A 144179-nucleotide genomic window follows, 5' to 3' on the forward strand; every position below is an offset into this window, starting at 1 on the left:
TTGTTGGAAAAGGAAAGGCCATCACTAGGAAATGTAGGGATAATGTCATCTTCTTGCACACAAGGATCCTCATGAAGGGAGCATTTTTTAGGAGACACAAAGGCATCAAGGGCATCATCCCACAAAGCATGATCATATCTATTAAAAGGTTTATCTTTTGATTCAAAAGGAGATATTTCCTCATAGAGGGGATTATTGAACACAACCATGTTACTAGATTCAGTGGAAGAGTTGATAGGAATGTACCCTTGAGAGGAACCATTTGACTTATCTTTCTCATCACATCTAAATGGCATAGTAACAAGGTTTATGAGTTTTTGGTAAAATGAAGGTTTGGTATATTTAGGTTTCAAAAATTCATCTAAAGCTTCATCTAACTCATAATCATCACAAATAAGATCATCTTGCAAATAAAAATCTAACATTTTGAAATTGCATAAAATTTAAACACACAATGCAAAGAAACACACTTTTTTTTTTTCTTTTTAATGAAAATGAAATGAAAACACACTAAATCTAGATCTAGATCTAACAAATGCAATGCAAGAGGAAGCAATGATAGATTCACGTCGGGTTCACCAAAATGTGTAGGGGAAAAAGCGAGACTAGGTTAACATGCCCTAATCCTACCTTTTGACACACATTACGGAATACGAAAGAGCCTAGAGATATCGCACAATTGGCTACTTCTTTTTGTGAAAGAGAGAGCCACGGGATATCTATTAGGATTTCTATTCCTTTGTTGAAATTGGAAGATCAAATGATGCAAGTTCAATCCCTAACCTCAAAATGCAAGTAGGAACTAATGACAAGATTGCAGAATTGAACTTAAATGATGGAAAGTTGTAAACACAAGGATAAGACAAGAATGAAAATGTGTACCCGGAGTTAAAATCTGACTGAAAATGTTCAGGACGGGGGCGCGGGCGCCACTGTCCTGATTCTGCCCCTGAAATTGCTCCGGAAACTGCTGTTTTTGCACTTTGGAAAAAGCTGTCAAAAATGCTGAAAATGCTGTCGGACCAGGGCGCCCAACGCCCCTGTCCCAGGGACCAGGGTGCCCAGCGCCCCTGTCCCAGGGACCAGGGCGCCCCACGCCCCTGTCCTGGTCTTTTTCTCTGAAATTTGGTGGGAAGGTCGGTCTCAGTCTGCTTCTCCTGGATCTGCAACCTGCGGCGTCGTCCGAGTCCCGAAACCTGCACTTATATCTGAAAAGGTGTTTGGGCGGCTATATAGGGTTTTGCCTTAGTCAAACCCCCGCTTCGGTGATTTCCACCTCCACGAATAGCCAAGTTGTTTTGTAAAATGTATTGTGTGTGCAGACCTAGTGTGTGTGCAAGGTCCAAAATGCAAGAAAGCGAACTAGAGCAACCTAGAAAGTAAACCCTAATTGCTTGTAAATGATAATGTAAATGCTCTAAATCAAGATGCAATGTGATCTAAAGCATGAATAAAGGATATATTGAAGCTTATGAAAAGACATGAAAACAACATGAAATCATACCCAACCCTCAAGGGAGGAGTACAAGCCAATCTTCAGTCGGTAATTTCCTATTGTTCTTCAATGTCTTCCAAGCCCTAAGTGGATGAATGAATTTGATAAGTGCTTGATAGAGGGATGTTGAATGTTGTTGAAGTCTTCAAAAATCTGCTCTTTCGCTGCATAGAAGGTCCTTGAAAGCCAAAAATCTCATCCTTTCCAATGAGGAAAGAGAGCTTTTATGTATGAAACCCTAGGTTGTAAATTCGTATTTTGGCCGACCTAGAGATTGAATGTCCCGCCAATTTCTTGGGGTTAAGCTTTATTTTATGATTGGATCGTGCTCCCAAAATTTTGGGAAAAATGTCCGGGACCATGTTGCACGGGCGCCATGGTCCCAACAACTTTTCACCAAATTTTCAGGGCCATCAGATATGATGATTTTAGAGAGAATCCCGAAGTTACAGGTGATTTCAAGATGTTTTGACCCCCAAAATCAAGCCCCCAAGTTCAAAATAGGACCTAATTAGGGTTTTTGATTAAATGATGTATTGGAAGAATAAAATGAAAGGGGCACACTTTAATGAAAGGGCCCAACTTTATGATATGGGAGATGATAAAATAGGACCTCAGACCTAATTAATTTAATTAATTAAATGCTAAAGGGGAAATGCAATGCAAAATGCAAAATGCGCCAAGGCGGGTGCTATACTAGGTGTGAAATTGTACCACCCTAGCAAGTGCATACAATTTACGACGCTACACAACCAAAAGAATTTGGTCACTACTGAATCAAGAGTACCTCCATGTGACAATGTTGAACTACACCAATCAACAATACAACATGCATTAGAGAAATTTGCACCTGAAATCCTTAATTGCGTCTTAACTAGAGCTCTCTTCAAACATGCACCAGCTCCATCATGCTCCCCCTTCCCATGCCCTACCTAAAAAAACACCAAATATGAGGTATATGCCTCTCTACATGCATTCTACTCAACCAATAAAACATACAGACATTCTTGAATTGACCTGTACAGTTATCTAACCATATAATATGTCAATCAATTGCAATATCTTTCTCATGCAAGAACTCAAAAAAAATTCTCGAAAGAATGTTGCACATACTTGGAGGAGTGTGATCTATCATTACTCATATAAAAATGATACTCCCTGATTATCTTCCTATCCTCTTCTATACTATCCGGAGCATGTCTATATGTAATGTGTACAAAAATAGCAATCTGGATTGAATTCTAGTACTGAGATTATACCTCATTATGTGGTTACAATGTACAATTCTCTGCAAAATCAACCATCGATACAATAGTGTCAATTAGGAAAGATTTCTTACACATCCTGAACTATTAATCCAACCACTGAGACCTATGGGTGTGCCTTGCATACTTGTAGAATAGATTTTCCTTAAAATCCAAATAAAATCAACAACACTCACTTCTCTTGAGACTAATTCACATCTAGAACATTCACCTCCACTCTTCAAAGTATATTTCACTGTCTCATATATTTTTTTCTCAACATAATTCTTTCCAAACTCATGTTCGATGCCCTCATGAAAACATGAAACAAACTTTGACAACTCACCACATTGTGAGAACTTCTCATTCAAACAATAATTTCTATAGAAATAGCAACCATCATCTCTAGGGCATAAAAATATATCTTGCAAGTCTCTTGATGATCTCGTAAATAGCATTGCACCACACTCCTGCAACATCTCATTAGTATTCATCGTAGAAGGAATATGGCATAAAAGTTCATGGTACATTGAAAACTCCACATGGTACTTGCAACAACAAGTATTACGAATCTTAAGAGGAACACAATAAAATGGATTCAAAGATTCAAAGGCCCTTTGTGATATTTGCAAAGTTGGATGTACTTCACCAAAAAAATTGTACAACATTGTTTGGCTTGATTCCAAGAAATGTTTGGGATGCGGTGTGCGGTCTAGGTTGTCGATTCTTAATTTCAAAATGTCCTTTACATTGGGTGATACTCTATAATTAGAGTGCCAAAATTGTTGAATCTCCTCCTTCACATTGTCAGTTAACTTTCTATCAACACATGGAAGCCTCCCACCAAAAGCCCATGTATCATGTTGAAGTGGATCATCAAGTCTTTGTCTTCGTGCAAGTGCTCTATCCAAATTTTTACAGTTTATGTTCAAATCAGCACAAGTTTGTCTCATTTGACGAGCCTTCCTCAATTGATCCTGGACCCCACAAGGGGCGTTACCCCTTGACCTTGCCTTGGAGGTGCTGCCCCCAAACCCCCATTAAATAATTTCAAGAGAAACTACGCCAATAGAAGTGGGGAAAATCTAACCTTCGGTTTTAACTAGGCTCCATATAACAACATCTCCCACTTGGAGATTGATCAGACTCCACAACATAGTATCTCCCACTTGGAGACTGATCAGACTCCACAATATAGAATCTCCCACATGGAGACTGATCATAACATCACTGACCCTATAGCTCCCACTAGAATAAAACACCCAAGACCCTACTGTTCTATTTTATTATTTTCAATCTTGAAGACCAACTGAAGCTAAAGAGGAGCTCAACTTATCCCTTGTCATTGCCTTTGTAAACTTGTCTGTTGGATTTTCATATGTATGTATCTTTTCCAGCCTTAACTATCCATCATCCAATACTAACTGAATGAAGTGATAGATCAACTGTATGCGTTTTGTCTTTGAATGTAAGGTGAAATTCTTTGCAAGATGAATGACACTCTGGCTATCCGTAAACAAATAACTGTTAGCCTATCATTTGCCCAATTCTTCCATGAAAGATTGCAACCATATCACCTCATTTCTTGCCTCTGTTGTAGCTACATACTTTGCCTCTGTGGTGGATAAAGCAACCACCTTTTGCAACTTCGAGATCCAAATCACCATTGTCCCACCTACAGTAAAGACATAACCTGTAGTGGGACCAAATATGAGTCTACATAACCTGCTAAATCACTATTAGAGATCCCAAAACATAAATGTTTATTGGATGTACCTCTCAAATAGCTGAGAACCCATTTGACTGCATTCCAATTCTCCAAACCAGGATTAATCATATTCCTTCTTACAACTCCAACAACATGTGCAATATCCGACCCCTTATAGGGTCCAGGGGCAACACCCCTGGTGTACTCCCTATTGCGGTACATGGTGGGGCTGAGGGGCAGTGCCCCACGGGCCCCCAAACGACTTATTGTTTTATAAAGGCGTCGGGAGTTATTTTTCTATTGGCTGACATATTCTAGCCCTATTTTTGTAACCGACATAAGTCTTGATAAAATGGCTAAAGGGTTAGGGTTTTCTGTAGAGAATTTTATGTAGCATTTGCAATGGTATTGAGTTGCAAGAGATTGTTGGTTGTAATCTATTCGATTTGCTGGATAATAATATTGGACTCTATTTGGTGGATGTAGCCTGAGTTTGGGTGAACCACGTTAAAAATTGTCTCCTCACTGATATTATTTATGTATTTTTCATTCCTATGTTTAATATTTTTTTCATATAATTTATATTCTATGCGTGCGATTCCTAACATTTTCCATCATCCCTAACCAATCCCTCACATCCTTCTTCATTGTTAGACTCATTAGCCTACTAGGTATCGCTAAACTCTCATGCCTTATACTTATCAACTTGTTCAGGTTATGCATATATTTGAGTTTTGGGGGTCCTTGTGACACACACCTTCAAACTTCATCAAAGATTTCTCAAAATTTAGGAACTCTAAAATATTATACATTTTGGCTCTTTGTGGACCCTTGAATCCAACTAGTAATAGTATTAGAACATTCCTAAGTGTTAAAAATACATAATGTTTCAATCTCATTATATGCAAATATTCTAAACCTTTTCTTGATTATTAACTTAGGAGTTGTAATGAGCTTGAGAATTGTTATTCATGAAGGTAAACAAACCTAGGACTATGGTTGATTTTGGATATTCTCAAAAAAGTATTTTTATGACCAATAAACCATAATGCGAACACATTATAATGTACTCATATTATTGTCTCTAGAAGCCCAAAATATTTATATATATATAAAGTGGCCAACACTTTTTGGTCCACTATATTTGTACACTTATCCTTCAGGTTCCTTTAGTTGAAATGACTTCTTCATATTCACCTTCCAATCCCTTGAAAAGAGTAAGTGTGGTTCTTTAGCAGATCTATCCTCTTTTTTAACAAATGAATTTCTAGATTCGATACTTCCAAGAAAAATCCGACTCTCTCTAGTCAAGAGAACCGTTAACCATGGGAGTCAAGAGAAGAGAGGAGAGCGGAACTATCGACGTTGCCTCAATAGAATTAAAACACAAACTTGGATTTGTATTTTCCTTTTATCGCTTTGCCTTGTTTTGACTGTAAATTTCCCATCACAGGAAGACATATATTGTATATTAAAACCTACGAATTTTACAGATCTGCTAATGCGCTTGCCCTTGAAAACACCGAGGAATTTGATTTTAAGGGTGGACGTGGAGACAGGCGGTGATGTCACTCGGCCCTCCAAGGGAACCTTCTTCCTCATTATGTCATGAATTAATAGTAATTTTATATTTCATTTATATTAAAAAATTGAATATTTATTCTATTTATGATAGTTAAAAATTGATGTTTGATTACTGAAATAAATGAATTTTAAAAATAGATTTGTTTATCTAATCTCACATTTCATTCTTCTTTAAAAGAGTTCATATCATAAAAGTAATTTAAATGCTTCCAAAGTGCATAATTTATTTTTTAAACATACATAAAATATTTTTTATCATAGAAATGTCAAATAGCATATACATAGAACTTTCATGGATAGTTTGTATGGATTATTTTATACAATGAAAAAAGGTCGCAAAAACACATTTCATAATATTGATGTCCAATAATAAATAATTAATTTCTTGTAATAAGCAAGAAATGTCCTTAATCTTATAGTATTTACGAGAAATGATTTTTCAAAGATGTGTTAGAAATGATTTTTCAAAGAAGAGGGTATAAGGTGTAGGGTCTCAAGTTGAGGGTACATGGTATATGTTTGAGAGTATAGGGTTTAGTGTTTAGGGTTGAGGGCATATGATTTAGGATTGAGATTGAGGTTTAAGGCCTAGGTTTGATGTTATATGGTTTAGGGCCTAGGGTTTAAGGTTTATGATTGATGATGGAGGGTTGAGCATTGAGGATATAAGGATTAAATATTTTAAAAAATTAGTTTTTAGTGTTATATTATTAATGTCAGCTTTTAGATTTTAGCATATACTTTGAGGGTATAAGCTATAGGGTTTAGCATATAAACTTTAGGCAAAGGGTTGAAGGTATAGGATTTAGGGTACAAGGTATAAGGTTTAGGTTTAAGGGTATAGGGTTTAGAGTTAAGTGTAGAGGATTAAGAGTTTAGGTCATTTTGAAGACACTAGTGTGCAATTAGTTGTTCTTGTGTTAATTGTTTAACTAATGTAGTTTTGCACATTTTTCAATTTAAAATTTTTTATTAAATTTTTTTATAAATAATTTAAAAATTATACTTTAATTAGATATTTTGTTGGATGCATTAAAAGTATGTTTTTGAGTGACTCAACAAAGCCCATGTACCTACCTCATGAGATTTTAGCTTAATGTTGTTTAAAATCTCACAAAGATATATTTTTTCATGCTTTTTTGAAGCAAATCAAAATACTACTCTCCAGAATGATCCTTGATATATTTGTAGCTCTTTGTTGATTTTCACCTTTAATCTAAGAAAAGTATTTTCTTTGAATCCAATTTCAATTGAATTTCCTAACATACCTTTACTTATTTACCTTTCTTAAACTATGTTGTTGCATCTCTAAACAATATTATTTATTTATCTTGATCAAGATGATTTTGATCATCCCAAATTTGGAAAAATTATCTCGATCATGAGTCAAAATCAGATGCAAACAAGTATTTAAATTTGGTAGGTGGCAAAAAATCTGAAATTGGAAATTAACGAAAATAACCGTATACGAATGTTTTCACAAGAATCCCGCGAACCTAACCAACCGGAGACGATGTCCCCACCAGTTTTCCACTGTAAAGACATTTCTGTTTATTCCAGTTCAGGAAGTTATTGCAATATGATTTTTTCTTTTTTCAATTGTAAATGGAAAGAAACAAAATTAATGGTGAACGATGTCTCTGAATTTCAGGGACATTTGTTTTCCTTCTAATTTAGATGATTCCAAGCTAATGACACAGGAGTTATTTAGGATTTTCCTGAATTCCTTTAAATTAGGAACGCAGAAATTCCAGAAGAAACGAATGATGAGGCTACAACAGTCCGTTGAAAACGTTTCATCGTCGCCAGGAATGGCTACATGCGTTTGCAAATGTCCAGCGCACATCCTTGCCTTTACCTAGGTGTTCTTGTCGCTTAGATTTCTCCCAGTCGGAAAGAGTATTTCTCAAATCAATAAGCTTGGCCTTCAGACCTTTGCAACAGTTGGCATGCATGGTACAGACCGAATTCAGATCATTCGTTCGTTGACAGTAACCGCCAAAATATTTAGTATCAAGGAATTCGACTTCAAGTCCCCTGCTTCTGAACTCCTTCCATTTCAGTATGTTCAACACATCTTGCTCATTTTTACCTAAATAAACTTTCTTGGATTGATACCAAAACTTGAAAAACTCTACAGTCTTTTCATTGGAGTGAACATACATGAATCCTCCATTAGGCGAATTGTGCAGATCATCTGGTTTCCCTGTATAATAATCTGATGCTATTTGGAACTCTGCTCTGGATGAGAATTTTGTGAAGGGATCTCGAAACCACATAATATCAGCATCCTGCATAATAATATAATATCAATTATTCTGATGAAAAATTAAGGAACAGACATAAATTTTCTGTGCAATTTTACCAAACCCTTGACGAAAACCTAAAGACATATCTTACCGAGAAAAGGAAGTTATATCCTCGCTCCAAGACCTCTCCAAAAAAGAGAAGCCTTCTCCACATCATTTTCAAATAATCTTGAGTCATGTAAAGCTCTTCTCCCGAGAAATCGACTCCCTCTGTTTTCATCAGATAACAATGCGGATGTATTTCACGGCAGCGATTGAGCGCCTTCTCATCTACGGCAACAATCAACAAATTTTTCAACAACGCCTCTGTTCCGTTACCGATGTGGAAACTTTTCAGGAAAAAATCCAGCATGCTATTGTTCTGCGCCCACGCCGCGTTTAGAGTCGTGATCAGAACGGTTTTCTCCTGGTTTGCGGCTTTTGAAAGGCTTTCTTTTAGCTCGTCAGTAACATTGTGTGTGATTGAAGGTTTTGTCATTGATGGCAACCTTGCAATCCTATGGCACCGGCAAGACATTATACCGGCAAAGCATTATTCAAACAAGACAGTGCATCGGCATCAGCAAGATCAATCTACACCGGCACCGGCACAGAAGATGTAGACCGGCACAAAAGAGAACATGTATACTAGAATAGAGGCCGACAAGATTTTTGATATGTAATATTTTGTTTATTATTGTAAGCCGACTTGGTAAAATTGTAAAATGACTCTTGTATATAAAAGAGATCATTGTAGACATTTGTAGGATATGGATAGGAAGCATAAATAAATTATAAGTCAGACCTAATGTGCGAATTGTAGGTCAAGGGTATATGTAAAGAACAGAGCAAGAACCGGTACTGAATTTGGCATTGAAGATGCTATTATAAAGTAGTACAGATCATTGGATTTGCATAATCCTCTTTGTAAGTCAGTGTGACTTCTTATTGAGCAGTAAGCTCTAGGCAGTTGGCCTTCCTGCATGTGCAGGCCCCTATTGTAAGTAATATTCTCTTATTGGCCAGTAAGTGAATATTGTGGGTCACAAATCCCACCGAGGTTTTTCCCACACCAGGTTTCCTCGTTAAACATCTTGTGTTATGGTGTTCTTTTCATGTGGATGTTTTTGATTCTGTTATTTACATTAATTCTTGCATACTGGTATACTGTTACTTTATGTTATGCATATTCAGTTTTAAGAAAATTACATTACCGGTCAAATACTGATTCACCCCCCCCTCTCAGTATCTGTGGGAACCCTAACAGTTCTTAGATATACGGTTGCATAGGGCTTTTCATTAACTACAACCCTTTCTCCTTACACACCTTAGATCATCTTGGATCTATTTTTGGCCTACATAAATGATTTCTTATTTCCCTTTTAGTTGAGTTGATTGCACTCGAAAGTCTCTTAGGGATGGGTTATCTCGTTCTTGAGCTAGGTAGTTGCAGGTATGTTCTATCAAGAATGTCATTGATGCTCCCCATGCCCCATTCTTAGATTTTTTACTTCATATTTCATCCCGCTATTCTGGTCTTGCATGTTATTCACATGTTGATTGTTCTAGTCAAGTTTGGTGATGACCAGTACTTCTAAAGGGGTTTTACTAAGTTTAGATGATTCTCTACTTGGTGTTGTGGTGGGTTTCACCTCAGTGTAGGTGCCTTGTATTGTTGGGTCTTTTGGTTCCCATCCTACCTTATTATGAATCTAGGAAGATGTTTCCCTGGTGAAGCATTCTACCATGTCACAATCTACTAGTTTTTCTAGGGCAATTACATGGAAATGGGGGGCCAAAAGAGGGCCTTAAGTGGCCACTTTTTTCTGAAAAAGGGAACTAATGATCTTGGATGAGAAATTGAAGATAGCTACACTTAAAATTTGAAGATGCAACAATCGAACAAGAGTTGTATTGCTTTGAATCTACTTTTAAGCTATTATTATTATTTTTAAATGGTGGAGATTATTATTTATTGTGGTCTGCTAAAACATTAACTTCTTTTAATATTTCAAAAATCACTTTAGTGAAAAATTAGCTAACATAATGTAGTTTATATCTAATTCTTTGGCTAAATTTTTAATGAATATATGATTTTTTTACTAATTTTCAGTGTGAAAAATTCTAAAAAACTAAAAACTTGACAAGTAGACACCAAAATTTTATGAAAAATAATTGAAAATGACATTTAGACACCAAAATTTTATGAAAGTTAATTGAAAATAATTTTTTTGTTTTGTATAGAATAGAGTCTAGTTTCTAAAAATGTAATTTATTTGAAATTTTAATGAATGGTTAGAAATTGAAGTAAAAAATACCACACATTAGTTCTTGACAAAAATGAATACACTAACAAAAGAAATCAGTGAGAAAAACCTTAACATAATATAAACCTGTAAAAAATTATATGGTTAGAAAGCTAAGAGAGAACTTAAGACTATTGTGATATTTTCTTAACTTTTCATTGAAATACGTGCAAATTTCATGTACAATACATTTGACATTATGTCATTTTTTATAAAAATTTATCAAAAACATATCTTTGGTCATTGAGAAGTCAGTCCAAGCCTTTGGGTTGGATATCCAAGGAAATTATAAACCTAAGGTTTTGATTCTCCCAAAGAAGAATGTAGAGCAAGTATGGTATATTGCACTTGTATTACCATGCACCAAAAGTTTATCTTCAAAGAAATATGAGTGTGTTATAATGTGCTTATATTTCTATGAAGACAAAAACATTCTCTCTTCTCCCCTTCCACTCTTTATCTAGATCTTTGTTTGTCTCCCTCCCTTCCTCCCTCTCCTTGTGTCTCTCTCACTCCTCCCTACCTCTTTGTCCATCCTCCCCTCCTCTCTCTTAGTTTGTCTTTAAACCTTTATCTCTCTCTAGACCTAGGGTCTAGAGTTGAGGGTTGAGAGTATAGTATTTAGGGTTGATTGTATAGGGTTTAGGGTTAAGGATACAGAGTTTAGGGTTGAGGTTATAGGGTTTAGGGTTGAGGGTATAGAGTTTATAATTGAGGGCAAAGGGTTTAGGGTTGAGGTTTAAGACTGTAGCATTTAGAGTTGAGGGTATAGGGTGTAATTTTCAGGGTTAAGAGCATAAATTGTCTAGGTTTTGGGGTTGATGGTTGAGAGTATAGCATTTAGGGTTGAGGAGCTATGCTTATAGCATTTGGGTTTAAGGGTATAGGGTTTAAGTTTTATAATATAGGGTTTAGGGTTAAGAGTTGAGGGTATATGGTTTAGGATTAATGGTTGAGGGTATAGGGTTTATATGTTTAAGGGTCGAGGGTTGATGCTATACCGTTTATGGCCTAAGGTTAAGGGTAGAAGGTTTATATTTTAAGGACTAGGGTTGATGGTATAGGGTTTAGCATTTATGTCCTAGGTAATTTAGGGTACATAGGGTTTAGGGTTTAAGGGTTTAGGGTTTACAATTGATGATGGAAGGTTGAGCATTGAGGGTAGGGTTCATGATTGATGATGGAGGGTTGAACTTTAAGAGTGTAGAGTGTATGGTTAATGAAGGAGGATTGAACATTGAGGGCTTATGAATTATATTTAAATTTATATATTTTAGTGTAATAATATTATTAATATCAAGTTTAAATAGGCTTTAAAGTATAGATTTTAGAGTTTAGGGCCTATAGTTTAGTGTTTATGGCATGTGGTTGATAATGTAGGTTGACCATCGAGGGTTTAGGGATTAAATTTAATGTTTAGATTTTAGTGTTAAATTATTAATTTTAGGTTTTAGGGTTTATGGATGATAAGGGATGGTTTAACATTGAGGGATTACTAGGGATTGAATTTAATTGTTAGGTTCTAATGTTATATTATTAATGTCAAGTTCTAGGTTTTAGCATATAGGGTTGAGGGTGCATGTCCTAGTGTTTAGGGTTGATGGGTTACAGTTGGTGATGGAGGGTTGTAGGTCCATCCACCTATCTATCTCTCATCTCTCTCTCTCTCTCTCTCTCTCTCTCTCTCTCTCTCTCTCTCTCTCTCTCTCTCTCCTCTACCTCTCCCTCCTCTCTCCACTTCTCTCTATCTCACATATATCTCCCCTATCTACCTCTCTCTTCTATCCTCTTGCTACCTCTCCCTTCCTCATTGTTTGTCTACCACTCCCTCCCTCCCTACCTACCCCTTCCTCTTCTTATCTCTATCTCATGTCTCTATCTTTTTTCATTTCTCTTCTCTCTATCTCACCTCTCTCTATTTCTCTCCCCCTATCTACCCTCCCTCCCTTTACCTTAAAATTATTCACAATTTAGTGTCTTAGATTTAGGGTTGAATGTTTATGATGGAGGGTTAACATTGAGGGTTTAGGGGTTATATTTTTTTATTTAGGTTTTCATGTTAAATTATTAATGTTGGGTTTTAGGATTTAGCATATGGGTTTAGGTCCAAAGGTTTAGCATTTATCATTTTTAGGATTGATGATAAAGGGTGGATCATTGAGGGTTTAGGAATAAATTCAATTTTATAAGTTTTAGAGTTAAATTATAAATGCAAGTTTTCAGGGTTTAGCACATAAGCTTAGGGATTAGATATAAATTTTTAGGTTATAGTGTTATATTATTAATGTCAAGTATTAGGGTTTAGCATATAGATTTTAGTATTGAAGGTATATGGTTTAGGGCCTAGGGTTGAGGGTTGAGGGTATAAGGTGTAGGGTCTCAAGTTGAGGGTAGATGGTATATGTTTGAGAGTATAGGGTATAGGGTATAGGGTTTAGGGTTTACGGTTTAGGGCATATGATTTAGGATTGAGATTGAGGTTTAAGGCCTCAGTTTGATGTTATATGGTTCAGGGCCTAGGGTTTAAGGTTTATGATTGATGATGGAGGGTTGAGCATTGAGGATATAGGGATTAAATAATTAAAAAAATTAGTTTTTAGTGTTATATTATTAATGTTAGCTTTTAGATTTTAGCATATACATTGAGGGTATAAGCTATAGGGTTTAGTGTATAAACTTTAGACAAAGGGTTGAGGGTATATGATTTCTTAAAGGGGTCATATGAAACAATATGACCCCTTAGGATACAATATGACCCATAACGACACAATTTGGTGTCTTAAGGGGTCATATGGTGTCCTAAGGGGTCGTAGGACATAATATGACCCCTTAGGAGACCATAGGACTCATAACAACCCAATATGGTGTCATAAGGGTTCATATGTTGTCCTTAGGGGTAATATGGTGTCCCATGACCCCTTAGGACACCATATGACCCCTAACGATACCATATGGTGTCATAAGCGGTCATATGACCCACAACGACATCGTATGGAGTCATAAAGGGCCATATTGTGTCCTAAGGGGTCATATGGTGTCTTAAAGGGGTCATATGACACAATATGACCCCTTAGGACACAATATGACCCATAATGACACAATTTGGTGTCTTAAGGGGTCATATGGTGTCCTAAGGGGTCGTAGGAGACAATATGACCCTTAAGGACACCATAGGACACATAAAAACCCAATATGGTGTTGTAAGGGGTCGTATATTGTCCTTAGGGGTCATATGGTGTCTCATGACTCCTTAGGACACCATATGACCCCTAACGACACCATATGGTGTCATAAGGAGTCATATGACCCATAACGACACCGTATAAAGTCGTAAAGGGTCATATTATGTCCTAAGGGGTCATATGATGTCTTAAAGGGGTCATATAACACAATAAGACCTCTTAGGACAAAATATGACCCATAACGACACAATATGGTGTCTTAAGGGGTCATATGGTGTCCTAACAGGTCGTAGGACACAATATGACCCCTTAGGACACCATAGGACCCATAACAACCCAATATAGTGTCATAAGGGGTTGTATGTTTTCTTTAGGGGTCATATGGTGTTCCATGACCCCTTAGGACACCATATGACCCCTAACGACACCATATGGTGTCATAAGGGGTCATATGGCTCATAAGGAAACCTTATAGAGTTGTAAAGGGTCATATTGTGTCCTAAGGGGTCATATGATGTCTTAAAGGGGTCATATGACACAATATGACCCCTTGGGACATAATATGACCCATAACAACACAATTTGATGTCTTAAGGGGTCATATGGTGTCCTAAGGAGTCATAGGATACAATATGACCCCTTAGGACACCATAGGACCCATAACGACCCAATATGGTGTCATAAGGGGGCCATATGTTGTCCTTAGGGGTCATATGGTGTCCCATGACCCCTTAGGACACCATATAACCCCTAACAACACCATATGGAGTCATAAGGGGTCATAAGACCCATAATGACACCTTATAGAGTCGTAAAGGGTCATATTATGTCCTAAGGGGTCATATGGTATCTTAAAGGGGTCATATGACACAATATAACCCCTTAGGACATAATATGACCCATAACGACACAATTTGGTGTCTTAAGGGGTCATATGGTGTCCTAAGAGGTCGCAGGACATAATATGATCCCTTAGGACACCATAGGACCCATAACGATCCAATATGGTGTCATAAGGGGTCGTATGTTGTCCTTAGGGCTCATATGGTATCCCATGACCCCTTAGGAAACAATATGACCCATAACAACACAATTTGGTGTCTTAACGGGTCATATGGTGTCCTAAGGGGTTGTAGGACACAATATGACCCCTTAGAACACCATAGGACCCATAACTACCCAATATGGTTTCATAAGGCATCGTATGTTGTCCTTAGGGGTCATATGGTGTCCCATGACCCCTTAGGATGCCATATGACCCCTAACGACACCTAAACAAAACCATATGGTGTCATAAGGGGTCATATGACCCATAACGACATCGTATAGAGTTGTAAAGGGTCATATTTGTGTCTTAAGGGGTCATATGGTGTCTTAAAAGGGTCATATGAAACATATGACCCATTAGGACACAATATGACCTATAATGGCACAATTTGGTGTCTTAAGGGGTAATATGGTGTCCTAAGAGGTTGTAGGACACAATATGACCCCTTAGGATAGCATAGGACCCATAATGACCCATTATGGTGTCATAAGGGGTCATATGGTGTCTCATGACTCCTTAGGACACCATATGACCCCTAACGACCCCATATGGTGTCATAAGGGGTCATATGACCCATAACGACACTGTATAGAGTCGTAAAGGGTCATATTGTGTCCTAACGGGTCATATGGTGTCTTAAAGGTGTCATATGACACAATATGACCCCTTAGGATACAATATCACCCATAACGATACAATTTGGTGTCTTAAGGGGTTATATGGTGTCCTAAGGGGTCGTAGGACACAATATGTGTTGGCATTTTGATGATGTTTTGATTGTCATTGATAGACACACACTTTCTTGATGTATGAGTTATGCTCAATTGGTAATTGCTCCAACTGGTATTGTGGATTATTGAATGTATAGTCTTTAGACTATCGGTGTTTTGTAGAAAATGGTTTACTGTTCACAGATTGTATGAAGACCACAAGCGGTATGAAGAACCCAAACGGTATGAGGATCCCAAGCGATTCGAGGAGCTCAAGCGGTATGAAGGAACCAAGCGGTAGTTAAATTTTGCTCGGAACACTATGATCTACTAGTCTTCATTTTTGACAACCGGTAATCGATATATTGTATTAACCGGTATTACTTTGTGATGAGTTACCAATTGGTATTATTGTAATGTGTGATGAGTTATCATCCACTGACACTTTGGCGGTGTTTTTGTGTCATGTTACCAAATGTGTCTAGATACATTGAACCTAGGAACTTTTAGTCTAATCCTATTGGACCGACATGAAATCAGTTTCCTTTATAAGGACATCATGTTTAGGGTTTGCATGTGTGAGACATAGAAGAGAAAAGGTTATGTGCTATCATTGAAGAGAAGATTAGGTCTATGTGAAGAGATAGAGTGTGGAGATATTGAAGACTGAAGTAATGCTGAAATGCATTAACAAGGAGCTATCAAGGATCTAATTAAACAGACTGTGCTATTAGCTAGATCATTCACCTATTGATTACTCACATCTTTGACAAGTTTAGAGCCCTTAACTGGGTAGGCTCAGCAAAGCCTTTGTAAATCCTCTAATAAGGTGGTTCACAACTGTGGATCTGACATCCTTTAACAAGGTAGTCTTTAATAAGACTTATCTCCTAATAGAGATCTAGATTCCTAACAGGATATGTTCTGGTGAAGAACATTGTATGACCCTAATCGGACTGACCTTAACCGGTCTGGTTTCTATTCTGCAGATAGTTACTTGTGATTTTTTGCTCACCGTGGTTTTTCCCATTTGGGTTTCCACGTCAAATATCTTGTGTTATGGTGATTGTACTCTTGTGGGTGAATGTTGTGTTTTCTATTTGGTTTGCATTTATCTTAACCAGTTTATTAGTGAATTTGCTATACCGGTTATCTGCTAAACTATTTAAAAGTTTGTTTACAGTATTTTTTGGCATACTAATTCACCCCCCCTCTTAGTATTCATCAATTGGTATCAGAGCCAACCTTGCTATAAGTTTAACCACTTGGAAGGAGATATCGGGAAATACAGTGTGAGGGAACTTACTCATCATCTCACTCAGACTGAGAGAGCCTATGATGAGCTTGTAGACACTAAAAAATAATTATTTTAATTATTTTTAATTCCTCACATAATTAATTAATTAATTATGTTAATTAAAATTCTTCTCAATATTAATTAAATATAATTAATATTGTCACTATAGCATATGATTGATTTATTTAATAAATCAATCCCTTTCTTTATTCTTCTAAAAAAATCAAATCCTCACAAATCTTCCTCTTAGCTAATTAATTTCAATTAATTAGTTAACCTACATGATTCCTAAAAGTCATCTTCTTAATTCATCATTAACCTAATAAATTCTTCTAGAAACTCCCTAAACTCACTTAACATTATTCTTCTAATTTTTTATTCCCTCCACTCATTCTCTCTCCTAGTCAAATTCTCCTACAAATATAAATCCCACCTATCATTTCCTCTAATCCCCCTCCTAATGAGTCGTTAATGGCTAATCATCATGATTAGCCACAAAGTCAACTCTTTGTCTTTTCATCCAGCCACTAGCCTTAAATACTCTTTTTCTAGATGAATGTAAGATTTTCGAAATCTCAAATTCCTCTAGGTATTTCCCTCTCCCAAGGAATTTTTAATTCCTTTTTATTCTTCTAATCCCCATAATATCTGTTTTTGGAGAATTTTTAATTCCTCCAATGCATCTTGTAGAGTGTGGAGATGCAAAATGCCTTTAAGGCATATTTCTTGGTCTCCACACCCTCTCTTGGACCTTGTGTGAGTTCACAAGTAAATCTTAGCCCTTCATCTCGAATTCATCCTAGCCATCCGTTTTCCTCTCCTCTTCCTATTAAATAGGGTTCCATCCCTTCATTCAAAACATCTCGAAATCCAGTAGGTTTCTGCTGCCCTTTTGAGCCCAGGAAATCATCTTGGCAACTTGATCATCTCATTCTTATCATTTTTAAAATCCATTCCATTTGTGCACAACATTGGAGAGCCATCTACATCCATCAATCAAAGGAGCACATCAAGTGGAGCATTATCAAGGGGTGCCTTCACTTTATCAAGCTCAATCCGAAGGAGAAGGTAAAATAGCAAGGTGAAATGGTCTTTTAATGATATTTTAGCATTCAGCATGTTTATTTCATTTTTTTTTTTCACCATATCTTCTTTATCTTGACTCCATTTTCCTCCAAACTTCACCAGATTCTCCACATTGCCATTTTCCACATTTTCTTCCTTGGGGGCCTTATCTCAAAAATCCACTTTTTAAAGCCCAAAATCCCATATTCCTCTATTTTTAGGGTTTGCCATAAACTTTTCCCCTTTTATCCAATCACCTCCAAATTTTTTCCATATTATCCATCTCCAACTTTTGCTTCTTTGTCCCTCTTGGACAAATTTTCCCATTCCTTCATCTTTCCTCCAAAATCCTCATTTTACGCTTGCCTATCCCTTGGAAAGTGACAAAAACCTAGTCAAACCCCATTTACCCATCAAAACTTCCTTCAAATCCACATTTGTCATTAGTAAAAAAGTTTTTATTCATGTTTTTCTATTCATTCCCAAAAAATTAAATTTTTTTTTTTTTTTTGTCATTTTGTTGCCTTTTGCAGGACGCTTGTTGAAGACTCTATTTTTCAAACTACTAATCAAGTTGTTTTGTAGGACGCTTTTTGAAGACTCTATTTTTCAAACTACTAATCAAGTTGTTTTGTAGGACATTTTTTGAAGACTCTATTTTTCAAACTACTAATCAAGTGGTTTTGTAGGTTGCCTAGCTGATTCAACCAAATATTGTGCATTTATTTAAATTAGGCACCTAGATATTAATTAAAATGGAATGAATCATTGTCTTATGTGTCTTTAAGAAAAGCGTAAAGGTAGGAAAGTATGCTCTCATCTTACTAGACGATCAGAAATCCAGATCCTCCAACCTTTTCTTGTTTGATTGTGTTTTTACCTCTAGCGGGCCTGCCCTCCCAACTTGCTCTTTTAGAAGGTAAGAGGGGAACACCCAAGTGAGTACACCTGGATCTGGGGTTCCCAACTCACTATAATAAATAGGCCATTGACTATGAAAGGGTTAATGGTTGGGGCTATATGAGAGTTCACTCTCACACTGGGTGCTTAGTAGGATCCTAGAGATCTCAACATGCTTGTGTGACTACGAAGTTCTTGGTGCTTCGTTGGGCTATAGGCCTCAATTGCGCTTGCACAACTTCGAAGGGTAGCTCCTAACGAGAAGACTTACTAAACACCTTGTTCATAGTGGCCAAAAACCTTCTAGTCATTGGTGCAGGAGGTCGAACCTCTGAAGCGGCCCATATTCTTACGGCCCTTAGTAGAGACACAAAGTTCGCCATGAGGAGTTTTCATGGGAATTGATGCTTGGCTACCCTGAGAAGTGAGTGCCGTGGAGGGGAGCCAGTGGGGTCAAGCATCTAAGTGTCCACTCTGGGTAAGCGTAGATGGGAAACCAATCGGGATCCGATGACTATTGTCCTTGCCAGCCTTAAGAATGTTGTATATGAGCATGAGTGTCTTTGAGATAATATGCATTTAATCATTGTGTTTGCTTTGTTTGATACATATTTGCCAAGAGTAGACTAAAAACACATCACTATCCCCAAACACTTTGCAAAAATATTTGTCAAGACACAAACAAATTGTCCAAGTCATTACCCACACCAAGTCCAAAATTGTGTCAAAACTCCATCCGTCCCATTTTTCATAAGCCCAAGAGAGAAGCTAAGAGTTTATCCTCTATGTCAACATTCAAGTTTGTCCTTTGAAACACCTACTATCGTCCAAATCAGGGTGGTCATATCCCTTCATACAACTTGTCATTTAAATAGATCTTTCATGTTCATGCCAAAGACAACTTAGTCATCAAGTTTTCTTCTAAACCATCACTACCATACCTTCTTCATCAATCATCCTCAAATTTCTTAAATCCTTTCATCCTCAAATTTCTTAAGTCTTTTCATCCTCTAATTTCTTAAGGCCTTTCATCACAAATTTCTTAAATCCTTTCTTTCATCCTCAAATTTCTTAAGTCCTTTCATCCTCAAATTTCTTAAATCCTTTCATCACACAAATTTCTTCAATCCTTTCATCCTCAAATTTCTTAAGTCCTTTCATCACAAATTTATTAAGTCCTTTCATCCTCAAATTTCTTAAGTCCTTTCATCACAAATTTCTAAAATCCTTCCATCACAAATTTTCTAAGTCATTTCATCACAATTTTCCTAAGTCTTTTCATCACAAATACAGTGTATGGTCGCAACTCAATCCCAAAAGAAAAAGATGGCTGATCAACAATATGGCATGCTAGACATTGGTGTCCTATATGAAGATCCCATGCAAGATCATACACAAAGTGGGCAACCAAGCGATCAAGATTAAAGCCAAAATCTTGACATGGTTAACCAAGATGAACATTGTCCGGAAGTGCAAACTTTCCTAGCGGATTCTTATAACCAAGAGATGATGGAAAAGTTTATTAAACACAATCCTACTACACTTCTGAAAACTCTTCTTGAACATGGAGCTCAACTTCCTCCTGAATTTAATAGATCCGCTCTCACCCAACAACCACAAGGAGACCTCGCTCCCATACAAAGTGCTGCACCTACTATTCAAACTCAATCAATTGCAGCCCCATCAATCATCTAGGCTCAATCAATGCCACCCGCGATACCTCCCACCGTGGTCTCCATCCCACCTTCTTCCTCCTTACCATCCATACCACTATCAAATCCGATCTCATCCATTCTCCAACAAACTTCTATACCACCTCCTTCTATTCAACCACAAATTTCTATTCCACAAACTTCCCTTCCTCTCAACAATGTCACAAATTTTATCTAGACCGTATTCAATCCCATCACAATAGTTGGCGGACCGCAACCAACTGTCCCTCAAACCCCAGCGACATTGGTCATCACATCCCACGTTCCCACCTCCTCATCATATCAATATAGTGGTGGTGGTGTACCTTCTTTGGTTCATCCAATTCTTGGGGCAAATACAATCCATCAATATCAAAGTCCACAACAAGACCTCATGAAGGAAATTCAAGACATGAAGAATATCATCAAAAACATGAAAGAAAAGACTAATAAAAGGAAAGCTTAATCATTCGAATATTTTTTCCCTTGTCCTTACGACCCATCTATATCAGTTGCACCATATCCCTCGGGATTTGAGATCCCTAAATTCACCAAGTATGAAGGCAAAGGAGACCCCTGTGATCATGTCCGAGAATTCCACATCTTATGCCAAGAAGTCTCCTATAGTGACCTTTATCTTCACAGACTCTTTCCCAAGAGTCTCACGGGAGGCGCCCTAACATGGTTCTCATCTTTAACATGAGGTTCCATTGTCTCTTTTCCAGACTTGGCAGAAAAATTTGTGGCCCACTATGCATACAACATGGGTAATGATGTTTCTATGATGGACCTATGTAATACAAAACAAAGGCCTGGAGAAACCTTCACCAATTTCCTACAAAGATAGTGACATCTTATCGAAAAATTCCAGTGGGACATGCCAGAACAACATCAAATTGAACTATTTCAAAAGAACTTGGTGCCTGAACTTTAAAGACCTTTAATATCTCAATGTATCAAATCCTTCCAAAAATTGACCGATAAGGGCCTCGCCCTCGAACGTGTCTTGTTGGAGGAAGGAACCTTGAAACATTACCAGAAGTCATCACAAAGTTCTTCCTCTTATCATAACGACAAGCCAAAATTTTGGGCTAAAAATAAAAACGTGGTCAATGATGGTGTAACTGATGCAAAGCGGGTCCAAACCGTGGCCGCTCCCCCAAAATCCACCACCAATATTCATCAATTTAACAATCAAAACAATTCAAATCATTCTCAAAAACCTCACAACAATGTCTCAATCCACGGACGACCACCCCGATTGAATAACAGGACTCCAAGAGATTTCACTCCTCTTGCCGAGCCTATTGAAGTGGTGTTTCAAAAACTTGTCCAAGCAATTATAGTGGTTTTTCTAATCACTCACCCGTTTGATCCCAATCAACCTAAACCAAGATGGTAGAATGAAAATGAGTATTGTGAATACCATCGTATCAAGGGACATTTTACATGAAAGTGTATGAAACTGAAGATCTACATACAAGATCTCATTGATAGAGGTGAGATTGAGGTAGCAAATGCAAAACCTGGTAATAACAATGAAAAACTCAAAATGTACCAGGAACCCTTCCCAAAGCATGATAATGGAAAAGGCTCATCATCTAACGCAATGGGTTATGACTACGCTAATCACGTAACCAGTTTTGAATTTTAGTAAGTTGCATTGAACATGCAGACAATTATGTCATTGTCATAACCATCCAAGGAGTTATTCCTCCTTCCCAAAGCAGACCAAATCCGGCTAGAATAGTCATTCAAGGTGCCATGCCTTCCACCTCCCATTTCCAGAATGACTGCAATGCAACTACATGCCAAGGAAGAGTCACCATCCAAGGAGTTCCTCCCCCACCAAAACCCCCACCCATGTCTTCCACCCGCCGATATGACCTCCTTGATCAACTTGGGAAGACACCCGCACAGATCTCCATTTTGGAACTTCTTAAGACTTCTCTGGTCCATAAAGAAATTTTGGAACAAGCCCTTCTCCAATCACGTGTTCCAGATAACATCAATGCCACCCAATTCCAAGCCCTCATTGGAAACCTTGCTGCTCAACAACACATTGTATTTAACTCCAAAGATGCTCTCATAGATGAGGACCATAACAAACCTTTGCACATCAAAGCTCTCATCCACAAACACAAGGTCAAACGTATCTTGATAGATGGTGGATCCGAGCTTAATCTATGTACATACAAATTGATAAAACAATTGGGACTTTCTAAGGATCTGATAGACACATCAGGAAGGATCACAATAAAGGCATATGATGATGCAGAAAGAATTTCAAAGGGCGTGATCACCTTACCTCTTCAAGTGGGCCCCATTACAATTGAAGCCCCTTACCAAGTACTCAATCTTGATCTCCCCTAGAACATTCTTCTCGAGAGGCCATGGATTCATTCCTTGCAGGCCGTACCCTCCACCTATCACCAATGCATCAAATTCCCCTATAATGAAAAAGTGATCACTGTCAAAGGTGATTCCCAACCTTTTCAATATTGCAAACTATTAGAGGGGAAGCATCCGTATCATTGCCCACTAAATAGACCTTCACCGACACCTCCATCTGACACATCAAATGTTGCCTCCACATCATCCCAACCAAATAATCAAATCAAGATCTTGGACAATGGCTGTGGAGAATACAAATTGGAGGACGTCTTATTAATAGGCAACCTCCCTCTCTCTCCTAAGTCATTTGGCAAACCAAAAGAGCTAAAAAAGGACCCAAAACCAGTCATGCAATGCCAAAACACCACCTTCCAGCAATGGGGCCCACTTGATAATGAGAACCTTGAAGCAGATATCTCTTCATGGCTATACCAGGAAGAAGATGATGATCCAACAAGAATATCCAAAGAAATGTACCCAAAAGCATTTGCCATAGTTGAAAAAATGGGTTATAAAGGACACGGTCTGGGACCAAAGGAGAAAGGAAGAAAAGCACCCATAAATCCTATCTCCTATAGATACAACAGAGGCTTGGGGTACACCCCGGTGCCTAAGATTACTATCGGCGGTGCCCCTTTTAGTCCTTCTTCGGATATCAAAAGCGCTGACGAAGAGGAATTCCATGAAATGCCTTATGAATACGAGAAAGATACCTTCTTCGACACTTACATCAATACCATCACCCCTGTAACCCCTCCCACTTCACATGAGCTACATCTTGTCCATCCTGAACTCATTGACTGGGGCAACCAGATAAACCCACTTTAGATATCTACGCCGACGATAATGCTCTCATTGCTCTCCTAACAACGCAAAATATGGAAGATTGTAATAGAATTGAGGGTATTCAACTACACGAAAAGGGATACTTTGGTAGTCAAGTCAATGCCCTTATCCACAAAAAAGATAATAAAAGAAAAAGATATGATTTCCTAGGTGAAAACCTCCCTGAGGCATCTTTGGATGAACAAGAAATAAAAACAAAGGGCGTATCTAAAAGTGAAAATATGGAAAAGGCACTTGACGATGAGGGATTTGACCTCCCTACCATTGGCTACCTTCCACAGGACAAATCAAATTTGTTGATAGAAGAAACAGACAACATCAACATGGGCACCAAAGTCATTCCGAAAAATGTGCTCATTGCCAAATCCCTCACTGAAATTGAGAAACAAGACTTCATCAACTTCCTTATAGAGGTTAAAATCAATTTTGCATGGTCCTATTCCGATATGCCAGGGTTGGATCCTGCCTTGGTGGTTCACAATCTTGCCATCCACCCAGATGCAAAACCTGTAAAACAAAAACTCCGCAAAATGCACCCGCATATTGCTCTCTTGGTCAAGGCAGAACTTCAAAAGTTGTTAGACACAGAATCTATCAAACCCATAGACTATGCTGAATGAGTCTCCAACATTGTACCTGTCAGAAAACCTATTGGGGGCATCTGCATCTGCACAAATTTTTGAGATCTAAATATAGCTTGTCCTAAAGATTATTTCCCACTCCCAAACATAGATATGATTGTGGATCTTACAGCAGGACATGAAATGCTATCGCTAATGGATGGGTTTTCTGGATACAACCAAATTAGGATAGCAGATGAGGATCAACATAAAACCGCATTCACAACACCATGGGGTACTTTCTGTTACCGGGTCATGCCTTTTGGCCTTAAAAATGCTGGAGCTACATATCAACGGACAATGATAACAATTTTTCATGATCTCTTGCACAAAATTATGGAGGACTACATGGATGATCTACTAGGAAAATCCAAGACAAGACAAGAGCATATCCCTATTCTAAAACAAATCTTTGAAAGATTGGAAAAAATACAAGCTGCGCCTAAATCTCAAAAAGTGTGTGTTTGGCATCACATCGGGAAAACTACTAGGATTCATTGTTTCCCGTAGAGGCATCGAGGTTGATCCCACAAAGGTAAAAGCTATTATGGAAATGCCTCCACCAAAAACTCTCGGACAACTACGCAGTCTCTAGGGAAAACTCTAGTTTGTCAGGCGTTTCATTTCACAGCTAGCCGACAAGTGCCATCCATTTGCACACCTATTACGTAAAGACACAAAATTCAAATGGGATTGCCTCTGTCAAAAGGCCTTTGAAAAATTAAAAGAATATCTAGCATTACCTCTAGTTTTGATGCCACCTACCCCTGAAAAACCCCTCATTTTGTACATATGTGCTACTACAGTGGCATTGGGGGCATTACTAGTGCAAATAGATGATCAAGGGAAGGAACACGCCATTTACTACATCAGTCAGACATTGGTAGGATATGAACTTAACTACACCCCCATTGAAAGAGCATGTTTGGCATTAGTGTTTAGCACACAGAAACTACGACACTATATGCTAAACAACAAGACAAAATTAATTGCTAAAATTGATCCACTTAAATATCTCCTGTCAAAAGCTGATCTCACTGGCAGAACGACTAAATGGGTCATGCTCCTAAGTGAGTTTGACATCGAATATGTGGACAGAAAGGCAATCAAGGGACAAGTTATTGCAGATCAGTTGGCTGAAGCTCCACTTCCAGGTGGTCACCCTCTTCTCACAGAATTACCAGATGAGTTCATTATGACTGTTACCACATCCTCCACATGGCAATTGTATTTTGATGGCTCCTACACTCAAAATGGATCGGGGGCAGGAATATTATTGGTCACACCTCAAGGAGATGGCATCCCCAAATCATACAAGATAGCCTTTGCATGTACCAACAACATAGCAGAATACGAGGCCCTCATCACAGGTTTATGCTTGGCTATCCACTGGAAAATAAAGGAGTTACAAGTTTATGGTGATTCTCAGCTCATTATAAAACAAGTCAATGATGAATACCAAACAAAAGATGATAAACTCCTTCCCTACCATACCATGGTTGAAGATCTTAAACAACATTTCACATCAATCAAGTTTGATCAAATCCCACGAACAAACAACAAGGCTGCAGATGCAATGGCCACCATTGGCTCCCTCCTTCAAATGCCAACACATAGTCAGAAGTATGAGTTCTTGATTGAGCAATTGTTTATACCGGCATACGACCTACTAGAATATGAAATGGTGTGTGTTCTCATTGGTCTAGAGTCCCCTTGGTACCAAGAAACCTTCGCTTTCCTCAAAGACAACACCATTCCCCCACATCTCACCAAAACTCAACAACAAACTTTCATCCGCCAATGTGCCCGTTACACTATCCTTGCAGACACCTTGTTCAGAAGGCATTTTGATGGTTCCCTCCTAAGGTGTTTAGATAAACAAGAAGCTGAATGGGCATTACGTGAAGTACACGAGGGCATCTGTGGAGCACACTCAAGTGGACTCACATTGGCTAAAAAACTTTTGAGAACAGGATACTATTGGCTTAAAATGGAAGAAGATGCATACAAATATGTGAAGAAATGCATCCCTTGCCAACAACATGGCGACAAGATTCATGCACCATCACAAGAATTGAAACCATTCATTACACCATGGCCCTTCTCACAGTGGGGGCTTGATCTCATTGGGAAAATCCACCCTTCATCTTCCAACGGACATAAATTCATTATCACTGCCACTGAATACTTCACCAAGTGGGTAGAGGCTATCCCTCTTACTTTCACCACCGGTAAGAAAATATCCAAATTCATCTTGAACTACCTAATCTGCCGATATGGCATCCCAAAAGTTATCATCATAGATAATGGTAAACAATTTAAAAACCAGGATGTCAAAGAACTTTGCCAAAAATTCAACATCCAACACCGCTTCTCCACTCCATATTATTCCCAAGGCAATGGCCAAGCTGAGGCTTCTAATAAAATCCTAATAAAAATCCTCAAAAAAAAGTCAATGCAGCGGGCCGTGATTGGCACCTCCAAATCCATCCTGCATTGTGGGCCTACCACACCTCCATCCGCACCCCCATAGGTGCCACTCCTTATTCCCTAGTATTTGGTTCCGAAGCTATCCTTCCCCTTGAGATCGAGATCCCCTCTCTAAGGGTATCACTGCAAAACATCCTACCAGAGGAAGAATACAGAATTGCCCACTTACAAGAGCTAGAATTGTTAGATGAAAGGTGCCTCAAGGCCTTGAATCATCTCCGAGTATATCAAAACCGTCTGCGCATGAGTTATCATAAAAAAGTCAGAACCCGAGAATTCCAAGTTGGTGATCTTGTCCTCATGGAGAATCAGAAAAATCTAAAAGAAAGAGAAAAGAAAGGCAAGTTCAAGTCTAATTGGCTTGGACCATATGTAATCACAGCGAAATATGGATCAGGAGCTTATCAGTTGGCTACTCTTGAAGGCAATCCTTTGGATGATCCAATGAATATCATGCACCTCAAAAGGTTTTATGCTTAGTCCTCAGAAAGTCTTAAATTGTCAAAAAAATAAAAAAATGAGAAAAAAAAGATCCTGAAAAAATCATCACTTTGGTGCAAACCTGGCAAATAGGCACCTTATGATACAAAAAAATTTAAAAAAAAAAAAAAATCAGAAAAAGAAAGAAAAACAATTTGTGGCATTATGGGCAAGTATCTTGGTGAAAACCTCTGTGCAGGCACCAAGGTAAATAACCGGATCCACTATCTATCATGTCGATACTACAAATCATCTGCCATCCAGCCCACCCATGCACAACATTCCTTCTTTTCCGCCTCTCAATAAAACATGTGTATGATGATGAGTCTTCGCCTGAGTCATGAACAAGAAATGTCCTAGTGAAACTAAGCTTTTATGCCTCTGTATAAGCTTCAAGAAGTCTTGAGAAACAATCCCAAGTCCATCCTAGTTCTACTTTTGGCAAGAGGTATCATTTGGTTGCAAGGAAGAGACTTGTTAGATTTTGTTAGATCTTTTCATATAGGCTTGCATCTTTTTCCCTACGATTGTCACTATTTACGACTGCCTGGGTTCTTCCATATCCAGGTACGTTATGATAGGTGCATATTGGGGCATATTTCATAGTATGGCATGTTTTGGATCCTTCTTGTATAAATCAGAGACCTGGTACTAGTGTTTATCAACACTTACCTTCTCATGTACAAGAGGTATCGGTGTGTTTGAGGGTTTCCTTGCACGAACCCACAATTTTGTATTAGTGTTTCTTAACACTTGCATTGTTGTGTGCTAGAAATTCCCGTTTGTCTACAGAGTCAGTCCACGCCCTGCGTTTCTCATGGCATCCTGATTTCTATAATTAGTGGTGCAAGTCACTCAGGGCAACATCAAACTAGGTTGGCTCTCCACATTTGTTGTGCACAAAATCTCACCATCATTCCATCAAATCCTAAACTCAATAATCCCATGGAGTTCTCAATTGCCCCCATTTTCATCCATAGTCTCACATCTTGTATTCTTCTTTCCAAATACCTCATGACTGCTTCATATTTCTTCGTCATTTATCCCTTCCACCCTAACTTTTCTTCCTCTATTTTTTTTTCCTCACATAATCAATTCTTATTCTGATCATGTCTTATACAGGATGAATCCTTCCTGAAACCAGACGTTGTGATCGATCATGTCTTATACAGGATGAATCCTTCCTGAAACTAGACGTTGTGATCGATCATGTCTTATACAAGATGAATCCTTCATGAAACCATACACTCTTATCATGTCTTATATAGGATGAATCCTTCCTAAAACTAGACGTTGTGATTGATCATGTCTTATACAGGATGAATCCTTCCTAAAACCAGACGTTCTGATCAATCATGTCTTATACAGGATGAATCCTTCATGAAACTAGACGCTCTTATCATGTCTTATACATGATGAATCCTTCCTGAAACCAGATGTTGTGATCGATCATGTCTTATACAGGATGAATCCTTCCTGAAACCAGATATTGTGTTCGATCATGTCTTATATAGGATGTATCCTTCCTGAAACCAGACGTTGTGATCCGATCATGTCTTATATAGGATGAATCCTTCCTGAAACCAGACGGTGTGATCGATCATGTCTTATATAGGATGTATCCTTCCTGAAACCAGACATTGTGATCTGATCATGTCTTATACAGGATGAATCCTTCCTGAAACTAGATGTTGTGATCTGATCATGTCTTATACAGGATGAATCCTTCCTGAAACCAGACGTTGTGATCGATCATGTCTTATACAGGATGTATCCTTCCTGAAACCAGACGTTGTGATCTGATCATGTCTTATACAGGATGAATCCTTCTTAAAACTAGATGTTGTGATCTAATCATGTCTTATACAGGATGAATCCTTCTTGAAACCAGATGCTCTGATCATGTCTTATACAAGATGAATCCTTCCTGAAACCAGATGTTGTGATCGATCATGTCTTATACAAGATGAATCCTTCCTGAAACCAGACGCTCTTATCATGTCTTATACAAGATGAATCCTTCCTGAAACCAGACATTGTGATCGATCATGTCTTATATAGGATGTATCCTTCCTAAAACTAGACATTGTGATCTGATCATGTCTTATACAGGATGTATCTTTCCTGAAACCAGACGTTGTGATCTGATCATGTCTTATACAGGATGAATCCTTCCTGAAACCAGACATTGTGATTTGATCATGTCTTATATAGGATGAATCCTTCTTGAAACCAGATGTTGTGATCGATCATGTCTTATACAGCATGTATCCTTCCTGAAACCAGATGTTGTGATCTGATCATGTCTTATATAGGATGAATCCTTCCTAAAACCAGACGTTGTGATTTGATCATGTCTTATACAGGATGAATCCTTCCTGAAACTAGACACTCTGATCATGTCTTATATAGGATGAATCCTTCCTGAAACTAGACGTTGTGATCGATCATGTCTTATACAGGATGAATCCTTCCTAAAACCAGACACTCTTATCATGTCTTATACAGGATGAATCCTTCCTGAAACCAGATGTTGTGATCAATCATGTCTTATATAGGATAAATCCTTTCTGAAACCAGATACTTTGATCATCTTTGTCTTATACAGGATGAATTCTTCCTGAAACCAGACTGAATCTAGCTCTTATCAATCGAATCAATCAAAATTTCTCAATCTTACCAACCTAAGAAATCAAGCTAATCAAAGAACTTTCTTTTTCATCACATCAAATCTATCGGGACATCAATTTTGCAAAACTCCAAAGATCAAATACCTCAATTGATCTCCTGAGGGGGCATCACCATACAGTAATCTATCAATCAAGAGCTAGGGCATCCTATCAAACCAATATCAACATCAAAACAACATTATTCTTTGAATCAATGCGTCATCACACCTCGCTTCAAAGAGGGGCAAAATGTAGACACTAAAAAATAATTATTTTAATTATTTTTAATTCCTCACATAATTAATTAATTAATTATGTTAATTAAAATTCTTCTCAATATTAATTAAATATAATTAATATTGTCACTATAGCATATGATTGATTGATTTAATAAATCAATCCCTTTCTTTATTCTTCTAAAAAAATCAATCCTCACAAATCTTCCTCTTAGCTAATTAATTTCAATTAATTAGTTAACCTACATGATTCCTACAAATCATCTTCTTAATTCATCATTAACCTAATAAATTCTTCTAGAAACTCCCTAAACTCACTTAACATTATTCTTCTAATTTTTAATCCCTCCACTCATTCTCTCTACTACTCAAATTCTCCTACAAATATAAATTCCACCTAACATTTCCTCTAATCCCCCTCCTAATGAGTCGTTATTAGCCACAAAGTCAACTCTTTGTCCTTTCATCTAGCCACTAGCTTTAAATACTCTTTTTCTAGATGAATGTAAGATTTTTGAAATCTCACATTCCTCTAGGTATTTCCCTCTCCCAAGGAATTTTTAATTCCTTTTTATTCTTCTAATCCCCATAATATCTATTTTTGGAGAATTTTTAATTCCTCCAATGCATCTTGTAGAGTGTGGAGATACGAAATGCCTTTAAGGCATATTTCTTGGTCTCCACACCCTCTCTTGAACCTTCTGTGAGCTCACAAGTAAATCTTAGCCCTTCATCTCAAATTCATCCTAGCCATCCATTTTCCTCTCCTCTTCCTATAAAATAGGGTTCCATCCCTTCATTCAAAACATCTCGAAATCTAGTAAGTTTATGTTGCCCTTTTGAGCCCAGGAAATCATCTTGGCAACTTGATCATCTCATTCTTATCATTTTTCAAATCCATTCCATTTGTGCACAACATTGGAGAGCCATCCACATCTATCAATCAAAGGAGCACATCAAGTGGAGCATTATCAAGGGGCGCCTTCACTTCATCAAGCTCAATCTGAAGGAGAAGGTAAAATAGCAAGGTGAAATGGTCTTTTAATGATATTTTAGCATTTAGCATGTTTATTTCGTTATGTTTTTTCACCATATCTTCTTTATCTTGACTGCATTTTCCTCCAAACTTCACCAGATTCTCCACATTGCCATTTTCCACATTTTCTTCCTTGGGGGCCTTATCTCAAAAATCCACTTTTTGAAGCCCAAAATCCCATATTCCTCTATTTTTAGGGTTTGCCATAACTTTTCCCCCTTTTATCCAATCACCTCCAATTTTTTTCCATATTATCCATCTCCAACTTTTGCTTCTTTGTCCCTCTTGGACAAATTTTCCCATTCCTTCATCTTTCCTCCAAAATCCTCATTTTACGCTTGCCTATCCCTTGGAAAGTGACAAAAACCTAGTCAAACCCCATTTACCCATCAAAACTTCCTTCAAATCCACATTTGTCAGTAGTAAAAAGTTTTTATTCATGTTTTTCTATTCATTCCCAAAAAATTAAAAAAATTAATATTTTTGTCATTTTGTTGCCTTTTGCAGGATGCTTGTTGAAGACTATTTTTTAAACTACTAATCAAGTTGTTTTGTAGGACGCTTTTTGAAGACTCTATTTTTCAAACTACTAATCAAGTTGTTTTGTAGGATGTTTTTTGAAGACTCTATTTTTCAAACTACTAATCAAGTGGTTTTGTAGGTTGCCTAGCTGATTCAACCAAATATTGTGCATTTATTTAAATTAGGCACCTAGATATTAATTAAAATGGAATGAATCATTGTCTTATGTGTCTTTAAGAAAAGCGTAAAGGTAGGAAAGTATGCTCTCGTCTTACTAGACAATCAGAAATCTAGATTCTCCAACTTTTTCTTGTTTGATTGTGTGTTTACGTCTAGCGGGCCTGCCCTCCCAACTTGCTCTTTTAGAAGGTAAGAGGGGAACGACCCAAGTGAGTACACCTAGACCTGGGGTTCCCAACTCACTATAATAAATAGGCCATTGACTACGACAGGGTTAATGGTTGGGGCTATATGAGAGTTCACTCTCACATTGGGTGCTTAGTAGGATCCTAGAGATCTCAATCATGCTTGCGTGACTACTAAGTTCTTGGTGCTTCGTTGGGCTATAGGCCTCAATTGTTCTTGCGCAACTTTGAAGGGTAGCTCCTAACAAGAAGACTTACTAAACACCTTGTTCATAGTGGCCAAAAACCTTCTAGTCATTAGTGCAGGAGGTCGAACCTCTGAAGCGGCCCATATTCTTATGGCCCTTAGTAGAGACACAAATTTCGCCATGAGGAGTTTTCATGGGAATTGATGCTTGGTTGCCCCGAGAAGTGAGTGTCGTGGAGGGGAGCCAGTGGGGTCAAGAATCTAAGTGTCCGCTCTGGGTAAGCGTAGATGGGAAACCAATCGGGATCCAATGACTATTGTCCTCGCCAGCCTTAAGAATGTTGTATATGAGCATGAGTGTCTTTGAGATAACATGCCTTTAATCATTGTGTTTGCTTTGTTTGATACATACTTGCCAAGAGTAGACTAAAAACACATCACTATCCCCAAATACTTTACAAAAATATTTGTCAAGACACAAACAAATTGTCCAAGTCATTACCCACACCAAGTCCAAAATTGTGTCAAAACTTCATCCGTCCCATTTTTCATAAGCCTAAGAGAGAAGCTAAGAGTTTATCCTCTATGTCAACATTCAAGTTTTTACTTTGAAACACCTACTATCATCCGAATCAGGGTGGTCATATCCCTTCATACAACTTGTCATTTAAATAGATCCTTCATGTTCATGCCAAAGACAACCTAGTCATCAAGTTTTCTTCTAAATGATCACTACCATACCTTCTTCATCAATCATCCTCAAATTTCTTAAATCCTTTCATCCTCAAATTTCTTAAGTCCTTTTATCCTCAAATTTTTTAAGTCCTTTCATCACAAATTTCTTAAATCCTTTCTTTCATCACAAATTTCTTAAATCCTTTCATCCTCAAATTTCTTAAATCCTTTCATCACTCAAATTTCTTAAATCGTTTCATCACACAAATTTCTTAAATTCTTTCATCCTCAAATTTCTTAAGTCCTTTCATCACAAATTTCTTAAGTCCTTTCATGCTCAAATTTCTTAAGTCCTTTCATCACAAATTTCTAAAATCCTTCCATCACAAATTTTCTAGGTCATTTCATCACAATTTTCCTAAGTCTTTTCATCACAAATATCGTGTATGGTCGCAACTCGATCCCAAAAGAAAAAGATGGCTGATCAACAATATGGCATGCCACACATTGGTGTCCTATATGAAAATCCCATGCAAGATCATACACAAAGTGGGCAACCAAGTGATCAAGATCAAAGACAAAATCTTGACATGGTTAACCAAGATGAACTTTGTCCGGAAGTGCAAACTTTCCTAACGGATTCTTATAACCAAGAGATGATGGAAAAGTTTATTAAACACAATCCTATTGCACTTCTGAAAACTCTTCTTGAACATGGAGCTCAACTTCTGCCTGAATTTAATAGATCCGCTCTCACCCAACAACCACAAGGAGACCTCGCTCCCATACAAAGTGTTGCACCTACTATTCAAACTCAATCAATTGCAGCTCCATCAATCATCCAGGATCAATCAATACCACCCGCGGTACCTCCCACCGTGGTCTCCATCCCACCTTCTTCCTCCTTACCATCCATACCACTATCAAATCTGATCTCATCCATTCTCCAACAAACTTCTATACCACAAATTTCTATTCCACAAACTTCCCTTCCTCTCAACAATGTCGCAAATTTTATCCGAACTCTATTCAATCCCGTAACAATAGTTGGCGGACCGCAACCAACTGTCCCTCAAACCCCAGCAACATTGGTCATCACATCCCACATTCCCACCTCCTCATCATATCAATATATTGGTGGTGGTGCACCTTCTTTGGTTCATCCAATTCTTGGGGCAAATACAATCCATCAATATCAAAGTCCACAACAAGACCTCATCAAGGAAATTCAAGACATGAAGAATATCATCAAAAACATGAAAGAAAAGACTAATAAAAGGAAAGCTTACTCATTCAAATATTTTTTCCCTTGTCCTTACGACCCATCTATATCAGTTGCACCATATCCCCCTGGATTTGAGATCCCTAAATTCACCAAGTATGAAGGCAAAGGAGACCCCCACGACCATGTCTAAGAATTCCACATCTTATGCCAATTAGTCTCCTATAGTGACCTTTATCTTCGCAGACTCTTTCCCAAGAGTCTCATGGGAGGCGCCCTGGCATGGTTCTCATCTTTACCACGAGGTTCCATTGTCTCTTTTCCAGACTTGGCAGAAAAATTTATGGCCCACTATGCATACAACATGGGTAATGATGTTTCTATGATGGACCTATGTAATACAAACAAAGGCCTGGAGAAACCTTCACCAATTTCCTACAAAGATGGTGACATCTTATCAAAAAATTCTAGTGGGACATGTTAGAACAACATCAAATTGAACTATTTCAAAAGAACTTGGTGCCTGAACTTTCAAGACCTTTAATATCTCAATGTATCAAATCCTTCCAAAAATTGACCGGTAAGGACAGCGCCCTCGAACATGTCTTGTTGGAGGAAGGAACCTTGAAACATTACCAGAAGTCATCACAAATTTCTTCCTCTTATCATAACGACAAGCCAAAATTCTGGGCTAAAAATAAAAACATGGTCAATGATGGTGTAACTGATGCAAAGCGGGTCCAAACCGTGGCCGCTCCCCCAAAATCCACCACCATTATTCATCAATTCAACAATCAAAACAATTCAAATCAATCTCAAAAACCTCACAACAATGTCTCAATCTAGGGGTGACCACCCCGATCAAATAACAGGACTCCAAGAGATTTCACTCCTCTTGCTAAGCTTATTGAAGTGGTGTTTCAAAAACTTGTCCAAGCAGGTATATTGGTTTTTCCAATCACTCGCCCATTTGATCCCAATAAACCTAAACCAAGATGGTAGAATGAAAATGAGTATTGTGAATACCATCGTATCAAGGGACATGATACACGAAAGTGTATGAAACTGAAGATCTACATACAAGATCTCATTGATAGAGGTGAGATTGAGGTAGCAAATGCAAAACGTGGTAATAACAATGAAAAACTCAAAATGTACCAAGAACCCTTCCCAAAGCATGATAATGGAAAAGGCTCATCATCTAATGCAATGGGTTATGACTATGCTAATCACGTAACTGGTTTTGATTTTTAGTAAGTCACATTGAACCTGCAGACAATCATGTCAGTGTCATAACCATCCAAGGAGTTATTCCTCTTTCTTCCCAAAGCAGGCCAAATCCAGCTAGAATAGTCATTCAAGGTGCCACGCCTTCCACCTTCCATTTCCAAAATGACTGCAATGCAACTACATGCCGAGGAAGAGTCACCATCCAAGGAGTTCCTCCCCCACCAAACCCCCCACCCATGTCTCCACCCGCTGATATGACCTTCTTGATCAACTTGGGAAGACACCCGCGCAGATCTCCATTTTGGAACTTCTCAAGACTTCTCTGATCCATAAAGAAATTTTGGAACAAGCCCTTCTCCAATCACGCGTTCCTGATAACATCAACGCCACCCAATTCCAAGCCCTCATTGGAAACCTTGCTGCCCAGTAGCACATTGTATTTAACTCCAAAGATGCTCTTGCAGATGAGGACCATAACAAACCTTTGCACATCGAAGCTCTCAGCCACAAACACAAGGTCAAACATATCCTGATAGACGGTGGATCCAGACTTAATCTATGTACATACAAATTGATAAAATAATTGGGACTTTCTAAGGATCTGATAGACACATCAGGAAGGATCACAATAAAGGCATATGATGATGCAGAAATAATTTCAAAGGGCGTGATCACCTTACCTCTTCAAGTGGGCCCCATTACAATTGAAGCCCCTTGCCAAGTACTTGATCTTGATCTCCCCTACAACATTCTCCTCGGGAGGCCATGGATTCATTCCTTGTAGGCTGTACCCTCCACCTATCACCAATGCATCAAATTCCCCTATAATGAAAAGTGATCACTGTCAAAGGTGATCCCCAATCTTTTCAATATTGCAAACTATTAGAGGGGAAGCATCTGTATCATTGCCCACTAAATAGACCTTCGCCAATGCCTCCATCTGACACATCAAATGTTGCCTCCACATCATCCCAACCAAATAATCAAATCAAGATCTTGGACAATGGCTATGGAGAATACAAATTGGAGGATGTCTTATTAATAGGCAACCTCCCTCTCTCTCCTAAGTCATTTGGTAAGCCAAAAGAGCTAAAAAAGGACCCGAAACTAGTCATGCAATGCCAAAACACCACCTTCCAGCAATGAGGCCCACTTGATAATGAGAACCTCAAAAAAGATATCTCTTCATGGTTGTACCGGGAAGAGGATGATGATCCAACAAGAATATCCAAAGAATGTACCCAAAAGCATTTGCCATAGTTGAAAAAATGGGTTACAAAGGACATGGTCTGGGACTAGAGGAGAGAGGAAGAAAAGCACCCATAAATCCTATCTCCTACAGATACAATAGAGGCTTGGGGTACACCCCGGTGCCTAAGATTACTATCACCGGTGCCCCTTCTAGTCCTTCTTCGGATATCGAAAGCACTGACGAAGAGGAATTCCATGAAATTCCTTATGAATACTAGAAAGATACCTTCTTGGACGCTTACATCAATACCATCACCCCCGTAACAATCATTTATGTCGTCACCGATTTCTACAATATTGGAGAGGTGCCAGCTCTATGGAAGGTCACCAAAACTGAAATGACAAAGCTCACTGGTTCTGTGAGTGACCAATAGGCAATGACCATCAACACCATCTTTGATGATCTGGTAAAATATGCTTGCATGGTGATTGGTTACTGGATATTTTATGCCATCAGAATGAATTTTGTCCCTGTTGTTGCAGTGAATGCTGCTTATAGGATGATCAAGGAAGACACTACATTTGACCTATGTACCTACCTACAGAAGCAATTGTTGTTGAATCTGAAGTCCATCAAACAAGACAATTATCTAAGGTTCAAGTTTGGCCAACTTCTGGTCGGTTTATTCTTCTACTTTCAAGGTTATTTCCCTGGAGTAGGTGATGTTCAATGATCTGCTGACCTACCAGTTTCCAGATAAATTAAGGAAAGTCTACAAGCAGTAGGAACTGGATATCCTGAGGTTCTAAATAAGTATTTTGATGATTTCAAATGGAAGATGAGCCAGAGAATGAGGATATCTGATGATATTGTGAAGAAGTATGAAGATGACATCTACTTCACAATAAGGATAGATGACTGCATAATGGAAGTGGTGGAACCGAGAAAGGAAGTAGTTGGGCCTATGGGGTATGAAGTGGTGAATGACATGTTGATCAGCTATTCCTCTACCCTACTTGCCTCACCACTGGATGCAAAGAAAAAGAGAACCGGTACCTACGTGGAAAGGGTCACACTGATTGAAGAACCAAAACAAAAAAAGGGCAAAGCAGTGCCATCAGTATCTGCACCGGTTACCTCTGCCAATCCAAAAGTGACCAAGTGGTCACCAGCTAAGAAGAAACCCGACATTATTCCAGCAAAGGTATTTGAGAGGAAGCAGAAATCCAGGAATCACTCACCGAAGTTAGAGGACACAGAACCAAAGGCTGAAACAAAGAAGACAAGGCAATCAAGCAAGAAGGAGAAGTCTACCGGTAATGTACCAGCAACTTCTATACCAGTAAATATAGGCATTTATTCTTATAAACCAATGACACATTGTCAGAGGACAATAAAAAATATTAGGAGAAAAGTGCTTGATGATTTAAAAGAATATTTTGATGATTTTAATGATAATGAGAAAGAAGAGGTAGAATAAGAAGTCATTAAATACTTATGTATTAATGATCGGTCGCCATCTGAGATTAGATCAGTTACACCATATTCTTTTTATAATTATTTAGATAATAAATGGTGCATTGCCATTAAAAGAGAACATGAGATCAGGGAGAAAAATTTTGCACAATATTTTCCTGATGCTTCAAATTTTGAATTATTTGAAATAATGGATAAGAACGAAGGCATCTTCTTCATGAGAAGGAGAAGACTTAGGCTACTGGAAGGTAAAGCTTCTAAAGTGGAAAATGACACACATATACATGTTAAATCTGTTGTCGAAATACACCGGGTAGCTGAAGCCACTAAGAAGACTGAACAAGAACTTGACCTATCATCAGGCAAACTGGATGAGGTATTTGACAGTCTAGGAGAAAGAGTGATAGAACAAATTGATCCTATTGATGTTGATGCATTAGATATTGAGGATGTCACTCCTAACAAAGAACAAGTGGAAAAAGAGAAACATGACAAAGAGAAAGCGGAGAAAGAGCAAGAAGAAAAAGCAAGGCAAGAAGAAATCAAGAGGAAAGAGCCAGAGAAAAAGAAAGAGGAAGACAAGAGAAAAGAGGAAGAGAAAAAGAAAGAGAAAGATAAGAGAAAAGAAGTAGAGAAGAAGAAAGAGGAAGAAAAGAAGAAATAGGAAGAGAAGAAGAGAGAAGAAGATAAGAGAAAAGAAGAAGAGAAGAAGAAAGAAGAAGACAAGAGGAAGGAAGAAGAAAGGAAGAAGGAGGAAGAGAAGAAAAAACAAGAAGAGGAGCAAAAGAAGAAAGGAGAGGATAAGAAAAGAGCAGAAGAGGAGAAGGAAGCAGAGAAGAACAAACAAGTGGAGATCAAAAAAAAAGAAGGAGGGCAAACTCCTAAGGCAATCGGTGACCAAACCAAACAGGTTGATACCACCAGTCCTATTGATCTAACTCTTGCAAGTTTGACTCAATCATTAGATGAGTCTGAGCTACTATGAAGCATCAAACTTGCACAGGAGAGACTAGAAGAATTGCGAAGGAAGAAAGAATAGGATTTCATACAAATTGCAGTTGACACCCTTACCAGTCTAATTCCTGAAACCAACCTCCCCATTATTGATTCCTCTCTATCCAAGCTCAAACTCCTCTGTACCACAGTGGAGGACCAGGTACAATTCTTGAAAGATGTTGGTAAAGAAACTGCAAAGAAGAACCATGAAAAGGAACTCAATACTACCTTAGTCAAGCAAATGAATGAACTACGGACACAACTACTGAAATAGAAAAATTATATCAGTGTTGCTATGGGTGAAGGTAAATTATTGTTGAGTAAAATCTGTCAACCCCATCTATTTTGTGACGATGTGCTTAAACAGAAAGCTCAACTCCAACTGGAGTTACAGGCATATATCAACAATTTCAAGATGCCATATGATTCATTCACTACCTATTGACAAACCATTCATCGTTATCAACATCAGACTACCAAGATGGACTTAGAGATTAGGAATCAGACTCAAGATTTGCAGGAGCTTCAACTACTCCTATTGCCAAGACTGTAAATTTTTTAGAAATGTTTTCTCAACCTAGAAGCTATTACGGTAACTCAATAGATGAGTACTACTGATGCAATGGAAGAACTAGCATTCCAGATGAAGACTGAAAGTGAGGTTGCTACCTCCTTACTTGAGTCATGGACATTGGCCATGGAAACATTTGTGCAGGACTTTAAATCTGTTTTTGAGAAATTTCATTCCTTATTGTCATGACCATCTACTCTATTTTTATATAAGCAAAAAGGGGTTACTTTGCATTACTTTGTCATTGTTGGCAAAGGAGGAGTAGTGTACATTAAAATTTTTGGTGAATGTTACCATTTCATGTACTTTCATGTTACCACTTTGGGGAGTAGTGTACATTGTAATATTTACAAAAAGGGTAGTGTATATGCTTAGGGGGAGTAATTTTGATTATAGCATTTTTGTTGTAAAAACACTTAGATGTCAAAATTTTCGTAAGTGTTGCCATCAATGCCAAAGGGGGAGATTATTAGCATTTTGATGATGTTTTGATTGTCATTGATGGACACACACTTTCTTGATGTATGAGTTATGGTCAACCGATATTGTGTATTATTGAATGCATTGTTAGGTCCCAGAGACAACTGAGGGGGGGGGGGGGGTTGAATCAGTTGTCCAATAAATTCAACCAAAAATAACTTAACCAAAACTTAATGCTTAATACAGGTAAACCAAACTTTATGTTAGTAGATAGTCTTAACAGTTAATTGCAATACCAATAAAGATTAATGCATGAAACAGAAAGACAATAACATCCACAATACATGACACCAATGTTTGTACGTGGAACCCTGTAAGGGGAAAAACCATGGTGGGAAGCCTTACCCACAATCAAATGATACTACTACAGATAGTATGTGTTTACAATATGGATTCTGCACATGCAGAAAGGCCAGCTACCTAGAGCTCACTGCTCAATCACAAAATGAGAGTTACACTGACTGGAATTGGATGGTTAAATCAAATGGTAATGTATTGCACAAAATAACATCTTCATATGCTGGATTCAGTACTGGTGCAATTTTGATTGCCTTCACAAAACCCTCTTTCAACCTTCAAATAATGTCTACATGTATAGCTTTGCTTATTTTCACATATGCTCTATTACAATTCTTTTTCCCAATCGCATATTGATCTTACAAATAAGATCTTACATATATACCATAACCTAAGACTAATTGAATAGGTCAGCTCACTAAAAGATATTACAATAAAATCAATTACAAACAAATCAATATCCAATGCATGATGTCGGCTCAATGCATTTACAATAATAATAAATAATCTCCATAACATGTTGTGCTGATCTAGAATAGATAAGTCTGTTGGTGCTTATCCTGGACCTATATGCTAGTAATAGAAAATATGCAAACCCGAATTAAAAAATAACCAAATCGCCAAAACCAAGTGATCAAATAATGTCTTTGACATAACCAAGTAGTTTCCAAGTCATTCCAAGTGCCGGTGAACAATATAATCTGTCGGTGAACCAAATATCAGTGTTATGCATAAGTCTTTGTCTTGTCGGTGAACATAACCAAAGTTCTCCAAGTGCTGATAAGTGTTGACAAGTAATAAAAAGTGTTGACATCAATGAAAAAATCATATCAACATATCCAAAATATCAACAATCTCCCCCTTTGGCATTGATGGCAACACAAGATGGAAAAACCATCAAAGTGCCAAAACAGAAATGCCAAAAACCAAAAACCAACAATCTCCCAAAGAGATCATTTACCAGAAATAAAAAATACATAATATCATCTTACTCCAAAGTAGTAATCTCTCTCCCTTGGAATAAGGTGTGTTATCCATGTGTTTTTCCATATCAATCTCTCCCCCTTTGACATCAAATGCTAAAGCAATACAAAACCAAATACAAAATACCAATTCATTCAATATACCAACTACTCCCCTTGAGAAGTAGCTCTCCTGATCAAAGCCAGAATAAAATATTTCTCTGTTAATTCTTTCAGTTGATGGAAAACATCAATTGTCTAAGTCTCTACCGATGGGGGTAGGACTCCAAGTTGCTCTCTGAGATACTCAAATGTTTCCTTAGGCAAAAGTTTAGTAAAAATATCTGCAATCTGCTCTTTAGTATTCACATAAACCAATTTCACTTCTTTTGCTTCAACATTCTCCTTTAGAAAGTTTAGTTTGATAGAAACATGTTTAGTTTTAGAGTGAAGTACCAGGTTCTTTGATATATCAATTGTTGTTGTATTATCACAGTAAATAATTATAGGTTCCTTGAAATTTTCCTTTATGTCCTTCAACATTTGCTTGATCCATAATACATGTGTACAGTTGGTTGATGCTGCAACATATTCTGATTTTGTTGTTGATAAACTTGTACAACTCTGTTTCTTGCTCAACCATGAAATCAGTCTGCTGCCAAGAAAAAATGCTGCACCGGAGGTGCTTTTTTTGTCATCCACATCTCCTGCCCAATTAGAATCTTTGTATGCATATAAGTCAAAATTTTCATCTCTAGGATACCATAAACCAAGATTTGTAGTGCCTTGTAGGTACCGGAAAATCCTTATTACTGCTGATTCATGATTTTCTTTAGGATTAATTTGAAATCTTGAAACAATACATATTGCATTCATAATATCAGGTCTTGTTTGTGTCAAATACAGTAAACCTCCTATCATAGATTTGTATCTATTCGGATTAACAGGTGTAGATTAATCCTTCAAAGATAATTTATCATTTTTAGTCATAGGTGTGCTTACTAGTTTATAATTCTCCATGCCAATTTGTTTAATAATTCCTTCAAGTACTTAGATTGACATAGGAATATACCTTTATCAGTCTATGAAATCTACAATCCTAAAAAGAATTTTATCTCTCCAATCATAGACATTTCAAATTCTTGCTGCATTTTGTTAGAAAAGTCTTTACACAAATCATCTTCTCCTCCAAAGATTATATCATCAACAAAAACTTCAATAACCAAGATGTCATCATTAGTTACTTTGTAGTATAGATTGTTATCTGCATTACCTTTTGTGTAACCAAGCTTCAAAAGATATTTGTCCAATCTTGCATACCAAGCTCTAGGAGCTTGGTTCAATCCATATAAAGCTTTCCTTAACCCGCAAACCATGTCTTTGTTATCTGTTAAAGAAAATCCATCAGGTTGCTCAATGTAAACTTCTTCTTCAAGATCTCCATTCAGAAATGCACATTTAACATCCATTTGATATACTTTATAGTTCTTGTGTGTTCCAAAAGCCAATAAAAGTCTTACTGCCTCAATTCTAGCTACCGGTATAAAGGTTTCATTGTAATCAATTCCTTCTTTCTGAGAATATCCCTTACACACCAATATTTCTTTGTTTCTGATTACCATGCCATCTTCATTAAGTTTATTTCTAAAAACCCATTTAGTTCCAATTACATTTTTGTCTTTAGGCCGGGAAACTAATGACCAAGTGTTATTCCTTTCAATTTGTTCCAATTCATCGTCCATTGCTTTAATCCAATATTTATCTTCACATGTCTCATTAATTGATGTAGATTCAATTTGAGAAATAAGACATACATCCTCATTTGCCAATCTTCCTCTAGTCATAACTCCTTGAAATTTGTTTCCAATTATCTGATCTTCAGAATGATTTAATCTTACATACCGAGGTGTTTTTGCTTGTTGTTGTTCTTCAGTTACTGTTGAATCTCTAGATGATGCCGGTGTAGATGGATCACTATTTTGTACCGGTGTATTCATGATAGGTTCGTTTGTGATTATCTCAATTGCCGGTTCAGAGTTTGTGTACCTTGAATTTCCTCTAAACTGTTCATCAATCTTCACATTTGCACTCTCAACAATTTTCTGCAATCTCTTGTTAAAACATCTATATGCCTTTCTCTTAGATGAATAACCAAGAAATATTCCTTCATCACTTCTAGGATCAAATTTGCCAATATACTCATCTCATCTAATATAACATTTACTTCTAAATATTCTAAAATATTTAAGAGTAGGAGTACTACCAAACCATAGCTCATGTGGGGTCTTACCGGTTTCTCCTCTGATGTGAACTCTGTTGAATGTATAAATAGCTGTATTGACCGATTCTCTCCAGTATAATGAGGAAGATTTTCTTCTGATATCATACTTCTGGCTACATCCAAGATAGTTTTGTTTTTCCTTTCCACAACTCCATTCTGTTGGGGTGTCCAGGGTGCTGACAACTATCTTCTGATCCCATTCACTTCACAAAATGCATTAAATTCCTTAGATGTGAACTCACCTCCTTAATCTGATCTCAAACATTTGATTTTCTTGCCGGTTCATTTTCTACCATCACCTTGAATAGTTTGAATTTCCCAAATGCTTCAGATTTTTCTCTAAGAAAAGTAACCCAACACATTCTAGAATAGTCATCAATGATTAGCATAAAGTATATATCTCCTTGTATACTTCTAGTTCTTGCTGGACCACATAAGTCAATATGAATTAAATCAAGAACATTGTTAGACTTCTCTAGAATACTCTTGAAAGATGTTCTAACTTGCTTTCCAAATTGACATTCCTTACATACCGGATTGTGAGGTTTAACAATCTTAGGTAAATCTCTAACTGCCTTAGTAGTACTTATTTTCACAATGCCATCAAAATTTACATGACAAAGTCTTTTATGCCATAACCAACTTTCATCAATATGTGCAATCAAACATGCTTTCTCATTGTTATTCAAATGAAAGATATTACCTCTAGTCTGATTACTAGTTGCAATTTCCAAACTCATTCTATTTAAGATTTTGCATTTACCATTCTTGAATTGTAACTGAAATCCTTTCTCAACTAATTGAACAACACTCAAAAGATTATGCTTCAAACCTTCAACATAGTAAACATTATCAGTATTGTGCTTACCATCAAAAGATATAGTGCCTTTTTCTTTGATCAAACAAGCTTTATCATCTCCAAATCTTACTAGACCTCCATTGTAATCCTGAAAGGTTAAGAATTTACTCTTATCTCTGGTCATATGATGTGAACATCCTGAATCAATAATCCATTCATCCTTATCAGTATTGTGCTTACCATCAAAAGATATAGTGCCTTTTCCTTTGATCAAACAAGCTTTATCATCTCCAAATCTTACTAGACCTCCATTGTAATCCTGAAAGGTTAAGAATTTACTCTTATCTCCGGTCATATGATGTGAACATCCTGAATCAATAATCCATTCATCCTTATCTTCAACTTTAGCTACCAGGGTTTTCTCTACCAGTTGAATAGTAGGTGTCAGTTGATCTTCTGTTATAAAAACAAAAGCCTATCCATTGTTTGCTGGATATAGAATCATCGGTAACTCCTTCATTAGCATAATAACAAGATTTGTCTCTATTCTTCTTGAACTTGTATTTTAGATAGTCAGGGTTAGGCTTATATGTTCTTTTAGTTTCTTCTCTTAATCTTGCATGTCTATCAAGACATCTAGATGCCATATGACCAATCTTATTGTAGTTAAAACATTTAAAAGGTGCTTTACCTTCATACTTACTTCCAATTGGACCTTTAGGCATTTTCCTTGCAAATAGTGCTTCAAGTTCTTCAAGTTCTTCATTTTGTCTCCCACTTTCTTCAAGTTCTCTTGCATAGAAGGCTTTCCAATCAGATTTATCATGTGATGATGATGATGCTGTAGTTTATGATGATGCTTTAAAGGCTAGATTTGTCTTGATAGTAGTAACATGACCAAATTCCTCAAGCTCAAAAGCTAGAAGTTTTCCAACCAAAGTGTCTCTAGATACTGATGCATTAGGCATTGTTCTCCATTCATTTATAGTAGTAACTTTCATTTTATATGTCGGTGGAAAATCTCTTAAAACTTTAGAAACAATATCATCTTCACTTAAGGTTCCTCCACAACATTGTATACCCAAAACAATTTCATTTACTCTTTCCATAAAAGTAGAAACTCTTTCATCTTCTTCCATTTTTCAGACTTTCATACTTGACCTGGAAGCATTCAAGTGTTGTACTTGTGACCGTGGAATCTCCTTCATTCAATGTTTCCAGTTTGTCCCAAATAGCTTTAGCAGTAGATCTATCTGACAATCCCATGACTTGTTGATCTGACAATGCGCTCAAAAGTGCTTCTCTTGCTTTGCAATCATTTTCCTCATCTTTAGCCAAGATAGGTGGATTAGGTTGACCTTGAGTAGGGGCAGTATAACCATTCTTTGTAACATCCCATATATCCTTTCCAATGCAATTCAAGTGTGTCTCCATTTTGATCTTTGATATGCCATAGTTAGTTCCATCAAGTTTTAGACTATCCTTCCTGAAATAGTTGGTAGACATTGGATCTCCTCAAGTTGTTCAACTTCTGCAAAAAGAGGATTAGGCTCTGATACCAATTGTTAGGTCTTAGAGACAACTGAGAGGCGAGGGGGTGAATCGGTTGTCCAATAAATTCAACCAAAAATAACTTAACCAGAACTTAATGCTTAATACAGATAAACCAAACTTTATGCCGGTAGACAGTTTTAATAATTGATTGCAATACTGATAAAGATTAATGCATGAAACAGAAAGACAATAACATCCACAACACATAACACCAATGTTTGTATGTGGCAACCCTATAAGGGGAAAAACCACGGTGGAAAGCCTTACCCACAATCAAATGATACTACTGCAGATAGTATGTGTTTACAATATGGATTCTGCACATGCAAAAAGGCCAGCTGCCTAGAGCTCACTGCTCAATCACAAAATGAGAGTCACACTGACTACAATTGGATGGTTAAATCCAATGATAATATACTACACAAAATAGCATCTTCATATGCTAGATTCAGTACCGGTGTAGTTCTGATTTCCTTCACAAAACCCTCCTTCAACCTTCAAATGATGTCTACATGTATAGCTCTACTTATTTTTGGATATACTCTATTACAATTCTTTTTCCCAATCGCATATCAATCTTACAAATAAGATCTTACATATATACCATAACCTAAGACTAATTGAATAGGTTGGATCACTAAAAGATATTACAATAAAATCAATTACAAACAAATCAATATCCGATGCATGATGTTAGTTCAATGCATTTACAATAATAATAAATCATCTCCATAACATGCCGTGTTGATCTGGAATAGATAAGTTTGCCAGTACTTATCCTGGACCTATATGCCGGTAACAACAAATATGCAAACCCGAATAAAAAAATAACCAATTCGCCAAAACCAAGTGATCGAATAATGTCTTTGACATAACCAAGTAGTTTCCAATTCATTCCAAGTGTCGATGAACAATATAAGCTATCGGTGAACCAAATACCAGTGTTATGCATAAGTCTCTGTCTTGCCGATGAACATAACCAAAGTTCTCCAAGTGCTGATAAGTGTTGATAGGTAATGACAAGTGTTGACATCAATGACAAAACCATATCAACATATGCAAAATACCAACATGTATAGTCTTTAGACTATTAGTGTTTTGCAGAAAATGGTTTACTGGTCACAGATTGTATGAAGACCGCAAGTGGTATGAAGACCCCAAGTGGTACGAGGATCCCAAGCAGTTCGAGGAGCTCAAGTGGTACAAAGGAATCAAGTGGTAGTTAACTTTTGATCGGAACACTACGATCTACCACTTTTCATTTTTGACAACCGGTAATCAGTATATTGTATTAACTGGTATTACTGTGTGATGAGTTACCAATCGGTATTACTGTAATGTGTGATGAGTTATCATCCAGCAACACTTTGGCAGTGTTTTTGTGTCATGTTACCAAATGTGTCTAGATACACTGAACCTAGGAACTTGCAGTCTAATCCTATTGGACCGACATGAAATCAGTTTCCTTTATAGGGACATCATGTCTAGGGTTTGCATGTGTGAGACATAGAAGAGAAAAGGTTATGTGCGATCATTGAAGAGAAGATTAGGTTTGTCTATGTGAAGAGATAGAGTGTGGAGATATTGAAGACTGAAGTAATGCTAAAATGCATTAACAAGGAGTTGTCAAGGATCTAATTAAGCAAACTGTACTATTAGCTAGATCATTCACTTTTTGATTACTCACATCTTTGACAAGTCTAGAGCCCTTAACTGGGTAGGCTCAGCAAAGCCTTTGTAAATCCTCTAACAAGGTGGTTCACAACTGTGGATCTGAAATCCTTTAACAAGGTAGTCTTTAACATGACTTATCTCCTAATAGAGATCTAGATTCCTAATAGGATCTATTTTGGCGAAGAACATTGTATGACCTTAACCGGTCTAGTTTCTATTCTGCAGATAGTTACTTGTGAGTTTCTGCTCACCGTGGTTTTTCCCATTTGGGTTTCCACGTCAAATATCTTGTGTTATGGTGATTGTACTCTTGTGGGTGAATGCTTTGTTTGCTATTTCATTTGCATTTATGTTTACCGGTTTATTAGTGAATCTATTGTACCAGTTATCTGCTAAACTATTTAAAAGTTTGTTTACATTATTTTTTGGCATACTAATTCACCCCCCCTCTTAGTATTCATCAATATGACCCCTTAGGACACCATAGGACCCATAATATCTCTCTCCCTCTCCCCTAATATCTCTATCTCTCTCCCTTCCCGCTCCCCATCTCTCTTTCTCTCTCTCTTTCTCTCTATATCCCCCCTAATCTCTCTCTCTCTCTCTCTCTCTCTCTCTCTCTCTCTCTCTCTCTCTCTCCCCCTTCTATTGGCATTATTGGATGAATTGATGTTTTTGTCATTAATGTCAACACTAGCTGTTATGGTTGGTTACCGACATGTTTGGATCTGTGGAATGTGATTGGTTACATGTGGTACGTGCTTTTGGAACATGTTTTGGTTAGTTGGTATTGATGTGGTAATCGGATGCTATCATACATTCTAGTAAACCCTTACTGGCACTGGCTTAAGGTTTAACCAATAGAGCTTTCACTAAGGAACCTTGACAGGATGCATAATTGGTGTTGGTGTAGTTTCTACATGGATTTCAGAATACTGAAGGTGTTCTTTGATCGTTCTTCAACTGCTTGAAGAACTTGCTTTGGCGTGGTGGACCTAGAATAGGTCTGGTACCTATCTAGGTTATGGACCGGTATCATGTTAGCGTGTACTCTACAGGCTACTGGGATGTTTAGAAATAATTTGTGGATTGGTTATTGTTGTTTTGGTCTTAAGCCAACATGGAATATCATTGTAATATGGATTTAAATTGTAATATCTTTTAGGTGGCCGACCTAATTGGTTTAGGCCTTAGGTTTTGTATAGATAAGAGGTAGAAACTCTTTGTAGTATATCATGGTTAAGGAAAAGGTCATGGTTAAGGAATGTAATGTGCGAATATTATAATATCATTCAGGCAGAGGAGTTGGTCAATCATTGGTGATCGAATTGGATTCAAAAGAGGATTTAGTCCTCTAGCATTGAGCTTAACCGGGACTGTAATTAGGCATGATAGATGCTATCTCTAGCAGTTCACTCTATTGGATTGTTGTCCATTTATCTTGAGAAGGTTGTAGCCTCTCTATAGTCAGTGAGACTCTTTTTGTAATGAGCAGTATGCTCTAGGCAGTGTGCCTTCTTGCAAGTGCAGACCCCTCATTGTAAACATAATTTCTCTAGAAGTATCATCTGACTGTGGGTAGGCTTCCCACCGTGGTTTTTCCCTTTCTAGATTTTCCACATACAAATCATGGTGCTATGTGGTATTGTTGCTTTGCATTGATTATATGTTTAATTGTTAAGTTGTATTGTTTACTGGTATATGTTCCTACTGGCATCTGTATGTGCTTTACCGATACTTGATTTGTTTAAGGTTATTAAGTGGATTAAATGTTATAATTTGTTAACAACTGATTCACCCCCTCTCTCTCAGTTGTTCACTAGTTATCCTAACACCTTCCCCCCCCCTCTCTCTCTCTCCCTCTCCCCTAATATCTTTATCTCTCTCCCTTCCCCCCTCTCTCCCTTCCCCCTCCCCCTCTTCTTCCCTCCCTCTCTCTCTTTCTATCCCCCCTAATCTCTCTCTCCCTCTCCCCTAATCTCCCTCTCTCTCTTCCCCCCTCTCTCTCAATCCTAATCTCTCCATCTCTCTATCTCTCTCCCCCAATCCCCCTCTCTCTCTCTTTCTCTCTTCCCCCTCCCACTCCCACTCCCCCTCTCCCTCTCCCTATCCCTAATATCATATACTAATTTATTTATAAATTAATATATTAAAATATTATATCTTAATAAATAATAGATTAATTATGTGCAAATTTAGTTAGTGAATTTACTTATTAAAATCGGATATCCGATTTTTGTTGTACAAATATTAAATTTTGGCTCGGGAATCCTTTGGGATTTGGCTTGGAAGTGACAAGCCTGGAAAGTCAACTGAAAAAATGTGTTTTTCAGTATTCCTTGATTTTCTAGACTTTACACTGGTGGCTGATGACTTTTTTTATAGCTAAAATTGATAAAATGAAAAGGGTTTTTTAAGGACGTTCTTATCTTTCGAACAATATAAGGCTTGTCTTATTTTGAATTTAATAAATAATTATTATTTATTTTCTAATTGAATTCTGATAAAAGTCATGATTGATAGACTGATTGAAAAACACTCATAACTTTCAAAAGGTATAACATTTTTTGAATCCTAAATATGCATCACATCCTATGCTACATCTACTATAGGGAAAAACTAAAAAAAATTAAATTTCATAAGGTTTTGACCAAGTTAAGGTGGTCAGACGTAGGAGTTTCTCAATTTCTGAAAAGCTATAGTAAAAAAATCATAAATAATTATTTACTTTATAAAAAATTATTAAAAAATATGTGTCACATCCGGACATGAGTCTAATACTTATATTATAAATATTATAAAAAAATATTATTATTTGATTGTGATTAGGGTGGTTAGACATATGTCTACTTCTTATCTTTTTCCTAAAATTTTAGTACCACTGCATTGAAATTTGAAATTTTCATCAAATAGGATTTTTTTTTTCAAAAAAAAACTAGTAGCTTAGAAACTACATTCAATTTTCTATAGATTCTCTTCTTACATATTTAAAAAATAAAGTTCACAACTTATTCAAATTTTCATGTCAAGTTGCATAACTCTGATTTTCTGAAATTTCATTGCTACTTACTTAAGGGCCTATTTTGGCACACCATGATCCTGCACATATCCATCTATGATTTGATCTTGAAAATGTTGGACTATGTAGCTAGGAATCACTATTCTACAGGTTTCCAATGGAAATGTTATAAATAAATTTGGGATTAAGATATTGCTTTGAGTATTTACCTAAAATTGTGTCAGAAAAGTGATAGACACTATAGCTAAGCTATAACATCCAGGATTTTCTACTTCAAAATCTAGTTCTCTTTTTCTTAGTTGGCACTTTCTTAATTTATCTTTGTTCTTTGGTAAACCTGTAACCTACACAAAAGAGAGGAAAAATGGTGTTGGGTTGATAAGGTTTAGCTAGGTCAAACCCTATAATGATGAAAAGAAAAGAAAGAGATCTTACTGAAGAGGGTGAAAATGAGAAAGGTAAGATTCAACGATTATTATGCAAATAAATCAATAAAAACATAAAAAAAACCAATATACCTTACTAATTTTACCTTCTCCTTTGGATTGCGCTTGATGAAGTGGAAGATGTGCCATTGTACTCCACTTGTTTGGATCTATACTTTTTGATTGATGTGGATTTCTCTCCAATATTGCACAACAATGATAATGGGAGTGGATGATGAATGCTCAAAGGTTGGATATGGATGCCATGGATGCTAAATGGGTATTTTCCTATAGTGGTGGCATGCTCTTGATGGATTGCTAAAGCTATGTTGGAAGAATGAGATTGCACAAATTGGAGATGTCAAATGAAGGGGAGGAGACCCCAATTTATAGATTTGAAAGGGGATGAATGGATGGTTAAGATTGAAAGATGATCAAGGGTGGAGATTGAAAGATGGCGGGGAAATGGATTGAGAGGACATGGTGTGGAAACCAAGAGATTTTCCATAAAGGCATTTCTTGTCTCTACACTCCACAATGTACATGGGAAAGATATCCCAAGTACATTAGGAAGACAAGAAGAAATTAAAAATTCCTTGGGGGATGAACAAGAGAATTAAAAATTCTCAAATAATGGAGTGCATAGGGAAAGGAGATGGGAAAAGGAATTTATAATTCCTTTGGAAGATTAGAGTGCATGGGAGGAATTTTTGAAATCCTCCAAATGACCTAATTAGGTGCATTTAAGGTTGGAAGGTGAGGAGCGGACAAGTGAACTGAGTCATTTATGGCTATTGGTTGACTTGGTGGCTAATCATAGGGATTAGACACTAGAAAATGATTAAAAAGGGAATTAGGTGGGTTAATGAGAAACTATGAGACAAGTGGATTTGTAGGAGGATTTGACAAGAGGAGAGAGAATGAATGGAGGAATTAAAAATTAGGAAATAATGTTAAGTAGGCTTCTAGAAGAATTAATTAGGCTAATGAAGAATTAGGGAGAGTGGTTTGTAGGAATCATATGAATTGGTTAATTAACTGTCATTAATTAACTAAGAGAGGATTTAGAAGAAATAATTAATTTGAGAACTTTAGAAGAATAGGGAATAATCAATTTATTTACAAAATCAATTATTAGACTATAGTGACAGGACTAATTAAATTAAGTTTAGTTACTTCTGAGAGGAATAAAGTTAACATAATTAAATATTTAATTTAATTAATTTTGGATGTCTACATTTTTTCCCTCTTTTATGCAGTGGCAAATTTGGTGATGGGTAAAATACGGAGAAAGGATACCCTAGTGCGAAGACGCGGGTGGTATATGCCCCCTCGAGAATAACTGGGAATTTACAAAAATTTTGAGAAAAATTTTCGAAAAGAAGAAAATAAGAGAAGAAAAGAAGAAAAGGGGAGATGAGAAAAGAAAAATAATGATGGGAGAAGAAAATGAGTGAATTGATAGAAGGACGAGAAAATGAGGCTATGGGGGGGGCCTATATAAGCCACACGGGGTGCAAGGAGAGGTCATTGTCACATACACCTTTACGAGATTGGAGAGCATAGAGCCCTTGGAGAGAGATGGATCACATTCCCGTACATGAGCATCATGCTGAGAGGGTCCATTGATACTAGTGACCAGAGCACTACGGCCCACCGGTAGGTACCCTGCCCCCACTTTGTGATTTAGTAGGTTAGAGAATTTATTTTGGGTAATAAATAGACAAAAAGGGTAGTAGGGCGGAGATATTGATCACTGTATCAGTGTCTTCGTGGGGGTTCAACATCTCCGTAGGCAAGTAATGCTTGCATAGGTGTTGAAAGGGCTATGAATGGGAGCCTGGCGCTAGTTCTTGAGGTCTAACGCAAGCGCAAGCACTGATTGGGGTTTAAGGGGCCAAAAAGGGGGGCAGAGACTGTGGTTCAATTTCTTCGCCTGTGGTGCAATGCATGCGTCGTAGTTTCAATGCTTTCCCCAATTGGAGATCAAGGTCTTTGTCGGGGAAGCTAGGAGGGGGAGAATGGGAAAGGGGAAAGGAATGAGGAGAGTTTAAAGGGATGCACACATGCCCTGAGGATGGCATAAGATAGGAAATAGGTTAGGATTGGATAAGATATGGTAAGGTAGGATAAAATAGGTGGAATAGGATAGAATATGAAGGTTAATGAAGTGAATTGGTTGGATGCAGAAGGATGAGGGACCACTCACATCTTGATAGCACTGGCCTCTGACCATGAGGCTATATAGATGGCTCTAATTGGATGAGAGGGATATCTTGAGTGGAGTGGGCTTAGGGTTTGTTGGTAGATGGCCCAAGATTAGGGCTTATGCTGGCATGATGACAACACTGGTGGAGCAGTGGGATAACAGGACATGTACTTTCCACCTTCCTACTGGAGAGGCCACCATCACATTTCTAGATGTTTGGAGGATCTTGAAGATCCCCATCCAAACCCTAATCCTTGAGTACAGGTTGGATGGAGGAGAGTACTACCTATGACAAGTATGTGAGTATGTAATGCTACCTATGGAGGGGATGTAGATGCACTTAGGTCGGGCTATGCAGATTGAACACATCCCATGACTGGTGTTGTTCATTTGTGGTTTGATCAGTGGGCAGTTGATGCCAAATTTGAGCAGACGTGGATATTCTATTTGATGGGATAGATGTGTTTACTACATGCTAGAGGATTGTGTGGTCCACTGTTGGGGTACAGTGATGCTTGGGCAGTTGTACCATGATATACACTCGTGTTTATACCAGGATTACTGGAACCTAAGAATAAAAGTCACATTGCTTCACATCTAGGCCTAGGAGTACATTGCAGTGGCATGACCAGTAGGTTGGTAGGAGAGGAGGTGGCGGTTTCCATATATCGACAGGTACAGAGGCTTGCTGCACTATCACCATTTGGGTGCTATGTGGTTTTGGAGGTAGAAATTTGATGAGATGATGTTCTTTTGCTGGCACCCATACATGGACAATGAGTGTTGGCGAGAGGACTAGTAGCTAGAGTGGGCATAGATGAAGTGTTGGCTATTCAGTAGTTCATTATATATTATTAAGCACTATGCACCACACCAGGTCATGCGACAGTTTGGGCATGTGTAGGATTTGGTTGGATGTGAGCGTCTATACCCATGATCACGTAGGAGGTTGGGGTATGGGGACAGGAAGTTAGACCACTAGAGGTCAGGATGAGTTGGGAGACTACAAAGACCATTGTCTGGGATGAGTGATACCAGGAGTGGGAGGAAGAAAATAAAAAGGAAAGTAAAATTGGGGCGGGAGTGGGAAATGACAAGGAGTTTTAAGATTGATTGGGTAGCAAAGTACCCATTCATTGAACCAGTCCCAAACAATGATGAACAAACAACATAATGCAAGTGTAATATTTGTAGCTGGAAAACTAAAAGAGAGAAGAAGATGCAGCTAAATCTTGACACCATAGAAAAGCATATTGGTAAGGTTTATGAAAAATAGATCATAGATGGAAAGGAAACACCAGTAGTAAGATGGAAATCAAAGGAAGTGTCTTCATGTTAAGTATGTCGCGGAATATGAAGAGCATAACCATAAAATGACACTAATTGGTAATAGTGGAAATACAATCAAGGTTGGGCTTGAACATGCAGTGAAAGATAGAAACCTGGCAAAGACTGTTCAGATGAGTGTTATTTTTCATATTCTATCAAGAGGGCATCCTATGAAAGATTTCCTAGAATATAGTAATTTATTATCTTTTTTTAATGTTCCTCACTATCCTATGTCACATTGGTCAATAAATGTTGGATGGGAAATGGTAAACTGTCACGCTGAGGTGGAGAAGAAAAATTTACAGGAGAGTGTAAAAGAGCCAAAATTCATTTCATTATTCATAGATGAAGTTACTGTGGTAGATAACACTACTTAGGTCTATATGAATGTGTATACCGTAAAAGAACACATCCACCAAGCTCATCTACTCTGTGTTCGTAAAATGAGGGGCAATTCAACAACAAAAAATTTATATTTGGAAGTTAAGAAAGCTTTGAATGAAATTGTTGGTATGGATGATTTGACAATTGCCAAGAAGTTAGTGTGTGTTGGAGCTGATGGAGCTATAGTATTGCAAGGTCAAAGGACTGGTCTTTGCACAATATTACAAACTAGTATTTCACCATACATGCTTGGCATTCACTGCATGGCCCATCGAATGAATTTAGCATATAGAATTGTAAGCAATTTCCCTACAATGTCAAAATTTGAAGATCTGGTCCACAAGCTCCACTCATACTTCTATTGAAGTCTAAAACATTTTGCAAAATTTCAGATTTTTGCTAAGGGAGTAACAATAGGAAAGAAGCTTCTCAGGGATGTTGAGACCATATGGATCTCCTTGCATGGACCAGTGGAACGAGTTCTAACATAATATCAATCCTTGATCTGACTAATGTATGAGAAATGCCTTACAGTAGACAAAGCTCTTGAGCTCTTATATAAGTTAAGTGATATAGAGACTCTGTTAACTTTAGCTAGTCTTCTCCCCATGCTGGATTCAATGAAAAAACTTGTTAAGAAAGCCCAAGATAGAACTATGTATATCAATGAGTATAACACTCTATGTAAAATGACATGCTTGGGCCTGGATGGTCTATATTCAGATCTAACAGGGCGAAGCCCAAATTTTTTTAGGTGGCAGATAATTACAAATTTGAATCATGCTGAAATTTTTTTACATTTCAATGCAAAAAATGAGTTATGTGTCTTTGTAAAAGGATTTCAGATACCAATGCACCAATCTAAGACGTGCAAGCGAGGCAGAGCACTACCAGTTAAAAAGGAAGATTTTGATAGGATTGTTAAATCTGTTAGTGATCATTTGAAGTCTATTGCATACAAACTTTCAAATGGGATTCGTGAAAGATTACCTCAAGAAGAAATACTTGAATCCATGGGTTGTGTGTATCCTCAATTTTGGCATTCAATTGGAGATAATCCAAATGACGCAAAGATGTTTCATAAAAAACTAGAGGAATTGATATTGACATTTTCAAAAGACGCATATTGCAATGGACAACCAATAGAAGGAATTTAAAATTCAGATAATCTTAAAAAACAATGTAAACACTTTGCATTGTGTATGAAACAACAGTTGGATAACTTGGAGAATCCATTTGAACCTGGATCAATCACAAGGCTTTGGAAAAGGATAGTGTAATGGGACTTTTTCCTGTGGAATGAAGTTATAATAAATAGTATTAAATAAATATAATTACGGACATTATAATTGTTATGAAGGGTTATGACTTTTGTTACCACCCTGTAAAGTGGAAAAATCAAACCCTAGTCGTCCTCCCCTCCCCAACTCCGAGGAGAGAGAAGGGAGAGTCACTAGGGTTGATGGTTTTCGCTTAGGAGGGACTTTACATTCAAAAGAGGGGTTGAAACCCACAAGATCCAATCCCACACAATGCAAGATTGGATTCTATATGAGTTTCAAGGGTTGTGATAGCAAGGATACCCTCTTTTGTAAAGAATGTAGATAGAAAGATTGAACTAGGAATGCATGCAAAGTAGGAAAGATTCACTTATAAACAGAGATAGGAATATGATATGAAGCTGCAGACTTGGAATTAGTAGTAAAATGTCGAGATGGCGCTGTCCTGCAAATTTGAGCAAAAGTTGACGAGACGATGGCGCCTGGCGTGCACACGGTCCTCCGAAAAATCCGCGAAACGAAGGGGGATCTATTCGTCTCTGCACAAGGATTCCAGATCTTCAATTTCAGTCGTGTACCTACAACCTACACACAGAAAAGCAAAGATGATTGGGGGGTTAGGGATTAGGGGTTTTCCCTTAGGTCAAACCTCGGTTTTGGAATTAACCAAGAAATGAGAAACGCTTGTAAATGTAAAGTAAAACAAGTACTAATACCTTGTTGTAAGGATGTTTGTATCCTTATATGTGAAGGTATAGATGTTGTTGTATGTTGTATGTTGTATGTTATAATATGTGATCTCCTCTTCAATGGTTGAATCCTTGTCTTGAATGCAACACTTAGCCTTGAATGGAGACTTAGAATGATCAATTGCTTGAAGGAATGCTTGAATGTTTGAATGCTTGAATGTTTGAATATCGTTTCCACGTCTTGTACACATATGTCCTTCCTCCTCAAAATGGGAGAGGAAATGTAGTTTATATACTTGCCAATTAGGGTTGAAAGACTGATTTTCCCGACCTTAGGCCGACCAGGAAATGTTATTTTCCAAATTGCAAACAAAAAGACCCGAAGTCCCATAGGAGACCAGGCCCAAAATAGGGCCAGGGACCAGGGCGTTGGGCGCCCTAGTCCTGAAGGACCAGGGCGCTGGGCGCTCTGGTCCCACCTCCCGGGACAGTAGGGTGCAAGGAGGATCAGGCTAGGGTGCTGAGAAATGCAGTTTTTGATGTCATGAACAAGTTTCGGGGTCTCCATTCAGGTTTAGTGTTGCATTGCCATTGTGAAGACCCAAATGCGGTCGAAATTGCAAGTGTCGCAATTTTAGGACGCTACATTTAGCCCCCACTTTAGCGGGAGTATAAGCGTACGCTTATACTTCCGGTAAAGTACAAGGAAACAATATTGAAAAACTTTCACCACGTCAGGGAGGCAAGATACACCAAGCCCCCAGTGGACTAAGGATCTTACGACTTTGATTGACAAAGTAAAAGGGAAGATCACAAGGAAGAACCATGACTGTCAGTAGTAAGGTTCCCTCACTATGAGTCATGCAAGAAAGATATCAAAAATTTTCAAGGCAAAGCTAAATTTGTCAAGAAATTTTCAAGTATCTTGAAAAGATATGAACGGGATGTATGCCCCCCTATGTTAAAGCGATCGCACACGCCTCACCGGGGGTGATTGCTTTAAGGTAGTGATACATATAAGAAATGAGAAAGGAGCACGTTATCACAAGGATTTAGCCCCCAAGTGTGAGATAAGCCCAAGGATAATAGACACAAAACACAAAGCACAAGGTGACTTTGCTTTCCTCAGGGTCAGTATGCTGTATGATAATTCATGTATATCATATGTATGTATGCATAATTGTTCTTCATTCCCCAATCAAGGAAAGTCACCTAGAAGAAGGGAACACATTTGTCTTTTGAGTCAACATGAGAGAGACCAAAAGAGGTCGCAATGCTTTGCATCGTCCTCAAGTAGACAATACTAAGGACAACAAATAGAAGAATGAGAGTAACATATAGAAGAAGTAACAAAAGAGAGGAGGGGAGAATCTGCTATGCTAATGAAACTAGTCTAGCACGTCATCTACCCCCCGATCTTGCTGATCAATATTTCGGGAAGGTAGGGAACACGCTAGAGGAGGAACATCCAACACAGCAGATGGAGCTATCACAAGATCCAAACAAGGGCTATGTTCATATCCCAAGCCACGGTGTTCTTGTCTAGGAGCTAGGATAAGTGCTTTAGAAAATTCATTAGATAAATGGTTATCGATATCAACAAGTTCATATTCACTATCAGAAGCAAGAGAAGTAACATTTTCATCATGAATAACGCTTTCATCTATATCATCATCAAGATTTATAAAAATAGGGTCTTTAACTCGCACAGGATCAAGACCATCATGCATCTTATGTTTAGGAGATTTCGGCTCAATCGTCGGCTGAGGAGAAAATGGAATAATGCTTGTTGAAGGTGTTTTTGGGGATTGCAAAGTTTGAGAAGCAGCTGCCTGAGCTCTAAGACGACGCTTTCGTCGGCGTTCACGTGCAGAACGATTTCATCTAGTCTTAGTAGGAAGATTAGGAGATTGAGGAGGAGGAATGTTCTCATCCTTATCACTTGGGTGTTTAGGTTGTGGTTTCTTAGGTTGAATAATAGGAGAAGAGAAAGGTCTCTTCTCTCCATAAGAGGAAGGAGGAGGAACTGCTCCATATAAGGGAGGAATATTTGGTTTAGGAAGGAGACCAAGTCCATCATGACGAGGAGGTATAGGTCTACTCTTAGAAAGTTTATTAGACATAGGCATAGTCACATCCATAGGGATGGGTTGGGAATCTTCTTGAGGAAAGACATTCGTTTTATCTTTCAAAGGAAGAACTTCCTTCTCAAGAACGATAGGAATGTCAAGTTTGGGTGTTCTAGGTTCACTTAGAGATAGGATCATATCTTTTTTCCACTTTTGATAAGATTTGAAAAGATGATCACTTCGCGGAGGAAGGGATTGGAATTGTTTAGGCCAAAAGTAATCAATAGGAACGCTAGAAGTTCTTTCAGCTGGTTTAAAGAGACTATGATTGACAGTAACAACTTCACCATTATGGGGAAATTTCAAACACTTATGAATAGGAGAAGCAATAGCTTTCATGGAAGACAACCAAGGATAGCCTAGCTTCACACGAAATTGTTCAGATGATGGAATAATAGCAAAGTCCACATCAAGGGATTTGTTATGGACCTCAATAGGTAATGTAATAGAACCAATTGCGGGAGAAGAAAATGCATGAAATAGTTTCACAACCACATCTGTTTTGTCATAGATCACTTGATTCAATTGCAAAGTCTTCAGTAATGACATTAACCATACAAGAAGGATCAATAAGCACCCCACGGCAAGGTGTATTCTTGACTTTTGCAACTATATATAAAGGACCATCAGGTGCCCTGATAGTTTCACTGGAATCAAATGTGATGGAAGGTTCTTTAGGGATTTTCTGCTACTCTACAAAGTTAATCACATTTGGAGTCATAGACACGAGATCATCAGGTGAGACAGAGGAATCAGTAGTATCAATCGCATTAGAGGTATGAGAAGGCAATGGATCAGTGAAAATCTGAAGATTTTGGTTAGGAGGAGCTACAGATGTATTGCCTTTATCATTCACTCCAGAAACAGAGATAGTATTATTATCAATCAAATCTTGAATTTTCCCCTTTAAAGCAAAACATTTTTCAGTATCATGCCCAGGTTGACAATGAAATTGACAAAAAGATTTGTTATCAAAATAGGGTGAATTAATTTTTGCAAGATCAATTTGCCTTATAGGAGGAAGAGTAAGCACATTTTGTTCCAATAACTTACTCATAATACTATGCAATGATTCATTCAAAGGAGTAAACTTTCTTTCTTTCTTGAAAAACTTAGAAATAGGAGACACACCTGATGCTGCATTCACATTGTTGTTGATGATGTTTTCATTGAATTTAATGGACTCTCTGTTCGGTTTAAACTTCCCAAATGGTTGTTGACTACTATCACCCTTATCACTCGGACCCATAGGATGTGATTGTTCCATTTGACTCACAGTCAGTTGATAATTGTGAAGAGTTGCACACAACAGTTGGAAAGAAGTAAACTCAGAAAACAGGAGTTTTTCTCTAATGTCTTTTTGTAAATTAGAAATGAAGATTCTTTGAATATCATTGTCAGGCACTGGAAAAGAAATTTGAGCATACAAATGCTTATATCTACCAATGAAATCAGTCACTTTTTCTTTAACACCTTGTTTACAATGCATTAAATCAATCAAAGTAACTTTAGGACTTATATTGTTTTGAAATTGTTGAATGAAAGCATTTGCAAGTTGTTCGAAAGAAGTAATAGAATAGGAAGGCAACGAGCAATACCATTGTAGGGCTTTGTCTCTGAATGTTCTAGTAAACAGTTTTGCAAGCAACCTTTGGTCATAAGCAAAATCAGTACATATTGTTTGAAAGGTCTTAACATGTGTTAGAGGATCACCCTTACCATTATAAAGCTCCAAATGTGGAATTTCAACATGTTTAGGGGGGATAGCTCAAACAATGTCAAGAGAAAGTGGACTCGCAACATCAAATGTGGGCACACTAAACTTAGATTGATTCATAGAGGCAATTTGTTGTTGTAAAGAAGAGACAGTTTGTGCAAGATTGTTAATGGTCGCTTCAGTCGACGAGTTCATATTAGACGTGTTAGATTGTGATGGAGGTGTTATGTTATTGAAAGAAGGTAGAGAGTAAGGTGGTGGGACACTATGATAGTTAGTCATAGGAGATGATTGGATAGGAGGAACACTACAAGGAGGAATGGAAGGGTTAAATGAATTGCCCCCTTGTGTCATGTTCATTTGTGGAGATATAAGAGGAACACTCACTGAAGGAATGAATGAAGAAGTTGGATTGAATGAAGGAAGAGGGTTGATTGAAGAAGAGGGATTGCCCCCATGACTGGTGATCATAGGAGGAATGTCTTGTGTTGAAGTAGTCATTATGTTTGATGTAAAAGTAGGTATACTAGCAATAGAAGTCATCAAAGGAATAGAATGATTGTCTTGAGTAGGAGGTTGTGTATAACCTAAGGTTTCGGCACAACTTTTCATAGGCATCACATTTGAATCCACAATGTGTGCAATACCACGCAAAATATCAATTCCATTCTTATCACTTTGAAGCATACATTTTAGACCCTCAATTAAAGGAAGAGCTTGACTATCAGGGTATTCTTGAGACATCCATTGTCGAAAATCATCAAATTGGTTATCCAATTTTGAAAGTTGTTCTACAGAAACCTCATGGAGAGCTTCTTCATCATTAAGAGGATTAGAGGAATTACCCATGTCCTCGTTAAAAAGGCCATTCAAATTAGGTTCCATCTCCTCAGTAATTAAACCTTGGAAGGACTTAATTCTAAGGCTTCGTCTAACGGGAATAGTGTAAGTAGGGCTTATTGTTGTAAAACTCATGCACTAAAGAAAGAGAGAAGATTTTGAATTTTAGAGGTAGCAAATTTCAGTAAAGCCAGCCAATCTTCCAGATTTAAGCTGTTAAATACAATCAGGACAATCTCCCGAAATTTCAGAAAAAATGTCCGGGACCGTGGCGCTCGGGGTGCACACGGTCCTCGCAACTTTTTTCGAAATTTGTAGGGATGAAAGTTATGATGATTTTACAGCTAACCTGAAAAAATTGAGTGATTTTACGATCTGTAGATAGGCCAAATTAAAGTTGCAATCTCAAAATTGAACCCTACCAAGATTGTCGAAAAATGTAAAATTTGAATTTTGAAAAAGAGAGGGAAACTAAAATTTTGAATTTTATGATTTTAGCGGGAATACCAACAGCAATGCAAGTTTTGAAATTTGAAAATTGACTCAATTTCATGCAAAATTCAATTCTAAAAGCAGAAATCAAAGTTGTTGTAATTAAGCACTTAATTTCAAAAGTCACAAATTGCAAAAAATTTGAATAAATCACTGAAATTTCGAATGAATGATAACACACTTTTCAGATTTAGGACTGTAAGAAACACAATTTTGACACAAATTTCAATTTCAACAATTTTTGAATGATTAGAAGCCTCAATCCAAGCAATCACTAGACCAACTTTGACTGTAATTTTGAAGGTGTTAAAATTGATAAAATCAGCCAAAATTCTGGATTTTAGCAGAAAAATACAGTAAGATCTAGCTCCCGAAATTTTGGAAAAAATGTTGGGGATGATGGTGCTCGGAGTGCACACGGTCCTCACAACTTTTTTCCAAATTTTCAGGGATGAAAGATATTATGATTTTATTGCGGAATCCAAAGTTACAGCTGATTTGGAGATGTTTTGATCAGTGAAATTGTCAGACAAAGGTTGAATCAAGAGGGTTTTGAAAATTAGGGTTTTGACACTTAACCACTTAATTTTCAAAATTAATGCACAAATATGAATTGATAATTTGTAATAGAAGGGCAGATCTGAAACAAGCATCAACAATTAAACATTTCACAAGTTTAATTACTTAAAAAGAAAATTTAGGGTTTTTATGCAATTAACCTCTAAAATTTTGCAAAAGATCAAACATGGAAATGTAATCAAGGAATCCAATTTTCAGATCTAATTATGAATAATTAGAAAGGATGTTCACGTCGGGTTCACCAAAATGTAAAGCGAAAAAATTGAACCCTAGTCGTCCTCCCCTCCCCAACTCTGAGGAGAGAGAAGGGAGAGTCACTAGGGTTGATGGTTTTCACTTAGGAGGGACTTTACATTCAAAAGAGGGGTTGAAACCCACAAGATCCAATCCCACACAATGCAAGATTGGATTCTATATGAGTTTCAAGGGTTGTGATAGCAAGGATACCCTCTTTTGTAAAGAATGTAGATAGAAAGATTGAACTAGGAATGCATGCAAAGTAGGAAAGATTCACTTATAAACAGAGATAGGAATATGATATGAAGCTGCGGACCTGGAATTAGCAGTAAAATGTCGAGACGGCGCTATCCTGCAAATTTGAACAAAAGTTGACAGGATGATGGCACCCGACGTGCACACGGTCCTCCGAAAAATCCGCGAAACGAAGGGGGATCTATTCGTCTTTGCACAAGGATTCCAGATCTTCAATTTCAGCCACGTACCTGCAACCTACACACAGAAAAGTGAAGATGATTGGGGGGTTAGGGATTAGGGGTTTGCCCTTAGGTCAAACCCCGGTTTTGGAATTAACCAAGAAATGAGAAACACTTGTAAATGTAAAGTAAAACAAGTACTAATACCTTGTTGTAAGGATGTTTCTATCCTTATATGCGAAGGTATAGATGTTTTTGTATGTTGTATGTTGTATGTTGTAATATGTGATCTCCTCTTCAATGGTTGAATCCTTGTCTTGAATGCAACACTTAGCCTTGAATGGAGACTTAGAATGATCAATTGCTTGAAGGAATGCTTGAATGCTTGAATGCTTGAATGTTTGAATATCGTTTCCACGTCTTGTACACATATGTCCTTCCTCCTCAAAATGGGAGAGGAAATGTAGTTTATATACTTGCCAATTAGGGTTGAAAGACTGATTTTCCCGACCTTAGGCCGACCAAGAAATGTTATTTTCCAAATTGCAAACAAAAAGACCCGAAGTCCCATAGGAGACCGGGCCCAAAATAGGGCCAGGGACCAGGGCGCTGGGCGCTCTGGTCCCACCTCCCGGGACAGCAGGGTGCAAGGAGGATCAGGCCAAGGTGCTGAGAAATGCAGTTTTTGATGTCATGAACAAGTTTTGGGGTCTCCATTCAGGTTTAGTGTTGCGTCGCCATCGTGAAGACCCAAATGCGGTCGAAATTGCAAGTGTCGCAATTTTAGGACGCTACACACCCTTGAAACATTATTTAAAACCTATGAATCAATAAAGAAGGGGACATGGGGAGAAAATAGTAGAGGAAAAAGAAATTGAAAAAAGAAAAAGAGAGAGGATAGTTAAGGTCTGGTGGTTGGGCATTGGGCATTGGAGAAGGGGCATACAGTGTGTGTCCAACTTGGGGTACATCGTACACTCGAGAGTGTCCTGGCCAAGGTTGTGTTTATTACATGTCATGAAAGCATGTGGGGTTCTGTGTAAGAACCGTGTCCTCCTGGAGTACCCCCTAACCCTATACCTATAACTAATCCTATGCGTGCAGGAAAGCAAGCTCTCCATGATATATATATATATATATATATATATATATATATATATATATATATATATATATATATATATGCAGATAGTAATGTTTCATTGGTTTATTTATTACTGCATATTAATACTTTTGAATTTCTATGATTATTGATGCATAGTAATATTTATAAAGGTTCTCGTGTAAATACTATCGCATAAAAGTTATGTTGCTATGTTTTAAATTTTTTTAGGGTTAATTCAATTACCATTATATTAAATAACTTATTTGTGGAACTACATAAAATATTATTTAAAGACCTAATAACAATAAATAAATTCATTATCTTAATATTTTGAATATTTACTTAGGATGAAAAAGGTAGTTACATTTGGTATCAGATCCAAATTGATCTATAGAACCAAACAATAGAAATAAATAATAAAAATAAAAAATAAAAATAAATGGAGGGCCAATAAATTAACTTTCCAAACAAATCACCATTCAAACTGACATAGTAACTTAGATTAAAAAAATATAAAAAAAAATTAGATGATAAATTCACTACAGATTGGAGATTAGGCTAGCATCATCAATATTTTATGCTATTCATCTCCAAACTTTTCAAGTAATTTACCTTCCAGAAATTTAAAAAAAAAACAAAACTTTTCTTGAGAAATACCTAAAATAAAAGAATTAGTGGCTTATAGATTCCTTGCATTTAGGTCTCCATATTTTGTCACCATTTTTTCTCGTTTACTCAGATCTAATTATCATCCAAGCAATAAACCAATAAAATCCAATAAATGAATGAGGATCTATGCATTAAGAGACAAGTAGAGCATCGCCTTTTGTCCTGAATGTCATGGTTTGTTATTTTTATTTTACTATGACTCTGAACTCTATTGCCATTGTGTGTCCACGTTTGTAATATGTCGTTTTCTTTCAAAGAATTCTTATTTTTCTAATCAAAATCAATTTCTAAATCCCTATGGCTACTGAATTACAAAAAATATTATTTCTAAACTTACGAGCAACCAATATTTTCATTTACAACAGTTGGAACATTCCTTTGCCCATGCCTGCAATCATATTTCAACTTGCAATCAATGTTTTCATTTAAAAGGCTCCAAAATAAAAATAAAAAGCATGTAGTTAGTAAATCAACACATTATATATACATTGAATTATGAGCCACTTTCTTGCACCTATTTGAGTTCTCTCATGCTTCTAATTAAACAATCCTGCAACTAGAGGTTTACATTAACCTTTCTTGCTCCATTTGATTATGTAATAAATGACAAACATTTGACACTTAAACTAAGAATGAGATGTTCTAGATTGATCTATGAAGTTGTCTCTAGGAGGTTGGAAAATTTGCACTGCTTGATCTCCAAGAAATATATTTTTCTATATGAATTTTATTTATGCAATAACCCCCAACAAATAAAATATCTCATGGAAAATTTTTCCAACCTCAAGCACAATTTCTATCCAAGATATGCAACAAAAAATGGCAGTTTTTTTTGTTTTGTTTTTTTCTACATGCAACAAATCCAAACAAATTGTATGTATTCAATTGGCTGATAATTATGCATGAAATATATAGAAATATACACAACCACTTGTTGGAAAGTATTAGAAAAGTATAGCTATAAACATATTGAATAAATTTGAAAAACTAATCCCTAAAATCATAAGCAAATTTGATAATTTTTGCACCAAAAAAGATTATCCCTCCAAAACTGTTAATAGTAGAATCAATTGTAGTAGCCACTAGTATTCTTTTGGCTGCCAACATAAGAACTTGAATCTGTGAAAGCATAAGATTTGTTAGAGTTCAATTTTGTTCATTAGAGCCTTGCCAATTACCATTATTTAATATTCCGACGAGAAATTTTTAAACTAATTTGTTAAATTTAAAAATTCAATTGTAAAACTAATAAATTTTGATAATCATTACCCAATAGTATCCTACGATACACATTCAAATTCCTTTGAATCCATCCAGCTAAAACTACAAGCTGCAAGCTAATGTGAAAGTAGATCACTCATCCCCTACATGATTGCGAATTTTAAAAGTTAAAAACCATGTCAAGATCCTTTCTTTTCAAATATCCATAGTGTTTCCTTGTATAGTTATCCCGTGGCTTGTGGTTGTTGCTTTCTTTTTATTGTTGAGGTTCTTTTGTTCCCCATTTTATAACTTATTGTGTATCTCATTATATGAGCTTCTGCTTCTATGAAATCCATTTGCAATCACAACTACATACAATTTGACAGATTGAGGAATTCTAAATTTTGGTTTAACTATGTGAAAATATGAAATGAGAGTTCATTCAAGTGTAAAGTTCTTACTATTCAAAATGGTTGATTAAACTCTCTTTAGTATGGAAGTAACTATGAAACTATCATGCCAAAACATAACCCATAAATGAAACATTGATGACATATGTAACCCCCCTTAATTGATTGTATATAAAGGGTGCATGAAGTTTTAGTGATGGATAATATAGACATGGTAACATTCATGAAAGTATAAATCACTAGGGAAAGTAAAGTAAATAATCTTACCCACTTTGAAATTAGAAATTGTATCTTCTTAATAAATGCTTCACATCTTGCAAACCCCCTTACTTTGTATAATGTATAAATAATGTCCATGAAGCTATAGGTTACATCATGGGCCCATAATCCATAGGTCCTAAGATCATTTTTAAAATTGGTAAAATACTTTAGCTACTATAATATGCTAGTTAAATAATACAATGGCTTAAAAGTTTCAGAACTAAAATGTTCTTATTACCCTTAGACATGGGGACATGTATAATTTTTACAGGGGGAGAAACCACCTCTAAAATAATATGTGGGATAGATTTATCAAATATATTTAGAACTTCATTTAATGATATTCATTTTGAATATTTTATGGTAGCAACAATATAGAAAGATGCAATGAAGCCCTTGACTTATCTTCAAAACTTAGAATTCATCACAAAGCTAATAATATTTTGGTATTTAATCTAATGATACAACTAAATTTACAAACATTGTGAAAGAAATGGTAAACCCAACAAATAAACATTATATGGTCCTTTGGGATCATCGAAATTACTAGGGATCGCTAGTTTTCTTGTGCTTCTATAATTTTTTTATGATTTTCCTATAAAATAATATTTTATAGCCATCATTAGATCTCAATGATCTTGTTAAGTCTCAGACACGGGTCTATGAAAATCATCATTGTTATAGACAAATTATCAACTTTCTAATTAAACCAACCTTCACCCTTAGATTTTAATAAATTAATGGTTACACCTAATGTTTCCCTATGAAGTGCTCAATACATGTTAATAATTTGATATTCTTTAGTTATTTTTAAAATGCTCGACAAGATTACCATGGTTTATTTTACTACATACTTTGTTATTGGACTTGATCAACCCAATAATATAAAATTTATTGTATATAAAAGACAATTGTGTATTTAAGAAGATATTCATGTAGTCCGGAATGCATGAATACCATCTTAGAATGTATTTTGAGTATATAATTATACTTTTATAATTTACGAGTGACTATATAGGAGTAATTGTTGTATGATAATACTTTTATAAAGAGAAAAGAAGTTAAAAGATTAAATAAAGTGATAAAATTAAAAAGATAGGAGATTAAAACATATATTTATGATATGTTTTTATGAAAATATTATCATTGGAAAAATGATTATGGAACTGGTGAAATTTGTCAAATTAAAAGATGACAAGAATATAGATGAATTAATATAAAAATGGAAATACAATTAAGTATGCACATATTCAATGTCATTAATTGATTTATTGATCATAATTTTTGAGTTGTGATGCAAATATACCTCTTGCTACTAAGGACAACAACTAAATTACAAGGGGATAAATGTTATGGGACTTTTTCCCATGGAATGGAGTTATAATAAATAGTATTAAATAAATATAATTATGGACATTATAATCGTTATGAAGGGTTATGACTTTTGTTACCACCCTTGAGACATTATTTAAAACCTATGAATCAATAAAGAAGGGGACAGGGGGAGAAAATAGTAGAGGAAAAAGAAATTGAAAAAAGAAAAAGAGAGAGGATAGTTAAGGTCTGGTGGTTGGGCATTGGGCATTGGAGAAGGGGCATACAATGTGTGTCCAACTCGGGGTACAATGTACACCTAGGAGTGTCCTAGCCAAGGCTATGTTTATTACATGCCGTGAAGGCATGTGGGGTTTTGTGTAAGGACTGTGCTTATTTCATGCCATGAAGGCATGCGAGGTTCTGTGTAAGAACCGTGTCCTCCTAGAGTGCTCCCTTGCCTGGAAACCCTATACCTATAACTAATCCTCTGCGTGCAAGAAAGCAACCTCTCTGTGATTTATAGATATGTATTTATATATATTTGCAGATAGTAATGTTTCATTAGTTTATTTATTACTGCATAATCATACTTTTGAATTTCTATGATTATTGATGCATAGTAATATTTATAAAGGATCTCGTGTAAATACTATCGCATAAAAGTTATGTTGCTATATTTTAAATGTTTTTTAGGGTTAATTAATTTACCATTATATTAAATAACTTATTTGTGGAACTACATAAAATATTATTTAAAGACCTAATAACAATAGATAAATTGATTATCTCAATATTTTGAATTTTTACTTAGGATGAAAAAGGTAGTTACAGATAGATCAGATTGAAGTATTGCATATTGCAATACCAGAATATTTCAAACTTACTGATTTATGTCAAACAATGATATTGAGGTTGGTGGAAGATGAGAGAGTTTTCAGTGCATTAGGGCTTTTGAAATCAAAGATCAGAAACAAATTAGACAAAAATTTGGAAACTTGCTTGAGGTTGTTTGTAACTCAGTATAATGTTAGATATTTTCCATATGATAGGGCACTAACAATCTGGAATTCCATGCGTGAAAGACGAGGGCTATGCAACACTTTAAAAGTTGGTGGTGCTACTGCTAGTGTTGAGACAAATGATGGATCACAGACTCAGAGTGAACATGAAGACAAAGAAATTTTTGAATACCTGACTCAGAATGAAGATGAACATGTTAGTACTAGTCAGTTTTTGGATCTTGAGTCCATTTGGGATATAGAAGCCTCAGACTGAGTCACTGGAGTGAATTAGAATTCAGTTTATAGGTATTTATACTACACTTCTTGAGTCATATTACAATTTGCAATACTATAGTTGTCATTGATGATTTTTGATATTGTATTCCTTGAATTTGTCAATCAGAATGGATACTTATTTTATATTTTTAATTATGAATTTGAATTATTAGTAAACAATTAAAATTTAGTTTTTGAATTATTAGTAAATTGGTTCCACATTATGTTGAACATGAAATGCAACAATTTGTGTCACAAGATCCATAAAATTATTTATATTGCATAACTGTTAGAACCTTTCTACTATTCTACATTAAATGCTTAACATGATGTTAGAACAACATTTTTTCCATTTTTTCAAAATGCCAACTCCTTTAGGACTGCAAAATTTTTGGCTAATTCATGTCAAGCTTCAATTCATGTCATGGGTTTATCCTCTGGTTTTATGGAAGTATCTTTTCATGATTTCTGGTCATGTTCATGGCGATTACGGTTTTGTGTTTGTTTTTTGTCTTAGTTGGATAGTAAACCAATGTTGTTGTGCATTGAAAATCTAAGTTGTCCTCTCTTTATTTGTCCATGTCAACGTCAAGTGTGGTCAAATGGTTGGTCAGACAATGAGACATGTTTAATGTTTCATCTCTAACTCGTAGATAAATTTTATGTTTAACAATTTAAGTGGCGAGTTAGCAAGTGTTGGTTTGGGTTTAAATCATGAGGTCTCTAGCTTTTTGGGTGCTAGCATTTTATGTTAGCAAGCTAGAGATTGTTAATAAAACTGTGTTGGTCATGAGGTCCCGAGTTGGTCTGATGTCATGCATTATAGCCATGAGAGTTAGCAAGTCATTAATGGACATGATGTGACATTTCTCGCGCCTGTTTATGAAGGTAACATAAAACATTGGAGAGTGAGCGACTATTGATTTTTGTTGGTACTCGTTGGGTCACTATAGTTAAGAGATAAATAGTTTGAGATTTTATGGTTATCGCTAGCTCACAGGTCCTTCGTCATCAAGTTAGTTTAAGTCATGAGCTTGTGAGTACTAGGAGATTTTAGTTGTCACTACCTCGCAAGATGTTTTGCACTTGACCATTTTATGTTGCGAGGTTGCGACTGGGTATGATTTTATGTTATTGCAAGGTCACTAGGTGTTCACGGTTAATTCATTTTAATTTGTGATCATACTATGTGGTTGGTATCGCAACTTAGTTGGTTTGGTCGTTTTCTCACAAGTTTTGAAGTTGTTTAGCATTTTATGTTGCGATTTGGCGACAGGTAAGTTTTGGTCTAATTTTGTGGTCATCATATGCTCGTGGGTTTGTAAGTTTTAAGTCAAAAAGTGTTGTGAGCATGTGATGGCGGTTAAGTGTCTTGTTGTTGCGGGCTTGCAAGGGTTTAAGTCAAGTTAAGTTTTGAGTTGCGAGCTTGCGATGAAATAAGTTGTTTTGTTAGATTTGTAGTGGTCGCCAACTCCCAGGTAAAGAATGAATATTACAAATGTTGTTGCAAGGTTGCAACTGAAGGGCTTGATGAAGATCAATGGTTGTTTCTCACTCTTGAGATTCTTTGAGGATTTGTAAAAGGGGTTGCGAGCTTGCGATTAAGAGGATTTGGTAGCATTGTCACTAACTCGCCGGTTACTCTCCAAATTGTTATAACCGGTTGCAAGTGTGCGAATAAAGATGGGGAATGGCTTGTTTGCTAGCTCACAAAGGAGGTTGAAGGAAATGTAGTTCATCATGTGAGATTGCGAGTTGTTGCCATGTGCTTGAGTGACACTCCAAAATTTAACTGAGATAAAAAAGAGAAAAAGGGGTGCTAAGCAATCAAGGATTGACACGTGGACTTGTTTGCCAAGTTTTGTAAAAGTTTTGAATGGCAATTGCTAATCCAATAGAAGGGCATGAATTCAAATTGCACTCCAGTACTTCAGCTTTGAATTGATGTCATAGTAGCTAGTTCATGCAAGTGTGCCAATTAATGAGAGAAGTGATGGCACCGAAATACCATAAATTACATGATCAAGCCGAGATTTTGTATAATTGCATTCTATCTTCGAGGTAATCTAGTAAATTGAGCTCTGCAGCAATGTTGGAGAATTCAGAGTGTTGGGTGTGGGAAAATTTCAGAAAATTGGTTAAGTTCTTCTCCTGCAGCTAAAATGAGCAAGGCGACGACAAGTGGAGGTTCCAAGCCCAAGGCCACTGAGGAAAAGAAGGATAAGAAATACAAAGAAGAATTTGTAGATTTGCTGCCAGAAACTTCCATTGCTTTAAATACAAATGAAATGGCATGGAAATATTTATGGAGCCAATGCAGAAACCCAACCATGCTTTATATATCTGGTACTTCTCTATTTCATTATTTCTAGAATAATAGGGTTAAGGGTGTGCCGATGTCAAACCCTTGGGATTCAAATATGGCAGTTAATTGTGCTAGATGTGTACGTTGATATGGATTTGATCAAGGAGTTGGCCAAACGCTATTGCCCAGTATCTAGGGTAATCAGAAGAAAGAACTAGTCTGCCCTAGTTTCAATTAACAGAGCTAGCTTCGTTGAAGCTTTCCAGATTACTGGTGCTACATGTACAGATATAGATTTGAAGTGGATTGCAGAGCCTTATGATAAATACAAAGGTGTTATAAAGAAGCATGTAATTCCTAGATACATGCCTAGGGTGGATGGGAGACCAGTTAGAATTCCAGATAGTATCAAGCCAACATTTGACATCACACCTTTCCACCATTATATGAATTGTACAATCTATGGATTATGTAGAGTGTTGGGTTTTGATGAAGATTCAACAATGTCAGCTAAATTACTAATGATTGCTATGGACATTCAACACCCGGATGTTAACAAAGATAATGATTATGTGGGCTATGTGGTTGAACACATTCATAATGCTCTAGTTGAAATTTAGAGTGGTGCACCCAACCCTACATTTAAGCATTGTTCATTGTTGATGCATTTAATCTTGTTCTATAATGTTGAGTTCATGAATAAAGAACTAGAGATGTTCAAAGAAGAATTTGGTGTCTTAATTCTAATACAAAGATGGACCCAGGTTTGGGATAGTAGTTCTCCCCATTCTTCTTTCCTTTACTTTGAAAATTGGATTGTTTTGCCAATTATGGAAATGCTAGGAATAAATAGGGAAAGATTGTCAATTAATGTTAGGAGAGTTTTGAGACCTTACCAATATGTTCCAAACTGGTCTATTTCACATAATTGGGGGGGACTTTTTCTTATTTGATAACTTTACTGTGATCAAAGTCTATGGGTTTCCTCAGCCTCCCCATATTTTACCAAAATTTGTTCCAATTAGGATTGCTTTTGTGGAGTTTATTTGGCAATTGAACCTAGTTGAAAAAGAATACCTTGAGAAACACAAGAAGGGTTATTTACTTTCTAGGCTTTGGGCTGTGTTTGCTTTTAACATTGGTAGGAATTCCTTTGATGAAGTAAACAATTTCCTTAAATAGTATAGGTTGGTTAATGTTGTGTCTAGATCCTATGATCCTGAACAATTTATTAAACATGCATTACCAAAAATGACACCTTGGGCCATAATAAAGGACCATGAACCATTGGATGATGAAGACGTGGTTAGAAATTTGATGAGAAAAGAGGAAGTACAAGAAAGGAGAAGAAAATGGAAAAAAATGATGAGAGTTGAAGCAGAATTGAAGGATGCTGACCCTAGTTTCTCAGGTTTTTGCCCTGATAACCCATACCTAGGGAGGATTAACAAAATGTTGAGTTTATATGAAACTCTGATGGAACAAATGCCTCAAATTCCAGAACTGGTTGCTCAGCAACAAGACCCCCAAGATGAACAATCTTCACATGGAAAGAGGCCACTTATTGTGTCTGTTGATGATGTAGAGAGTGGGGATGAAGTTCAATCTACCTGAGTGCCACCTGCAAAGAAACAAAAAACCAAAGAGGTGGGTGCAATTGTGAGGAGAGACCCTGCTAGAACAATTATTACTGAACATGGACACTACTTTCATCAAATAAGGACACATCTCAGAGAAGCATGGCAGAATGAAGATCGGGAGAATCAAACGAAGCCCTTGCTCAAGGCTTTGATGAGTGTGTAATGTTGTCAAATGAGTTAATGAAAGATGATGACTTTATTAAGTTAGGTGAATTTAAATTTTTTCTGAGAAGGTTGAAACAAAATCAATTAAGACAAAATTTGATCATAGAGGAAGAAAATGTAGAAAAGAATGAGGAGATTGTCAAGGCACTACAAGAATATGATCTTGACAAGGAGCAAATAAGTATGGATCAGGCAAGACAATTGATTAAGAGTACTGGTATGATTGTGATGCCTGATTGGGATATCCAGTCTATTTTTATTATTGATCAGATTAGGGAGCAAGAGGACCCATTGTTTAAGACTGAATTTTAAATTGGAGATGTAATAAGAGGATCAGGATTTAATCATAAGTCAAAGACACTTGCTACTTGGTCTTTGGCCCCTTCCAAGCAAAAGCCCCACCTTCTAAATATCCAAGTAGAAAAGAAAGCTAATAGAATGATCTAGAATTCAAGTAGAACACAAGTGACATGAAGATTGCCTCATTTTTTACTCAAGTTTCTTTCATGAATTTATCAAAAATAGAGGATTTGTCAAGAAGATGCACAGAAACATATAACCAATTGATTGAATTAGCTAAAAATATATGAAGAGACATTGATGAAGAAGGCCACTCTGGAGGAAGAGATAGTGGAGTCGAAAGAAAAAATTGCAAATGAGACCCCTCCAATATAGATTGCAGATCAAGTACAAGAAATACCAGCTGATGTGACAACAAAAATGGAGGAATACACAGAGAAAATTGAAAAGCTTGAAAAGGAAGAAAATGTCAAGGCTATCTATGTTGTGTCAAAAATTATGAAACACGGGATTAATGTATTGAAAGGAAAATTGATGGTAGTGCATGATTTGCACATTTCCTTAAAAGAGGTAAGTAATAAATCCTCTGAGGTTGGCACTTTTATTGGACCTTTGTTCAATGTTTGGTCAGGAAGAAGCAGATTAATGGATAAGCTGGATACTGCAATGTTGTATAGTGATGAGTTCCCTCCCAAGACTAGTGACACTAAAGACATGGTGGAGTAATCGATGCAACTTATGCATTTTTCATAGGGAAGGATGTGCTTATAAATGAAAAATTACAGACATTTGGGGAAGGTTACAGTACATTGGTGCCTTCAATTTATGGTAGTAATGGAGAATTGAAATCAGATTCTGATTGGACCAACAAATTTGATTTGATTCTGGAGGGAGAATAAATAATCACACATATAGATGATTAGGTTGATGTTGATTTCCTTAACGGTATGCTTGATTCACTATTCAAGGTTGAGGTTGACCATACAAAATTTATTATTGAGGCCAGGGCAGTTACAAATGCCAAATGGACAGAGTCAGTTGCAAAGTTGGAAGAGGTAAAGGCGTTCAGTTGGCCAACAGACAAAGAGGTGGACAGGTGGCAAGCCATGCTAAAGCAAAAGAAGACATGTCGAGTTGCTAGTGCTACCCAAGATTCCTCAAAGTAATCCTAATCTTGTTGCATCCTCATCTTATAAAAGGACTCCAAGATTAATTCGAGAGGGATGACCACTTATTTTTTCAATCGGTAGAGAGGGATGGCCAGTTGGCTACTTTTCTTGATGTTGAAAACTTTGATATAGTTATAATAGTTCAATTGTTCAAGAATTTGATAAGTGCATAGTTGAATCACATTTTGAACTTACTTTCTGATATCATTATGAATTTAATATCAATATCATTTGTAGTTTGAGATCTTCACATAATTGTCTTTGTGTTGAATTTATGTTTTCACTATGAATTGAATGGTCAAGGGTTTTTCATTTTACGTATCTACAAGGCAGATTATGGAATTGTTCTAGGATTTCTTTCAAGGAAAGAATTAAAGTTCTTGGGGCAGTTTCAGTGAAATCATTTTTTTTAATACAAATCTGATGATTATATCATTTCTATGAATCTAGGTTTTGTATGTAATGCCATATTAATTCATGTTTATTTGCAAATGAATCTTATTGAAGTTTATTTTTAGGTTGTCTTTGAAATTTAAGTGACTCTATGCCCTAGGATAAGGCACTGGTCTGTTGTCTTGATGTTGTCTTGATAAAGTGACCTTCCAATTATAATAGTTGATTTATTGTGGGTGAATATGTTTTCTTGTTTGCCTTTGATTATGAACGTGTGATTTTTTTGAGATCTGATTTAATGATTGCATTCTTTTTATATTATATTTGATTAGATTTTGGATCTACCCTCATTTATGTTTCATTATCACATCTTGTTTAGGGTTTGGGTTTTCATTGTGCTGTATATATTTGATCTCACCTACCCAACCTTAGACTATGTTCTTACTTCTTTGTCTATAACATCTATCATGGAATTGGATCCTCAAAAGATATTCCATTTAATTGAGCTGCATGCATGTTTTACTAATTATGTTGTATTCCTATCTATTGCGGTGTTTGATCTAGATCCTTTCATTCTTAATACTCTTATGATTTTATATGCTATGAATGTTAATGTAGTATATATGGAGGTGTTCTATCATGTACATGTTTTCCCTCCTCCATAAAGTTGGCATTTCCTCATACCTATAATCAACATGTATCTCGACCTTTGTATCCTTGCCATTATATGTGTATATATGAATATAAACTATATATATATAATATGTATATATATATATATAGTATATATATATATATATATATATATATATATTCCTCTATGAACATTCAAGATTTCCTGTATCTTATCCATCAGTATGTTTGACAAGTTTTTTGGGACCTCAAAACCCTCTTCCCTTAAGTAATCTGCCCACCAATTACAATGAGGTGCATCCTTAATATGATTCCAGACTAACAAAAGTTCTGCATTCTTGGGCATAATAGGAAGAATTAAATGAAAAATTACATACACAATAACAATGCAACAAATGAAAAAACTCTTGATTATGTTCATTTGAAAAATGATAGAATTATACACCAGAGAGAAATAGATCAAAATTTAATTTCTATTGAAAAAAATTACTTATGTCATAAAATAAATTTAAATATAACTCCTTCAAGAACCTGCACAAAGATTGACACTAAATGCTTTTCATTTTCTTTGTAAATGACTATACAACTTACTCCCTTTACCTAGAATCACTATTGGAACTAGAAAAGGAACCCCAAAGGCACTAGAATTTTAGAACCCTCAAGACACCCCCCCCAAAAGGAACCCTTCTAATGGCCTTGATTTCCCTTTTTATAGAAAAAAATGGAGCAACAAGCTTCAAGTCAAGAGACACATGTCAACATAACATTTACTCTCAGCAATTAGGCCTAAAAGGCCATATGCAATTTTGTTACAAAAATATTCTTTATCCATGTGCTGGCCGTGAATCAAAATTTTCAACTGAAAATTGGTAGAAGCAAAATTGCTTGAGCCATGCCATTATCACCCTAATGCCTTCGGATGGAGTGTGAGATGTTACATTATGTTCAACATATCATTTCCCTCTCAGAAAGGATATTGGGACCTAACAAGAAGTAAAGTCACCCCTAAAATAGAGGAGGAGCTTTAGCCTTCATGCCTAGGAACAAAGAAAATGGAAAGAGGATCTTGAGCCTTCATGCCCAAGATCAGAGAAAGTGGAAAGAGGAGCTTTAGGGTAAACATAATATGCTAGGGAGGGGTCACAACTTCTATGTTTTCACAAAGATGATTGGTTGCCACTCCCCACCCAAACAAATCCTTCTTTCATTCCTCTGTGGGCTCCTTCTTCAAACCGCCTTCCATCCTATGGCAGAGTAGTGTTGGCAATATTACAAGGATATTGAGAAGGTTGTTGATGGTTATGGACATAACTGATTAAAGATGTTTTACTATCTTGATATTATTATTTTGTCATTGATGTCAAGAAATTGATTTTCTAATTCAGTATGATGTTGCCATATCTTAAGAAATATGATATGAAGATTATAAAGAAGTCGGTAAAGACACAGGAAAGAATATGATGAATAAGGGGATAAGTTATTTAATAGGCAACTCTACCGAGTTAGACAATGATGAGATCTTGATGTTTTAGATTGTTTTAACATCATACATATGTTGTAAAATGTAAAGGTTAATACTATACTATGTTATCAAGCAAAGAACCTAGTCGGTAAACCCTAAGGAACCTAGTCGGTAAACCCTAAGGTTATCGCAATCGGTTAATGAAGACAAAATGTCTACTGAGTGAAGTTTATTATTCACCGAGTTGTAACCGAGCTATAAAAGAATGCATTAAATGTTTACATGTGATATTTAATGAAAGATGTTGATGAGTTGGAGCGGATCAATGATTGGCAAGCCATAAAAGAAGTTTGTTAAATGAATCTAAGGAAATGGAAAGTCGGCAAGAAGATCTACAGCTCAGATTGAACCGCATTACCCTAACACAAGTTCCAAGGTGATTGTGCAAGTTCCAAGGCAAGGTAAAATGTTTTTAGATCGAAAGATACAATGAACCTGGACAAAGATTGAAGATCTGATGGTTGTGATTGATCATGGGAAATGTGATCAAGGAGATTAAGCGGTTAGAAGATTGTTTATAAATAAGGAACTATTGATAAACAATGTATGTGGGCAAGTGTATGCACAGGGATGCTACATAGTGATTACCGAGCACAGAAGCTTGAAGACCTATTAGAATAACAATATTGATGCCCAGTAGATAGACAAGATTAGTTCTATGTCTAGATTGTATTGAACAAACAGGAATCTGCTTTAGCATTTCAGATGTGAAGTTGTAGATAGATTGTATTACTGTTATTTTGTGAAAGTGATAGGAAATCTCTTAACCGAGTGGACTTAACAGTCTTATATGTAAATCCTCTAACAAGGTGACATTCTGATTGAGTGTTTGAAATCCTTTGACAAGGTCACTTCTAACAAAGTGAAGATCCTAACAGATCTGAGGGAAATCCCTTATCCGGGTCACATCTAGCAATGTGTTTGTAATCTTTAACAGGATTTTCTTTTAACCGAGCATACTCTAGAAGAGTATATTTCTTAGTGGGTCTAAAATCCCACAATGGTTTTTCCCTATTTGGGTTTCCATGTTAAATCTGGTGTTATGAGGTTTATATTGTTCATATGCTTTTGAGTTTGCATGTTTGACAGTTTTTGATTATATGACTGATATATGTTACCGAGGTTGAATCTAATGTTTTTATGGATGATTAAGTTTGTATGATTCACCCCCCCCCCCCTCTCATCTTGTTGGCTATTGGATCTGTACTTATATTAAGTATTAGAACTATCAATTGGTATCAGAGCTTTGGACTCCAAAAGGAAAGTTTAAAGGCACTTGAGTTAAAGATCCAAAGATGTATAAGAGGGATGCACCTAAGCTGAATAAGTCAAGTTTCTCTACATGGTAGAAGAGGATGAAGCTACATCTATCAGGAGTTGGAGAATATGCTATATACTATTTGGAGAATGATTTTGTTGCACCGAGCACCTATCCATTGACTATGGAAGAGATAAAGGCGAAGCAAGAACATATTCAAGCAATGATTGAAATAACATCTGCATTGACCGATTTTGAGTTTAATGATCTAGAAGGCTGCAATGATGCAAAGGAAATGTGGACTAAGCTCATATCTGTATATGGAGGAGATGAACATGTTCAAAGAGAAAAAGTTGATAGTCTAAGAGGACAACTTGAATCTATGAGGATGAATGAAAGTGAGAACATAATCCAGTACAGTACAAGACTAAAGGAGATTGTAAATCAAATCAAAGGAGCAGGAGGAACTATTGAAGAAAAGGATGTGACAAGTAAGTTGTTAAGAACCCTTTTACCTTCGTATGCAATCCGAGTCTCTGCAATCAATGAATTGAGGCCTGTGCCTAATATGCCAGTTTCCTTGGATGCTACTATTGGTAAGCTACATGCATTTGAGTTAAGTAATTTTAATAATAGTGGGTCATCGGTAAATAAAGTTGAATCTACATTTAGTTCTTTTCATTTGAATGAATCTAATGATTACAATGAAAGAAAGTATAAGTACTCTGAAGGAGATCACAGTGGAGAAAGTGAAAGATTTCGGAAGAACATAGAGGAGGTACACAAACTATATAAAGAAATCAGAAAGCAAGAAGAGTTTGAAGCACTATTGGCCAAAAGGTTATCGAGAGGCAAAGGTAAGTATAAAGGAAAACTACCTTTGAAATGTTCCAATTGTGATAAGATTGGACATATGGCTTCTAACTGTCCTGACAAAGATTTCACTGAAAAGAGAGATTACCAAGATGATAGACAGAAAGATAATCATTACAGAGGACACTGAGAATTTAGAAGAAGAAAGACATGCTTAATTGCTGATGAGGAATCTGAAGATGATAAATCAGATGAGACTGATACAGAGGAAGTTGTTTATGTGGCTATCAAGGATGGATTAGATGAAGAAAGGTATGAAGAAAAATCCCTAATATCTCACATAAACACTAATGATTCTTGGATTATAGATAGTGGATGTTCACATCATATGGCAGGAGATAAACACAAATTTGTTATGTTAGAAGATTATGATGGAGGCTATGTTAGATTTGGTAATGATGCACCATGTCCAGTAAGAGGTAAAGGATCCATAACACTTCTTGATAAAGCAAGATGCAATGATGTTTATTGGGTTGAAGGTTTGAAATACAATTTGTTGAGTGTAGCACAACTAAACAACACAGGTTACCGAATAGAATTTCAGAAAGGAATTGTCAAAGTTCATGACAAGAATGGAAAGTTAGCTACTACCAGGACACAAACAAAAGGTAATAAATTTCACCTTGACTCAACTCACAATAAGTGTTTGCATGCAAAGATTGATAATACCTGGTTATGGCATAAAAGGTTTTGTCATGTTAATTTTGATAATCTGATCAAGATAAGCAAGAAGCACAGAGTAAGAGGTCTACTGAGTCTTGAAAAACCTAAGAATGCTATGTGCTGAGGATGCCAGATGGGTATGATGACAAGATCCAGCTTTACAAGTAAGTCCTACACTTCTAAGGGAATTTTAGATCTTGTGCACACTAATCTTTGTGGTCCTATGAAAGTTCAGAGTTATTATGGTGATAAGTATTTCATATTATTTGTGGATGACTATTCAAGGATGATGTCAGTAATGTTTTTAAAAGAAAAATCAGAAGCTTTTCAAATGTTTAAGTGGTACAAGGCTAGAGTTGAAAATGAAACAGGAAGACAATTGAAATGTCTTAGATCAGATAGAGGAGAGTTCACATCTGATGAGTTCAACCTATTTTGCAATGATCATGGTATTAAAAGACAAGTCTCTGCATCGAGAACTCCATAGCAGAATGGAATAGCTAAAAGAAGAAATAGATCTATTGTGGATTGTGCCAGAACACTGATGATTGAGAAGAAGGTTCCACAAACATTTTGGAGAGAAGCAATAAGCACAGCTGTTTACACCTTGAACCGAGTTCAATTGAAGAAAGGTACTTTGAAGACACCTTATGAAATCTGGTATGGCAAGAAACCTAATGTAAGCTATTTTAAGATCTTTGGAAGTAAATGCTATGTTCATAAAGATGATAGAAATGGCAAGTTTGATCAGAAAAGTGAAGAAGGAACATTTCTAGGATATTCTTCTAGAAGCAAAGCATTTAAATGTCTGATCAAATCATCTAACAAAATAGTAGAAAGTGCAAATGGATGTCAAATCTGCATTTCTGAATGGATTATTAGAAGAAGAATTTTTCATTGAACAACTTGAAGGATTTGTTGATGACAATAATAAAGATCAGGTATGTAAATTGAACAAAGCTTTATATAGTCTGAAACAAGCACCTAGAGCATGGTATGAAAGATTGCACTCTTATTTGATTAAGATGGGTTTTATAAGGACAAGTGAGAACAACAACATGTACATGAAGAATGATGAAAATAGAATACTAATCTTAGCCATATTTGTTGATGATATTATATTTTGTGGAAATGACTCTTTATGCAAGAACTTTAGAAATGAAATGAGCAAAGAATTTGAGATGTCATTAATCGGTGAGATAAAGTATTTTATAGGTTTACAGATACTACAAATGAAAAATGAGATTTTCATTACTCAATCCAAATACATAAAGGAAATCTTGAAGAAATTTGGAATGGAGGATTCAAAGCCAGTAAGTACTCCTATGACTACCAACTGCAAACTATCAAAGAATGATGAATCTGCATCTGTTGATGAGACACTCTACCGATCCATGATTGGAAAACTACAATATGTTGTTCACAGTAGGCCAGATATAACACATGCAGTAGGTATTGTTGCAAGATTCTCTGTAGATCCTAAGGAAATACACATGATAGAAATCAAAAGAATTTTCAGATACTTGAAGGGCACTGAAGATTATGGTTTAGTATATCAGAAAGGAAATGATTTTGATCTAAAAGTTTATACTGATGTTGATTGGGCAGGCAACATTAATGACATAAAAAGCACAAGTGGAGGAGCTTTCTTCTTAGGAGAAAGACTAGTGAGTTGGCTTAGCAAGAAATAAGGATGTGTTACTCAGTCAATAGCCAAAGCTGAATATGTTGCAGCAGCACTGAATTGTACCAATATTGCATGGATCAAACAACTGTTGGAAGGTATAAATGAGAAAGTTACCGAGCCAGTAACTATATTTTGTGACAATACTAGTGCCATTAATATTTCAAAGAACCCTATTATGCACTCTAAGACAAAGCACATCTCTATCAAATATCATTATCTTAGAGAAGAAGCTCAAGAGAAGAAAGTGGTGTTGGAATATGTCAACACAAAGGAGCAAATAGCTGATATCTTCACCAAACCACTACCAAAGGATGCTTTTGAATATCTCAGAAGTAAGTTAGGGGTCCTACCCCTATCTTTTACTCACCGACCGAGTTTGGTGAAAGCATCACTTCGATGACTCTATTGAATATCTTTTGGGGAGCTGATGCTGGAGTGATACACTTTAGAATGTTTTTCTGAAAGTGTACTGGAAATAATACTGGGATAATACAGAAAATGTTATAGGGAACAGGAATTGTAAACAAATGCTCTGACCGAGACTCAGTTGATACACAACAGCAGGAAATAACTTCTTACATAAAGAAATTATGTTTTACTTCTATTCATTTTGGCATTGTTGTCAAAGGGGGAGAAGACCAAGAAGGAGAAGACCAAGAAGGAGAAGATCTACCAAAAGGGGAGAAGACCTGAGAAGACTGAGAGAAGACTACAGATTGAAATAAAGACTAAAAACATAAGAGAAGTCTGATGTATGGGGGAGAGCATTTTAGCATTTCAAAATCACAGCAATCCAAATTTTTTAAAGGTCAAATCAATTGGTTTTGCCATCAATGCCAAAGGGGGAGATTGTTGGCAATATTACAAGGATATTGAGAAGGTTGTTGATGATTATGGACATAATTGATTAAAGATGTTTTACTATCTTGATATTATTATTTTGTCACTGATGTCAAGAAATTGATTTTCTAATTCAGTATGATGTTGCCATATCTTAAGAAATATGATACAAAGATTATAAAGAAGTCGGTAAAGACACAAGAAAGAATATGATGAATAAGGGGATAAATTATTCAATGGGCAACTCTACCGAGTTAGACAATGATGAGATCTTGATGTTTTAGATTGTTTTAACATCATACATATGTTGTAAAATGTAAAGGTTAATACTATACTATGTTATCAAGCAAAGAACCTAGTCGGTAAACCCTAAGGAACCTAGTCGGTAAATCCTAAGGTTATCGCAGTTGGTTAATGAAGACAGAATGTCTACTGAGTGAAGTTTAGTATTCATCGAGTTGTAACCAAGCTATAACAGAATGCATTAAATGTTTACATGCGATATTTAATGAAAGATGCTGATGAGCTAGAGCGGATCAATGATTGGCAAGCCGTAAAAGAAGTTTGTTAAACAAATCTAAGGCAATGGAAAGTCAGCAAGAAGATCTACAGCTCAGATTGACCTGCATTACCCTAACACAAGTTCCAAGGTGATTGTGCAAGTTCCAAGGCAGGGTAAAAAAAATTTAGATCGAAAGATACAATGAACCTAGACAAAGATTGAAGATCTGATGGCTATGATTGATCATGGGAAATGTGATCAAGGAGATTAAGAGGTTAGAAGATTGTTTATAAATAAGGAACTGTTGATAAACAATGTATGCGGGGAAGTGTATGCACAAGGATGCTACATAGTGATTACCGAGCACAGAGGCTTGAAGACCTGTTAGAATAACAAAGTATTGATGCCCAACAGATAGACAAGATTAGTTCTATGTTTAGATTGTATTGAACAAATAGGAATCTACTTTAGCATTTCAGATGTGAAGTTGCAGATAGATTGTATTACTGTTATTTTGTGAAAGTGATAGGAAATCTCTTAACCAAGTGGACTTAACAGTCTTATATGTAAATCCTCTAACAAGGTGACATTCTAATTGAGTGTTTGAAATCCTTTGACAAGGTCACTTCTAACAAAGTGAAGATCCTAACAGATCTGAGGGAAATCCCTTAACTGGGTCACATCTAGCAATGTGTTTGTAATCTTTAATAGGATTTTCTTTTAACCGAGCATACTCTAGAAGAGTATATTTCTTAGTGGGTCTGAAATCCCACAGTGGTTTTTCCCTATTTGGGTTTCCACGTTAAATCTGGTGTTATGAGGTTTATATTGTTCATATGCTTTTGAGTTTGCATGTTTGACAGTTTTTGATTATATGACTGGTATATGTTACCAAGATTGAATCTGATGTTTTTATGGATGATTAAGTTTGTATGATTCACCCCCCCTCTCATCTTGTTGGCTATTGGATCTGTACTTATATTAAGTATCAGAACTATCAAGTAGAAGCAAAGAATATGCCATACGTGGCCTTTCTTGATAAGAAAAGGCTTTCACGCCCCTTCTGGCAATCATTCTCACTTTCACAACCCCTCTAACAATAAACAAACTCACATAGGAGAAAAAAAACACCCATCCAGTATCACAGAGCACACAACAGCTCCATGCACGATCTTGATCAAACATCATCTTCCTTTTTGAGGAAAAAACCACTCTCAGAAAATGAAAAAGGTTTCTTTTCTCTTCTACCAATTAAGTCACCACTCCATTGTATTTATAAATTTTTAACACTTCATCTCGTGATGCTCATTCACATGAAAAATTATCATTTTGGTGTTTTTCAACGTGACTCTAGACTCTAGAAGTCATGCCTATCAAATCCACTGCACCCTACTAAGGCTCATCTTATGTGAACGATTTTGTTCTAATTTTATTCCTCCTTGATTGTACAAATTCTGTTTCAGAATCCCCAACAACAAGCAACCTCTAATTTCTCAGAGAAATCCGTGATTGCCCATCTCTAACTCAGAATCTATCCAATCCTTTTATGCCTCTAAAACCATCATCCTCACTTGTCTAATCAACCTCGACTCAGGAGAAACCTTCAAACTAGTCCCTTAGGAATGAGTCGACATCCAAGCCTTAAAAATTCCTCATACATATTAGCTTGCCACCATAGTTGTCACTAGCTCTCATGTTTTTTTAATGTTAGCATTTTTAGGTTGTGAGCTAGCGACTAGATAGTTTGTGGTTAAGTTTTATGGTTATCACCAGCTCACGAGGTTAAATGTCTAAAGACGTGATCAAGCCGCGAGCTGGCGAAAAGTTGGTTTGGGTTTACATCGTGAGGTCTCTATCTTTTTGGGTGTTAGCATTTTATGTTAGCGAGCTGGAGATTGTTAATGAAATTGCTTTGGTCGTGAGGTCTCGAGTTGGTCTGATGTCATATATTATAGCCACGAGAGTTAGTGAGTAACTCATTTCATACAGTTGTTGCTAGCTCTAATGTTTGTTTAATGTTAGCATTTTTAGGTCACGAGCTAGCAACTAGACATTTTGCTGTTAAGTTTTATGGTTATTGCCAGCTCGCGAAGTTAAGTCTGAAGACCTGATCAAGCCGCGAGCTTGCGAGTGAAGTGCTAGCAGTTAAGAGATAAACAATTTTATGTTGGTGAGTATGCGACAAGGGTTAAAGTTACCACTATCTCCAAGTTGCTACGGTGACAAGGGCTTAACATTTTGTGGTTGAGGATTGGCAAGTGGCGGTTCAGTTTCCCTCAGTCACTAGATCTTGAGGTAATGAAGGCTTAGCATTTTCAGCTTGCGAGCTAGAGATAGAGTCGTAAGGGCTTGTCGCTAGGTTGTGAGATTTTCTAATGGGAAGTCTTTCAGGCAGAGGGTTGACGATTGTGTGCCATGTGTTTTAATGACTTGATGGGGACTGCTAAGGTGCCAATATATTTTTTTTATGTTTTGGAGAAAGGTTGAAATCGCTAATCTTTTTTTTTATGGTTTGAAAATAGGTTGAAATCGCCAATATTTTTTTTTTTTTATGGTTTGAAAATAGGTTGAAATCGCCAATATTTTTTTTTTATGTTTTGGAGAAAGGTTGAAATCGCTAATCTTTTTTTTTATGGTTTGAAAATAGGTTGAAATCGCCAATATTTTTTTTTTTTTTATGGTTTGAAAATAGGTTGAAATCACCAATATTTATTTTTAATGGTTTGAAAATAGGTTGAAATCGCCAATGCAAATATTTTTCTTGTTTTAAAAACATTACAATTCGCCCATGCAAATACTTTTTGGTTTTAAAAACATTACAATTCGCTAGAATTTTTCACAAACTTTGAGCGATCACGAATGATTCGCCAATGGAGATTATTAATTTTTCTCCGTAAACCGCAAAATTTTGCCAGTAAAATTAAAATTTTCGTTGGCAATTATACACCTTTCGCCAGGTTTTTACACCTTGTCCGAGGGGGGGGGTTTCCTAAAGTTTTCCCTGGTTGATGCTCGCAAATAGGTTTTCACCGAGGTAATTTCCCATAACGCCACAAAGTGGTTTTCACTAATGGATGAATTTATTTTTCTTTACTTTTGTGATTTTTTCATTTTTTTGTATTTTTTTTTTTTTTTTTGAAAACTGGTGATCTCTAAGGACTAGGCATAAAATTTCTTCAGGGGCATGATGTTCATAGGCTCATCCAAGGGTTCACCTTCGAGATTGCTAGCTGATAAGAACTTGATCCATATTTTGTAGTGATCACATATGGTCCAAGCCAAATAGGCTCAAACTCTTTTTTCTTTTCACAATCTTGTAGATTTCTCTGATTTTCCATGAGCACAAGATCACCGATGACAAACTCCCGGGTTCAGACCTTCTTGTTGTAGCTTAACCGCAGGCAGTTATGATATACCCAGAGGTGATTTAGGGCCTTGAGGTGTATTTCATCCAATAGTTCAAGCTCTTGTAGCCTGGTGACTCTATATTCCTCATCAGGGAGGATGTTCTACAGCGAAACCCTTAGCAATGAGATCTTGATATCAAGGGGTAGGATAGCTTCATAACTGAAGACCAGTGAATATGAGGTGGCACCTATGTGTGTGCAAATTCTTATATGGTAGGCCCAAAGGGCAGGATGGGGTTGCAAGTGTCAGTCATAGCTAGCTTCATTGACTATCTTTTTGAGGATTTTGATGAGGGTTTTATTTGAAGCCTCAACTTGACCATTACCTTGTGGGTAATATGGAGTGGAGAAATGGTGTTGGATAGATAATTTCTGGCATAATTATTTGACATCCTATTTTTTGAATGGTCTACCATTATCTGTAGTGATTGTTTTAGGGATTATGTATCGATAGGTAAGGTAATTTAGGATGAACTTAGAAATTTGTTTGCTAGTTGTGAAGGTGAGTGGTATGTCTTCCACCCACTTGGTGAAGTACTCGGTGGCAATTATTATTAATTTATGACCATTGGAGGAAGCGGGGTGGATTTTACCTATGAGATCAAGACCCCATTGTGAGAAAGGCCAAGGTGTGATGAATGGCTGTAGATCTCGAGAAGGTGCATGAATTTTGTCACCATGTTTTTGACAAGGAACACATTTCTTCACGTAGTGTTATGCATCTTCTTCCATGGTTGGCCTGTAGTATCCTGTTCACAAGATATTTTTAGCTAATGTAAGGCCACTTGAGTGTGCCACACAAATTCCTTCGTGCACCTCACGTAGTACCCATTCAGCCTCCTCTTTGTCTAAACACCTTAGGAGGGTTCCATCGAAATGCCTTCGGAAGAGGGTGTCACCTAGGATAGTGTATCGAGTGGATCGACAAATGAATGTCTATTCTTGGGTTTTGGTGAGGAGAGATGGGATAATGTTATCACGGAGGTATGTGTAGGTTTATTTATACAAGGAAGATTGGGGACCAACAAGAACACACACCATTTCAGATTCAGGGAGGTCATATGTCGGAACAAGGAGTTGCTCAACCAAGAACTCATAATTCTAGTTGTTTGTTGGTATTTGTAAGAGGGAACCAATTGTTGCCATTGCATCAGCAACTCTATTATTTTCTCTAGGAACCTGATCAAAATGGATGAAAATGAAGTGCTTCTTAAGATCTTCAACCATGCTATGATAGGGAAGCAACTTGTCATATTTTGTTTGGTATTCATCATTGACTTGTTTAGTGACAAGTTGGGAGTTTCCATAAACTTGCAATTCATTGATCTTGCACTGTATGGAAAGGCGAAGTCTAGTGATGAGGGCCTCATATTCTATGATATTGTTGGTGCATGAAAAGGCAATCTTTTAGGACTTAGGAATACAATCTCCTTGAGGATTTATCAACAAGAAACCTGCTCTTGATCCATTTTTTGTGCACGAGCCATCGAAGTACAACTGCCATTTGGTGGATGTAGAGATAGTCATGTTGGTATCATTAGGGAACTCATCTGTAAGGGAATGATATCCTTGTAGAGGGGCTTTGGCTAGTTGATCTGCTATAGCCTGTCCTTTTATGGCTTTTCGATCCATATAATCAGTGTCAAATTTTCTCAAGAGGATGACCCAGTTAGCGGTGCGACCTTAGAGGGTAGCCTTAGACAATAAATACTTCAAAGGATCAATCTTGGCTATGAGCTTTGTCTTGTTGTTGAGCATGTTATGCTGCAATTTTTGTGTACTGAATACTAATGCAAGGCAGGCTCTTTCAATGGGAGTGTAGTTAAGCTCATACTCTACAAGAGTGTGGCTGATGTAGTATATTGCATGCTCTTTTCCATTCTCATATGTTTGTGCCAACAATGCCCCCAGTGCCACTAATGTTGTTGATATATACAAGAGAAGCGGCTGCCCTATGATTGGTGGCATTAAGAATAGAGGAGAGGCCAAGTATTCCTTTAGTTTATCAAAAGACCTTGACATAGGCAATCCCACTTAAACTTGGTGTCTTTGCAAAGGAGATGAGCAAAGGGATGGTACTTGTTTGCTAGTTGTGCAACGAACCTGCAAATGGACTTGAGTTTCTCTTGAAGACTATGAAGCTACCTGAGTGTCTTAGGGGGAGGAATTTCCATTATAGCTTTTACCTTTGTGGGATCTACTTCAATGCCTCTTTGAGAAACTATAAACCCTAGGAGCTTACCTGATGTAACTCCAAAGACACACTTCTTAGGGTTTAGATGCAACTTGTATTTCTCAAGTCTCTCAAAAATTTGCCTTAGGATTGGAATGCGCTCTTCTCTTGTTTTGAACTTGCCTAGAAGATCATCTACATAGTCCTCCATTATTTTGTGCAGAAGATCATGGAAAATTGTTTTCATATCTTGTTAGTAAGTAACTCCTACATTCTTAAGGCCAAAGGGCATAACTTGGTAATAGAAGGTGGCCCATGGTGTTGTGAATGTTATCTTGTGCTAATCTTCTTCTCTAATCCTGTTTTGATTATACCCTGGAAAACCATCCATAAGTGATAACATTTCATGCCTTGTTGTAAGGTCCATAATCATGTCTATGTTTGATAATGGGAAATCATATTTTGGACATGCTTTGTTTAGATCCCTGAAGTTTGTGCATATTCTAATGCCCCTAGTTGGCTTACCGATAGGTACAATGTTGGAAACCCATTTAGGATAATCTATGGGTTTAATGAAGCCTACATCCAATATCTTTGTAATTTTTCTTTGACCAATAGTGCTATCTAGGGATGCATCTTGTGTAACTTCTGTTTAACTGGTTTGGCATTAGTTCTGACTATAAGATTGTGTACTACTAGTTCTAGATCAAGCCCTTGCATGTCTACATAAGACCAGGAGAAGTTGATTTGTGTCTCCTTTAGAAAGATCATGAAATTCTATTTCTCTTGATCCATTAATGATTTGGCGAGGAACACATTCTTAGGGTTTCCTTCTGATCTGATATTGATAGTGCCAGTTCCTTCAATCAGTAGTGGTAATCTTTCTTGTTTGGATGGAACCATGGTAGGTAAGTCAATTCCCCCATCTTCTAGTGCCTGATCTAGGTTTTCACTAGAAGATTCATCCTTTGTTTTTACTTTTTCCATGTGCAAAGGTGCCTTAGAAAGGTTTTCACCAAGGAACATTTTCATTTTGTTTTTATTTTTGCAACTAAGGGAGTTGACTTAGCTACCAAAGTAAGCTTATGGATGAAGCTGAATCCCATTGACAATCATGTGGTTCATGAGGTCTTTCATAATAAGTAATGCTATAAGAGCATCATCATTAGCACATACATCTAAAATAGGTGGTTCTTGTTGATCATGGTCAATGAGTTCAGGATGAATCAGTTTGAGTTCATATAACGTGGAAGGGATAATGGGGATGATGGCGTTTATATGGGTATCATCAAATATATCATCTTCATATTCAAAAGGAATTTCATGGAACTCCTCTTCATCAGAGTCTTTGACATCAACAGGAGGATCTGGTTGGACCATAGTGATGATGATCTTAGGCAAAGGTAAGTAGCCCAAGCCCCTATTGTACTTATAAGAAACCAGGGAGATGGGTACTTTTCTTCCTTTTTCTTTGGGTTTGAGACCATGTCCTTTATAGCCCATCTTTTCTACTATAACAGAGGCCATTAGATACATCTGTTTGGGGATTTTTACCGGTTCTTCTTCTTCCTCTCGATATAGCCAAAAGGTAACTTTAATTTCCAATCTCTCCTCATCAAGTGGACCCCACTATTGGAAGGTGGTCTCTTTGCATTAGATAGTGGGTTTTTCTTGTTTCTTTATTTCTTTTGTCTTGCCACATGACTTAGGAGAGAGTGGGAGTTGACCCACGTAAAGGGTATTATACAAGGTGTACAATCCACAACCATTGTCTATTATTTTGACCTTGTCCTTAGGTGTAGATGAGGTGGGTGCGACATTGGATGGATCTGATGGAGGGAGCGAAGCAAGTCTATTAAGTGAACAATGATAAGGATGCTTCCCTTCAAGCAGTTTGCAATACTCAAAAGGTTGTGAGTCAGCATAAATGGTGATCTCCCTACCATCGAATGGAAATTTCAAGCATTGATGGTATGTTGAAGGGATGGCTTGAATGGAGTGGATCCAAGGATGACTAAGAAGAATGTTATAGGGGAGATCAAGGTCCAAAACTTGGAAAGTTGTATCCACTATAGAAGGCCCACTTGTAGAGGAAAGGTGATTGTTCCTTTGGAGACCCTCTTTGCATCATCATATGCTTTTATGACTATCTTGCCTGATGTGTCAACCAAGTCCTCAGAGATACCCAATTATTTAATTAACTTATATGTACATAGATTCAAGCCAGATCTACCATTTATGAGGAGTCTCTTAATTTTATGTTTGTGTACAAGGGCTTCAATGTGGAGAGGCTTTTTATCAAATGCATTATCAGAGGGCATGTCATTGGATGTGAAAACAAGATGGTGCTGCATGGCAAGGTTACCTATGAGGGCTTGGAATTGGGCAGCATTGATATTATCAGGGATGCGAGATTTTAGGAGGGATTTCTCAAGGATGTATTTGTGGATGGGGGATGTTTTGAGTAGCTCAAGGATGAAGATCTATGCAAGATTATTTCTAAGGTGGTCAAGGATATCATATCGATGGGTGGATGACATGGGAGGTTGGGGAGTGAGAGGAGGGGCTCCTAGAATAGTTACTCTTCCTCTGCAGGTGGTGACATTGTAGTCATTTTGATAATTGGGAGATGCAGTGCCTTGGCTTACTATCTTTTCTTGGGAAGGGTGACTTGATGACTGAGGGGGATAGGCCCCTTGGATGGTGATTCTGGGTCTAGTGGTAGATGGGGGGTCTACTCCTTTGATGATAATTGTGTTGATAGAGGTATTAGCAGGCTCTATGCGACCCACCAAGGAGTCAAAGTTGGATATATAGTTGGTATAATCATAGTTGACCGCATGAGATGAGGCCTTATCTTTTCCATGCTTAGGGAATGGGTCCCGATACATTTTAAGCTTGTCATTGGAGTTACTGGATTTGGCAACGTCAACCTCAATATCTCCTTTATCAATAAGGTCTTGGATGTAATTCTTGAGTTTAATACACTTGCATGTATCGTGACCATTGATACGATGGTAATCACAATATTCATTCTCATTGTACCATCAGGGTTTGGGTTGGTTAGGATCAAAAGGGTGTGTCATCGGGAAGACAACAACACTAGCCTTGACAAGTTTTTGGAAGATGACTTCAATGGGTTCACCTAGCGGGTTATACTCATGTTGGTTGTTGGGCCGAGTGGGGTGACCTTGGATGGAGGTGGGATTGTGGGGTTGATCTTGAGAATTGGATTGATTGCGAGGATTGGATCAGATGTTGAAGAAATTATTGGTGGCGGGTTTGGATGGTGCGATGATGGTTTGGATAAGTTTAGCATTAGTGATTCCATTGTTGGTGACATTTTTGTTTTTGGACCTGAATTTTGGCTTATCATTATGAGAGGAGGAATTTTGCATTGATTTCTGATAGTGTTTAATAGTTCCATCCTCTAAGAGCGTACGCTCTAAAGCTATACCCTTCTTGGAAGTTTCCGCAAAGGAGGTCAAGCATTGGTGAGTCAAGGGTTTGGAAAATTTTGGTATCAGATTGCATTGAAATAATTTGACTGGGTTTTGCTTTGGTATTGTCCAAGGGAATATTTTAGTGAGATGTCACCATCTTTGAAGGAAGTTGGCAAAAGTTTCCCTAGGCCTTTGCTTTGTGTTACACAAGTCTCTATTATAGAGGCATCATTCTCAATGTTACAGGAATAATGATCCATAATTTTTTTGACTAAATCAAAGATTGATGTGATGGAGCCCTATGGTAGAGAGGAGAACCAAGTGAGGGCCTCTTCAATGAGAAGTTTTGGAAAAAGTCTTATGAGATATATGTCACTGTAATATACTCCTTGGCATGAAACGAAGAATTCTCGAACATGATGCGTAGGATCACCCTTGCCTTTGTATTTTTTAAACTTAGGCATCTCAAAACTAGATAGATATGGAGCAACTAAGATGGCTGGGTCGTAGGGGAGCAACTGAGATTTTTGATGAGCTTCATCATGTCCTTGATTTCCTTGATGAGATCAGATTGTTGATTGGGGACATTAGGAACATAGTGACCCATATTCAATGTTGGGATTTTATATGAAAAGGATGGAGGACCACCACCAATGTATTGATATGAAGAATGTGGAGGAGGTTGGGAAATGTGGGGAGCTTGTGATCCTCGAATCATGCTAATGGGAGGCAAGCTCATGTTGATATAATTGGCCCTATTTTGAAGAGGGTTGGATGATCTTGGTAGATTAGAGGTATGAGGAGGAATAGAAGTTAAAGGTGCAGATGTGCCGAGTTGAGGATGAAGAATAGGATCACAAATGTAATTGTTTGCAAGGTCATCTGCTAGAGGTTGGTCAAGAATGGATCTATCAAAATCAGGGGGTAAGTGTGCCCCTTGTAAGATGAGCTCAGATACAAGCCTATTGGCATCATGTTTGAATAATTTATCCATCATGTCTTGATTATAAGGGTCATTGATGAATGAAAGGACACATGGAGAGAGGTCAGGTTGGTCAAAAAGTGCTTCCTCTTCGGGTGGAGTATCTTGGGTGAAGGGATCATTAAATTGTGGCATATTATTGTTATTGCCTTGGGCAACCATTTTTGCCTTTTGTGATCAAGTCAAGACTATGCATGAGTGCTTTTGGAAGTGAGTGGAAATGAACAAGAATTGATGATTGAGAGAAAGTGATGAATGTAATTAGAAAATTTTGATGTTGATTAGGATTGGAAATAATTTGGATCGAGTCCTTTGATTAGGACAAGGTTGATCAAAGGATGGCACCCAAGAAAGGTGACAACTAGGTTAGATAAAATTTAGACCTTGAGATTATGATTAGTTGATTAGGCCTTTTCTTGTGTGGGATGGACTTGTGTTCCCCAGCAAAATAGGGCCAAAGGATTAGGGTTTGGATCAACGCAAAGTGATTGAGCAAAGGTACTTGGGGTAGATTCTTCCCCAAGTACAAAAGCAAAATTATTAATTGATTTAAGATAAGATCTAAATTAAACTTCACAAAGAAGTAAACTTTTGGATGAGGTTGATTGATTAGTTTATTTTGGATGATTAAATTGGGTGTTGGATTAAAGAATGATTGATGTTTAATTATTTGATTTGGATGCTAAGTCCTTGGAGATGAATAATGAAAAATATTGAAGGAGGGAATGGTGATTTTTGGAAGAAAAGAGGAATGATGTCAAGATTACTCTAGATGGAGAGATGAATCAAAATGTGATTGGTTCGACAGGAAAATTATAAGAAGGAATATGGCCACCCCCATTTTGATGATAGTCGGTGCAGAAAGACAAACCAGATCCTTGATGGGAACAGCTTCTCAAATCATCATTGGCATCAAACTCATTGCTATGACCATGGGTATAGTCATGGTAATGGTGTAGGAAGGTCCTATGTTTTAGCAAGATTTTTTGATTGATGTACAAGAATTTGGCACGTTTGAGGGATGTCTTGTAGCTAGGATTCTTCTTCTTGACTTGGTGATAGATGGAATTTTTGGAATGTTTGATGGACTTGGGTTTATAGAACATGAAGGAAAGTGTTTGAATACGGGTTGGAATTGGTTTGAATATGCAAAAAAATTGTAAAGTATACACATTGGCCAAGTGTAACACTCAACAATGAGTGTGAAAGTGGTGGAGGCCTAGATTAGCCCAAACAGATTTCATTGGCATGGCACAAAATGAAGACAAACATCAAACATACAACTTAGGATGGAAAGTGGAAACCACTTGAAAGGCCCCTTGCATAAGCAATACCTCACTCAGACAGGCAGATAGAGATTTTGGTAGCACTGGCTCCACTCCACGATACTCACTTCTTGGGCATACCAAATTCTCTTACCCCAAAGATCTAAGGATGTATTATATGGGAGATTCTTGTCTCATCTTGAGCGAATACATGAGGAGTAACTTTGGGGTACGATTTACATCCCTTGCACTATCAAATGTAGAATTTTGGCTACTAAAATTGGTGCCTAGTGTAGTTTTCAAGGGATGAACAATCCAATGACGGATTCTCGAAGCAAACCAATTAAGGCTCTAACTGAGCTTATCGGTGCAGGGAGGGCATCCACATATGTTGAATTCACTCAGCACCTCAACCGCCTAACCAGCTTATTTATACAGTGGCTCAAAAAAACTTGCTTGAGATCGAGCTAGGAGATTTGATATCCCCAACATGTCCCAATTCAAATTATCCTTATGGGGTGATGAAATCCCCAATCAAGAAATACCCCTCAACTATAAAAAAAAAAAAGGGTGTTGTTGATCACTTTTTCTCTTACACCCAAGATCTACGAAGGTGAGGGGAGAGGATACTCAAGTGTAATGGTGGGTCCACCCAATACTAAGCATGCAAGTGCACCAAACACATAAGACACATGTTCATTTTAAGCCCACATGTTCATAATTTTCTAACTAGAATGTAAAAAACAATCTAATTTTAGTAGAAAACAAGTGTCTTGGACAAATGTGTTGCAACAATAATAGTTAGTAGTTTCAAGATAATGCCTTGGACAAACAAAATGAACTTGCAAAACTCAAAATCGCATCAGTAATAGAAAAATCCCTAAGGATGCAGTGCAAGAACCAATCCACAGACGCAGACGTTGTAGCACCTGTGCAGATGTTGAAGCGTTTGTGCAAATGTTGAAGGAACCTGTGCCTAGCTATCAGACAGAGAGTGCGAGAATAACAAAAAAATTGAAAAAAATTTAACTTTTAAATTAAAATTTAACTTTCTACACAAACGTCGATTCCTGGCACAAACACTGATGCATATGCGTAGGCATCAAAACACAGAAACTAATTACTTGCAGAGTTAGTTGAAGTTTCTTAAAATTTGAATTCAAAATTTGAAAATCGGGTGGGATGTCTGTCTCAGCATAGGCACTGAATTAGAGCACAAACGTGGATGCATCTACACAGGCGTTGATCTACCTATAACCCAAAAATTAACCCAAGTTACCTAAAAAAACAAAAATCAAACTAGCTTGATTTTTTTTTGTTCTTTTTATGCCTTTCTAAAATGTTTTTTGTGATTTTTAAGCTTTTAAAACATAAATAAATGCTAAAACTAAGCTCTAAACTGAACTGTCGACAGACACTACAGAGGCATCAAATGGCAGGCACATGCGTTGATTCCTAAAACCTACTAAATGGTGAGTTAAAATTTTAAATTTAAAGCGCATACGTCATTTCCAGACATAAACGTTGAAACAGAACAACAAAGATGTTGATTAGCAGGTGGAAACGTTGAAGCGGGAACCTGCAAGCTAAAATAAAAAAAACTCAAATTTTTTATTAGTAACAAGGGACATGGGTCCCACTAGGTGTGCCAAAATGAGAAAGGTAAGATTCAACGGTTATTATGTAAATAAATCAATAAAAGCATAAAACAAACCAATATACCTTACTAATTTCACCTTCTCCTTCGAATTGGGCTTGATGAAGTGGAAGATGCGCCCTTGTACTCCACTTGTTTGGATTTTCCATTTTTGATCGATGTGGATTGCTCTCCAAGATTGCACAACAATGATAATGGGAGTGGATGATGAATGATAAAAGGTTGGATATGGATGTCATGGATGCTAAATGGGTATTTGCCTATAGTGATGATTCTCTTGATGGATTGCTAAAGCTATGTTGGTAGCATGAGATTGCACAAATTGGAGACGTCAAATGAAGGAGAGGAGACCCAAATTTATAGATTTGAAAGGGGATGCATGGATGGTTGAGATTGAAAGATGATCAAGGGTGGAGATTGAAAGAAGGTGGGGACATGGATTGAGAGGACATGGTGTGGAGACCAATGGATTTTCCATAAAGGCATTTCTTGTCTCCACACTCCACAATGTACATGGGGAAGATATCCCAAGTACATTTGGAAGACAAGAAGGAATTAAAAATTCCTTGGGGGATGAACAAGATAATTAAAAATCTCAAATAATGGAGTGCATAGGGAAATGAGATTGGGAAAGGGAATTTAAAATTCCTTGGGAAGATGAGAGTGCATGGGAGAATGAGAATTTTTAAAATCCTTGAAATGACCTAATTAGATACATTTAAGGTTGGAAGGTGACGAGGGGACAAGTGGACTTATCCATTTATGGATATTGGTTGACTTTGTAGCTAATCATAGGGATTAGCCACTAGCAAATGATTAAAAAAAAGGAATTAGGTAGGTTTATGAGAGATTATGAGACAAGTGGGATTTGTAGGAGGATTTGACAAGAGGAGAGAGAATGAGTGGAGGAAATAATGTTAAGTAGGCTTCTAGAAGAATTAATTAGGCTAATGAATAATTAGGGAGAGTGATTTGTAGGAATCACATGACTTGGTTAATTAATTGTCATTAATTAACTAAGAGTGGATTTAGAAGAAATAATTAATTTGAGAAATTTAGAAGAATAGAGAATAATCAATTTATTTATTAAATCAATTATTAGACTATAGTGATAGGATTAATTAAATTAAATTTACTTAATTATGAGAGGAATAAAGTTAACATAAAATAAATTGAAATGTTTAATCTTAATTCATGAATATCCTTTCCCTTGAAGTATTCATGAAAGATTGATGTTTCTATGTAGGAACTCATGCATGTCTTCACACAAATTTGATCATGTATGTCCTCTTGAATAGTTAAGAATCTAATTACTTGACCTCTCCTTCATTCCCTTGATGATGCTTGATTTCTTTCTCAATGAAATTCTTGATGTGGAGTGAATTCCTTGATGGGAGATATTTTAAATGAGAGGATAAAACTTTATTTTATACCTAACCTCACAAAGCATGTTGAAAATTATGAAGTCAACATCGGATATCATTTTTTGCTCAATTTTTTCTAAGTGTTGGAGGATTTAAATTTGGGTAGGCTTTTGGCTTGAACTATGGTGCCTAGCACCCTAGTCCGGGAGAAGTAGGGCATGAGGCACCCTATTATAGTCCTTTTGGATTGGGAAAAGGTTAGGAATCAAGAGGAGAAGGTAGAGATCATAGATCTGGCACTAGTTTCAGTAGAATCAGTTGTAATTAAGACATAAAAGGCATAAAAATTAGAGTGAGGCCCAAGTGAGCATGAAATTATATGAGGATATAGTTTATGACAATACAATTCGATACTCTTTTTTACAGATAATTAAATTTTCATGTGATTATGTATTAGTGGTTGACATTTACTATACATAGATTTGATGTTGTGATGGTCACATGATGATGTTAGACAGTTCTAATACCAGGAGAAAACTGAGAGGGGGGGGGGGGGTGAATTAGTTTTCACGCAAGTATAATAGTTAATATAGATTATAAACATTATATTGGAGCACAAAGAAACCAACACAATGAAAGATAAAGCATGAAAAGAAAGTACACACAACACAAATATTTTGATGTGGAAAACTCGGTAAAGGGAAAAACCACGGTGGGAAACCCTAACCACAATCAGATAATACTTCTACAATAGTATGTGAAATAATTACAATGGGCATTGCACTTGCAATCAGGCCAACCATGTTGGCATTGTGTTGTCATTGATGTCAACCAGTATAGAAGGATAACCGACATGGGACTATTGTTGACATGCAGTCATTGATGTCAACTAGTGTTGTAAGTCACCGGTAAAGAAGAGAATGTCATTCAGAGGAATGACCACTGGAGTCACTAGTACACAAGTTAGTGTTTGAATTGTGTGAATGAAATGGATAGGTTACTAGTACTATCTATCACCGGTAAGGAAATGATGTCAACTGGTAAGAGTTATGTTGACAATAAGTAGTTGCAAACCGACAAGCTTATGACCAATGTACAAGTAGGATGAGTGAGGTGCTTGAGTTGTTGTTTGGGATGAAGAGGTGTAATGTTACCTAAATCACATCAACACAGGAGGAGAAGAATGCCCAGGTCACCGGTATGTTGTGTGGATGCAGAACAACAATACTCCCACTGGATGAAGATGTAGTCACCATGCGAAGAGATGATTAATAGTGAATGTAGCAACACCAGATCACATGTACCTATTTGAAGACATGCTGCACAAACAGGGAAGCCACATGAGTGCATTGTAGGATGCATATGACAAGGAATCACTCCCATTGGTAAGTGGAACTTATCTCCTATTATGCAAAGTATGCATCTTATTTCTGTGAGATAAGACAAAAGTAGAAGGCAGGTGAATGAAGGCTCACACTGGGTCTAATGGTGAAACAAAAGGATGCCTCAGGTGCATGTAATTAGAGATGTGCACTGAATCAAAAAGAGTTGGCATATTGTGCCACTGGGACAGAAAAGGAAGAGTAAAGAAGTAAAGGGTTTATCACCTTGACAAACTAGCTGAGATGATTTTTGGTCTGATGATGAAGAAGGAAGAGTGGAGTAGCTATAGATAGAGAATGAGAATGAGAATCGGTAAGACAATTGGTATGAGAATCGGTAAGACAACAAAGAGGCTAAGTGATGTGCTCCTACCGATAAGTATGAGAATCGGTAAGACAACAAAGAGGCTAAGTGATGTGCTCCTACCCAATGAGAATGAGCATGCTATGGATAGGCATGTCTAGCATCTGGTTAGGGTGTTCCACTGGTAGATAAGAAAAGTATAGACATGATGGTTAACCAATAAAGTATGAGATACCAGAAGGATTAGAGAACCAACAGAAAAGAAGGATCGGTTGTGTGTTGATTGTCGGTGACCAAGTCTAGCCGACACAGAGACCTTTGTTGAGGTGGATATTGACAAGGATGACACGTGGAGTTGAAGTGGAAAGCTCACAGAGGTTAGTGAAGTGTTGTGTCAGTGAGGTAGCTAGTAGTTAGTCAACATTAAATGTTGAATGCAACAATCACGGAGGGTTGCAAAGAGTTTGTAGCTTGATGCAAACCAAAGATCTGGGTGATGCCATGATTGATGAAAGACATTCAACTGCAGATCAGATTTGGCAAAGGGAATTGTGAGATCATTGAATGTGATTGACAAAAGTAGGTCAAGGAACAGGGCTATGTTTGCTAAACATAATAAATGTGTATTGGAAGTCATGAGATTGACGGTGGTTGATTGATCCATTGCAGGTGGTTGATCTCTAGAAGGAGATCTGATTGGATTCGAAGTGCCTCATGATCAGGGGAAGAAAACTTAAGGCACCAAGTTTGAATGTTGCTTTTGGTGGGAATGTGTGATCATAAATATGTTGGCCGAAGACAGAATTCAAGGATGCTTCAGAGAGAGATGCTGCCAAGTAATGCCAAAGGCCAAATAGAGAAGTAGATGAAGAGTGATATCTGTAGAGGATGATAGAGATTGAGTAGAAGGGAGATAACCTGTAATAGGTTTTAGTAGATGTTTAACCGGTAAGGTTAAAGCAACCAGCAAGCTACAAGAGAGTATCAGTGAAGCCAACCAACAATGCTAGAACCAGCTGGAAGACAGTAGTGTTGAAGTGTAGAGCAAGTGAAGAGGAGATTCGATAGAGAAAAAGAAGAAGAAAGGTAACCAGTAGAATTGATTTGGTAAGGCAACAACATAAGAGTGTAGCAGAGAGAAGAAGATAGTGATCCAACAAAAAGCTGAAGAGAGGCAAATTGGTAGGAAGAGTAGAGAATCAGTAAGGCAGAGAAGGGATGATAATGGTAGAGAGATTATATGCAGTGGTTGCAAGATTCACTTGTAACAAGTTATTACTTTTGTAATTGTTGATATACTTTGTAGATCACTAAGTTGTACCTCGGTGCAGGGTTTGGTGCTCCTTGGGTTGGTGTCCTAAATCAGGGGTTGGTGCTCCTTGGAATGGTGCCCTAAATATTGTAATTAGAGATTCACTATGAGACTGGATTGGAGAAGTGGTCTCCAACAACATTTCTCATCGAGGTTTTTCCCATCTTGGGTTTTCCTCGTATATGCTAGTGATTTGTGATGTCTCCTTTATGTGTGAGTGCTTTTGAGTTAGTCTCCCCTCTAACCAGTAAGTTTTCAATGAGTTAGATCTGATTGTAATGCCCCGCCAGGAAACCCCTAAGGGTTTAAATTAAAAACACTCAAATAGAGTGTAAATTTTTTTTTTTTTATAATAATTTTTTAGAGCGTTAATGAAAAGTTACATTATTAAGATAAATTGAAGTTAACTCAATTCATTATTAGACACGACATTAAAATACAATGGAGATTGTCTGTCAACTTAGATATCACAGCGGAAGGCTCAGCCAATCCTAAGGAGTTTCCTAACGCGATTACACAACCTTACACCTAACTCAACTTGCGTCATTAGATCCATTAAACTGGATATCTTAATTACGAGGTAATGCATAGTCCTTAATTAAATATGTGTTCAATGGTTTAACACCTTATATCTTTAGGAGGCGTTCAATTACTTCGATGGTTAGGAGGCCATTGAGGAGATTATTTATTCATCGCACTTTAATTCATAATTACATTAGGAGGTCTCCAAATGGGATCAAGCGTTTTAAATATAACAAAGTTCATTCGTTAGAGTTTTAAAATAACCATCCACACTTGACATCATCCTATAATGCTATGAATGTGCTTAATGAGATTCATTCATTTAAGGCTAAACTATGATTAGTAAAGTGAGGATTCCTTCATTTGATTTTAAAATATTCACCCACATTTGATACCTCTTTTAAAATATTAAAAAGTATGGTTAATAAGATAAATTTGTTTCTTTCGGATTAAACTTCCACGAGTAGAGTGAGGTCTCTTCATTTGTTATCATGCGTAGCCTACTAATGGGTTGAAGTTCTTTTATGAAAGGTAAAATATGAGTAGCCATAGGATACATTTGAAGTTTCAATAATGCAAGTAAATGGGCTAATTTTCATTAAGATGGGTCTGCATTAGAACACACGAGAGCATCCTTCAATTTAAAGATTCGTTAACTAGATGACATTCGTCATTTCAAGATTAGAGAGATAAGATCATAATGACGTCCTTCTTTTCAGATTAAAATACAATTATCTTTTTGCATATCTCTTGTTTTGTTCTCTTCTTGTCAAATGATCTTAAAATGAGAGAGATACTTTTACTAGGATTTAATGTTTGAACAACAAATCAACTACTTTTCCATTTTAGTTTAATTTTAGCAATCATGAGGGATTCCTTTTATAAGGATTAAAATATGAATATCTATTTGAGTTCACCCCAATTATAAATTTAATCTGGTGAGGATTATTGATTATAATTACAACATAATTTACTGAGTGGATTCATTCAATATACGCATGAGTACCTGATTGAGTCCACACGATTATCAAATTAATCCGGTGAGGGTTATTGTTAAGATTAAAACGTGAAATAACTTTACAAATTTTTCCAATGTAATGAAACGTAATTGACATGGCGTGATTTATTTACTAAGGTAAAGGGATAGTTAATTCTATGATGTTCATCCTTTAGTTCTAAATCTAGGAATTATGACGTGAGTTTTAACTTTATTTCCTTTTTACATTCATTCCATTGATATGCTCAATATCAAGTTAATCCAATAAAGTAATTCTAATCAAATTTCTTCCACTATTACATTTTAAATTAACATTACCAATTTACTTTTTTTTTCCACACTTTAATTTCAATATTTAAATACCATGCCATATTCATAATTCACAACATTTTATGAACTTGAATAACTACGTTTATCCATCGGAAAAATGTTATACATCTAAATTTGAATTCATTTAATTTACACCTTACACTATGCAAGAATACAACCATTCAAGATAATTTAAAACATAAAACAAAGTACGCTATAAACATCGCATAACACAGATATGATCTCGGAGTTCACCCCGGATGGGCTACATCTCCGGGTCTGCTCAACTGCAAGACCCCTTTGGTATTATGTTGTTAGGAATACAAAATTTATAAGTCTTTTACATCTTGCCACTTAGGCGAATAAAATCAATATTCAACAGACACTTCGATCGGGATATACATAATTGGTCCCTTCTAAAGCGGATCCAACTGACAATTCAAGGCAAGCACAGGTTCTAATGACTGACGTTACTTGACTTTGGGGCGAAATCGGTTATGACCAACCCAATTAACCCAACGACCGGGTTCAAGACAAACCTAGCAAGACGTGCTACTATAACAGACGCATTGACTACTAAAATAATGATGGGTCGACCTCTAGCGTTAACAGGTATTTACAACATCTTCCAAGTTGTCTTAAGCATCTAGACAGTCAAGTTATATCTAAGATAAACGCTAATGACATACTAGAATACAACAGTAATCTAATCCCTGCTATAATGATGCGAAACGAACAACCCTCTTCTACAAGAGCAAATTATATTAAGAGTAAATGGAAGAATGGACTAATCATTACCAAGCTAAACTAAGCCTCTACTACATACATAACCACAAAGAAATTAAGGTCCATTACCCTCATGAAATATACTCACTATCTTATAATCAACTATCCTTTGACTTTCTCTTTCTTTTAAAACAAAATAAACAAACTACAATGAAAGTCATGGCTATACTAGAGCCCAAAATCTATATGCGAAATTAACAATATACGTTAAATAAAGGGATATCTATATTAGCCTATATTTTAATATGCACATCTATATTTTTTTATTTTTATTTTTAAAAGAAAAATACATTATTCACTAACCCTCTAATTCCCCAACTCATTGTTACATTATTACTCCAAATACACTTATTCTAATCAACATCACCCCTTTTTCTTTGGATAGCATAAAATAACCCATACTAAAAACCATTTTCAAACTTGTTAATAAAAAAAAACTAATTTATAATTTAATAAACTATAGTAACAAAAACGAAACGAAACAAACAAATTTTTTAAAAAAACTTTGGATCGCCCAAGCCCTAGCCGCGGGCTCTACCGCGCGGCGGCGCCGCTGCGGTGCCTGCAGGCCCGCGGCGCCCTGCGGCCACCGCGGCCCCTGCGGCCACCGCGGCCCCTGCGGCCACCGCAGCGCCGCTGCCGCCGGTGGTCTCCACTTGCGAGCGGGGAAGGTGTGTGTGCGGGGAGACGAGCGTGGAGTGTATGCGGGGAGGCGAGCAGGGGAGGGGGAGGCGAGCGGGAGGAGCTCCGCTCCCCGCCCTCCTAACCCCCATCCCACATTCAAAACAAAAACGCACAGCGTTTTAAAACGTGGGTTTTTTTTTTTGTTTATAAACAATAAAATAAAATAAAACACATGAAATGTTTCGAAAATCAGATATTTCGATTCACTCATACAAATGGGTTTTAATCAAAATAAGAAACGTGGTTTTTTTTTTTTTTTTTATAACCACTCTCACTCACAGCAGCAAAACCCCAGTTTCATCATAAAAAAAACAGTCTTAAACAAAAACTTACAAGAGGATATTCCCAAACCCATACCATTTCCATCAAGACCCAATGATCTCCATAATTTCAACCAAGACTCAGATTTATTTAGGGAGAATCAAACATACTTCTTTTGTTTTCAGATGGAATGAAAGACAACAAGAGACCTACCTCCATTTGCATTCCAGGCATGAATTTGAAGTAGAGCTTCAGCCACTCCAAGCAAGCAAGAAAAACTCCATTCTTTTCTTCCCCAAACCATGTTTTTCCACCCAAAAATGACCAAAAAGCCAAGAACCCCCAAAATGCTTGCAAAACTAAGACTAAAAGAAAACCCTAATTTTGCCCTAATTTTCAATTTCGAAATTAGGCATTTATTTTTGAAATAAAATGTATGGAAAATCAAATGGAAGTCTTTCATTTACCTTATTTAATACATCTCATTGTTTTTCCTTATTAAAATTATAATGCTTCTATTTCTTTTTAAATTTTTAATTTCTCAATATCGATTTAGTTCTACATTTATATTTTGGAACTATTGACCGGATAAGGCGTTTTGATTAACATAATTTTCTAAAAATCAAACTTTTATATTATGTCGACTTTACAAGTAAAGAGAAAATTAATTTAATTTAAATAATAATAATTTACCCCTTTTCTTCCAAAAATGCGAAAATGAGTAATTTAATTCTATCTCTCCAATGACTCTAAAATTTTTCCCTTTCTAAAATGCATAACTCAATAAATTCGTTATTTTAAAATTAGCTATTAAATTAACTCGCTATAACAAAATAAAGCGACATTTTAAAATACATGACTAATCTAGAACAAGAGTCTTATTTATTCTAATTTCTCAACTACAAATGCATAAAAGTTACAAATGCGTAAATGAGCACACTAACCTCAGTTAAATACCTTAAGCTTGCTACAATAACAATTTAAAGCAATCTCTTAAATTAGTGATTAATCATATAGAAGAAGCTACCCATTTAAATTTCTAAATTTCTAATGCGCTCGTCTACTCATAAATTTAAATTTAATACTTAGGATCACAAACCTCACTTACCTCGCGCATGGCACGCAAATCGAGGAAGTCCTTCAAATCACTCGACACGCATCCCATTGAAGAGCAAGCCCACGAATCCACACACGATGCTCACCTAACCATGGCTAAGGCAAGACGAGAGTTATATGACCACTAAATCCGAATTCAAAAGATGAACGAGCATACTCAACCTTGCAAATTCCAAAGGAGATGAACCTTGCCCTAAGCGGTGTTGTACCTGCAATCTCCTGCACCCATGAATTCATACAAGCATGCATATACAAATACATATTCAATGAAGGCGTTAGCTCAAGATTTATCTCAAGGGTTAGGAACAATTACATTTACATGAGAATCGATGCAAAAGCACAATAATAAGTATGCACAATTTATTTATATTATCTAAACTACACATTGTGTATCGGTTAATCTACCATTCAAGAATGCCACATAGGAAGTCAATCAAGGTTAAACGGGTTTTAAAAGTCCGGCTAGGGTATGGGCATTACACTGATAACCAATATACTCGCATATGATAGTTAAAGTGAAAAAATTTGAGAGCCACTAATTCATCCCCTCTCAATGGTACATTATGTCTAACAATTGGTATCAGAGCTTAGGTTCCTGTTTGACAAGCTTTCTCCAACTTGGGTAGATTCTAGCTAAGGACACAATGGTCTAATTAGTATCAATCCTTGCTCCAGTATTTGATGGTTCAAACTATTCCATTTGGAGTTGCAGAATGGAAGTCTACTTGTCCTCCTTAGGGTTTGATGTGTGGATGTCCGTTGTAAATGGCTTCCCTAGTAAATTCAATCCTCCCACTAATTCTGATGCAGAAAGAAGAAACTATTGCAATGATATAGAAATGAAGGCTATACTTTGTGGGTTATTAGATGATGTTACCTCATAGGTGGATAGATGCAGATTGACAAAAAGCTTATGGGATAGATTGAAGAAGCTCTATAGAAATGAGCCTACCACTGCAGAACTGGTTTGTGAAGATAGGACGAGAAATGTAATTCATGCATCTCCAGATGATGAAGGCAGATCTATTGGCAGCCGCAACAATGATGAAGAAGGAACCCATCTCTTCATGGCTAAAGAATCAGAAGATGAGAGGCACATATCTGAGAATGATCATGCAGATCACTCCTACCAGCAAGATGTATTTGGCAGTGATAGTGAAGGTGAAGAAAAGAGGAAGCAGAAGTTGATCTTGAAGGAGAACTTGTAAATGCACTTGAAGAACTTACTAGAGTGAGAAATGAGTACAAGATATTCAAGAATATTGTAGTTGTGGAGAAAAACTAGTTGATCAGATGTCTTGAAGAATCTGAGAAATGTGTCTCAGAGTTAAAGATTAAACAAGAAGACACCAAGGAGTGTCGATGTAAATATCTAGCATCTGAGCTAGAAGTAAAAGATAAAGAATATCAGAAGCTGCTTGGAGAAATGCAGATTTTTCGAAACGACCTTGAGAAGTGTCAGGATGAGCTCAAAGTGAGAATATGTTTTGATGGCAACAGTGATGCCTTGGACAAAATGTTGAAAAAGAAAAACCATACCAAGGAAACTTAAGGATTAGGAAGTGGTGTCGGTGAGCTCCACCAGCAAGAATTTTCCCCACAATGACATTTTGTTTGTCTCCTCAAATGAATAGAACAAGGGACTGACCTTCATAGTTAGAAATTCTCCCCAGAAGAAGATTGATCTAACCATAACTGGTGAAGACATGCAGATAAGGATGAGGATCAATGTTGCAAGAAGGAAGAACAATGCAGATCCCAAAGGGAAAGGGAAGATAGGATAAGATAGCTTCACTGGAAGCAAGAACATGAGAAGACCTCCTACTAGTAGAGGCCAAAGAAATGCTACCACCCACATGTCAAGACAAGTATGGAAGATGAAAGGACCAGATAGAGGAAATAAAAATAATGGACAACCCAGGATCCATCCCCAAAGAAGTAGAAATGGAGATGCTAAACCAGTAAGATCTCCCCATGCATGACAAAATAAATTTGTAAGTGATATGCCATATTTTATTGGTTATTGTTTTGCATGTAATGGTCATGGCCATAGGGCAGAAGAATGTAGAAAGGGATATAGAAGGAATAATCTAGGATCTCATAAATATCATGCAAATGAGAAAAATGTATCAAGGAGTAGATACATGCATATCCCATCTCCCAGTTATGCAAATAATGTTTGTTATAACTACAATGGAATTGGCCATAGAAGTTATGAATGCAAGAAGAAGGACTTGCAGTCATATGGAAGCCGGTATAGCAGCTATGCTCAACATAAAAATTAATATAGAGCATATGGAAGTCAGAGACTTGCATGGAACCAAAGGAGAAATGTCCCTGTTGGATCAAGAGGTCCATCAGTTTTGGTTGCTAGTCACAACAACATGACCAGAAGAAGATGGTCAAACTAGTATGTTAAGAGATTCCCCAATCATGAAGTTGGGATGAATGTTGTGTGCTACTATATCACTACTTCTGGTTATGCAGCAGGGTTAGGAAATGAAAGGACCCATCAGTAGAAGAAGGTAAGACCCGCTCCCATGACTGCAAATGGGAAGAAGAATGATACCTAGTAGGTGTGGAGGAAGAAGACCATGGACCGACAATGTGCATTCAATGCACAAGTGATATCTCCTAAGGCTGAAAGGAGATGCATGACCTTAGAGGGAGTTACACATTGACCACATTATTCACCCCCTTAGTGGAAGAGGATATACTGAAGAACAAGGTGTTATCAGTATAGAGGAAGTAAATGGGATGGGAAGTGTGTGTAGTGGCTACCTTGGCTACATACCTACAAATCAGAGATAGATCACTCTGACATGTGTCAATAGATGGAGATTAACAATTGTAATCAGATGCAAAGTGACACAAAATGTTAGGAGTTATAGGAAGATGCTCCAGTAGTGATGATGGACTGATACAGGAACTGGTATGTGCAGGATGTTACTGGTATGATGCTAATAGGTACTTGCAGGTTATGTAAGATTATAAGGTTGGAGATTATTACATTAGCCCCAGTAACATGGAATGGGGAAGTTATGTCTCAGGTGGTGTTGATGAAGACCTGAATGACGATCATGTCATAGGCTGTGGTGGATATAATGGAGCCGAAAGATCATCAGATGATCATAGTTGCACAAGTCAACTGGTATATGGAGATGATTGGTTCCTGGGTATTGGATCTGTCTGGCATTGTGGACCTGAGATGTATAACTCAGGGGGAGTTCAAGTTCTTGTGGAGTAGAGCGGACAAGATTAAAATTGTGAGTGTATTAACCACACATGATTGAAATTGTTGTAGGAATACCCAGGAGAATTTCATGTTTAGGGATATCTACTTTTCATCTGGTTGGTTGTATTCATAGTACAATCACTTGATTCTAAAGAAATTTGGGATCAAACGGGAGATGATGTAGTCTAATAGGAAGGTAAGTAGTGATTCACTGACACATCCTTCTGAAATTGAGTGCTTTAACAATTGGTATCAGTTTTGCATGCTCAATTGGTGTCATTTGATGGTTAAGTCCTCCATCTGAAAAGTTGTAACTTGAGAAATTGTACCAATTGGTATCAAAAGAGGAGATGCATCTGGTAAAGAAAAAAGGGAGAAAAAATTATGTCAGTGCCTAGTAAATACAAGGAGGAATGATATCTTGACAGTTCCCTTTTCCATTGTTGTTAAAGGCGGAGAAGGATTTTGTAGTATATCGCATACTACATGTGTGAGAATCCATGGATTATACAAAAGGGGAGAATGATCATGTAGTATGCCAGATACTACATGTGTTGACATCAATGCCAAAGGGGGAGATTGTTGGCATTGTGTTGTCATTGATGTCAATCGGTATAGAAGGACAGCCAGTATGGGACTATTGTTGACATGCAGTCATTGATGTCAACTAGTGTTGCAGGTCACCGATAAAGAAGAGAATGTCATTAAGAGGAATGACCATTGGAGTCACTGGTACATAAGTTAGTGTTTGACATGTGTGAATGAAATAGATAGGTTACTGAAACTATCTGTCACCGGTAAGGAAAGGATGTCACTGGTAAAAGTTGTGTTGACAGTAAGTAGTTGCCAACCAGCAAGCTTATGACCAATGTACAAGTAGGATGAGTGAGATGCTTGAGCTGTTGTTTGTGATGAAGAGGAAAAATGTTACCTAAATCACATCAACATAGGAGGAGAAGAATGTGTAGGTCATCGGTATGTTGTGTGGATACAGAACAACAAGACTTCCACTGGATGAAGATGTAGTCAGCATGTGAAGAGATGACTGATAGTGAATGTACCCACACCAAATCACATGTGCCTGTTTGAAGACATGCTACATAAAAAGGGAAGCCACATGAGTGCATTACAAGATGCAAATGACAAGGACTCACTCCCATTGGTAAGTGGATCTTATCTCCTATTATGCAAAGTATGCATATTAGTTTTGTGAGATAAGACAAAAGTAGAAGGTAGGTGAATGAAGGCTCACATTGGATCTACCAGTGAAACAAAAGGATGTCTTGGGTGCATGTACACTAGATCAAAAAGGGTTGGCATATTGTGCCACCAAGATAGAAAAGGAAGAGTAAAGAACTGATGGGTTTGTCACCTTGACAAACTAGCTGAGATGATGTCTGGTCTGATGATGAAGAAGGCATAGTGGAGAAACTGTAGATAGAGAGTGCAATAGGCATGCAGATGCCTCATATGGAAACAACTAAAGGTTGATGACATGGTATCATCAAGGTTCCTATTGATAAGTATGAGAACTGGTAAGAGAGCAAAGAGGCTAAGTGATGTACTCCTACCTGATAAGAATGAGCATACTATGGATAGGAATGTCTGGCAACTGGTTAAGGTGTTCTACCGGTAGATCAACAAAGTACAGACATGATAAAAACTGGTAAAGTATGGGATATCGGTAGGGTTAGAGAACCAACATAAAAGAAGGACCAGTTGTGTGTTCATTGTCGGTAACTGAGTCTAGTTGATACAAACACCTTTGCTGAGGTGGATATTGACAAGGATGCCTCGTGGAGTTGAAGTGGGAAGCTCGCAAAGGTCAGTGAAGTTCCATGTTGGTGAGGTAGCTGGCAGTTGGTCGATATTAAATGTTGACTGCGACAATCACGGAGGTTTGCAGAGGGTTTGTGACTCAATGCAAACTGAAGATCTCGGTGATGCCATGATTGATGAAATACATTCAACTGCAGATCAAATTTGGCAAAGGAAACTGCAAGATCAATAAATGTGATTGACAAAAGTAGGTAATGGAACAGGGCCGTGTTTTCTTAACATAGCAAACATGTATTGGAAGCTGCAAGATTGACGGTGGTTGATTGATCCATTGCAAGTGGTTGATCTCTGGAACAAGATCTGATTGGACTCAATGTGCCTTGTGATCACTGGAAGAAACCCTAAGGTGCCAATTTTGAATATTGCTTTTGGTGGGAATGTCTAATCATAAATATGTAGGCCAAAGATAGGATTTGAGGATGCCTCAGAGAGAGTTGCTACCAAGTAATGCCAAAGGCTAAATAAAGAAGTAGATGAAGAGTGATATCTGTAGAGGATGATAGAGACTGAGAAGAAGGGAGAGAACCTATAATAGGTTTTAGCAGAGGTTTAATCGTTAAGGTTAAAGAAACCAACAAGTTGCAAGAGAGTGTCATTGAAGCCAACCGACAATGCTAGAACCAGCTGGAAGACAATAGAAAGTGTTGAAGTGCAGAGCAAGTGAAGAGGAGATTCAATAGAGAAAAAGAAGAAGAAAGGTAACCGATAGAATTGATTCGGTAAGGCAGCAGTAGAAGAGTGTAGCAGAGAGGAGAAGATAGTGTTCCAGCAGAAAGTTGAAGAGAGGCATAGTGATAGGAAGAGTACAAAACCGGTAAGGCAGAGAAGGGGTGATATCGGTAGAGCGATTATATGTAGTGTTTGAAAGATTCACTTGTAACAGGTTATTACTTTTGTAATTGATGATATACTTTGTAGATCACTAAGTTGTACCTCGGTGCAGGGGTAGGTGCTGCTTGGGTTGGTGCCCTAAACATTGTAATCAGAGATTCATTGTGAGGCTGGATTGGAGCAGTAGTCTCCAGCAACATTTCTCACCGAGGTTTTTCCCATCTTGGGTTTTCGTCGCATATGCTTGTGTTATGTGATGTCTCCTTTATGTGTGAGTGATTTTGAGTTAGTCTCCCCTCTAACCAGTAAGGCTGCAATGAGTTAGATCTGATAACCAGTATACTCACATAGGATAGTTAAAGGGAAAAAATTTAAGAACCACTGATTCACCCCCCTTTTAGTGGTACATTGTGTTTAAGAAACTACCTAGAGCGCACTCCTCATCACAAAAGGAAGTCTCACTAACTTACAAAACATCATACTACAATTCAGAAGAATGAACTGTGGAAGTAGCATCTCCTAATGCTTGGTACAGTTCTGGTTAAGCACAGATGTCTGCCCTGCAACACCAAATCCTTTACAACCTTCCACTGAATGATATATCACTATTCACACATAACCTTTCTCTGATAATGTATACATAACCATTGATACCATCCATATCCAAATTACATGAATAAGTTGCCTATAAATGCAATTCATCAACCTTAGTGATAAGGTCGGCTAAACCCTAAACCTGTAAACCCATAATTACAAAAATTAGATCACACAATATCACCGGACCAATATTATGATTTACATTACATAGCATGGACCTAATTTAAATTCCCAAACAATAACATCCATCGAAAATCATGCTAAGACCAATCACCAACATGTTTCACCAACCAGTAGAAACCCTCAGTATAATAACACAAAATATCTAACCAGATCCAAATAGGACCATCATATCAGTACGCTAGACAATGTGAAGCCACCAAACAATTGGGGCATGATCAAGAAGCACCTTCACCACATTAGAAATCATTTCCATAAACCGGACTAAAATCAATTAGGCAAATCATCAAGTATTGCCAACTGGTAAAGCTAACTGGTACCAAGAAATATCAACTGGGAACATAAGCGATATCTTTCGGAGCACCAAATCATGAACCAATTGAATATGAAAAGCATGTAGCCAACCTGAATAACCATCCAAAACTAAATCTAAGGATCTGATCATACTGGATCAGAATCACAGCCAAAACCAAGACAAACACCAAGTCTAACCAAGATAGGTCCAACTAGGGTACAATGTTGACATCAATGATAACACTTAACCAAAGCCAACATATTTCCAATAATCTCCCCCTTTGGAATTGATGAAAACACTGAATGTGAAAAACATCCAAGTGCCAAGGAATACCAATAATCTCCCAAAGAATGATCTGAAATATATCTCCCCCTTTGAGTAACTGAAGAACACATGAACACCATCTCCCCCAAAATTAACTATTTTTCACATGAACACCATCTACCCCTTTGACATCAATGAAAACGTATGGATACCAAACTAAGAAGAAACTAAACCAAACAACTGACTACTCCCCCCTGAGCAGCAACATCATCTCATCAACTCGGATCTGAAAATATGTCTGATAGGCTTACCAGATTGATGCATCCTTGCATCTCTAAGTCTCTTCTAGAGGGGTGGTGACACCCAACTAATATATGAGATATTCAAAAGTATCTTTAGGTGATGGTTTTGTTACAATATCTGCAATTTGTTCCTTAGTGGGCACATTGACCAATCTGACTACCTTTTCTTTAACCTTTTCTTTCAGGAAATTATACCTTATAGAAATGTGTTTTGATTTGGAATGAAATATTATATTCTTTAACATATAAATAGTAGCAGTATTATCATAGTGAATAACAATAGGCTCATTATAAATTACCCTTATATCCTTCAACATTTGTTTCATCCATAAAATCTTAGTACAGTTAGTTGCAGCAGCTACATATTCAGCTTTGACAGTAGATAATGAAGTGCATGATTGTTTCTTGCTAATCCATTAAACCAATTTCTTCCCAAGAAAGAATGCACCACCTGTAGTGCTCTTCCGATCATCCACATCTCTTGCCCAGTCAGAGTTTGTATAGGCACATAGTCTGAAATCATCATCCTTTGGATACCATAACCCATAATCTGTTGTACTTGCCAAATATTTGAATATCCTTTTAACAAAAATATCATGAGTTCCTATAGGATCTGACTAAAATCTAGAAGCAATACAAATAGTATTCACTATATCACGTCTATTCTGAGTTAAGTATAGTAATCCACCAATCATTGATTTGTATCTACTAGGATTCACTCTAGGAGATTCATCTTCCTTGGACAATTTACAACCGGTTATCATAGGAGTACCGACAGGTTTATAATTTTCAAGTCCAAATTTCTTAAGAAATTCCTTCACATACTTAGTTTGACAAATGAAAATACCTTTATCAGTCTGAGTAATCTATAAACCTAAGAAAAATTCCATCTCACCAATCATAAACATTTCAAATTCATTCTTCATATCATTAGCAAATTTCATGCATAAACTTTCTTCTCCTCCAAAAATGATATCATCCACAAAGACTTCAAGTATTAGTATGTCATCATGCTCAATATTATAATATAAGTTACTATCAAAATTACCTTTGATAAAACCGAGCTTTGAAAGATATGTATCTAATCTAGCATACCATGCTCTAGGGGCTTGTTTCAATCAATATAAAGCTTTCTTCAATTTGAAAACCATATCTTTGTCTTCTGATAAAGAAAATACATTAGGATGCTCAATGTAGACTTCCTCTTCAATATCCCCATTCAAAAATTCACATTTGACATCCATCTGATATACCTTGTAGTTCTTGTGTGCAACATCGGCAAGAAACAGTCTTACTGCTTCAATTCTTGCAACCAGAGAATAAGTCTCATCATAATCAACTCTTTCTTCCTGTGAATAACCTTTGCAAACCAATATAACTTTATTTCTCTTAACTTGACTTTCCTCATTTAATTTATTTTGGAAAACCCATTTAGTTCCAGTAACATTCTTATGTTTAGGCCTAAGAACCAATTCCCAAGTCTTATTCTTTTCTATCTGATCTAATTCCTCTTCCATTTCTTTCATCCAATTCTCATCTTTACTTGCTTCAATAAAAGATTTCAGTTCAATTTGAGAAATTAAACATACCTCTTTAGTAGCTAGCCTTCTTCTTGTCATCACACCTTTCCTTTTATCTCCAATGATCTAATCTTCAAAATGATTCAACTTCACATACCTGGGGGTTTTTAGATTTTCTTAACTATCTAACTCTTTCTGCTCTTCAACAACCATTGTGGAATATTTTTTATGTTATCATAGCAATTGGATCTATGCTCTAAATTGATTCTTTCCCTTTCGGTTCTAATCTGACAAATTCATCTTCCGATCCATAATCATATGATCTGATCTGATTTGATTATTGCCTTGCTCATCCACCTTGACATTTATGCTTTCCATAATCCTATTCAATCTTTTTTTATAACATCTGTATGCTTTTCTCTTAGTAGAATTACCCAAAAATATTACTTCATCACTTCTAGGATCAAATTTCCCTAATGCATCATCTCTTCTAATATAGCATTTGCTTCCAAAAATTTAGAAATATCTAACAGTAGGAGTATGACCAAATCATAATTCATAAGGATTCTTACCGATATCACCTTTTATGTGTACTCTGTTGAAAGTATATACTGTGGTATTAACAACTTCTCTCCAATAGATATTAGGTAATTTGGATTCCATCATCATTTTTCTTGCACCATCCAAGATACTTTTGTTCTTCCTGTCCACTATTCCATTCTGTTGTGGGGTTCTAGGTGTAGAAAATTGTCTTCTGATTCCATGCTTCTCACAAAAGTTGTTGAACTCACTGGATGTAAACTCACCGCCTTGATCTGATCTTAAACATTTTATCTTCAATCCTATTTCAGTCTCAAACATAACTTTGAAAATTTTGAATTTCTCAAGAGCTTTTGACTTTTCTCTCAAAAATGCAACCCACATCATTCTAGTATAGTCATCAATAAGTAACATAAAGTATCTATCACCTTGAAAAATTTTAGTCCTTGTCGGTCCACACAGATCAATATGAATAAGATGAAGAATTTAATTAGATCTATCATGTATGCTTCTGAAAGAAGTTCTAACTTTCTTACCCATTTGACATTCTCTACATACCGGATTATGAGGTTTAACAATCTTGGGAAAATCACTGATAGCTTGTGTTGAATTGATCTTCACTATGCAATCAAAATTTACATAACACATCCTCTTATCCCATAACCAACTTTCATCAATCTAAGCAATCAATCAAGCCTTCTCACCAGAGTTCAGATGAAATATGTGTCCTTTGGTCTAAGTTCCAGATGCAATCTCCAATATAGATCTATTGATAATCTTGCATTTTCCATCTTTAAATTGCAAATGAAATCCTCTATCCACCATCTGACCTAAACTCAAAATATTATGCTTCAATCCTTCAACATAATAAACATTATCAGTATTAGTCTTACCATCCAGAGATATTGTTCCTTTGCCTTTTATCCTACATGCCTTGTTGTCTCCAAATCCGACTAGTCTGCCATCAAATTCTTGTAGAGTTAGGAATTTTCTCTTATCACTAGTCATATGATGTGAGAAACCACTATCTATAACCCATTCATCCTTCTCTTCAATTTTAGCAACTAAAGCCTTCTCCTCAGTATGAGTTGCTTCAATGACAGGTTCTGGAGAATCATCCTTGATAGCAATAAAGACCCAATATTTACTGAAGCTTCCATTACCAGATCCACTTATAGGTTTATCATCATCATCATCATCAGTAACACCAAAATCATCATCACCAACATGGTAACATGATTTATCCTTATTCCTCCTAAATCTAGGTCTTCTTTGATATTCTGGATTAGGCTTATAATTCCTCATAAATCTTTCATGATTCCTAGCAGCTCTTTCAGGACATCTAGAATAAAAATGACTAATCTTATTGCATGAAAAATATTTAAAAGGTACTTTTCCTTCATACTTACTTCCAATTGGTCCTTTAGGGATTCTTCTAGCAATCAGGGCTTCCAACTCTTCAAGTTCTTTGTCTTCTCTCTCAATGTCTTCCAAATCTTTGGCATATAACTCTTTCCAATCTATCTTCTTCTTACTGGAGGCAGATGCTTTAAATGTAGTCTTTGTCTTAGTAGCACTCTACACTCCAAGTTCCTCAAGCTCAAAAGTAGTCAATTTCCCAAGTAATGTATCTTTGGTAACAGGGTTACTTGACATTGTCCAGAGTTCATTAATCACAGTAGCTTTCATTTTGTAAGCCGGAGGCAGAACTCTCAGAATCTTTGACACAACCTCATCCTCATTAACTGATCCATTGTAGCATTTGATTCCCATGACAATCTCATTCACTCTATCCATGAAAGAACTTATCTTATCATCTTCTTCCATATTCAAAGTTTTGTATCTCACCCGGAAACATTTAAGTTTTGCAATCTTTATTGCTTGGTCGACTTCATAAAGAGTTTCAAGCTTTAGCTAGATATTCTTTGCATTCTCCAACTCTATGACATTCAATAGATTTTCATCAATTAGGGCACTTAACATTGTTTCTTTCGCTCTGACATCATTTTCAGCTCTCTTTTGTTCATTAGTAGGTGTCAGTGTTCTAGAATTAGGATCATGAGGTATATACCCTTTCTCCACTATCTCCCAAACTTCAGCTCCAAGACATCTCAGATGAATTTTCATTCGCTCCTTCCATATTTTGTAATTTTTACCATCAAATCTGGGACTTTCATTTCATTAGGGATTAAATGTAGAACTTGATGTTGATGCCATAAGATATCCTTAAGCAGTTAATATTCTGCAGAGGACCTTTCTTTGATACCAATTGTTAGATAGTTTTGATACCGGGAGAAAACTGAGAGTGGGGGTGAATTAGTTTTCACACAAGTATAACAATTAATGCAGATTATAAACTTTATATCAGAGCACAAAGAAACCAACATAATGAAAGATAAAGCATGAAAGAATAGTACACACAATACCAATATTTTGACATGGAAAACCCAGTAAAGGGAAAAGACACAGTGGGAAACCCTACCCACAATCAGATAATACTTTTGAAGCAGTGAGTCAAATAATTTCAATGGGGATTGCACTTGCAATAAGACCAACTGCCTAGAGTGCATTGCTTATCACAAAAGGAAGTCTTGTTGACTTACAAAACATCAAACTACAATCCAAAAAATAATGAATTGTGGAAGTAGCATCTCCTAATGCTTCATACAGTTTCGGTTAAGCACATATGTCTTCCCTAGAACACCAAATCCTTTACAACCTTCCACTAAATGATATATCACTATTTGGGCATAACCTTTCTCTGATAATGTAGACATAACCATCGATACCATCCATATCCAAATTACATGAATAAGTCGCCTATAAATACAATTCATCAACCTTAGTGATAAGGTCGGCTAAATCCTAAACCTGTAAACCCATAATTACAATAATTACATCACTTGATATCACTGGACCAATATTATTATTTACATTACATAGCATGGACCTAATTCAAATTCCCAAACAATTACATCGTCGAAAATCACGCTAAGACCAATCACCAACACGTTTCACCAACTAGTAGAAACCCTCAGTATAATAAGACAAAATATCTAACTAGATCCAAATAGGACCATCATATCATCATGCCAGCCCATGCAAAGCCACCAAACAATTGGGACATGATCAAGAATTGCCTTCAATATGTTAGAAATCATTTCCATGAGCCGAACCAAAATCACTTAAACAAATCATCAAGTATTGCCAACTGGTAAAGCTAACCGTTGCAAGAAATATCAATCGGGAACATAAGTGATATCTTCCAGAGCACCAAATCATGAACCAATTGAATATGACAAGCATGTAGCCAACCTAAATAACCATCCAAAACTGAATCCAAGAATATGATCATACCATATCAGAATCATAGCCAAAACCAAGACAAACACCAAGTCTAACCGGGATAGCGGAACCATAGCCAACCACGATACAATGTTGACATCAATGACAACACTTAACCAAATCCAATATATTGCCAATAGATTGGGGAGTGTGACAACAACTTCCATCACAATTGCATCAGTTGTGTTTTTTCCTCCACATCGATATTTTTTCTATAAATTCCCTTAAAATATAGTATTATTATCCACCTACAAAACCCTTGCAAAACCACACCAATTTTCCTTAATTTAGTGTTTTCTTTCCCACTTGAGACAACTTTCCAACCATATGTTTTAAGGATTTTTTTCCATTCACATAATTTTCCCCCTCTCCCAACCCTACCTTTGTTGTGTATTTGTCATTGTTACCATTTACCTTTTGCCACATAATTTCGCTCTCTGAGCACTACTTTGTTTAGTCCCCACAAACCTATTGATTAAGATAGATCCCATTTTTTTTAAATGTATTGAAACATCTCCTTCATATATTTTTTAGTATCCAACAAAATCTATAAAAAATTATGAAAAATATTAGTGAATAAAAAAAAGAAAAGTTTTTATAAATAAAGATAATATCTATGTAAAACTTAGTGGTATTATAATGTATTGGTCTGGGTCACATAATAGACTATTAGGGATAGACTAGGTTTTAATAACTCTTGTCTTGAGCTCATTTTTATTTTTATTTTGACAAAATTAGACTTGTGGGTTCCTAAACATGTACAAATTTTTTAGAGTAAATTTCTTACAATATTGATTTTTAATGTTTTATTGCATTTTTTACATAATTTACATTATAATTTGGCTTGATATCTACTTATTCTATTGTTTTTACTCTACTTTCTAGTCTTCTTTGTTACCTTCCACAATTTATTAAAATTCCATTAAACTTTTAGAAATTTTTGAGATATAGGACCAAGTTATTTTTTTGAGATATAAGACCAAGTTATTTTTTTGAGACTTTGTTACCTTGGTTGCAACCTCTTACTTAGATCTCCTAATTCTAGATCTACAAATGACATCGAGCCACACTTATATGTTCTATGCAATTTCTTTTCATCCTCTTCCCTACTTTAATTTGTGTTCGATTTTTTTTAATTTATTACATGCTTTCATTGAGTTTGATGTCATGTTTTTGACTCCTTTTTCCTTAGAGTTGTCAATTAGTATTAGGCTAGTCATATTTTGAACTCCACCTTATGGCCCGAGTGGGAAAGTTATATCTATATTTTTAGCTAGGTTTTTTTCAATCACAAAATCATTAACAATTTGAAGATAATTTGAAATAGTGATAATTGAAATTTTATGTGCAAATTCTAATTTTTTTAAAAATAATTTGTCATACATTTTAAATATTTGTTAATAACTTGTTTCTTATACTTTATAATATTTCTAATGAGTGATATGTTTACATCAAGAATATATTTTTTAGAAATAAAATCAACTCATTATTTAGTAAATTTTAATCATTAACATTGATATCTAGGGCACACATTTTTTTAATAATTTTTTACATTATTTATTTGTTATAAGTTTTTATTCACATTATTTATATTTTAGATTAATATTTTTTTATCTAGAACAAATTGTTTTATATATATCAATTTTTTTGTTGTTGGAACAATGACATCAGTATGATGAAAATTATTTTTAAAATATACTTTTTCCTTATTTCCAATGTGTGTTGAGCGAAAAACCTTTATGTTTGGTAAAACATTATTTTCACTAGAAAACATAAAATAAATATTTTAGCAAAAAAATGCTAATTTATTTTTCTGGAAAGATTAATCTAAGAGCATCAAAATGAAAAACCTTATTTTATGGGCTCTTCATTTCATTGTAAAAATATGCCCTGAATTAACATATTTTTTTGATGAATAGGCCTTCTCTATTAGAAAATAATATTAAATTACATATTCACAAAAAAAAGGTTGGGGGATACAAGATCACCCCACGAGAGTCAAACGGAAAGAAGCTGAAGCCAAAAAATAAAGCTATTCATCAAAAAAACTTCCTCAAGCAGCCAAAGAAAAGGTAGCCGAGGGGGGAGGATCTTGATCATCTTTCTTGCCTCATACATCAGCGGGGCCAAGAGTTGGGTCCGACACAGACCATCCATCTTCTGGGTCTTTTTCTTCTTCTCGTTCCTCTCACCTAGGAGGCGAAATAGCCAGAGCCAAGTGAGGAAATTTAGAGGTGGTGGCAATAGGCCACCCAGAACCATCACCGGCAGCAGGAGCCAATGTAACAAGAGCAGTAGAAGGCCACCCGAGGCAAAGCCATGATACAAAGGAGAAGTCAAGCAGCTCCTCCATGCATCGTCTCCCCCACCATTGGAGTGGCGAGGAACTTGGGATGGCAGGTTTGAGAGCATCAGGCAGAGGAGCTTCGACCACGATGACAGCCATGGGGCAAAGTGCGATCAATAGAAACAGAATCTGACGGTACTCTGGCAACTGCACAAGGGGCATTGCCTCAATGCTAAAGGAGCTCCTATGAGTGGCCCACCTCAAGAGCCACTTTATCAACTTTTACCTAAATTTGCATTAATACATTATTACAAATGCAAGCTTTAGCATAGAGTGAGACATTAGTATCCAAAGAGTTGTGAGTAAAAAGAACAACATTTCTATCTTTCCAAAGAGTAAATAGGATCTCCATTCTAAAAGCATGCCATATCTAGGAAAACTTGAAGGGGATTCTAGGCGAATCTCCCAGAAGAGCCATATGCCAAGAAAAGGGCTCAGGCCGAAAGAAATCATGGATCCAACTCCAATACTGTTGAGCTCTTCTACAAAACCCAAAAATGTGCATAAAAGTTCCGGATGACCATAAAAAGGGCATCGGAGATCAAGAACCCCCAAATGTTTAAGTCTGGAACCCAACGACAACCCTTGAAAAAAAACACACCAAGCAAAGTGTGAAAGCTTGGGTTCAGTGGTGGCGGACCAAACAAAAAAAACACTAAGTGAGAAGAAGTTAAAGAGTTAACAAAGGGATTTTTTATGAAGTCGGGATGAGAAAAAATATTAATTAAAGGCTCTTTATCAAGGGAATTTTATCATGCAACATTAAAAATATGGGAAAAGGGACCTTTTCTTGAATCCCTAACCTTTAGTCAAGATCCACTGATGCATAGCAAGCCTTGTACCTTCAAATGAAGGTCCTTTACTCAAATTTATTCAATATTTTTACCTTCTAAGCTAATTTTAAATGTCCCATAAATGTGATAGTGATTTATTCTTCCACCCAACTTGTAGATCTTCACAATTGAATATAAATGTTAGACACAAAGTTATCAAACATGATGAACCTTAAGAGCAAGTTTACTTGCAAATATTAATAAAATATTATGTAATTGAATGATGGTTGTGTTGAACACACGGTAGGACTGAGAGGTGGGGATGAATCAGTTCGGAACTTCAAAATAAATTAATTTTAAATCATTGGGATCCAAGAACACTAAGAGGGGGAGGTGAATCAGTGTTCTGCCAGAATGATTAATTTTAACCTTATTAACACAACAACTCAGTAACTGGTAAACATAAAAGAAGATAACAATAAGTAACAATGCAACTACAAAGATCAACACCATAACACCACAAATTTATACGTGGAAAACCTCAAAGAGGAATAACCATGGTGGGATTGGAAACCCACAATATCTATCCACTGATCAAATGAATAAATATTATAATAAGGGACCTACACATGTAGGAAGGCCAACAGCCTAGAGCACACTTCTTATTACAAAGGGAGTCACTCTAACTACATAAAACATCAGACTACAATCCAGAATGAAGATTGAACTGCTTAAATAGCATCTCCTATGCCTGAGTATAGTTCTAGTTAAGCTCACTACCAGAGGTCTTAAACCTCTCACACAAACCTAATTCGATCACCTATGATCGACCAAAACCTCAACAAACGATTACAACTTTATTCACACATAGATAATCTCATAACATCTGTCCATCCCATGATCTATAAAGGGATCTCACATCATATTTATACCAACCCGAGACCTAAACAATTAGGTTGGCCACCTAAAAGATAATACAATAAATCTATTACATAATCCCACAAACCAATGATAAACCAAGTCGGCCTAAGACCGAAACAACATAAATCAATCAATAAATATTACCGGTAATGCATTGAAAGCATCAACCAACTCGTTACATAAACCGGTCCATATCCTAACAGAATAGAACTGAACCTAAAATAGGTCGCCATAAGCCAAATGATACACCATGGATTAACTGGAACATGAACATGATGACCATTAGCATCGTGATAACCTCTTAGATGTCGCACCAATGCCACTTATCAGATTCATTAAAATATCTTCAATAAATCTTTATCGATAAAACCCTTATTAGTAACCAAAAGCCTTACTAGAACAAATGATAGCTTCTGGATCATCAAATCCTGAACCAATTGAATGTGATATGCATTAGGAATACATGAATAACCAATCCAGACCAATTCCACAAATCAGAGCATACTGGAGAAGATCTCTAGATCAACATCATAATCTAACCACTCTACCGGAAGCCGGTAGACAACAAAAGAGCTAGTGTTGACATCAATAACAAACATCAATGCAACACATAGTTAATTCCTTCAACTTTCCAACAATCTCCCCCTTTGGCATTGATGGCAACACTAGATGTGAAAAATATCCAAGTGCCAAGAAATTCCAAACAAGTCTCCCCCAATGGAATACATCCAACAATCTCCCCAAGATGATATGACAATGAAGTCCTGAACCAACAGACCAAACTCCCCCCATGAATTATATCCCTGTTAAGCTCTGATCTCTATTTTTCACATATATATCTCTCCCCCTTTGATATCAATGCCATAAATCTGACATAAACATAAAAGAAAAGTCATAAATCCTCTGAACCACACAACTGACTACTCCCCCTAAGTAGTAGCACCAACACATCAATCTAGAATGAATTATAGCTCTGATAAATGCATACCGGATTGATGCCAATCAACATCACTCAAGTCTCTATCGGAGGGGTAGAGACCCCCAATCTATCTCTGAAGTATTCAAATGATTCATTAGGCAAAGGTTTAGTGAAGATATCTACAATCAGCTCTTTAGTGTTCACATAAACCACTCAACTTCATTTTCTTTCACCTTCTCCTTCAGAAAATTATACTTGATAGAAATGTGCTTAGTCTTAGAATGAAATATTAAATTCTTTGATATGTCAATAGTAACAGAGTTATCATAGTGAATAATTGTTGGTTCATCACAATCTACCCTTATATCTTTCAATATTTGCTTCATCCATAGAACTTGTGTACAGTTACTAGTAGTAGCAACATACACATCTTCAATAGTAGATAAAGAAGTACATGACTATTTCTTGTTGATCCATAAAACAAGTTTCTTTCCAAGAAAGAAAGCTTCGCCGGATGTGCTTTTCCAGTCATCAACATCTCCATCCCAGTTTGCATCTGAACATGCTCATAGTGTAAAGTCATCATAAACCATAAACCATACCTAAAAATCCTTGAAAATATCTTAAAATCCTAGCTACCGGAGTAAGGATTCAACATAATCAATTATTTCCTTATGAGAATATCCTTTACATACCAATCTAGCCTTATTCCTCATAACTTGTCCATCCTCATTCAATTTATTCCTAAAGACCCATTTAGTTCGAATAACATTCTTATTTTTAGGTTGGGGAACTAAAGTCAACGTGTTGTTCTTTTCTATCTAATCTAATTCCTCTTCCATATCTCTCATCCAACATTCATCTTTACAAGGTTCAATAACTAATGCCAGTTCAACTTGAGAAATTAAACATACTTCATCGGCTTCCAACCTTCTTCTTATCATCACTTCTTTGTTATTGTCTCCAATGATCTGATCTTCTGAATGATTTAACCTTACATACCTAGGTGTCTTTTGACTTTCTGTTTCTCTACTCTGATCTTCAGTTACTGTTGAATTTTCTGATACTTCGGGGTATCTGGTTCAACATTTTATTCTGGTATAGGTGCTACCAGTTTAGTTATGATCATCTTCACTTCCGGTTATCTCTCATAAGTTCTGATTTGACCTTTGTACAACTCATCCACCTTGACATTAGCACTCTCCACAATTCTCTACAATATTTTGTTATAACATCTATATGATTTGCTTTCATTAGAATAACCAAGAAATATTCCTTCATCATATCTAGGATAAAACTTTCTAATTCACTACCAAGGATTCTTAACCACTTAACTGTAGATGTATGACCAAACCATAACTCATAAAGTAACTTACTGATAACCAAACCGGATCTAAGTTCCAACAAGTATTCGCCAGTTAACCTTCAAACTGACTTCTCCAAAAACTGAAACAAGCTTTCAAGCCACTATTGGGGGTAATGCAAGATATGTCATTAATTTGCCTCCTCCTAAGGATAATTCCTTAGATATCAGATGATATTCATACCGGTGCAGGAATAATCTGCTCTATCGATTGAGTAATCAGGGAATTTGCCTCTGTCAATTGACCTTTAGACTTCCTAACCCATTGTTTAGCATGAGCTTTCCGGATTTCATCAACCTTTTTCTTTCCCTTCTCATTTGATTTGTCATTAATTTCCGGTGTATTCTTGCTTCTACAATATTTGACAATGTGTCCTATTTTGTAGCATGCATAGCAAGTAACATTGTTCTTCTGAATTGCCTTGTTGTATCCTTGATCATTCCTTGACCTACATTGATTAGCTATATGTCCAAACTTTCCACATGCATGACATCTCACATTCATTCTACAATCAGTTGTCCTATGACCATACTAGTCTTAAATCTCCTTGGGCATCCTAATGGTTAGGGATTTCATTTCATTCTTCATGACACCATTCTCTTGACTCAACTTCTGACATAATTCCTTTAAAGCATTCTTCTCTCCATCATCCTTCTTTTTTAATTGATCACAAAGTTCTTTCCTTTTATCTTCTATAGATGACAACCTCTCCTATAGAGTAAAAATGAATTCCTTCGCAAATCTCTACTCATCTTGTAGTTTCATGTTCCTCAACCTTTCAACATCATAGTCCTCAATAGCTACTTGAAGTTCCTCCCTCAAACTTATCTCCGTAGATTCTGGATACATGATCTTCCTCAAGTTGTTAGACTTATTCTGAGGCACCAGGATCTGATACCAATTGTTGGGATCCAAGGACACTAAGAGGGGAGGTGAATTAGTGTTTTGTCAAAATGATTAATTTTAACCTTATTAACACAACAACTCAGCAACTGGTAAACATAAAATCAGATAACAATAAGTAACAATGCAACCACAAAGATGAACACCATAACACCACAGATTTATATGTGGAAAACCTCAAAGAGGAAGGTGGGATTGGAAACCCACAATATCTATCCACTGATTAGTTGAATAAATATTACAATAAGGGGCTTGCACATGTAGGAAGGCCAACAACCTAGAGCACACTGCTCATCACAAAGGGAGTCTCACTGACTATAGAAAACATCAGACTACAATCCAGAATGAAGATTGAACTCCTTAAATAGCATCTCCTATGCTTGAGTATAGTTTTGGTTAAGCTCAATACCAGAGGTCTTAAACATCTCACACAAACCCAATTTGATCACCTATGATAGACCAAAACCTCTGCATATGATTACAACTTTATTCACACATAGATAATCTCATAACATCTGTCCATACCATGATCTACAAGAGATCTTACATCATATTTAGACCAACCCAAGACCTAAACAATTAGGTTGGCCACCTAAAAGATAATACAATAAATCCATTACATAATCCCACAAACCAATGATAAACCAAGTCGGCCTAAGACCGAAGGGTATATGCGCCAAGTTGTGGTACCAAAAGGGCGTCTTAAGATGCCACTTTTCTTTTTCTGAAATCAGCAAAGTCTGAACTTCAATGACAAATTGAACATAATTACACTCCAAATTTGAAGATGCAACAAGAACAAAAGTCGGAGTGCTTCGAGTCTACTTTCTAAACTATTAATTTATTTTGAAAATGGTGGAGATTAAGGGCTTCAAAAAGGGGGCCCACAAAAAGTGGCCTATTTTTATGGAAAAAACATAACATAGCGTCTGTTGTGGCCCCCCTAAAATGTTAACTTTTTTGTTGAATTTTTAAAATCTCTTCGGTGAGAAATTAGCTAACACCTTGTAGTTTATGCCAGATTTTTCAGCTAATTTTTTAATAAGTATATGATTTTTTACTAATTTTTGAAGTGGACACATCCTGAAAAATAGAAATTTGAGCGTGGTCCCCCCTAAAGTCATTGAAAATAAATCAAAAATCAAAACCTTTTTTTTTTAAATGTGTAGAATGGAGTCTAGTTTCTAAAAATGTAAGTTTTTTCAAAATCGGATGAACGTGTAAAAATCTATACCTAAAATAGTGCATGTTGGATTTTGACAAAAAAGGGACACACTGACAAAAGAAATTATAGATGAAAGACTTAATGAAATCAAAATTTAAAATAAATTACATTGTTGGATAGCTAAGAGAGAGCTCAAGTTTACCACGGTATTTTTTTTAACTTCATTTAAACACGTGCAAACCTGACAGAGAGCACGACCAAAAATATGTCAAAATTTTCAATGTTCTAATAAAAAAACGTCTTTAGCCTAAAATGGTCGTCCAAGCCTTTGGGTTGGATGCCCAAGGCAAATCCAACCCATATGTTTGGTGTTTCCCAAAGTGGGCCATTTGGTGCATGCCAAATATGGCGCTCTCCCTATTTGGCGTGTGCCAAATCTGATCAATGGGTTTTCCCATTTGGCGTGTGCCAAATGTGGTCTATATTCCACATTTGGTGCATGCCAAATAGGGAGAGTGCCAAATGTGGTCCATATTCCACATTTGGCACACAGCGCCAAATGTGTACATAGAAACAATGTTTAGTTGAAACAATGTCCCATTAGCTATCTCTCTCTCCTTTTATATCTATCTGTACCTATTGTGTTGCTTATCAATCCCTCCTTAGGATCTAAGTAAATCACCTTTATTTCCCTTATGTATATTTCTCTCTCCCTCTCCAGTTATCACCCTACAGGTACTTGCCCCTCTTTCTTTCTTTGTGAACTCTCCCCCTAACCTATATCTTCCTTTACCATCTCTAAGTATCTCAAAACATCACCATATACCCCTCCTTCCCTCTTTCTCTTTGTTCCATTGTCTCTCATTTTATATCTCACTCCCCTCTCTCAATTATGGCCTCTCTCTCCTCTCTCTCCACCTGTCGAGGTATCCACCTCTATCCATCTTACATTGAGCTCTCGAGATATCCATATTCATCCATATCTCATTACCCACCTTTATCTCCCTTCACTCGTAGTTCCATATCTCTTTATGAACCAGATCTCTTATTCTCTCTCCCCTTACCTCTTACCTCCCTTCATTCTTATATCCCTACTCTTCTTTGTCCCTCCCCTCTCTAGCTCTCACAATTCTGTTATTCCCCTATCCCTCTATATCTCCCTCTCCATCCTTACACCCATCTCATTCGCTCTCTCACCTCTTTCCCTCAGTCTCTCCCCCACTTTCTTCATGTTTACCTCTCTATCCCCCCCACCCTCCTTAAACCCCCATCTCACCTCTCTCTCCCCTTTGAGCTTCTCACCTCCCTTCCCCTCTATGTCCTTTATCCCTAAGTATCTCATTCCATTCATGTTTACCTCTCTATCACCCCCACCCTCCTTAAACCCCCATCTCTCATCTCCCTCCCCTCTAGGCCTCCCACCTCCCTTCCCCTCTATGTCCTTTACTCCCAAGTCCCAAGTCTCCCACCTCTCTCTCCCCTCTAGCCTCTCACCTCCCTTCCCCTTTATGTCCTTTATCCCCAAGTATCTTATTCCCTTCATGTTTAGCTCAGTATCCCCCTCATCCTCCTTAATCTTTCATCTATGCCTCTCACATCTTTTCTTGTCTATGTTCTTCATCCACAAATATGTCTTTTCCTTCATGTTTACATCTCTATCCCCCCACCATCCTCAAACCCCTATCTCACCTCTCTGTCCCCTCTAGGCCTTTGACCTCCCTTCCCCTCTATGTCCTTTATCCCCAAGTCTCTTGTTCCCTTCATGTTTACCTCTCTATACCCTCCACCCTCCTTAAACCTCAATACCTATCTCTCCCCTCTAGACCTCTCAACTCCCTTCCCATATATTCCCTTTATCACCAAGTCTCTTAGTCCATTTGAATGTATACCTCTATATCCCCCCCACTGTCCTTAAACCCCCATATCACCCCTCTCTCCCCTCTAGGTTTCTCACCTCTAAAAATCTATCTCAGTAGTTAAATCTCCCTACATTGGCCCATCTTTATCTCCCTTCCCTCATAGTTCCATCTCTCTCTATGAAATAGATCTCATATTCTCTCTCTCCCCTTACCTCTTCTTAAGCTCTTCATTCTTATATATACATACTCTTCTTTATCCCTCCCCTCTCTAGCTCTCACAATTCCCTTATTCCCATATCCCTCAAGGTATCTCCCTCTCCATCCTTACACCCATCTAATTCCCTCTCTCACCTCTTTCCCTTAGTTTCTTCCTCACTCCCTCCTTTCTCTAGGTCTCTCCCACACTTTCTTCATGCTTACCTCTCTATCACCCCCAACCTTCCTTAAACCCCATCTCATATCTCTCTCCCCTTTGTGCCTCTCACCTCCCTTCCCCTCTACATTTCCTTTATCCCACCTCTCTCTATCTCTCTACTCTAAGCCTCTTAGGTCTCCCTCCTCCATGTCCTTTATGCCTAAGTATCTCATTCCCTTCATGTTTACCTTTGTATCCCCCTCATCCTCCTTATGGCCTTTTGCCTCCCTTTCCCTCTATGTCCTATATACCCAAGTCTTTCATTCTCTTCATGTTTACCTCTCTATCCCCTCCACCCTCCTTAAACCTCAATACCTATCTCTCCCCTCTAGACCTCTCAACTCCCTTGGACCTTCTATGCCCTTTATCACCAAGTCTCTTAGTCCTTTTGAATGTTTACCTCTATATCCCCCCCACCGTCCTTAAACCCCCATATCACCTCTCTCCCCTCTAGGTTTCTCACCTCTCAAAATATATCTTAGTAGTTAAATCTCCCTTCCCTCATAGTTCCATCTCTCTCTCTATGAACTAGATCTCATATTCTCTCTCTCCCCTTACCTCTTCTCAAGCTCTTCATTCTTATAGATACATACTCTTCTTTGTCCGTCCCCTCTTTAGCTCTCACAATTCCCTTATTCCCCTACCCCTTGAGCTATCTCCCTCTCCATCCTTACACCCATCTAATTCCCTCTCTCACCCCTTTCCCTCAGTTTCTTCCTCACTCCCACCTCTCTCTAGGTCTCTCCCACACTTTCTTCATGCTTACCTCTCTATCACCCCCAACCTTCCTTAAAACCCTATCTCATATCTCTCTCCCCTTTGTGCCTCTCACCTCCCTTCCCCTCTACATTTCCTTTATCCCACCTCTCTCTCTCTCTCCTCTAAGCCTCTTAGGTCTCCCTTCCCCTCTATGTCCTTTGTGCCCAAGTATCTCATTCCCTTCATGTTTACCTCTGTATCCCCCTCATCCTCCTTATGGTCTTTTACCTCCCTTTCCCTCTATGTCCTTTATACCCAAGTATCTCATTCCCTTCATGTTTACCTCTCTATTCCCTCCACCCTCCTTAAACCTCAATACCTATATCTCCTCTCTAGATCTCTCAACTCCCTTGGACCTTCTATACCCTTTATCACTAAGTCTCTTAGTCCCTTTGAATTTTTACCTCTATATCCCCCCCACCATCCTTAAACCCCTCTCCCTCTATGTACTTTATACCCAAATCTATCGACCTCACTTTCTTACTCACACCCTTCCCTCTCTAGGTTTGTCCGTCACTTTCTCTAGGTATCTCCCTCACTTTCTTCCTCATTTTTTTGCCTCTCTAGGTATCTCCATTCCCTCCTTACCCCTATCTCTAACTCTCCCACAATCCCCCATTCTCTCTCTCTCTTTGTTCTTGTATCCCTCCTCTTCTTTCTCCCTCCTTCTATAAGTGTCACACCCCCTTTATTCCCCCCCTCCCTCCATATCTCACTCTCCATCCTTACCTCATATGGTTTAGCATATCGGGTTATAGGGTCAATGGTTATTGTATAGGGTCGAGGATTTTACATATTGGGTCATATGATCTAGGGTATTTGTTAAGGTTTTAAATGGTTTAATTTTTATGGTTGTGGCTATCAAACTATAGGGCATAGAGTATAAATTTATCAAAGATTAAAAAATTTCAATGGAAGTCATTTGGCACTAGCCAAATGAGCTACACTAAAAAACAGTTATATGGGACCCTTGACTCGTGATCCAAGCCCACATTCTCTCATTTTGTCTTCTTTCTGTGCATGATCAGACAAAAAATTCTTTTTGCATGGTGTTGACATTTTATGCAAGGTTATTTTATACATTCCATCAGCTATCCACCACCTTTTTTTTCATTTGGCAATGTCGAAGAGGAAGAACATAGATTTTTTTTTATCAAATTTGAATAATTGAGGTAATATTTTCTTGCTTTTAGAATTCAAATTTTGTTTAAATGTTAGAATAAGCGTTTTGTCAAAATTGATTATAATCCTATTAGATTTACATTAGATTTAACAATGCATTTGAAGGAAGTTGCACAAGAAAATTATTTGTTTAGTGGTTTAAAACAAAATTTGCAATTTCACACATCCTTTTTAAGATCTTATGGAATAATTTAAAAAAGGAATACATGAAATAATTTCAATTTCATATATCCATTTTAACATATGCATAATTAGGACAGTCATAGATGCATTAGGATTGTCCTAACATAATTAGGACAATAATAGATGCATTAGGACTGCCCCTTATGCCTCTTGAAATCTCTTTATGAATTAACTTTATTCTCTTTTATGTGCATGTACATGTGGAAATCATCATCATGCTGAGGAAACGACCAAAAAAAGTAACACTAGAAGAGCATGAAGCTAAGAATGCAAAAAAAATAAAAGGAATGAAGCAACTTCATGAACAAAGGAAATTGAATACCATAGAAGAAGAGGTACCAATTGAAGAAGAACATGAAAAATCCATCCAATCTAAGAGTGAGATAGAATTGGCCACACAAAGGCAATGGATACAAATCCTTCGTGCATTGAGAAAATTGAATCCCAAGGTTGAGAGCATGTCTACCACAATTCAAGTTGAAGGCACCCCATCTCTTACATCTCAAGTTCAAGGCACACCATCTCTTATTGGCACACCGTTGGCATCTACAACATCTCATATTGAATGCACTCCCTCTATGACATTTGACATTGCAAGCAATTCATGATTGACATCAAGTATTAGAGCTACACCATCTTGTATTAATCAATTTCAAGGTATGTGATCATTTTCATCTCTAGTTGAAGGTATGCCACCTATCCCTAATGTTGTTGACATTCCTAATCTTGAGGTAACTCAAAGTTTGAGAAAACCTCCTAGAGTTTTGCATAGAAAGCCTAAGTATTTTATTGATATTGATGCTAATGTTTTGAAACCAATGGTTGACAATATTCTGAAGCATACTTGTCAAAGACATGCTAACCGGATATGGTAAATATTTTTTGAGCCTTTAAATGAGATGGGAAGATGTCAACTATTTGTTCAAATGATGAGAAATCTGAAATTTAGGCCCATAATGAAGATTATTGGGTTGAGAACATCAATTGAATCAAGCAACAAATCTATTGTGAAGAATTTGATGAATGCATATGATACTATTGGTTCTAACTTATGCACAAAAGATAGTAATGCCACATGACATGTCATTACATCAACAATTGCAACCACTCAAACTAAGAAAGCTTGCCTCATTAGAAAGACAAGTAAAGAATTCAAGATAAGTAGACAAACTATAATGAGAGCTATGGGAAGGCAAAAAAGAGTGGAGGATCCATATAACAATGAGTTATGGGCATTTTTTTGGTAGATTACCATGGAAAGATAAAGCAATTGTTGAAGCCTTGAGATCCCTAATTGAATATTTTTGGAAGAATAACACAAGGGTCTCTCCAAATCAAAGAGATGTTGTAAGAAGGAGGATTGGTAGTAAGATACGTGATCCACATTTGAAACATTTTTTGGATATGACTCAAACACAATTTTTTGCCAAGTTTCAACGTATGTATCCTCAAATTAAAATTATTCAAATATTCTTTGAAATGGTAAAGCCTTTTTATGTCAAAATAAATCACACACGCACAACTTGCTGTTGTAGAGTACATATCAAATTTTCTAACCATTATGATGTTTATCAACACATATGTATAGATTTGCATGCTAACAATGTTTTGCAGGAATGCAACATAAATGGTCCACTGACATCTTCAAGGGAATTAATATCTAGCATCTTATGTAAAAGAGTAGATGGTCAACTATATTACAATAAGTGTTTCTTGGATGGCACATGTGTTCATTGTGGTGGATTGCGATATTTACAAATTTATCAACATATGGATATTGGACAAGAAATTGGTAATGAATTAGTGGAATTTGGAAAATATAAGATAGTGGCCTACATGCTAAAATATGGAAAAGAAGCAAAAAGGTGTGAATTGGTTAGTGAGAAGATTCCAATGTATCATTTTATGGGCATATTTCATGAGAATATAGTGTATGAGTATGCAAGGCATAACCATCGAGCTCGTTTGTTGGACTCACAAGTTAAGTTATGCAAGGACACATTTCCACTTCATACAATCATTTCAATTGTTGACTTTGTAGAGAACTACACACTACAACTGCAGAACGAGGTGCAATTGCAATATTACAACTCCACTTAAGTTTCTATATTTGTGCATATAGAATTCATTCATGCACATGATAGTATGGAAGAGGATAGGAAGATATTGAGGGAGTATCATTTTTACATCAGTGATGATCACTCACACTCTATAGAGTTTGTGCAAGGTTGTTTTTAAAATATTCTACGATGATTTGGCTAGCCGAGGCATATCATTCTGTCAACATATCATATGGTCAGATAATTGTGCATCACAATTTAACAACTCTTGGATGTTTTATTGGTTGAGTAGGATGCATAATTTGACTGCTATTCAGCATATGTGGAATTTCTCTTAGGCTGGGCATGGAAAAGGGGAGCATGATGGTGTAGGAGCATGTATTAAAACAACTTTAACATGAGAAGAGTTAAAGTACAAAGAGAATGAAAACTTGAAAGATGCAAAATCAATTGTTCAGTGGTGCAATGGTACAATTGGTCCAGGTAATCAAGGTAAGTCATCAGTTCACATATTTTTTTGATTGGTAGATGATACTAACATTGCAAAATTCAAAGATTGTTGTACATTGATAGGATTGAGTGAGCTACACTCTTTCAAAATCTCTAATGCAGATTCATGGACTATCCATATGTGATGGATGACATGTTATTATTCTTCATGTAGAGATGGTGCCTATAATGAGTTTGAGTCAAAGGAGTGGGTGGACAAATGGTGTATGAGGCCTCTAATCTCACTTGAGGCATATCGACCTCTGAGTGCACTACAACTCACATAGATGGAAGCGTTAGTTGAATTTGACCATGTGTCAGATTTAGTTCAACCAGGTAGATTATCCACATGCAATTTTTTATACTTTAATATTTTACCTTAGTTGTTTGCTAAATTCTTCTCACTTTATCATTGCTGGGCATGTTTATGCAGTTATTGCAGCTAAAGACAATGAAGAAGGAACAAATTATTACCCGTGTCATTGTGTGGACGCAAAAATGAAATTGGATGGCCTTGTGGTATATGGAGAAAATATTGAGTACCCCACAAGATCAGTAGTTGTTACTGATACATGGCTTAGAAGGTGCCCAATGAAGAAGTCTAACTTGTGGTTGTTCAAGGACTTCAAGACACATAGGAAGATTCTTCATTATTCTAACCTTGTTGTAGATTCAAATGTTTATTTGATCAGATATGGGGGTAGACCACTAAATAAGAACCTATGGAAGGTTCGTGAGTCTGACCATGAGGCCATACTAGACACGATAAAGAGTAGAGAATATCCATATGGTTCATTGGATTAAATGTAAATGCAAAAAATTGTAATATCAATCATATTTGGATATATGTACATGACTTGTATTTTTCGACTACTCGAGTGCATTGTAATATAAAAATTTGTTTTTTTGTCCTATTTTGTGTGATCTTAGGTAAATAATGTCATTTTTGACCATTAGAGATCACATGGGATCATTTTGTGAAGTTTTAGGCTAATATGGTAAAAGATGTAAAAATTGCTCATTTGTTGTCACACTCAAAGTGTGAAAAATTGTCAAATTTTGACATCATTTTTCTCGATGTTAGTGACACATAAGAATGACTCATCTGATCCTATGGGTTCATGAGGTGGCACTCTAAAAAATCCTCTCTCGGTTTAGGTAGACTCGGATCCAATTACTCGTGGCGACACTTTCTTAGTTGCGACAAAAAATGTCACATGAGTTCAATGAAAAGTTGCACAATGCGTCATCTTTCAATCTTCTCATCGCGGAACCGAACCTTTAGTGTGTCCGCATTCAGGTGGCCTATTTTATGCTAGGAATACCTTCATTCCTCTATTGAACTCACCTGATCGATGTAGGCCACACCCTAGCAGCAAAATCCCTAAAGTGCTCAACGTGTGAAAAATTATCAAAATTCGACATCACGTTTCTCGGCCTTGGTGAAACATAAGAATGAGTTGTCTGATCCTATGAGGTTGTGTTACAACACTCTAAAAAATCCTCTCTCAGTTTAGGTAGACTCCAATCCAATTGCTTATGGCACCACTTTCTCGGTTGCAACAAAAAGCATCAGATGAGTTCAATGAAAAATTGCACAATACCCCATCTTTAAATCTGCTTGTTACGGCACCCAACCATTAGTGTGTACACATCCGGGTGGTCATTTTTATGCTAGGAATGTCATCATTCCTCTATCAAACTCACTTGATCGATGCAAGCTACTCCCTAGTAGAAAAATCCCTAAAGTGCTCAAAGTGCTCAAAGTTGTCAAAATTTGGCATCGTGTTTCTCAACCTTGGTGACATGTAAGAATGATCCATTTGATCCTATAGGGTTGTGTTATGGCACTCTAAAAAATCCTTTCTTGGTTTAGGTAGACTCGGATCCAATTGCTCATGGTGACACTTTCTCGGTTGCGACAAAAAGCGTCAGATGAGTTCAATGAAAAGTTGCACAATGCCCCATCTTTCAATCCGTTTGTCACGGCACCGAACCGTCAAATCGTACACATTAGGGTGGTCTAGTTTATGCTCGGAATGCCTTCATTTTTCTCTCTAACTCATCCAATCATTGCGGACCACACCCTGGCAGTGAAATCGCTTAACTACTCAAGTTGCTCAAAGTTGTCAATATTCGGCATTGCGTTTCTCGGCACCCATTAATCATAAGAATGAGTCATCTAATCCTATGGGGTTGTGTTATGGCACTCTAAAAAATCCTCCCTTGGTTTAGGTAGACTCAGATCCAATTTCTCATGGCGACACTTTCTTGGTTACGATAAAAAGCGTCAGATGAGTTCAATGAAAAGTTGCACAATGCCCCATCTTTCAATCAGCTCATTACAGTACTGAACCGTCAGCTCGTATGTGTCAGGGTCATTGGGTTTATTCTAGGAATGTCTTTGTTTTTCTCTCCAACTCATCCGATCGATGCAGGCCACACCTTAGTAGCAAAATCGCTTAAGTGCTTAAGCTACTCAAAGTTGTCAATATTTGGCATCACATTTCTTGGTGCCCATTAATCATAAGAATGATCCATCTAATCCTATGGGGTCGTTTTATGACACTCTAAACATGCCTCTCTCGGTTTAGGTAGAATCGGATCCAATTACTCATGGCAACACTTTCTTGGTTGCGACAAAAAGTGTGAGATGAGTTCAATGAAAAGTTGCACAATGCCCCATCTTTCAATCCGCTTGTTGCGAAACCAAACCGTCATCTCGTTTGCATTGGGGTGGTCGGTTTTATGCTAGGAATTCCTTTTTTTTTCTCTCCAACTCATTTGATCGTTGCGGGCCACACCCTAGCAGCAAAATCGCTTAAGTGCTCAAGTTGCTCAAAGTTGTCAATATTCGACATCGCGTTTCTCGGTGCCCTTTAATCATAAGAATGAGACATCCAATCCTACAAGGTCGTGTTATGGCACTCTAAAAAATCCTCTCTCGGTTTAGGTAGACTCGGATCCAATTGCTCGTGGCGACACTTTCTCGGTTGCGACAAAAAGTGTCAGATGAGTTCAATGAAAAGTTGCACAATGCCCCATCTTTCAATCTGTTCATTGCGACACTCAACCGTTAGCTTGTACACATCATGGTGGCTATTTATTATGCTAGGAATGCATTAATTTTTCTCTCCAACTCATTCGATCGATGCAGGCCACACCCTAGCAGCGAAATCGCTTAAGTGCTCAAGTTGCTCAAAGTTGTCAATATTCGGCATCATGTTTCTTGGTGCCCATTAATCATAAGAACAAGTCATCTGATCCTACGGGGTCATGTTATGGCACTCTAAAAAATCCTCTCTCGGTTTAGGTAGACTCAGATCCAATTGCTCGTGGTGACACTTTCTCGGTTGCGACAAAAAGCATCAGATGAGTTCAATGAAAAGTTGCACAATGTCCCATCTTTCAATCTGCCCACGTGGCACCAAACTATCAAGGTGGCCGGGTTTATGTTAGCTTTCTTGAAGCCCGTTAATATTAAGAATGAGCCATCTAATCCTACGGGGTCATGTTATGGCACTCTAGAAAATCCTCTATCGGTTTAGGTAGACTCAGATCTAATTGCTCGTGGCGACACTTTCTCAGTTGCGACAAAAAGTGTCAAATGAGTTTAATGAAAAGTTGCACAATGCCCCATCTTTCAATTTGCTCATTGCATCACCGAAACGTCAGATCGTATGCATTGGGGTGGCCGGTTTTATGCTAGGAATTCCTTCATTGTTCTCTCCAACTCATTCGATCGTTGCAGGCCACACCCTAGCAATGAAATCGCTTAAGTGCTCAAGTTGCTCAAAGTTGTCAATATTTGGCATCACGTTTCTCAGTGCCCATTAATAATAAGAATGAGTCATCTAATCCTAAGAGGTTGTGTTATGACACTCTACACAATCCTCTCTCGATTTTGGAAGACTCGGATCTAATTGCTCATGGTGACACTTTGTTGGTTGTGACAAAAAGTGTCGGATGAGTTCAATGAAAAGTTGCACAATGCCCTAACTTTCAATCCACTCATTGCAGCATTGAACCATCAGTTTGTACGCATCAGGGTGGCTAGGTTTATGCTAGAAATTCCTTCATTTTTCTCTCCAACTCGTCTGATCGATGCAAGCCACACCCTAGCAATGAAATCACTTAAGTGCTCAAGTTGCTCAAAGTTGTCAATATTCAACATCGTGTTTCTCGATGCTCGTAAATCCTAAGAATGATTTGTCTGATTCTACAGGGTCATGTTATTGCACTCTAAAAAATTCCCTCAGTTTAGGTAGACTCGGATCCAATTGCTCGTGGCAACACTTTCTTTGTTGCGACAAAAAGCGTCAGATCAGTTCAATGAAATGTTGCACAATGCCCCATCTTTCAATCCGCTCATTGCAGCACCGAACCATCAGCTCATACACGTCAGGGTGGTCAGGTTTATGCTAGGAGTTCCTTTAGTTTTCTCTCCAACTCGTCCGATCATTGCGGGCCACACCCTAGCAACGAAATCGCTTAAGTGCTCAAGTTGCTCAAAGTTATCAATATTTGACATCGCATTTCTCAGTGCCCGTTAATCATAAGAATGAGTCATTTGATCCTATGAGGTTGTGTTATGACATTCTACACAAGCCTCTCTCTATTTCAGAAGACTCGGATCCAATTTCTCATGGTGACACTTTCTTGGTTGTGACAAAAAGCGTCAGATGAGTTCAATAAAAAGTTGCACAATGCGCTAAATTTCAATCCGCTCATCATGACACTAAACCATCAGCATGTATGCATCCGAGTGGTCAGGTTTACACTAGGAATGCCTTCATTTTTCTCTCCAACTTGTCTGATCAATGTGCGCCGCACCCTACCGGCCATCCCATTTAAGTGCTCAAAGCATGAAAAGTTGTCAAACTTTGGCGATGCATTTCGCGACGCCCGTGAGACATATGAATGAGTCATGTGATCCTATGGGGTCGTGCTATGACACTCTATTAGACTATGCATCAGATTAATAGACCTAAATAATCCTAAGTATTATTAATTGTTGGGAGTCATTTAAAGTATCTCTATTAGGGTATGCATTAGATGAATAGAAGTGTATGGGCTATGCAATTTTTTTAGAATGGGTATTGGTACAATGGTGTCTTACATTGTCTAATTTTGGTTCTTTCCATGTTTCCCTTATATAGTCTTATGTTGACTATAACTATTGAATTTGTGTTGATCCCTATAAGCTTGTGTCTTGGATTACAAACACATATTTAGGTTCAAAGCTTAATTAACAATAAACTTTGTGCAATTATTCATTTAATCATTTGTACTGCAATTATGGATAACCATGATAAATGATTTGCATTAACCAAAAAACTACAAATCCATACAATATTGTATACTATTAAAAGTATCAAATATATCCAATACAGACAAATAGGCTTTCCAAAAGCCATATGGACATAGAATGTCACATATTCATAAAACAAAACATATGTTCAAAATTGCTCTAAAGGCATACAACATGATATCCAATAAAGTTAAATAGGAGCTTTCCAAAAGCTATATGAACATAGAATGTCACATATTTGTAATACAAAACATATGTTCAAAATTGCCATATAGGCATACAACATGGTATCCAATAAAGTCAAATAGGAGCTTGCCAAAAGCCATATGGACATAGAATGTCACATATTCATAATACAAAACATATGTTCAAAATTTCCATATAGGCATACAACATAGGACCCTATTCTATTCATTTCCCTCTAGGGGAAGGAAATAGATCACGAGATATCTTTGCCTGTCGAGGGGATGGAGATGTATATGATGCAGGTGTCTTTCGAGTATGCCCACTTGACCTCCTCTCTAGACTTTTTTGTAACTCCACCTGATACAATGAAAAGAATGATGTTAGCATATACAAAAATTGAATTTTAGAATGACATATAATAGAATAGTCACTTACCGCATACAAATAATCATGATGTTCATCCACAACAGGTGCACGTTCATGATCTAGAGTGACAAGCCCCTCCTGTAAGAATCACAATATAAATTAAACTAAATACAAGTGTCATTAAAATTTTCAATAACATATTATTAAGATAACAAATGTAATGCTAAATTTACTAAATTTACAAATATGTATCATACTTATGTCAAAGCAGTTGAACTTGCTACTGCTGCAGCAACACCATGCTCCATTGATGTGCAAACAGCAGGAGGAGTTTCTGATGTCATCATTTGAAAATTAAACAAAGTATATTGATCAATCACCAAAACTATCTATATTATTTAATATCAACATTAAAGATAAATTGCTTACCTGGGTGAAAGATTATCGATGAAATACACTGCGAGGTGTTGATGTTGAAGCTATAGCATCAAACTATTTGACATCCAAAATGAGTAATTAGAAAATCATTCACATAAGGTCCAACTGTCTACATATAATAATTATATTTCTTCACTCGTTGTATACCTGTGGAGTAGATGAAGTCGTGAAAAAGGGTGTTGCAGGAATGTTGCTAGTATTGTGAACACTTTGACCCTGATTTTTTATCATAATAATTTACTAATTTAGATATATTCTTAAATTTTCATATAAGATTTAATAAAAATAATGAAATGTACTAGTAATGAAATTCACCTAGGTATCAATGCCAAAGGTTTAGTTCAACAAGGATTGTGTCATGACAATGTTATTTATAGCAAACTCCACTCGTGCAAGTCCATTCTTAGAACTATTAGGATCATAAGTGCAAAGAGAACCACAAGATCGACAAAAATGAGCAAGAAATCAATGCCTAGAAGAATCACCATCATCACTCACATCACCCTCTACTAGAGGCCTAGCATATTGTATAAGTGTTTGAGTGAGTGAGCTAATGGATTCTAGAGTTTCGACCTCAACACTCTCCTTCACAATGGAAGGAATAATAACATGCTCCACCATAGGTCTGGCCAAGGGTCTTGGTGGGAGATTTGGGTCACGTTGTGCACCCTCTCTATCATGTGTGGAACCCCACCTCTACCTTGGAAATCTAGAAAATCAAAATAGTTTGGGATCTCATTAAGGACAAACTCACAGTACAGTTTTCTCAAAAAGTATGGGGTACCTCATGATTATTGCATGGGGGCTGATCAAATAACATCCACCACCTATCCCCCAAAAAATTCTTAATCCCTTCATGATGACACCAATGAATAGGGAATCTCCTAAATCTAGGGTGCAAAGGTTGATTCATTCGGGGGTCCATAAAAAGAGCACACAAGTTAAATTTATTAATTTTCTTTTTCTTCATTGCCGCATATGATAATTTGTCAGCATAAAATTGCTTTGGTCTTCCTTCTTACTGGACCAAGAATTTACTTTCCCACTCATGGATTGCATGTGAGATACAATAGATTGCAAAGAACTAGCAAGGTTTGTCCTATGGGAGTTTTTTCTAGTGGGATCTTTTAGCCTTTTGATTAAACCTTCAAGCTCTTTTTGGCTATTTTCTATTTGACCTAATAGGTTTTCTTGTGTACCTATGGGATGTCTAGGGATTGTATGAGGTTCTTGATGTGCTTCTTCTTCAATATGGTCTTCATGAGGAGGTGATTGAGTGTTTTCAACATTTTTTTGTCTAATCTCATTTCCTGATAATGAAAATAAATTTAAATCAAGAAACCTAGTTTAATCTTCAAATTAATAAAAAAATGACAATAAGAAAACAAAAATTATATCTCTTTGATGTCGTGGTGGTATTTTGATGAGAGATGGACAACTTAGTGCCCAATATCAAGCTTCTACAAAGGGTGAGCACAAGAAAATAACACCCCAAATTGCCAAAACACGGGTTTGGGAGTGCAGAATGCATCCAAAATGCGGAATTTTATTTTTTTATGGTTTGAAAAGGTCATATGGCGTGTGCCTTATCACAATTTAATTTTTTTTTGAAGTGTGGCACCTTTTTGGTACCACAACTTTGTGCATACACCCCGAAACAACATAAATCAATCAATAAATCCAATCGGTAACACATCATAAGCATCAACCAACTCGTTACATAAACTGGTCCATAACCTAACAGAATAGAACTAGACCTAAAATAGGTTGCAATAAGTCAAATGAAACACCATGGACCAACTGGAACACGAACATGATAACCATCAACATACTGATAACCTTCTAGAAGCCACACCAACACCACTTATCAGATTCATCAAAAGATCTTCAACAAAGCTCTACCTATAAAACCCTTACCAGTAACTAGAAGGCTTACTAGAACAAATGATAGCTTCTAGATCATCAAATCCTAAACCAACTGAATGTAATATGCATCAGGAATACATAAATAACCAATCCAAACCAATTCCACAAACTGGATCATATCGGAGAAGATCTCCAGATCAACATCATAATCCAACCACTCTACCAGAAGCCGATAGACATCAAAACAACTAGTGTTGACATAAATGACAAACATCAATGCAACACATAATCAATTACACCAACTTGCCAACATAAACAACATTAACTAAAATAGCAATAAAAACTCAACCATCAACACATGAACACAATATTTACGTGGAAAACCCAAACAGGAAAAAACCACGGCGAGAATCTAACTCACAATATGAATATGAATGCTTATATTTTTAGGCTCACTACCAAGGAGCAACAACATCTGATGGACTTTCAAGGCCGAGACACATTGTCTTAGAGAAAGATATAAGGACTTGCACAATAGAGGCTCACTGCTTGAAGGCAAGATATAATTTGTTGTCGAATCACTATCAATTACCAAGAAAATAAATAGTAGAAATAAAATGAGAAAGATCTCTTGAATGTGAAATTATCCTTGAACTACTAGATCAAGTGACCAACATCATGGCAAACATCTCTAATTAATCACTACTATCACAACACACTATCTTACTGAAAATATCACCTTTAAATCTCTGACTTTCACACTTCTACAATCTCAAATCTGCTTGCACATCATTCATATACTCTTTTCATAAATTTACACACAATCCACATACACTCAACTCATACATTTGCATTCCTTAAAAATAAATGTTGTCACAAAGGATTGTTCCCAATTTCTCAAGCATTGAAGCTCAACATTCTTGTGCAACATGGAAACACCTTTGATCTTGTGGGTTGCTCATAATGAAGGTGAATCTCTAGATTATGTGTTGGTTCTCTTCTAAAACACCTCCTAAACTAATGAAACTTTCTTGGGAAAATGGTAAAATATTGCTTAAAAATAAAAAATCTACTTCTAATAGGATATGATGCACCTAAGATTCTAATTATGTTCATTTTATTGAACTCACAATCAACCTTTTCAAATACTTCAAATTTTCTTCACAACTTAGTTTAGATCATGTGGTACATAAATATTTTTTATGAAGTTTTGAGTTTCAATTTTTACTTGAAGGAAAACATTTCTTTTCAACTGCAACAGATTGGAAATTGATAAACATGCTCATATAACCTAAACTAGTATGGAATTTATTGTTTCACAAAGCATAAATGAGACATAAATGGAGGATTCATGAATAAATCATAGTATTTTCATCAACCATTCGCATGACAATGAAGAGACAAGAACAACTTTGAAGGAAAGCTTGCTATATTTTGTTGACTATTGAAAGGATTTGCTTCTACAACTTTAAAAATGCTTCTAAAACATTATATATGTGATTTACAATCACTCTTCTTTGTTGAGAATGCAAGCAAGAAGAAAGAACTAAGAAGAAGAGAAGAAGAGAAGAAGACTTATAGAAGAAGCTTCTTCAAAATAATTGAGGATGAGTTGGTGATGAACTGCTTGTGCTTCCTCAATCCTCTCAAACTAATCATCCTTTTCTTTTTTCTATCTTCAAGTTTGCATGATGAAGCCTTTGGGCTCAAAATTGATCTAAAATAATGCAAATAAAGGCTTAAAATTGCTACTAGCTAAAGGTTAACTACCTCAAAACTTAACTTGACTCACATGTCACCCATATGAGAGTCCAAACTAACCTTGCAATGCTACAAAATTCCTCTTTTTTAGGGCCAAACTAATCCTCATATTGTAGAGTCTACCTCTTTCTTGTGTGACTACTCCTTGAATTGATGGTGAACTCAAAAATACACCTTCTCATGATAATCAATCAACTTCATGATTGATTGCATAATTAAGAGAGCTTATAATTTCACTAGAGTTTATTCTTATCCTATCTAGGAATAGAAGAGGATCAAGGACTCAAAGTA

At 36.8% G+C, this 144179-nt stretch overlaps 1 protein-coding gene across 1 annotated transcript; it reads right to left on the reverse strand.

Moving 5' to 3' along the window:
• Positions 1-7500: 7500 nt before the first annotated feature.
• Positions 7501-121130, reverse strand: LOC131860182 (uncharacterized protein At4g15970-like). Its single transcript, XM_059214559.1, has 4 exons — positions 120814-121130; positions 96484-96565; positions 8432-8779; positions 7501-8322 (listed from the first exon to the last, which is right to left on the reverse strand). Exons 1-4 carry the CDS (start codon positions 121128-121130, stop codon positions 7828-7830), a joined length of 1242 nt encoding a protein of 413 aa, XP_059070542.1. The 3' UTR covers positions 7501-7827.
• Positions 121131-144179: the final 23049 nt, after the last annotated feature.

This window comes from Cryptomeria japonica, chromosome 11, assembly GCF_030272615.1.
Source record: "Cryptomeria japonica chromosome 11, Sugi_1.0, whole genome shotgun sequence".
Classification (NCBI taxonomy): Eukaryota; Viridiplantae; Streptophyta; class Pinopsida; order Cupressales; family Cupressaceae; genus Cryptomeria; species Cryptomeria japonica.

Excerpts from the sequence above, each read along its gene's own strand:
- LOC131860182 (XM_059214559.1), bottom strand. The coding sequence starts at position 121,130 with ATGCCCCTTGTGCAGTTGCCAGAGTACCGTCAGATTCTGTTTCTATTG. Across the intron at positions 96,566-120,813 it reads CTGGCTATTTCGCCTCCTAG|CTTGCAGGTTCCCGCTTCAA; the intron begins GTGAGAGGAACG and ends TTTTTATTTTAG. Across the intron at positions 8,323-8,431 it reads GATATAACTTCCTTTTCTCG|GATGCTGATATTATGTGGTT; the intron begins GTAAGATATGTC and ends ATTATTATGCAG.